The 140,524-nt window shown below is 46.7% G+C and overlaps 4 protein-coding genes and 2 long non-coding RNA genes across 30 annotated transcripts in view; 4 read left to right on the top strand and 2 right to left on the bottom strand.

Annotated features, from left to right (window-relative positions):
- SLC16A1 (solute carrier family 16 member 1) overlaps positions 1-3,728 on the bottom strand; it is a 15,534-nt gene extending 11,806 nt beyond the window's left edge. For 2 of the 13 annotated variants that reach the window (XM_086862087.1, XM_086862089.1), the window contains exon 1: positions 3,578-3,639. The gene's annotated coding sequence lies outside the window, so the exon portion shown is untranslated. Of the gene's footprint in view, positions 1-2,725; positions 2,941-2,971 lie in introns of all 13 variants that reach the window. The other 11 variants (XM_086862088.1, XM_086862086.1, XM_086862084.1 and 8 more) reach the window with 11 other exon arrangements.
- A 12,820-nt stretch (positions 3,729-16,548) lies between these two features.
- On the bottom strand, positions 16,549-23,634 carry LOC111922255 (uncharacterized). Its single transcript, XR_002860452.2, has 2 exons — positions 23,405-23,634; positions 16,549-17,391 (listed from the first exon to the last, which is right to left on the bottom strand). It is a non-coding gene; the product is annotated as an uncharacterized LOC111922255 (long non-coding RNA).
- A 103-nt stretch (positions 23,635-23,737) lies between these two features.
- Positions 23,738-48,656, top strand: LRIG2 (leucine rich repeats and immunoglobulin like domains 2). 10 transcript variants are annotated; one of them, XM_086862077.1, is made up of 20 exons: positions 26,750-26,982; positions 28,154-28,231; positions 28,326-28,518; positions 29,354-29,425; positions 29,915-29,989; positions 30,485-30,619; positions 31,138-31,281; positions 31,412-31,555; positions 32,319-32,462; positions 32,696-32,839; positions 35,459-35,539; positions 36,386-36,457; positions 36,594-36,662; positions 38,134-38,297; positions 39,549-39,869; positions 40,929-41,210; positions 42,456-42,905; positions 43,378-43,527; positions 44,410-44,691; positions 45,626-48,656. In XM_086862077.1, exons 3-20 carry the CDS (start codon positions 28,508-28,510, stop codon positions 45,850-45,852), a joined length of 2,967 nt encoding a protein of 988 aa, XP_086718203.1. In that variant the 5' UTR covers positions 26,750-26,982; positions 28,154-28,231; positions 28,326-28,507; the 3' UTR covers positions 45,853-48,656. The 10 variants fall into 10 exon arrangements, with proteins under 10 accessions (XP_086718199.1, XP_086718200.1, XP_086718206.1 ...); XM_086862075.1 differs by lacking the exon at positions 26,750-26,982 and adding an exon at positions 41,594-41,731 and having other exon boundaries at positions 28,081-28,231; XM_086862073.1 differs by lacking the exons at positions 26,750-26,982; positions 28,154-28,231; positions 28,326-28,518 and adding exons at positions 23,738-24,001; positions 41,594-41,731.
- A 13,952-nt stretch (positions 48,657-62,608) lies between these two features.
- On the top strand, positions 62,609-67,305 carry LOC147649399 (uncharacterized). Its single transcript, XR_015279025.1, has 2 exons — positions 62,609-62,831; positions 64,055-67,305. It is a non-coding gene; the product is annotated as an uncharacterized LOC147649399 (long non-coding RNA).
- A 5,513-nt stretch (positions 67,306-72,818) lies between these two features.
- Positions 72,819-128,898, top strand: MAGI3 (membrane associated guanylate kinase, WW and PDZ domain containing 3). Its single transcript, XM_086861612.1, is given in 23 exon segments — positions 72,819-76,169; positions 99,425-99,541; positions 100,979-101,098; positions 102,598-102,776; positions 102,778-102,808; positions 104,063-104,237; positions 105,033-105,112; positions 106,527-106,584; positions 107,644-107,738; positions 108,346-108,534; positions 109,902-110,501; positions 111,515-111,546; positions 113,358-113,511; positions 114,019-114,110; positions 115,797-115,989; positions 116,691-116,876; positions 118,612-118,797; positions 122,245-122,338; positions 122,428-122,548; positions 123,074-123,217; positions 124,023-124,161; positions 125,400-125,489; positions 125,904-128,898. Coding segments are annotated over 22 exon segments (3,357 nt in total). The 5' UTR covers positions 72,819-75,847; the 3' UTR covers positions 125,450-125,489; positions 125,904-128,898.
- Positions 128,899-130,362: 1,464 nt separating this feature from the next.
- On the top strand, positions 130,363-138,176 carry LOC147649398 (uncharacterized). 4 transcript variants are annotated; one of them, XM_086861616.1, is made up of 18 exons: positions 130,442-131,051; positions 131,349-131,433; positions 132,179-132,209; positions 133,242-133,303; positions 133,383-133,426; positions 133,521-133,586; positions 133,771-133,850; positions 133,923-134,078; positions 134,956-135,019; positions 135,099-135,142; positions 135,237-135,302; positions 135,487-135,566; positions 135,639-135,794; positions 136,679-136,740; positions 136,819-136,862; positions 136,952-136,996; positions 137,866-137,909; positions 138,078-138,176. In XM_086861616.1, exons 1-4 carry the CDS (start codon positions 130,523-130,525, stop codon positions 133,254-133,256), a joined length of 660 nt encoding a protein of 219 aa, XP_086717742.1. In that variant the 5' UTR covers positions 130,442-130,522; the 3' UTR covers positions 133,257-133,303; positions 133,383-133,426; positions 133,521-133,586; positions 133,771-133,850; positions 133,923-134,078; positions 134,956-135,019; positions 135,099-135,142; positions 135,237-135,302; positions 135,487-135,566; positions 135,639-135,794; positions 136,679-136,740; positions 136,819-136,862; positions 136,952-136,996; positions 137,866-137,909; positions 138,078-138,176. The 4 variants fall into 4 exon arrangements, with proteins under 4 accessions (XP_086717743.1, XP_086717742.1, XP_086717739.1 ...); XM_086861617.1 differs by lacking the exons at positions 136,679-136,740; positions 136,819-136,862; positions 136,952-136,996; positions 137,866-137,909; positions 138,078-138,176 and having other exon boundaries at positions 130,363-130,824; positions 132,179-132,370; positions 133,923-135,019; positions 135,639-136,500; XM_086861613.1 differs by lacking the exons at positions 136,679-136,740; positions 136,819-136,862; positions 136,952-136,996; positions 137,866-137,909; positions 138,078-138,176 and having other exon boundaries at positions 130,446-131,051; positions 132,179-133,303; positions 133,923-135,019; positions 135,639-136,500.
- Positions 138,177-140,524: the final 2,348 nt, after the last annotated feature.

Here is a 140,524-nt window from a genome sequence, read left to right as displayed (position 1 = left end):
TTGTCCTGGACACTCCCAATTGGTCTCTCTGGTGGACACAGCCCCTCAGCCTCCAAAACACTCCCAGCATGGCACAGGGCATGAAAGGCTGCAAGCTGCCCTGCAAAATGAAATGTTGGGATAGTTGTTGGCAGCTTTGGAGGAAGCAAACCAACCAGAGAGATAAGCAGCTATTTGTGACCACCAGAGAAGCTCCCATCTGGGCCTGCTGTGCCTGGCTGTTAGTATCAACAATGCTCAGTAACGACCAAGCATCTTACTGGTGTGAGAAAGCATGAAATCAGGTTTAAGCAAGCTACCAACAGGCCCAAGGGAGAAAGCCTGGCTTATTTCTACACCAGAGCCTGGCTGTGGTCACGGCTCTTCTAGAGCCCTCAAGCCCAAAACCCTGCAGCCAGAGGGGTCTGCAGATCAGTTACAAGAATATTACGTGAAGCAAGCAGTTCTTGCATGTAGTCTGGGCTCACATCAGCTTTAGCCTGCAGCACAGCACACCTAGAGTCCCCTCTTTAACTGCACCCCCATCCCTAGGGAAAGGGATTCTCATAGCACCAGCTGCCAGCCAAACCCATGTCTCAGGAGGGGACAGGGGATGCTCAAGCCCCTGTACAGGGTTCCCCAGTCACACCCTGAGCACGAGTCATGCTCTGCCAGGACACAGAGTTGATCCTCCCTGCACCAGCAGTGCTCAGGAACACTCCCAGGACACCCTGTGCCTGCCCGGAAATCCTCAGAATGAGAAAAATGTAGTATGGAATAGCATTGGCATTCTTTCATTACAGACCCACAATGCCAGCCAGAGACAGCTCCGCAAAGCAGGGGGCTGCAAAAATCACAAAAAGTCACAGCAGCCACCATCAAACAGAACTGGCTGTCCCTTCCCTAAGTGCAGGAGTCTGAATTTTGATCCCAGCCGCTGCCACATTATTGCTAGCTTCGAGCACTCAAACCACAGATGAGTAAGCACCAGGATGGAGGTGGGACATGCACACCAAGGACCCAAAAGCACAAGGGTGGAGGTGGGAGAGGAGGTCACACCAAGGACCCAGGAGTACATGGATAGAAGTGGGACACTCACACCAAGGACCCAGCCCTCAAACCAGGACCAAGGCAGCACTGGGATGGAGGCAGGAAAGGAGGTCACACCAAGGGCCCAGTAACACTCTGGTGATAGCGGTTTCAGTAATTAACTACAGACACACGTGGATTTTCCTTGGCTACAGAACTACACTGCAGCGGCTCTAAGGACACAGTGAGTCATATCAATACCACTGGTTAGAGGCTCCCACTTTCTTAAGAGTCTGTTATAGGCTGATTCCAGAGGAGGAAATGGGAAAAGCCATAAAAGTGCAACAGTAGATTTGACCTACAGAGCTTAATGAGATGCGCCTCCCAAGCCTATGTGCAGCTTTTCAACTGCTCATAAAAGAGATATAAAATGACAGCATGAAAGTCACTGGGTATTTTCCACCTTAGCTGCCAGACTAATCAGTCCAACTGTGCCAAATAGAAGCCAAGAAAAAGTACATGCGACCATTCACACCTTTTCCAGGTAACACCTCCTGGAAGGGAACAATGTTTCACACCTTCCCAAGGGACTAGGACAGCCACAGGCACCCCCACGACTTTGGCGCAGGGTGATCTGCCATACTCTAACAGAACTTTTTGTAGTTAGGAGGTCCATCACCCCAGCGGTTCATCTAAGACCAAGAAAGTTCCTTCCCAACAAAGGCACCATCAGGAGCTTGGGGAGTTTCTTTACACCCAGCACACCCCAGCTGTTCCCTGCCCCGGCCCATTTCTCAGCATTGTTCCTTTCCTTCCAGACACAGCCAAGGAAACCTCAGTGCAAAGACACCCAGGGAGAATCAAACAGCACTAAATTACCTAACTTAGCATGAAAATGGGATGCCTGTGCACCACAAAAAGACTTAAGGCTCACAGAAAGGCACAAAACCCTTATTATACCTGTTTCCTTGTGATGCAACTAAGAAAACCCACCTTTTTCCTCATAAGAGGCTTAAAGCTGGAGAGCATGAATAACCATTGTGCAAAAGGTCCACCCTTAAAGGGCAGGGTTCGAGCACTCAGGGCATTTACTGTTTCAGGACAAGAATCCCACCTCACTTGCCGCAGGTACAATTCACAATTCCCCTCTGATCTGCCTGTTCACACTCAAGCCCTCCAGCGTTGCTCACTTTCATGATGCATTAGTCCACCTTTTAGCTGCAGGACTTCTACCCGACCTGCAACACCCAACCCAATGTGGTGAAGCATTCCAGCAGCACACCTGGATCTCAGTCCCGCTGAGGTTCCCGAACATCTCACCCTGGGGCCAGCAAACACCTGCCACAGGCCACCAGGCTTCAACCAGAGCAGACCCCAGGACCAGAGCTGGTAGGTGCTGGCTCTAGGAGCGTTCTGACAGCCCCTTGCTGCCCAGCGAATGTAAGCTACCACCAGCCACCAGTGAACTCCAGCAGCCTCAGCTTTTTCCTGCTGATCACGGAAACGCCTTGCTAGCTGAGTGATTCACATACCTGAGAGTGGACGCACGCCCCAAACCCGTACGGGGCCATCAAGACCTTACTACCACCTCCTCCCTGAGCAAGGCAGAAACAAGGGCTAAAGGCACCTCTCCTGGAGCCGGAGCACGGTTCCGCAGTCCATCCTGCACAGCCAGCAGGGGATTAACGGTGCAGAAGGACTTGGGTGACTCACCCACCTGAGCAGCCTCGAATGCCCGAGGTCCAGCTCTGAGCACATGCCAGGAGTAATCACCTGAAGGCCGGTGCGAACGGCATCCCCATGTAGTGCTCACCCAGGTGCTGAAGGCCGCAGGAGTGCTCTCCATGGGGACGGGGGTTATCCCCGTGCACCCCAATACCGCAGACCCACTGCCACGACACGGTTCCCACGCTGCTTCCAGGCCCTCCCTGCCTTTATCAAGAGCCAAACATAACGTAATTACCTCTTCCCTGCGCCCCAGCGCTTATCAAGCGCCCTCAAATGGTGCAGAGATTCCCCCGCGCGGCCCCACAAATACGCCGGGGCAGCGGCCTGAGGGGCCGGGCAGGAGCTCCCCGGGACAGGGCACCCACACCTCGAGGCAACTGGGCTACCCGGGCCCCCCCAGGCCACCGCCATGCATCCGCACCGTTCGCCGGGAGAAGGAAGCCGGGGAAACCCTGACCCGGCTACTGCCGGTGAGAGGGACGAGGGCGCTCAGGGCAGGGTACTGAGGAATCCTCACCACGCGGCCATACCGGAGCGGGAACAAAACATGGCTCCCCCCACAGTTCGGGGGCGGGGGAGACCGAAGCGGCGGTTCCAACACAGCCAGAAACGCCGGTGTGGAACCGACCGGCCGCGCGACCGGCTGCGGGGGCGGCCCCCCGCTCCAGGAACGGCCCAGGACCATCACCGGCTCCAGGACTTCTAAGCCGGGCCGGCAGCAGAGGCTCCGGGTAGCGCGGGGCCACCAGAGTTCGTGCGGCTCCCAGAGCCGGGGGCCTGACCCCGAGGCGCCCCCTCCCCGCTCCCTCGGCCGCCCGCCACGCGGCCGCCCGCGCCCTACCTGCGGGTGCCGCCGCTGCCGCCAAGTGCGGCCGCCCCCGCCCCCGCCGCTATAAGGGCGGAGGGGCGCGGGGGGCGGGAGCGGGGCGTGCGCGGCCGAGCACCGCCCAGCACCGCCCCCCTCGCGCCACGTGCGCTTTGCCGGGCCCCCCCCGACCCCAGGAGCGCGGCGGGGCCGGGCTGGGCCGTGCGCCACGGCACGTACCGCCCCGGCCCCTACGGGCCCCCGCTGGCGGCGGGACGGGGTTTGGGGCCGCGTGTGCCAGGAGGCCGGGCGGGATGGCACTGCCCGGCGCAGCGGCAGCGCGGGACTTCCCTGAACTTGTCCCACGGAGTGACTGCTCAGGAATTCCACTCGCTGGGCAGGAGCAAGGGGTCCCCTTGCCCCTTACTGCCAGGCCCTCATTCCTCCCGGGAGTCCTGGACACGCTCCCGAGAGTCCTGACCCCACTCGTGGGGTTCCTGCTCCTGCTCTTGGGGATCCTGGCCCTGCTCCCGGGAGGCCCTGACCCCACTCCCGGGAGTCCTGGCTCCGTTCTTGGCATACCTGGCCCTGCCCCTGGTGGTCATGGACCCCTTCAGGTGCAGATTGCTGAACACTGTCTGTATTAAAACCCATCAGCACTTAAAATTCCATTGAAATTAAAATCCATTGCCTGACGATTGTGCTTTTGTGTTCATCACATTTCTTAGCGTTGCCAGCCCACTCTGGCAGCTGTGCTCACATGAGGGTAAGGACACAGTGCCAGGGGGGACATTTGTGGTGGGCCTTTGTGCCAGGGATGTAAAGGATCTGGATGCCCTCACCATTTCACTCACGGTTTGGTTCTGCAGGATAAAACAGTCCTGGGCTTTGTGTGCCAAACACTTTGGTGTGTGAGAGAGGCCCTTGCTGGTAGCATGTTCCCATCCCAAGCAGAGTTCCTCATCTCTGCCTGCGGCAGCCGTGCATCCCATGTTCTTCACTCCTCATATGTCCCAAGTCCTGCGCAAAAGCACTGTTACCTGGGAATGTTTTTCTCTGGCTGTCATCTCCCAAAGCCTAATGATGCTACTTGACTTCTGGGTTGCATGTCTAATGCTCTAATTTGTTTTACAGCCAAAAGAAGAGTGGTGTAGTTCAACTGTGACTCAAGGGAAAAAAGGGATTAAACAGTGACACTCCACAGATGGTGTCGGAGCAGCTGTGGGGAGGTGCTAGCACTTCCATATCAAAAGAACCACCGCTCCTCCATCACAGCAAGCATGGTCACGGGTTTACTCTGAGCATGTTGAGGCACTGAATGGACCAGGTGCACTCAGTAAAAGGCCAGGGACTACAACCAACTCTTTCACCCACTTCTGAGGTGAGACACCATACCCCAAAGAGTGAGTGGGTGGGAGGATCTCTTGATCCGTCTGTTCCTGTGTGGCTGAGCAGGGAGAGGCCAGCACTCTGTTTTGCTTAGACAAGATAAATAACAATTCAAAGGGGCAATTTTGGATCAAACTCAAAGTGCCACTTGGCTCTGCTGTTAAGATCCTACCTAGGCTCAAGCATTCTGCTCTGCTGGAGATGAGCAGTGGGAAGTGCTGTGGTGGATCCCAGGTGAGACATGGTCTTCCAGTTTCCTTTGAGAAGACCCAGTGCTGCTGGGATGAATGAAGCCAGAGTATGTCATTTGTCTGGCACTGATGTGCAATGCCCCAGTGTGTGGGTTTTAGAGTAAAGTGCAAAACAAGAGGCTGGGGATGGTGGAGCTCAAGTGAGCAGGGAGCTGCCGGAGCATTGATGGGCTGGAAGGGCAGGTGAGAAGCTGCAGCACATCTCTGCTGTTCCTGTTCCTGCTGCTTCTGCTGCTTCTCCATCTTACTGAAAATAGGAAGGTGTCCTTCCTGCTCTGTGCTGCTGCATTTTTGTCTCCTTTAAAAGACGGATTTAATATTAATCCTATTAGGAATTTTTTTCTTGTGAGGAAAACAGGATATGGTTTCAGGATATTGGGCAACAAAGCTGTCCTTGAAAAGCAACACTAAGCAGCCTTGCAGTCCTGCTTCTGACTGCATTTGTGGCGGACACTAATCAAGTTCAACATCCGGGACAGCCAAACCATTTCATTTCCAGAATGAGAGAAAGGCCTCAGCAGAGCAGTACAAATTCAGGTTTTCTGTGTTCCACTGTAAACACTAAGGACCTCTAGTAATCTCAAAACATAATCTGATTTCTAATTTCTCTTGGAATTAATGTCTCTAGCAGATGTAGAAGTCTAGTCCTCATCTGTCATGAATACGCATGTCCTGCTTGATAAGAGAAGCAACAACATGATTCCAAATCCAGGAATTATTGGAAATCTCTTGGGAAAGTCTGTTCTATTGTGATATCCATCCTGGTTTCCTGACTAGGCTTTGGAAAATAGTTTTCTGAACTTTTGGATTGACATTTCACTTCAGCTAAGCTTCCAGGCTCTAAGTTTACCCCGTGACAATAGAAGCAGAAGAGAAAGCATCAGATCACTGTCCTCACAGAATGTGCAAGTTCTCCTCCATGATGATATAGGTACAACACCGTTCTGGGCTGTATTGGTGTAATGGCCTCTGTCATTGTTTAAAAAATAATCTGCCACAGAAAGGGCCTGCTAAGATGTTCAAAATGGCTACTGACACCATGGAAGATCTCTGTGGTTGTGTTCATTTTTATGCTCATTTAGGCCAACACTTTTTAACTGTCTGGCTCCCATTGTTGCTCTGTTGCTGCCTGTGTCAGGCTCACACACACATCCCCCAGCGATGCAGACCAGCATTCAACAAGGTTGTGTGTCCCCAAAGATCCCCCTGGATCCTGACGCTTGTGGCCATGTCAGAGATTCCTGCATTTGCCAGTATGAAGAGCCCAATACTTGTTTCCTAGTGGCAATGGAGATAATTCCTTACCAAAATCAGTTGTTGGGGCACTGTGTGACCAGTGAGTGGTGAGACAGACAGTGATTTGGGTCATGAGATGATGTGAGGCCAGTAGAAAGAGGATAATCTCCTGTAGTCTTTCTCAAGAGCCCTGACCAAAACAGACTGCCACCTCCCTGTGAGCTCCAGGGGAAAGGGAGTGAGGAGGATGGTGTGGGGTAGTGGCAGTCAGAAGCAAGTAGCAGCAAGTCAGCTGGTCCTGCTGTTCCAGATGGGAAGAGGGTAACTGTGCCCTGTAGAGAGCTTTGCCTGCTGCATTTGCCTTGACCTGTTTTTGCTGCTTCCTGGTTAAGAAAGAGAAGTCTGTGCTGGCTCCAGCTGCATCCTGGAAGCTGCCACTCCTGCTCTTTGCTTCTAGGAGAAACATCCTCTCCTTGGAGAGCTTGTCTAGGAATAAGGGATCCTTGACCACATGGAGACCACATGACAATAGTTGAGATGTCCCCATTGCTGTAGTCTTCCCTTACCCCTTGCACTGTGCCTCTTCCTCACGCTCTTGGGTAAGAGCTCCCTGGTTCGGTTCAATGGGCCCCTCATGATGCAGCCTATTCAAGCACATCACCTTTTTCCAAGGAACTTATCTGGCACAAGAAGTAGTATCTCTGTTCCTCCTGCCCTTCTGTTCCTGGACCAGAGGAAGGTGAGGCTGTTCAATGTCCTTTTTCCAGTACTAATTCAATGCTCTGTGAAGACTCACTCTCTGCTCTGTCTTCAAGGAGTGTGTGGGCTGCTGTCCTTCCCTGATTGCTGCCCCATATGTCCCCAGTGCAGTGACTTGTCCTTTCCACATTCTCCTTCCTTGTTTCCCAAGTGCTGGCTGCCTGACAAACATGTCTTGGCAGCACCAGTCCTCACTCAAGCAGGTAACTCATCCTTTAGGGTCTATAGCTGGTGCTGCCAGTGCCTCCATGCAGACAGAGGAGGGGTCTGGTGTTTCCTCTGGGACGAGGGGCTTGATGGGTGAATATGACCCCAAGGAGTGACAGCCCACTGGAATGGAGTATCACCACAGAGGAGACATGGAGGTGATGCCGCTAGATGAACACACAACTGCATCCCAGCAACACTTGCTGTCTTCAATCTGGGGTCACCCAAACCAGTCTGACCAGCACAAGATCCTGTTCTGCTACATACACCAGACACTGGGATCATCTTTATCCAACAGCTTTCTGGCAGACCTGGGGACCCCTGAGGCAAGAGGGAAGGGTACTGGGACAGGCCACGGTGGTGGGTGTACTTCTTTCCATTTCCAGCTCTCCCATGGGATCTCCACTGTCCCAGAACATGATGTTTTAATTACTCTATTCCTGTTCTTGGGGTGGGGAGGAAAAGGTGGGGGCTTGGCAAATAATTTAACTATGTCCTGCACCAAATAATATGTCAATAACACTAGTTCACCTGCATTTCATTCTCCATTGTATCTCTGCCCAGAGAGGCTGTTTCCTCCTGGTTTCAGCCTGCCTTGTCTGCCTGCCTGGCTGTCAAAAGGTTGGTGGCATTCCTAGCTATGTCTGTTGGTCTCCAAACAGGCTTCAGCACTTCTCCCTCTCCACACAATGTATTTTCAGGATCAGTTTACACTGCTGGTGGGTTTGTTGACTGGGCTGCTTCTGGAAGTATGCTGCCTTCAGTGAGCTCAGGGTAGTATCACCATGGGGATGAGCTGGAGCTCCAGGTGGTGCTCCAGTTCTGTTTCTCCTTTGTAGCTTCTATAGCAGCTATTTTCTTGGGATATTACACAAAGCCAGGCTTTTCTCTGTAGTACTTGACATTTTTGGTCCTGCATCATCTCAGGGGAGCTTGGGGCACTCTCGTAGGTCTGAAGAGGAAGGGGAAGGACTGTAGGCAGCCTGACAGCCAAGACGTTTGACCAGCTGACCCTGGCATCTGTGAAGATGTCTCTCAGTCCCTGGCCCTGCTGGTCCCACCACCCAGTCACACAGGCTTGCCCACAGCACTGGAGCATCTATTCCTGCTTCTTCCGGTGACTGCCAGTCTCAGCGCTCCCAGCTTGGGGATAATCACTGGAGAGGCCCACTTGGTGCTTTGGGACATGAATGAGTGGAATCCAGAGATGCACAGAACAGAATGACACTGGTTGTGGAGAAGGAGGAGGCTGAAACAGAGGGTGAGCACTGGCCAGGGCAAGTGCCACAGGCCTGGGCATGAAACACCTGACTCCCACACATGCTATGGCCACAGTTGCTCTCGGACCACCCCTGCTTCTAAACAGGGCTGTGCACTCCTGCCCCACAGCACAACATGCTGTGGTTGTCTGGCCTGACACTCCCCTCCCAGGCCACAACACAGCTGGGATGGCCATTGGGACATCCGGACCTCACAAGTCCCTGGGGAGGCAGTGAGTGCTGCGACAAGTGCGTGCTGAGAACAGACAAAACCACAAGCCCCAGTATTTGTCCAGAAATCTGCTCAGAATTGCTTTGGCCTTGATGAGCCTAGAGGATTATTTTCCATAGGCATTTTTAAACTGGAGCCTGTCAAGTACCAGATGACAGGGATTTCCTAGCTTGAGCACCCAAGCTGATGGACAGCACGGAGCCTGCTTCTGCCACTCTCCCTGGGAGCCCTGACTGTCAGTGCATCTGCACTGGGATGGCCAGGGTGACAAGCACTTAGGAAGGAAGACATTTGTGGAGTGGGCCATGAGGGTCACCCCTGGGCCCTGTGTACTGCTTCTTGGGGCTGAGCACCTCTCCATCCTTGGAGAAGACACTGAGCCCTCTCCCTCTGCCAAGCCAGCACCGTTGCAGATCCCCATGCTGCAGAGTCTGGGCTGCTCTGTATCTAGAAGGCCGTCAGGGAATAAAGGCAGAAGCTGCAGTGAGGAAGGCAGGGACATGCTCCCATTCTCCTGCACCGGTAAGGGGAATGCAGGGTCCTCAGGTGAGCTCCTGATGTTTCAGATTGGGTTTCTGAGGAGGACCACCTCTGGAGTCACATTTGTGCCTGTGCAGTGAACATGACCTCATTTGTGGGGCCAAGGGGAGTCAGAGAGGGAACAATAGTCTGTCTGTCCCCTGGCATCCCTAGCCAGGTGCCCCAAACTCTTTCCCCCATGGATGACAGCAGCATGAGACCATTTAGCCCCATCCTCCATCTCTGGGCTGGATCAATACCTGAACATTCCCCCAAATCATCCCCCCAAAGGCCATCAGTAATGAAAAGAGAGAGAAAGGTGGTACCTGCAGCACACTGCCAGCAATGCCTCAGCTGGTACAGCTGCCTGTCTCTTCAAATGCCCAGCCCCAGCCCATCAGGCTGCATGGAGGCAAGCAGGGGAGACAGGAGAGCCAACACAGGCAGTTTCTTTGTGGCTGAGTGTGTCACTGTTTCCATCTTCCCCTTGCTGTCAGGGTCCAGTGGCAGGACTGCCATGGTGTGCGCCCATCCCACATTCTGAGCACACAACCTATTGTGTGCATGTGTAAATACATATTTGTGCAGCTTGTTCCAAAACCCCTCTTGTTCTGTTCCTAAAGAGCCTGGACTGACAATGTCAGGAAAGCTTCTGTCGCCCTGTCTTTGTTTGACCGTGCTTGTTTGGAGGACAGATCCCCGGAGAGGAGCTCACTGCTGCTGCATGCCCTGACACAGGCTTGCTGCTGACATGGAGCAGGCCCCAGTTCTGAGCACAGAGGACACCCTGCAGGTTCTGCTCCCCCTCCCAGGGCCCAACCCACCATCATTTCTGACCCTGGGCAAATGGGAGCAAGGAGCAGTGCCCGTGGCTGGCTCGCTTGGAGATGGCTCTTTCTGAAGTGGGTCAGGTGCTCTCCCTGCAGAAACACAGGCCTAAGTCCAGCACCACCAAGGTACGCTGACAATTGGAGGTGGCCCTTGCCCCAGAACAGGTTTTGGGAACTTTGCCTTTTGCTACTGCAGAGATGGGATTTCATGCCCTGCCAGCAGTGAAGCTTGGGTCAGGATGCAGGTGGCTTATCCCTGGGAAGCTGCTGCTTCACTGCCACATCCGCCACTTGTCAGCACCCTCCTCCCACCTCATCCCACTAGGATGATCTCCCTACTCTGCCCGTCCACCCTACTTGCTTTGCCCACTTTGCAGGTCGTCACAGAATCATAAAATCATGAAAACATTCAGGTTGGAAAGGACCTTACAGATCATTTCATTCCACATCCCCACAACAGGCAGAGATGCCACACACTAGATCAGGTCTCACTTTTCTCTCTCTGAAATAGTGTTGTCCATAGTGGTGAGAAGAAAGAAGGTTGTTCTGGAGAAGAAAATATACTTACAGAGCCCAAGTCCTGCCTTCCAAGTCAACGTTTCTGGAGATAAGGTTTGGACTTTGTGAAGTGTCCATCAAAACTAGCTCTCACTGGCAAATTCAGTCCTGCCTTCTCCACAGGCTGTTTTGTGTTGGTGACTGAGCTCTACAGGCAGGAGGAATTACATAAAGCAATTTAATGAGTCTTTTGTGCCAGAACTTCTTCTTCAACAGGTGCCCCATGAACAGACTTTTGACTCATCATGGCAGTACAACCACCAATGGGTCAACAGCTACATAGGCACAGGGTGGGTGCACCATGCTGGCTCCAAAAACCCTCAGCAGAAAATAGTTGCAATGACTCCGGTTACAAATCCCTGATCCTCCATAATCAGAGAATAGGGTTAAATGTGCCTAATAAGCTCATTCTAAATTGCTATTGCCGCTCTAATAATATCTGATAAGCCAGTCTTTTGTGGGACAACAAACATTTCTGTTATTCCTCAAGCCCAGCTTGGGGATAAATAAAGCCAGCTCTTGTTTTAAAGCAGGAGGTCATGCTTCATCTTAGGATAAAGGCACTGCTCCCCTTTCTCTGGTTTACAGGCTTAAAGGAACAAAATTGAGTGATACAAAATGTCAAAGAAAATTAGAAGTTTAGAGCAGCAGCAGCTAAAGACAAGTCAGACAAACTGGCGCTGAGCTCTCTCCACATGTGTGTTTAGCAGATAATTTGTTATCATCCCAGTTCAAAGTTAACCTGCTGGAAAGCTGCGGTGGGAGAGTTGGCTGATCTGCAGTGTTTCAGATTTCCATGTTTCAGTTGGGTGCAAACAAAAAAAAAAAACTCAAAAAGCTTGTTTTTGATTAAGCCTGTTGCTGCTGGGTACAAATACTTACCTTCTGGGTGGAAGTTCATTAGGGCACAAGCACCAAACATAATTAATCACACAGTGCCCAGTGCTATGGCTTGGGTGGTGGCAGCTCTTGGTGCTGCCCTGTGATTTTCACTTCCCTGTCCTGAACTGGGGGGAGAGGGAGGAGGAGGAGGAGGATGGCAGTTTCCTCACACCCTCTGTTTTTGGGGATTCAGGCAGCAGCCTGGGTGGGCAAAGGTCTCAGACCCCTGCACCAGCTGCCCTCCTCTCTGAGCAGCACCGTGAGTCCCCCTGACTCCCCATTTGGCTCCAAATGCAGAGACCCAGGGACTCCTTCAGCTCCATCTTGTTGGGCCTGTGGCAGGAAGCTGTGGTCAAAGCTGTTTGCCTGCCACGGCTCATCTGCTATTCTTACACACCTCGCGGGGGTGAGCTGTGTTTTCACTGTCTCAGAGATGGGATTTGCCTCTGTTATGCTTTGGAAAAGCAGACAACTGTGGTGCAGGGAGTGGGAGGGGAGGCACATGGTCTGTGCTTGCAGCAGATATTTGTTGTAGGGCTAGCAGCAGCTGCAGACCCCGCTTCCAGGTCTCCTGCAACATCCCAGCCCCCTTTGCCTTGTGCCCTGACCATGCCCCCCGCCTAGGATGCCCAGGGCTCAGGTCTCCAAGGATGGAGAATCTCCCTCTAAGTGTCTGAACTCTGTCAGAACCAACCCAGCACCTATGCTGCATTCCAAGCTGCGTGGCTGCCTCTTGCCTCTGCCCCAGGTGCCCATAATGGGGGCAAGAACCTCAGCCCCAGTACCACCAGAGCAGGAACGGTCACACTACTGCCTGTCAGTGTTCCTCCTGCACCTGGGGGCTCAGCTCTCTGCCACAAAGCCATGGCACCCTGTCCCAGCCTCTTGTGTGTCTTGGAAAATCCCAGGTCCTAACTGTCACCAGCCACCCTTGATTAAATGACTCCTCCTCTGCTGTCTGGTCTCAGATCAAGCCTCAGCAAAAGATATATCCCAGGCAGGTCCTCATTTGTCACCAGCCTTGGGCCCAATAGGGCTGCACCTGCATGTGGCTGTGTAATGCCATAATGAGATTACACTGTGACATGATGGTTGTGAAATAATCCACAGTATCATTCAGTAAATCCCAGGATCAAATTACCTTTCCACATGACACCCCTTCCTGGGCATGGGGAGGCCAAGAGGCTGCAGCCCAGTGCCATGCCCTTCCAACAGCCTCTTGCTCTGCTCCTCCACATCCCTGCACCTCTCTGCCTCCTTGTCATTTAAGATTATCAAAGTTTGTGTTTCTCTGCAGGAGCCCCTACCCTCTGCCAGGCTCTGCTGTGTTTTCACAGCTGCCTGTTCACTCCCCTGCACTGCACTGACCCCCCTGCCCAGCCAGTCCCGGCTCCCTCACCACCCCAGCAGCACCCGTCCTGGCTGAGCTGCTGCTTAGGTGGCTCAGGCAGTGATGCCAGCCTGCCTAGGGTGGGGTGAAGGGCCAGTCTAGCTGGCTGTGGGGCCACAGTATGTGGGAGTGCTGAGCACACTGCGGTGTGGAACCCGGAGAGCTCTGGTGTGCACCCTGCCTCCCACAGCAGCAGTGTTGTTTGCAAACGTTTTTTTCCTTGTCCTGCCAGAGCTGCCCCTGGGAGCCAGAAGATCCCTTTCTGTGAAAATAAAGCCCGGGGCACAGGTACAGCCACACTTGGCAGCCCGGCAGTGGTGCCAGGGCACGCACAATGCCCCACGGCCGGCTCAGCGCGCTCCGCTGCGGGCGCCACAGTCGCTCCTGGCCCTGGCAGGTGTTCAGACACCAGCTCTGTTGCCAAGTCAGGCAGGGAGTGTGGCCAGCTGCAAATTTCGGCTTCGTTTTTGGAGCCTTTGAATCACTGGCCAGCCGCCAGGGTTGTTATTTGTTAGTCTGAGTATTTTTTTCCCAAGTGAATTTCAAGCTGGCAAGAGGAGCCAGGCAGGAGAACTTGGCAGAGGGGCCTTCGGTATCCTCAGTGCGGGGGGAGTGGGAGTGAGGGCAGGATACTGTGGAGTGGTCTGCCCTGCCCAAGAGACCCCAGGCAGCAGGACAGTGGGTTGCATCAGTGCTGGCAGAACCTTCACACCAGGAAATCTTTAGTTTCACTTCCCTCGTGGGGGAATTCAGACAAAGCTCCCACTTACAGGGCGGAATCCATGGACCAGCTGTTTGGAGCAGAGTCTGCGCCTCTGTACATCCCTAGTGCTGCACAGGTCTTGGTGAGGTTTCAGAAGCTGTGACCCCAGGCATGGATCCCTGGGGTGAGCAGGGAATTAATATCACCCATTTCTGTCTAAAGAACACCAGAATCCCACCTGAGCCAGAACTTGAGGCCATGCTGAGGCCAGGGCTGTGTCCCATTTGGATACCAGCGCGCAGGAGCCCTCTCTGGCCCTGCTCTCTACTCTCTGCTCTCTACTGCTACACTGTCGGCCCACCCTCTAGCGTGGGCGGCTGCACTAAGCTGAAGCTTTGTGTTTGGTCAACTTGCACTTGCTGAGTCCAGGGTGTAGTCAGCTCCCTGAGAAAGGCACCTGGCTCCCACACCCATTCATGAGAAGGACTGGGCAGAGCTCACAGGCAGCTCATACTTCCTGGGGTGGCCCTGGATTCCAGAAAGAGACAGGACAGTACCTGTGGGCTGCCCCAGTGGCAGCAGCCCCAGCTTCCAAGGCTGTGTGAGAGCAGTCAGGAAACAAAACAAAACATGGGCAATTTACAAGGGAAGAAACTGCTTTTCTACCTTGGAAACCTGAGCCTCAGATCCACTGGCAACCAGGGATGAGAAACAAAGACTTTGGGAGGGAAGAGCTGGCAGGTCCTTGGGAGAGCAGAGAGACATGGGGCAGGGACCCGTGAGAGAGCTGTGGGGTAGGGAGACATGGGGCCAGGGATCAGACTGTGGCCCAAGGGAAGTGCCAGCAGCAGACAGCCTGCCTGGATCTGGCAGGGGCGGCACACAGGCAATTGGAGCGTGTCCAATCATTCCCCCCACACTTCCCATCTCCCCATCACCTTTCCAGCCGTTGTTCAGCAGTCTCAGGGTGGAGGCACAGCATGGAGACAGGCTGTCTTTTCTCCCTTCCTGCTCCTCCACCTCTGCTCCTACCCCATCACCTTGCAGGTGATGTGTGAGCCCTACCACCAGGCCACATGCCACCAGCTCCTCAGGAATGTGGGTCTGGGGCACCCTGTGCTCTTGCCTGCCCCAGCACCCCACCACTGTGGCAGCTGGCTTATCCCAGGACCGTGTGGCAGCAACCAGCACCTCCCCAGGAGCCAGTCCATGGCCAGGAACAAGGCCATGATCCAGCTCCACACAGCCAGAGACAGCCACAGCAGTTAGAGGGACTCTGTGGGCCTCTCTGTTTAGATGGATAAATCTTTCATGATCCCATCTCCAGGCAAAGCCATTTCTGTCATGTTGCCTCATTCTCCTGACATTACCGTGGTGGATTTTGTAAGGGACCTTTCTGCTGAATTGTCTGAATGTCTGTTCTGTGGCTCAGCAGTGGCCACTCGCTGGCCACCGCAGCCACATCAACCTGTCTCTCCCAAAGGCAATCCCAGCCCACCTAACGGCAGATTGAAAGGCTGTTCCTGCCAATAGAGTGAGAAAAATATCAGTGCCCATCCAGTACATGGCACAGTGGCCTGCAGCTCTGTGCTGGGGGTACACTCCAGACCCCTGGAGATCCCTCCGTGTGCAGGCACCCCACTGACATTTCCCAGCACAGAGCTGACAGCCCATGGAGCCTCACACGCAGCACAGGGGGCATGTAGGAGCCCGAAGTGCCACAGCTGCAAGTCCCACACGAGCCTGAAAGATTAAAGACCTTTTTCCAGTGTTTGCTTCAGGCAGATGCTCAGGCTCCAGGGCTTTGCTCAAATAACAGTCTGGTATGAGAATAAGCTCCCCTGGTGAGGTGCAATTTGGAGAACTTGAATGGGGGCTACAAAACTAGTTGCAAATAAAGAGATTAAGATCAGTATTTGTCCTTTTCTTTTCCTTTTTCCTTCCTAGTGGAGCAAAAATATTCCTATTTATTGCTATAAACCCTTGGGGGCTGTGTGGTAAACTCCCAGTGGGAATTACTGTCTCAAGAGATCAGAGATCCCGAGAACATCCCCTTGCCAAATTTACAGTTATCGTTAGTCCTAATTAGCCTTGTTTATCTCTCCCTGCAGTGGTATTTGAGGAACTAGCTCAGGTCAAACACAGGGCAGTTCCCTTATTGTTACCAGATATCCAAAATCTCCCTTCAGGCCACACCAAATTGTCACAGTGTGAGCACCATCCTCAGGCCTCTCCTGAATCCCAAGCTCTGGGCTCCTGCATGTTTGCGAGGAGGAGTAAATGGCTGCTGGGAAAAGCCAGGAGAGGAGGAGATCCTGTTATCCCACCCCCAGCATAGCTCCTGTAGCCCCCAGCCACCCCAGCCACTCAGCTGCAATGGCTGTGCACTCACACCCACCCTGTTCTATATTCTTCCTAAGAAAATAAAGCATCACTGTCCTATTAATTATGTGAGTTCTGGAGCAATATTTTTCCCAGAGTCACCTACTGGTTCACATATTCGTTTTCCAGGCAGCTTAGCCAGTAGCCTGGCAACATGGTGACCTTATGCACTGCTCAGCTTTGAGCATTTTATTAGCCACACTGGACTCTCTCCACTGCTCCATATTGCTGAACCCCTCATTAGTACAATTAATAAGCCGCTTCTGTCAATTCAATCAGATGCCAGGCTCGACAGCAGGAGAAAGCTTTGGCAGATCAAGTAGGGGAGATTCTGGGTAGCACTGGGAAATTGTAGGAAACCTTTCATCTCCCCCAAGGAGCCGAACAAGAATGGAATTGTGGGACTGGGATTCTCTCAGGTCATGTTTATTTATCACTGGCTCGTTAGTATAATAAATCAGGTCTCCTGTCACTTTGAATAAAGTCATAGGTTTGCTGGAAGGAACTTGGCAGAACACCTTGATATTATTAGTGATGGTGTGGACAAAGCCCCCTGAAAGGAAATGCCTTGGCTGGGGCGTGCAGGCACCCCACACGCACCCACCCAGCCCCACACCCCACCAGGGAATGGCGCAGTCATGCCAGGGGACTGGGATTGTCTTGGGACACACCACACAGCATGTCCCAGGTACTCAATAGCCACAGGATGGATGATTCTCCCTGCTCCTGTTCTTGCTTCAGGAGATGTGCATGGTGGGAGACATCCCCATCTTAGCCTCATGTGTGTTGCCAGTGCAAAGCACCAGGCACACAAGTGTGGGTGACATCCTGCACTGGCAGTCACGGGGATGAGGCACATGTGACAGCACTTCGCCTTTCACACCTCTCCATGTCCTGCTAGACTTTGTCCTGGCTCTGACGTTGGTGTGCTCTTTGGATCTCATACTGGTTCCAGGAGCTCCTGCCACAGCAGTGCTGGGAGGTGCTGCAGCTGCAGGGCAGATAGGTGGCAGGCGAAGGTCTTGTGCTTACACTGGTGCTCATTTGCTGCATGTCTGTTGCTCCTGAGCCTGATCCATGTGTCCTCTGAGTGGGACCTACCAGCAGCAAGGGTCCAGGAGTTGGCTTTCACATTTCACCTGCCCCTGAACTGAGCACACCCAGTGGTCTACCAGAGACGCTGGAGAGATCACTGTCTCCTTGCCTCAATCCGGCACTTTTCCACACCAGAGAACAGATGTGTAGGTTGGTTCCTGCATTGGAAATAATGCTTAATGACAAGAAGGAAGAGTTGTGATTGGTGCCATAGTCCGAGTGCCCCAATAGAGCAGCATCAACATCCCAAAAACCCTTCCTCAAATAAGTTCCCCAGGAAATCTTTTGATCTGGTCTGATGGTGAGAACATAAATTTGAAAATAGCTTAAAGGTTACAAAATAACAATTCTGTTTTACCATTTAATATAACACTGTGTTTAGTCTCCCTGATGTGATAAATATTAAACTGTTCCTAATTTTCTTTTTGTAGACCTTCTCTATGAAGACCTTCACCTTTCGCTTTCACTGCAAGTCAATTCCATCATCTTTGAACTGAACCTGTACCACCCTTGAAATGCAGGGATTCCCAAATCAGCTGTGTGATGTTGGAGCATTCCCCATGTCCATCCCACCATGCCCCTAGTCCACAAGAGCCTGGGAAGTTCCTGGGGCCATGCTCCTGCTCATTAGTTCTCTTGACTCCAGCTGACCTATAAATGTTGAAGGAAACAAAACAAACTGCTGGGAGAGAGAGGAAGGGCTGTAGGTGTTGGCCACATGTCAGTGGAACCAAGCCAAGCTCCAACTGAAGATGCTATTGTGTTGCAGTGATTTCCCTGGAAAAATCGGCCTGGAGATCTCCTTACCATTCCTGGGACACACTTGATGACCAGGAGGGTGTGGATTCGGGGCACCCAGAAGGCTGTGGGAGTGTTGGGGACTTTGGACAATGTTGTGAATGTGACCCTGAGCAGACACGACTATAAACCTGCAGGACTGGACAAGGCACCAGTGCCCGGCTCCAGCACACATGGCTGGATGTGCCAAGGCTTGGCTCTGGTTCCCACACAGTGGGTGTCTGCAAAGATGCACAGGTTCTGTACTTGGAGAGGTCCAGGACACAGGCACAGCAGCTCCTTGGCTGCTGCTAATCAGCATCTGCAGAGTGGTGGTCCATTGGCCACCAAACCCATGAACTGGGAGCCAGGAAGGAGGTTGTGGCAGTGGGGGTGTCTCCTGTGTGTGCTCCAAGCAAGACCTGTGGCAGTTGGGGTGTCTCCTGTGTGTGCTCCAAGCAAGCCTTGGTCAGGGCCATGGCTGCTGCTCTTTGGGCTTTGTCACCCCTTTCAAGGGCAAAGTTAAAAGTTCAGTCCTGGTTTGTTGGCAGAGTGGATTTGGGAAGGTTAGTGTCCTGCTCCTGGAGCAGGTGCACAGCAGACTGCTGCATCCCGAGAGTGTCTGGGGGAGGCAGCAGGGCCACCTGTCCCCTGGCACTCATCCCTTCCTCCCAGGAAGTGCAGTGGACTGAATACTGAGGCCATGGGCAGACACAGCTGGGATTGCCCATTTGCATCCCACCCCTCAGGGCTCTGGGATGCTGCAGACACCCTGGGAATGGACTGGAGGAACATTCCAAGAACCTCAGCCAGAGTGCAGCTGTCTCTGTGCCATGGGGAGGATCTGTGGGTGAGGAAGTCCTCCCCACTGTCAGTGGCTGGGTCAGAGCGGGACTCTGACCTTGGCTGAACAGTATCTGCCAGCCCTCTCCAAAGCTTCATGGGCAAATCACTTCCAGCTTTTTAAATGTCTGGCTTAAACCACCACCTGAGCATCCCATGCATCTCCAGTCACTGCCCACAATCAGCATGCTACATGGAAAGCAGTCTGGGGACACAATGCTGTCCCTCTCCTGCACCACAGGGGAACCTCCTGCATCCGCCACCCCTGGACAGTCCGTAAATGCCCCTTCCCTCCTTATCTTTCCCTGAGCAGCAGGGGTCTTGGCATCTCCTTAGCCCCTGTTTCCTTTTCCAGTTCCTGTTGACACAGTGGCCATGGGAGAACAGTGGGGCCAAGGGCAGCAGAGAGACAACCTCTCTGTTCCTCTGGTTGTCTGCTCACTTTCCCAGGCACAGCTGGGCCACAGGGACCTTTAGCACAGCTGATGAGGTGGCAGCACCAGGGAGAGGCTAGGGCAGGGTGACCCCACAGGGGAGCCACAGCCTGAGCAGTCTGCCTCTGCCCCATCCCAGCACCGCAGCACTGGGCATCCCGCAGCATTAGGCCACCCTGCACCGCCTGGATGCTGGTAAAGATGTCCTAGTGAAGAAAGGGATGCAGAGGTACCTCTGTGCTGATGAGAACAGGGCTGAGAGGCCAACAGAGGCATATAGAAAAGTGGCTGGTCAGGGATTTGGGGGAGAGAAGAGTTTTTATTGTGAGTTATTGGCCATGCTGACACTCCCTGCCCTCCAGCAGTGTCATTGGCACAAAAAACTATATTAAATAAAGACCTCGTTTCAGCCCGTGCTGGTCAAGGCCAGCAGGTCTTGAATTAACCTCCCTGAATTTCCAGCCTGCGAGGAGCAGGGAGGTAAGCTCACCCTTATCTGGAGGGAGTGCTGGTCAGGAAGAAAATTGCGTGTTCCTGAGGAGCGGCTGGACGCCCAGCGGGAGGTGCGGCTGATACTGTTCAGCCAAGGTCAGAGTCCCGCTCCGACCCAGCCACCGACAGTCCCGAGGGCGGCGTGGAGCGAGCAGAGCTGAGGGGCTGGGAGCCCGGCACCTGCCAGCACATCCTGGCACTCCCCCTCCCCTCTCAGCATCCTCCGGCACCCCCAGCCCGCAGCCGCCAGCGGTTTGCTCAGCACCCCAAGGCCACCCAGGCTCCTCTGCTGGGGCTCGTGTGCCATCCAGTGGCGAAGACTCAGCTCCAGCACAGTCTGAGCCTTCCCACGCTGCCGCTCAGCGCCGGGAAGGAGGCAACCATGCTGGGCTGGAGCCTGGAAAGCATCTCGCCGTGGAGGACCCACTGTGGAAGCTGCAGACAGCAATGGGATGCGCTGTCTCCATTGCCAGACAGCCGGGGAGGCATGCCCGGGCCAACGATGCTTCTGGCAGGGGCGGCGGGCCTCCTGCTGCTGTAGCAGGATCCCAAGCTTCCCCTCGGAATGCTCAGGGAGGCAGTCCAGGTGCTGGAAGAGGAGAGGGGCCCGAGGTGGATGAGCAGGGCTGGGCTGCAGCAAAGCCTCCTGCAACTACCCTAGGCATCCAGGATTGACCTTTGCTGGGGAGCGGGCAGATTCCTCATCTCAGAGAGATGTACAAGTTGTTCCATGGCAAGTACCTGACCACTGCATCTGTCTTGTCCCAGCCAGGGACAGGAAAGGGATCGAGTGCCTCCTCCATTTTAAACCACACTGACACTGATGGCTAGGCTGGAATTACCTCCAGCAGGGTCATTTCAGCTGTACCCCCAGGCGTGCTGCTGCTACCTGCTCTGCAATGGCTTGTGCCCATTTTAGCACAGTCAGCCAGATAGGGCTTTGAAACACCTGCGGGCAATCCTGAGCATACAGGAGGTGTTCTGTGTATAGCACTAGTCCTCCATGGTCAGATGGATTCCAAAGGCATCATCCCAGAGGACCCTCATAGGGACGTCACTTCTAAATGGATGCTGTGGGCAGCTGCACAGATCTTGGAGCTGTGCTGGACTGGGCTTGGCAGAGGGAGCAGGAGAGAAAGTTTTAAGGAAATTGGCTGAGAAGGCAGGTGCCCCAGCAGTGGCAGTTGTAGCTTGGTGAATCACAGCAGGCTCCTTTCTGCTTCAAGACATTAGGAGCAGTTCAGCAATTAAGACTGGCTTCTATTAATATGCAAATTTCTGCTGCCATGGCAATAATCTTATAAATGCAGATTGCACTGGGAACTATTGTTAGAGAGACCTGTGCTCGGCCCTGTACTTTGTCTGAGCAGATTCTTCTAACTGAGCTCCCCTGAGCCTGTGGCCTGGACAGCTGGGGGCAGCACTGCCAGTGGCTACCCTGATGCAGGCAGCAGACTCCCACCCATCATCTTCCCTATCCTTGCTTGGTCCTTTTTGCACAGATCATAAAGAATATCCTGAGTTGGAAGGGACTCACCAGGATCATCGAGTCAAGCTCCTGGCCCTGCACAGGACACCCCAAGCCCTCTGCCTGAGAGCATTGTCCAAACACTCCTTGAGCTCTGGCAGCCTTGGTGCTATAACCGTTCCCTGGAGAGCCTGACCACCCTCTGGAAGAACCTTTTCCTAGTATGCATTCTAACTGTCCCCTGACAAAGCTCCAGACATTCCCTTGGGTCCTGCCACTGGTCACAGAGAGAAGAGATTGGAGCTGCACCTCTGCTGGCCTCAGGAGGAAGCTGCAGCAGATGCTGATGAGGCCTGACCTCAGGCTCTTCTTCTCTGGGCTGAACAAACCAAGTGATCTCAGCCATTCTTCATGGCCCCTCCAGACCTTGCACCATCTTCATAGCCCTCCTCTGGACACTCTCTAACAGCTTTATATCCTTGCCTATGTGCCAGCAGCAACAGGCAGGCCAGTTCAGCCTCACTGCTCTGTGGGAATCTCCTCCCACCTGCCACCAGCATCCAATTCCAGTTTTTGCGGCCATCAGAAGCTGTGCCCTGAGCCACCCTGAGAAGCAGGGATGTGTGCATCCCCACACAGCCAGACCCACCTGCAGGAGAACCTGGCTGCTGTCCAGCCGTGCTGTAGCCACCCAGGAGGCTGAAGCTGGCCCAGGACCACGGGTACTGCAAGCTCCAGCACCAGCTTCCCCTGCTCTGGGGCAGCACTGAGCTGCAGATCCTGACTCGAGGGCAGAGGGGATGTTTTCTCCTGTGCCTGCTCTGGATGGAGGCTTCAGAAGCCTCACACTGACGGGGTGGACTTGGTCTGCCACAGGCTGTAGGGCTGTGTTGTGGGAAACCATGCCTGTGCCCATGCCTGTTCCTGGTCCACCCCAGGCCAGCTGTGGGGGACAGCTATGCCCTGGGAGACCTAAGCACATGTCTGTTCTCAGATGGGGCCAGGACCATGAGGTGTCAATGACTGAACAGCATGAACAATGCCCTGGGTTCCTACCACCCCAGGCACTGAGACCTGTCAGACCCCTCAAGACCTCCTGCGAGCTGCCACCATATCCTGGGTGCACTTGCTGGGTTCCTATGGTCCTACTCCCCAGAGATCTGGGTCCAGAGAAGGGCAGTGAAGCTGCTGAAGGGACTGGAGCAAATGTCCAATGAGGAGCAGCTGTGGAAGTTGGGGTTGTTTAGCCTAGAGAAAAGGATACTCAACGAGGACCCTCTCACTCTGTATAACTCCCTAAGAGGAGGGTGTAGCCAAAGGTGAGGCTCTGTTTCCAGGGAACAAATGACAGGACAAGAGGAAATGGCCTCAAGCTGTGCCAGGGGAGGTTTAGATGGGACATTAGGAAGAATTTCTTCACAGAAAAGATGATTAGACATTGAAACAGGCTGCTCAGGAAGTCACCATCCATGGAGGTGTTTAAGGAACAACTGGACGTGTCACTTAGTGCCATGGTCTAGTTGATAAGGTGGTATTCAGCCATAAATTGGACTCAGTGATCTTGGAGGTCTTTTCCAGCCTAAATGATTCTGTGACCTTGCCCGATCTGGAGGCCATGGCCATGGCACTGGGGTATGGAAGCAGCCCAAGACCTCACAGAGGACATGTATGGAGGGGCTGCAGAGGGCACACAGTGCTGGGTACACAGACAGTGGTTTGCTCTGTGCCCAGGTGTTGGTAGCCAGGCTAGGTGCTGGTGTGCTGCCCAGGTGTGATCCAGGTGAAGCCCTGCAGGTCTGTTTGCCCTCATGCTGGCTGTGGGAGCACAGACACAGGCCATGGTGCCAGTGGAGCCGCACAGCACTGGGGACACCTGTGAGATGTCTGTGAGGGGGCACCTCAGCACAGGGGCACTGCACCCACAGCCAAGGACAGGGTGGCACCTTGGCGCCAGCACCCGCTTCATGGGGACACAGAATGGGTCAGCTTGAAAGTGACAACAGTGGGTCATCTGACCAGTCCCTGCAGACACTGACATCTACTGACATAAAAAACTGACGTTACAAACAGATGAAGCTCCTGAATACACCCACCCACCCTCACCGCCTCCAAGCTGAGTTTGCTATTGGGACTGGGTGGGACTTGTGCTCGCCTCACCATCTCTTGGCTCCGCCCCTTACACCTTCAAACCAGAGTTGTGGCTGGGGAGGGGCTTGTGCTGGCATCGCCCACTCTCGCTGCCTGCAGGCCGCTGGTACGGCCCGGGGCGGCGGCGGTGTCTCCGTCGCGGCTTGCCCTGGCCTCGGGAGGGCCCCGCGCTGCGGCTGCCGTCGGTGGTGGGCGGGGCTGCAGGTCTCGCTCTCCTGGCCCCGCCCTCCGCTGCCTCCGGCCGATTTACCGACCCGGGCTAGGCGGAGCCACCGCGAGCCCCGCCCCCTCTGGCCCCGCCTGCGGTCGGCGTGGCTCCGCCCCTTTCCTGCGCGCTGCTGTGGCTCCGGGCGGGGCGGCGCGGCCGGGCCGGGGGATGCGGGGAGCGGGGCCGGCCGTGCGGGCCGCCCGTGGGGCGCTACCGCGGGGCCGGCCGCTGGTGTTGCTGCTAGCGGCGGCAGCGCTGTATGCGCCGGCGGCCGCCGCCGAGCCCTGCGCCGCGCCCTGCTCGTGCCGCCGCGGCCTGCTGGACTGCAGCCGGCAGCGCCTGTCCAGCGGGCTGGGCCCGCGCAGGATTCCGCCGCTGCCCGCCGGCACTACGGGGCTGTAAGTGAGCGCGGCGGGGCTGCGGGGCCGGACAGGCGGCGGGCTGTGCGCAGGCCTTGGCCTGGCTGGGGGCGGGGGGTGCAGGCCTGGGGGCGGTGCGAGGCCCGGCGGACAGGGCTCGGGTCTCGGTGTCCTTATCTCTCTCTGTAACTCCCTTACAGGAGGGTGCACCTGGGTGGCGGTCGGGCTCTGTTCCCGGGTAACAAGCGATAAGACAAGAGGACATAGTCTTAAGCTGGGCCAGGGGAGGTTCAGGTTCGACATCTAGAGGAATGTCTTCACAGAAGGGTTGATTAGACATTGGAAGGGCCTACCTAGGGAGGTGGTGTAGTCCCAATCTCTGGAGGTGTTCAAGGAACGACTGGACGTGGCACTTAGTGCCGTGGTGTGATTGACAAGGTGGTGTTTGGTCATAGGTTGGGCTCAGCGATCTTGGCGGTCGTTTCCAACCTAACGGATTCAGTGATTTTGTCTGCGGGATATTCGCACGGAGCCCGGAGCGTTGCGGGCAGAGCGACCCCGGCAGTGGTACCTGGTTCACCCTGGCCGCGGTCGAGGCGAAGAGGAGAGAATGAGGGCCCGGCTCCGAAGGCTCCGTGTGCCGGGGTCCCAGGGCGTATTTTCACGCTTGTCTTGCCCTGCTCTGTGATGGTAACAAGTGAGAGGACGGTGGAGCACGGGCAGGTTATAGTTAGTAAGTCACTTATTAAGGCTAGTCAGTCCAGGATTTAAAGTTGTTTCAAGTTAGGCTTTAGGACATTGTCTTTTACGATTGTGCTTGGAAGCGTTCCTTCAAGCACCAGCCTCAGCTGTGTTGTGGTACTTCCTGTTGCTTCTTGTTCCCTCTGCATCCCACTACTGCTGTGCAACTCAGCAAAGCTCAGCCTCCCCTGCTGCTCATGCTGGGGGATCAGCCCACAGCTCAAGGGGGGATGTTCTGGGCTGTAGATGCACGTTTCTGTTGAGCTTCTCATCCACCAGCATCCCCAAGTCCTTCCCAGAGCTGCCCTCAATCCATTCTGTGTCTGTCCTCTGTTGTGGCTTTCAGGATTTTGGCACATGAAGCATGTGTGATGTTTTTTCTTTGCTAGGACTACTTTAGCAGTTCTGAATCTAAATGAGCTATAATGTATACCAGCTGTTTAAAATTAATCAAAGCCTAATTTTTCTCACATGATCAGTCCCTGATGAACTTTTCTCCATCTCTTTTTCTGTGATACCATTTCAACTTGCAGTGAGGACTAAATATTCTTTTCCATGACTCTCAAAATACTTGCAGGTGGTGCTTCCAGTGTGAGTATGTAGGTTGGCTGTATTTTCACTTTTTGTTTTTAATAAAGCCAGGAGAGCAGGACTTGGTTTTCATGATGGAAGTACTTGGGCAACTAACTTCATTTTTCCTCTGAAGTTATATATGTTTTGTGGCTGACCTGTTGGGTGATGAAAACCGTTGTGAAGTTAGGGAGTTAGGAAATATTGTTTTATATGTCTGCCTCTTAACATTAATTTCTTTAGAGCAAGGAATGCCAGCCCTGTGTATAGGGGCAGAGTGGAGCACAATGCTGGTGGTCTCTGCCTCCAGTCCCATAGTAGTAAGTGTGTTTACATATCCTGGTAACCAGAGAGACAGTGAATAAAAGTAGTTCAGGTATCAGTTAATTAGTTCAGCAAGTTCTGTTCACAGTAGATTTTTTGGGGTGAGCTCAACTGGCTGCCTGCATTCTGCATCAACACGCCTATAGTGCCACAGTATGCTCAGCTTGGCCAAATTACGATCGTTCTTCATCATCCATAATCAATTTGGCATGTGTGTTCTGTTTTATTTACTTAAGAGATGAGTACCACTTAAGCTCAAAATGAATATTGAGATGGTATTATATACAATATAATACCAGATGAATCTCTGAAGTACAAATTTTGCATGTTTGCTCTTTATTCTGCACAGCTTGGGCCTCCCGGTTACAATGCAAAGGCTGCCTAAAGGATGGGTTCTTTGGTTTTGGCTTTTCCAGACCAAGGGAATTGCATCTGGTTCTCCAGGACAGCAGGAATCTTAGCTGTGTAATTGAATGATCTCTAAACAGGGAAAATCAGCTAATGTATTTCATTCTGTATTTTGTGATTCATTGGTCTGTTTGAAAAAGAAAAGCATCAGTAACAGAATGTAGATATAAATGTTAGAACCACTATAAATATCAACTGTATCCAACTCCTTGAAATGAAAACTTCGTTGTAGTCCAGATCTGAGTAATAATAGAAAAATACTTTACTGTGCTTTCTGAATTAAAATCTTAATTTCTAACTCAGTAATTAGACAGTAGGGTTCTGGAGGGGATAGCTGGATGTTAGCACGTCCTTGTGACCCAGGCCCATGTCTGTCAGTGTTTAAGAGGAATTTGGACAGTGTCCTGAATAATTTTAACTTTTGGTCAGTCCTGATGTGGTCAGGCAGGTGGACTAGAAGGCTATTGTAGGTTCCCTACCTAGCTAAAGTATTTTATTGTATTATTCCTGAAAGCCTTAGAAAAGCCGAGTTTCGGCTTTCTTTGCGTATTTATCTTGTGTCCAAGATCTATGTCAGTGTCTGCTAGCAGTGCCTGACACACAGGTTGATCTGGATCAGAACCCAAGGCCTGGTTTTGCTCATCAGTGGAGTATCTGCACACCTTGAGGGTGCATTGTTACCTTCCACATCCATTGTCTCCTTCCTCCATCTGTTGCCCACCAGTTCCTTGGAAACAGCATGGCATAGTACTTCCCGCTCTGGTTAAACGCACTGCTCCAAGATCAGACTGCTTAGCACTGCCTGAGTGCCTGCATGTTTGAAAAATCCAGGAAAAGTCTACTGCTGGGATTTGGGATCGTATCTCCCTCCACCTGTCTATGCCAGGCCCCTGTGGATGCCCAGAGGCTGAGGCTGAGCTGGGTTCAGGGGAATCTGGGCAGCTGGAGAGAGTGTCTGGAGCATTCCGCCCTCTGAGGTGGGAAGCCTGCTGAAGAGCAGCTGATACTTGGTTGGTTTTGTGTTTTTCCTAGTGTTTGGGGCTGGCTTAATTACCACATGTACTGAGGAAGCAGAGCTGCAGAAGAGTTCTGCAACTGGCTGCAGTTGTTCTCTTCTCCAGGTTCTCTTGATTCTTTTTTTTTTTTTTTTTAATTGTTTCCAAACCCACACTGCTCTATCTGTATAATTTGCATCTTGGTGTAATTAAAAGAATACATTAACAACTGCCTGACTTGCCAGGACACCCAGGATTTTAATAATTCATTGCTAGAACAGAATCTTTACACTGAACATGAGTGAAAGTTAACTATAACTATACTGTAGTCTGTCAATTGTCAGTCCATGTTGTCTCTTAGTAGGTTTTGTGCTTACAGATCAAAAATAGTCTGCCAGAGCTCAAGGAGTGTTTGGACAACGCTCTCAGGCACCTGGTAGAATTTTGGGGTTGATCTGTTCTGGACCAGGAGTTGGACTTAATGATTTTTGTAGGATCAAGCTTGGCCCTCTTTGTGTTTGGAGTCAAGCACAGGCCCAAAGCTATTGCAGGAACAGAGGTCTAGGTGCTGTGGCTTGTCCAAATCTAGTTGTCAATGGGAATATTTTGAACTATACTCATTTACATTATAATATTAATTTTAATAGATAAATGTACTTTTGGTTGCAAAGTGTGGTTTTGTCTCCTGCGTCAGCATAGCTGCTGCCTGCGTGATAATCTTAAAACTAACTATAATAAATACGTACAATGTTACTGCAACAATGATGAAAGAATCAGTGATACAGGACCATACCAGCGGAGTTCATAGGGAGGGGAACAGCTTTGCTGAAACTAGCTTGTTGTAGCTCTCTCCTTGACATCAGAATTGGAAATGGGGAGGGAAGCATGGTGCCTTGCTGCCAGACTAGAACAACTAGCTAGCATTGAATATCTTGAGCTAGAAGAGACTCACAAGAATCATTGAGTCCAACTCCTGGCCCTGCATAGGACACCCCAAGAACATTGTCCAAATGCTCCTTGAGCTCTGGCAGCCTTGGTGCCTTGACTGCTCCCCTGGGGAGCCTGTTCAGTGTCTGACCAGTCACTTTCCAGTCACCAACCAGTCACTGACCAGTCTTTTCCTGATATCCGACCCAATCCTCCTCTGACACAGCTCCAGCTGTTCCCTTGGGTCACTGCTCAGAGAGAGCAGAGATCAGAGCTGCCACTTGCGAGGAAGCTGCAGACCCTGGTGAGTCCTGACCTCTTCATATCCATGCTAAACAAGCTGCATGACCTCAGCTACTCCTTGTATGGCCCCTTTTGACCCTTCACCATCTTCATAGCTCAGAGGCATCAGCTGTGGCCAGTTATTCCTGCACTCACCTATGGATTTCTGACTGTGGTGAGGGCACCAGTCTTATTCTGCAAGCATAGTGGCAGTGTCAGGTCTGTTCAGACACAACAACTCAGGCTTTTGGCATGAGCTTTGGGAGATTCACCTCTGTGCTGGACTTGTGCCAGCAAAATGTCACACAGGTGAGTTGGTTTCATCTTTTGGACTGGCATCTGCCTATCTGGTGTGGCTGGGACCATGTTTCTATATACACAAATGTGATTTTTTTGGTCCTTCTTTGACTCATGTCATGACTAGAGGCAGCCTGTGCTCAGAAATGGACCCATATGTTGCATTTATGCACCAAGTCTAAGGCAAAAGTGAAATAACTTTGTGAAGTTATAGCAATGGGAATAGCACCAACACCCAGTGTGAGCATTAAAGCTGGATTTAATGACTCTTGCCCATTGAAAGAGTCCAATTCCTGCATTTGATTCCTATAAGTAAAACCAACTGGTGCTAAAACATCTGCCTGTAAGATTCCCAGCCTCAGCATTCTCTCCACTCCATCTTGTTTGGGAATTTTGTGTATGTTGTTCCTTTAAAATAAACCCGCCTTGGCTGGTCAGCATCTTTGGAAAGCTGAGAAAATGGTGGATCATGCTACACGAAGCAGTTCAATAACGGGTGTTTCGTAAGAAATTACTCTCATGTCCCTGCAAAGTTTTTTCTTCTTGCGGTGAACAAGTGTTGTTAATAAAGCTCTGGGTTAAAGCAAAAATTCTCTGGTCAGGTACAATCTTCCTATCAAGTAGCTTTAGCAGAAGTTTTTTGATTCAAGCAGAGAAGTAGAACTGTTTAGACTTTTAATTGTGAGTGACCACTAGAACAAGCTCTTTAGTGAAGGAGCAGTTGTATAAAATACATAAATACAGTTTCAAACTTGAGATTGCATCATGCATACATGTTTTGGGTTTGTTGAGATTTTTTTTATTGTTCTTCCAGGAGCTAAATAACTTTTTTCCCCCTGTTCTCTAGGGATTTAAGTCATAATCATTTATTATCATCCAACTGGAGCATTGATTTGTCTGTCCATACTCTCCAAGAAGTGTAAGTTGTTTTTTATGAGGATAAAGTCTCAAGATATCCTACCTAATTCTAATTAGAATGTTTTATTGCATGTCAAGATACCTGCAGAAATAGTCAGTGCAAGTTAATTAAATTAATTTAATTAAAAGTGGATACTCCATGTTGACAGCATATTTCATGTATGAAACTGTTGTGTTGTGAGCAGAAATCTTTCCTGTGAAAGTCAGAAGACCAATATTTTTAAAGAGGATTGAGGTTATTGGTTATAGCTGCTTTTAATGAAAGAGAAGTAATAATATCCATGAAAATGAGAAAAGCTAGCATGTTTCGCTGTTCAAATTGTTCAAATTATTAGTATTTAAGCTCTTGGGGAATCTTTTTTGTCAACTACTAAGTATTATTAATACAGTAAAATTGTTAAATGCATTGAGATTAATTATTTGTACTGTGTACAGAAGGATTTTTCTCCCCTTTGAAGTGTAAATAATTTTTTTTTGCCCTCTATTTAAGGAAAATGAATTACAATGAGCTAAGTGAAATTCCGTATTTTGGAGAAACAACTTCCAATATAACTCTTCTCTCATTGTAAGTAATAGCTCATCTGCCTTCTTCTTGTTTAACAAATTGAAGAACCATGTTAGAGTTCTGCTATCACATTGTAAGAAAGTATCTTTTTTCTTGAAATATTGCTCAAGTAAAGAGCATCAGGGGATATGTAAGCACTCTTTAAAGAAGTACAAATCAGTTAGACAATCAAGTCACCCTAAATTAGCAGTAAAATGCAGTCAACCAAGGCAGGCAGCTTTGAGGGGGTGGGATTCAGTCCAGGTATGATACTTCCCACAAGGACCAGCTCAGCTATAGGCTTCAGAATTTGAATCTGTTTATATGTCACGGTGGCAAATAGCTCTTGGATTTGCAGTATTGCTTTAGGAATTAACACTTTTGAAAGCATGTGGTGCATGCCCCATTCATGAAGCTCACTAGCACTGTTGATATACAGAATCCTTTTACTGTTGCAGCTGTGCAACTGGAAGGATGAGATGTTGTAGTAATCATATTTATTGCTGATTTTTTCAGGGTGCACAATACCATTCCAGAAATAAATGCTGAGCAACTCCAGGTCTACCTTTCATTGGAAAATTTAGATCTTAGTTCTAATCTTATCTCAGAAATTAAAGCCTCTTCCTTTCCACGAATGCAACTGAAGTACCTGTAAGTATGAGTGATATACTGTCTCTGGGATTCCTGGCTCTACAATGATAATGTTGGAGACCTCATGTACTCTTAAATTAGTGTTTTAAAGTTGGCATCCTTACACAACTTTGAACTGGTAGCTGTGCTTAATGGAGCTACAGATATCCTGAAATAAAATAGTTTTCATACCATTCTGTGTTGTATTTTCCCAAATAACATGCTGTTGTCAGAATGCAGGTACCTAAGCCATCAGGGACAGGGAATAATAATTTCCGCCCTGTTTGCGTAGATCACTGTGGACACTGTGTTAACCACTTTACATGGACTTATCTGAAACATGGATGTGCAGTAAAAATTCTCACACTGATACCTTTGGGGAAAAGGATTTAGCTTGGTATCCCAGAATTCAGATTTCTCATGGGACTTCACAGGGGTCTGGGGTTCTGTTAATCAGTGGTTGCTCTGAGGTGCTTGTGCCATTGTGTTCATCAAATTCTCTATGTTCTAAAAGGCCTCTTTCCTTTTTCCTTCCTTAGGAATCTGAGTAACAACAGAATAACTACTCTAGAAGCAGGTTGCCTTGATAACTTATCTAGCTCACTAATGGTGATAAAACTGAACAGAAATAGGATTAGTACGATTCCACCAAAGATCTTCAGATTGCCTCATGTGCAGTTTCTGTAAGTAACAGCCTTGAAAACATCAAAACAGCATTTACAGCTGAGCTGCTAATCTCAGCATGTTCTTGACTTTCACACAGTGGTGCTTGTTGCAAGATGTCTTAATATTTGAATGTCATCTTTATGGAAGGGAACTGAAAAGGAACCGGATTAAAATAGTGGAAAGTCTTACATTCCAAGGATTGGAATCCTTAAAATCCTTGAAGATGCAGCGCAATGGGATAAGCAGACTAATGGATGGAGCATTCTTTGGCCTGGGTAATATCGAGGAATTGTGAGTATACCTGGTTGTGGAATTTTTTTAGCAAAAAGGAAATGGCCCTGGAGAGTTGTGTCCTGTATGGTTTCTCTTACATCATAGCTGTGCTGAGGTATTGATGAAATCATAGGAAAAGAGTATTTTCCCGTTATTTTTATGTCATGTCGGGTTACTTCAGAAGTGGAAAGATACACTTCGCCATTCCTAGAAGCGTTCAAGGCCAGGTAGAATAGGGCTGAATAGAGCAACGTGGTCTAGCGGAAGGTGTCCCTGCCCATGACAGGGAATTGGATGATTTTTGAGGTCCTTTCCAACACAAACCAGTCTTGTGATTCCATTATATTGGTCCTCTTTCCAGCTTCTTCCCACATAGTGATCAGGAATGTTTGCCTCTGTAGCTGCTTTTTGCTGGTTTTCATTTGCAGTCCCCATAACATGGGGTTGTTCTTTCCTCTGTGACTTTGACAGTGTGAACACAAGGATGTATAATGCAATGTTAGCAAAATACTTATTTTTTAAAAGTTATTTTTGAGAATAGAGATTATAATTTTGTTTCCGCCACTGGATCCCTGAAACTGGTGTTGAGTTACTCAGTTCTTCATATACTTTAGTTCATTTTTTTTTTTTTTATTTCAATGGGATTGAAAGAATCATGCATTTTGTGTTGTTTATGGCTGAAAGTTAGTAAATCATTCTGAGATGCACAAGGTGAAATTTTGTAAGTAGATGTTTCATTGATTATCTATTTGGCAAATGTGTTTTCCTTCTAATTCATTAGAGAACTGGAACATAATAACTTAACAGAAGTAAACAAGGGCTGGCTGTATGGGCTACGGACGTTGCAACAACTCTATGTTAGCCAGAATGCCATCACCAGGATCAGCCCAGATGCATGGGAATTCTGCCAAAGACTTGCTGAGCTGTAAGTCCTGGGCTGCTATTCATTGGGAATTTTTGGAATGTTGCAAATATTGATTGACAAGAATGAGGACTTCCTTTGGTAATTCAATTTTCTTGCTAGGCCTATGGTAATGATGTATTTTAATTACAAGTATTCTGTCAGAGAAATTAGAACACAATAGTTAATCAAGTCAGATAGTGTCTTAATAATTAATCCCCCTGCTTGCCTTTAAAATGTGTGTTGAATGTTTCCAGAGACTTGTCATACAATCAGCTCACTCGCCTCAAGGAATCTGCCTTTGTGGGACTTGGCTTTTTGGAGAAGCTAAACCTGGGGGACAATCACATTAATCACATTGCTGATGGTGTTTTTAGAGGTCTGACAAATCTTCAAACCTTGTAAGTACAGAAAACTTCAAACAGAAATCTCAGTTTAAAGCAATATTAATTTAAGTGGAGTTTTTGGAAGTAGAGGCAATGGATACTGCACTATGGAAGCCTGAGATCATTGTTAGTGCTGTCCTGCCTGCGGGTGTGGTAGGTCTGATAATCTCCTGGTTTACCAAGAAGACAGAATTCCAGCCCAGCTAAAACAAACCAACCACTCAATATTAGAGGTGGTAAGAAACAGTGACTTGGTGATGTTGAGTGCTCAGATGTGTGTCCTGCCAGTTCTGAGAGGTGTGGGTACCTTGTGTATCCTATTGTGGAGCAAATAGCCTGGAGCTCTCTATTCTTAGAGGTTTTCCTTAGGTTTGGAACCTCAGAAACCAAGGACTGAACCCTTTTGTGTTGTAGAAGGCATGGTTTAGCCCATCATGCTCATGTGCTGACCTCACATAACATAACAGTGGGTGTAGAGTTGCTTCTTGCTGTTGAAGGCGCAGCTTTGCACTTGCCAGCACCTTTTGTGGCAGATCTTGGATATTTCTGAAAAGGCCCAGTCCTGTCCCAGGTAGATCTGAACAGTTGTAATTATCGTAAACAACAGTACTTGAAAAAGGAGTCAAAATTTCTAACTCCTCTGTCACTTCATTAAATAAATGCTTAAATAAGCAAATTCACCAGAGAGATTTATGCAAGCAGTCATATTCTGTTAACCTTAATGCAACCTTTTAATGGAATAATGAAACATAATTTCTTAGATTTAGAGTAGCATGAAAAAGAACAAGAGCAGATTAATTAGTAGGTTTTTCTGGGCTCTCAGGGGTGTCAACAGTGAGGGCCTGGCCCTTTGCTTTGGGACTGGAATGTGCAGGATGGAGAGCAGTGGTGATTAACAAGCCTCCAAGCATTAGTGCCCAGCCACGCATGAGGAGCCAACTCCTCTCTCACACAATGAGGGGCTTTTCTTTTGGGCTGCTCACTTGTTTTGCTGAGTGGTCTGAGTAGTGGAGTGTAAAAATACTTCAAAAAACAAGAGATACTGTGTTTTAGTTCCATTGTTGGTTGTGTGCTGGTTGTTTGGTGCTACAGCTGGTGTACATATTTCTGTACGTTCAGCTCCTGCCACTCTGCAGTGTAGGAGAATAAAGTGTAAAACTGTACATTAACTGCAAGTTATGATTGCAGATGTATCTAAGAACAGCACTGAAATTTTGAAGATTTATGTATTATCACATTATTTACTTCATAATACCGTGAGCAGTTTGGCATTTGTATTCTCCAGCATTTACAGTCTAACATTCTGAAGTAGACCTTGAGATAATTCAAGAAACGTGTTTTAAATCACAAGAATTAGCAAATTGAAAATCAACTTGGCATAATATTCATATAGTCATTATTAGCTCAGCTCCATGTTGGGTACCTTAGGTTGAATAATTTTCAAAGAGGTAAATATTTAATGTGAGCAAGTTTCAAGGCCATATTTGTTCAGACCTTGTGATGCATGAAATACTGAATTCTTTTCTTTTTGTCCTAAACTTGGAAGTGTATAAATACAAATTGTGGAAGTGACTTCTGTGTGTGGTTTTATCAAGACTTCTATATTTCAAAGTAAGAAAAACAAGAAAATTGTGTGTTACCACTGATGGTATCCTGGAGGTTGGTCCTAGTCTCTTTCATGATGGTGTTCTACACAGTTTACAGTCTCACCTAATGGGAAAGTAGACTTCATTTTTCCCTCATTAGCACAGGGAAAGAGGTGTTTCTATGAGTGATATATACAGTTGCCTGTATATGCAGCTAGTTTTCTGTCGGTTGACTCATTTGGAAGCGTCATCTAGCTGTTACATAGACTATCTGGTAAAACACAGGGCAGACTATTTTTTATTAGCATAATTTCCTTTAAATACACTCCTCTCTGTGCATGGTGGTATCAAAGCAGATGTTCTGGGCTCAGTCCATGCCATTCAGGATAACAATGCAACTGAATTTATTTCATCTTATCTCTGAGGACTATTTAATCCTCTCCGAACTGTATTGTTCTATTGATTTTGCTGTTTAGACCTCTCTTCTCCATGAAGGCCTGAAGTGTTGCGCTGAGGTCAGTCAGAAATCCCATTAGCTGATAACGAGATTTGTGAGCAGAATATCAACTTAATTTTGAAAATCCACCACAGTGTGCCTGGCGGGCCTATGCTGTAACCTGGATGTAATCCCTTAATATGCTAATGCTGGTATAAGCCTGCTACTCGTGAAGATTAATGCTGCTTGTGCATTGGTTATTCTCTTTCATGAACCAACTTGCTTCAGGAGCCTCTCCCAGCTCCTGGCAAATAGTCCATCACATGAAAAGTGCTGGTCAGACCGGGGTTTTCCTTAAATGCCACATCAAGAAGTTGTGCTGCAGAATTTGTTTCTGGTGCTGACTGCAACACTTACCATGAGCAGTTTTCCCTTTTTCCCCTCTGAACTGAGAAATTCATCTCCTGACAAGCTTAGTTTTGTAAAAGATTTAAGACCTTCAAGGTAATGGTGTGCCAGAGCTCCGTATCTGGCTGTCTTCCCCAGCTCACCATTAGCCCTGGTCATGATGATGCTCCAAGGCTTCTTTCTAAGAAATGTCTTCTCCTGCAGGGACTTGCGGAACAATGAGATCTCCTGGGCCATAGAAGATGCAAATGAAGCTTTTATGGGACTCAGCAGGCTGAATAAATTGTATGTATTATAAATTAAGGGAACAATAGCACTTCCCAGGCATGCAGAGAGGGAGAGTGCAAAATTATAAGTAATTGTAAATTAATGACACAAGGCAGAAATCCTTTCTCACAGTGTTTCCACTTATGTGCCACAAGCTCGTGATGTAGTCCTGGGTTCCTTGTTCAGGTGCATTGGATCCATGTAGCACTGCATTTCCTTACAGCACCAATTTGATTGGGATTGAAGGATTAAGCATAAGTATTTGACTTCATTTATTATTGAGTACCTCACTGACCTCTCTGTGATGACTGTCACTTTTTGTACTTCTTTGGTTTGGGTAAAAGTTACTACTTATCAAAAAACAGCCCCAAAATGCAAAGTATTTTTGTGCAAATTCAAAACACTATTGCATTAACAAGCGTCTTGGTACTTAGACTGTGCACTTTTCATCCAGTGCTACCTGCTTTGTAGGAAGCTCCATCCTGTGTAGTTACAAATGTTGCTTATAACAAATAGCCTGGTGTGAGGGCACAGTCCAGGAAGTTGTGTGGTGCTGTCAGGTTGGTATTAGAAAGTTACTACTTCACTCCCAAGTCCTACTTATTGCTGTTTCATCCTCCTAACTTAAATTATCTTCTGACACAGTTCTAGCCCAGATCTCTTAAGCTGAAGGTAGAAATGGAGCCCTGTTCTTGGGAAAATTAGTTGAGCCTTTAATCTAAAAAAAATAGTATTTAGTCCTTTATCTCAGCTAGAATTAGAAAAAAAAAAAAAAAGTAGTTAAACATCATAGGGAGCTTATTTTGGGTCTTATTTGTGGACTCATATTGACATTCAGACTGGTTTCTGGACCTTTATTTTCAGAATCTTGCAAGGAAACCAAATTAAGACAATTACCAAAAAAGCATTCTCTGGTCTTGAAGGACTTGAATATCTGTAAGTATTTGAATTTGTAGAACTCATTATTTGTCATTTTCAGTCTTGTGTTCTCTGTGTGATTTTCAAGAATTTGACTGAAGGCAGCATATGAAATCATGCTGACTCATTATTGTGCACTTTCCTTAACTTACAGAGATTTAAGCAACAATGCAATCATGTCCATCCAAGAAAATGCCTTTGCCCAGGCTCAGCTGAAGGAGCTGTAAGTTCAATTATTTAGAGATTCTTTACAAGCCCTACCTTGGAAAGAATTCTTCAGCTATCGTAGGGTTGTTTGAAGTTGTCTGAAGTGTGTCTGCTTTCATTGTGAAATATTTGCAGCAATGACGGTAAATTACAGACTCAAAGATGGTAGCAGAATATTTAGATTTAAGGTTTGATAAAATCTTCACCTGCATTTCCTTAGTTGCAGTTAGTAGGAATTAACTTTTTCCTGCTGTACTGAACCACTAAGCTTTTCCTATCCTATGATTTTGCAGCAAGCTCCGCACTGGATATAGACAGTGAACAAAACAATTCATTAGGAATCTCTCAGGGGGATTAGCAAACCCTGTGTTTTTTCTTCCTATTTTGGGGGGCTAGGGAAAGGCTTTAAAATTCACAGCTAGACAAGATTTTGTATGTGCTCAGAAGATGTTTAAGCTGGTAGGGTATCTTGTGGTCTTCAGACATCTGAAGTAATATAATGTGAAGTGACCTTCACACCCAAGACTAATTCTACTGTAATGCAGTCCTTTCTGTGAGATAAAGTCTCTGACTGTTGTAATCTGGTCTAAAACTGTTACTCCATTAGTTAACTTTGGCCAGATGAACTTAGTCTGCAAGATCTGCCACTGTGAGGAGACAATTTCAGGTGTTAAAGACTTTTGTTGTCTTCTCTGATGTATTTTAAAGGTGATGAGTCATTGATATGTGCAGGCAAAGAGCAGGATGGAATCCTGGCTTATTTGGTGCCTCTTTTCTCCCATGACTGGCTTCAACTTAGGGCAGATCACTTCTTGTTAAATGCTGGACTGTCTCAAGTCAGTCATACTCATACTTGGAGTACTTGGAGCCCTCCAGTGTCTTGAAGTCAGTTCAGAAGTGGCATCTGACACTCTAGGGAATGAGTAGTAATACCTAAGAAACTTTAAAAGCAGGCAGTAGGAAAGAAGAGACACATCATTTTTTCCTGTTGATAGGTTTTCTGTGGAGCAGAGAAAACAAGCTGCACTTGATACCTATATGAAACAAATCACTTTTGGCCTTAAATATTTATCAACTGGCATTAAGAATTGAAGCTTCAGCTCATTTCATAATGGCAGTTGTGTTCAGTTTGAAACATGGAGCTGCTCTGCAATGTTATGTTCCTTTTAATTGCTTTAAAGAGGGATAATTGTGAAGATAATTGTGAAGACAAGGTTAGTGGTTTTGGGATTTTTTTTTAGGAGCTGAAACTTTGAGTTTATATTCTCCAGGGTTAAAATGAAATGCAAGGTTTTAATGCTGACATATAGGGACTGATTCTAGCATAAGTAAGTAAGATTTTATAATAAATACCCATATGTATAAAATAATAGTGTAAATATGGTGTTTTGCTATGTGTATGCTTTAAGTTGCTTTGTTGCATGAAATCACATGTATGCGTGTGAAATAAACTTCACTCACCCTTTTGTTTTGCCCTGTTTCTGCAGAGTGTTGAACACAAGCAGTTTGCTTTGTGACTGCCAGTTGAAATGGCTGCCCCAGTGGCTCAGTGAGAGCCATTTGCTGCAGGCTGTCAGTGTCAGCTGCGCTCACCCTGAGTGGTTGGCAGGACAAAGCCTTCTCAGTGTGGACCCTGATGACTTTGTTTGTGGTTGGTATTTTTAGTGACTTTTGATGCAAAAGCACAAGTCTTGTAGCTGAAATCAAGCTGTAGTGCTGGGGAGGTACTTGGTCCTGGCCATGGTGCTCATGTGGGCCCATGTACATCACTGGATCTGCTGTAAGTTTGGGGCTTAATTCTGCATCTCATCATTCTGTTTTGTGGTGTTTGAGCACTGAAATTAACCCAGGGTGTAGTGGGCATGTTTTTTTATTTAGCTTACTAGTAAAAATGGATTCTGCTTCCATTCTCCCTGCTTTTGACTACCTTTGGCTTTGTAAGGTCTGTTTGACACTTTCTTCCTGGTTCTTGCCCATACTAGCAGAATATCATAGAATCAAAATAATTTGGGTTAGAAGGGACCTTAAAGGTCATCCAGTTCCACCCACTGCCATAGACAGGGACACCTTCCACGAGAACAGGTTGCTCCAAGCTCTGGCCAACCTGGCCATGAGCTCTTCCAGGAATGGGGCGGCCACAGCTTCTCTGGGCAAAAATTGGAGTAGTTCAGGCTCTGGCACATTTTCTGGTGCTCCATATCTGTGATGTTTATGGTGTTCTCAAACTCTGCCCAGAGTCTGGGTGAAGTCTGTGGCAGGCCTGGAATTAGTCTGATGTTTCTTTTTCCTGGTGAGCAGTCTTATAACAGTTATTTGAGTATATGCAATTCTTTCATTGCTTTGGTGGCAAAGACTAAAATAATAATCATGTAGGTGCACATACCCATTTCTCCACTCCAGCACCACCACAGTGGCATCTGACAGAGCTCTGCATGTGACTATGAGAGTTGTCTTTGCTGAAATAATGGATATGGAAATCAGTTTCATTGAGTGGGATGAGATAGTGAACTGCCAGCTTGTTATGCTTTGTGCTTGTAGAACTTCAAGGCTCTTCAGGATATTTAAACTATCTGAAAGTCTCAGTCCTTCATAAAATGGCCTGGCTCTTCAGCTAAGCAGGGTTTTCAATTGTGATCTTAACATAGGAATGAATTATCAGATAGTGGGACAAAAGGCAGGGCTGCTCAGCACTACACTTCCACACTGACTGTTTTCAGTGCTGATTCTTCTGCCTCCTTCACAGTTTGATTTCCAGCTCAAAACAGCTGAATCTGTGCTCCTCAATCAGGACATCTGTTCTCAAAGTTTCAGTTTTGCTTACGTTGCCTTTTGAGTGACTTTTCTTGCAATATTAATTCAAGTTTAAGAGGAAAGTAGCTAATCTTGGTGCTTTACTTTTCAGATAATTTCCCTAAACCGCAGATCAGAGTCCACCCAGAGACCACAGTGGCCCTGCGAGGCACAAATGTCAGCCTGATGTGCGCTGCTGTGAGCAGTAGTGATTCACCCATGGCCACGGCCTGGCGCAAAGACAGCGAGGTCCTCTATGATGCAGAGGTGGAGAATTTTGCCAGGTACCAGCAGCAAAGTGGGGAGGTGCTGGAATACACCACTGTCCTGCACCTCTTCAATGTGAATTTCACTGATGAAGGGAAGTACCAGTGCATTGTCACCAATCACTTTGGCTCCAATTATTCCAATAAAGCCAAGCTGACTGTTAATGGTAAGTGATAATGGTAAAAAAGGAGAAACACTCTGAACCTAAAATTTCATTTAAGTAGCTACAAATCTATATTTCACTAAAGCTGTGGTCCAAAATAGTCTTGCAAATATCAGTGGGATTTAGAAGTATCACACATCATTTTATGAAGCTGGAAAGAAGAGATTTTTTTTTGTGGTTGAAAAGCTTCTGTTCACTTTTTGAAAGTGGCAGTTATCTCCCGTGCTTTATTAGAACACAATTAGTTGTTCATCTAGTTAATTTGAGATAGAATTCTTTCAGCTAATAGTTCCCTCTACTGTCTCATCAGAACTGAGCACCTTTCCCACATGTTTGTAAAACTGGGGAAGGCTCATCTGAAAATAAGTGGCAGAAACTCTGAAAAGTCAAAATAGAAGTATTTTTTTTATTTTTAGCCATCATGAGTCTGTTTATTTTGAGGGAAGGGGAGGTAAGAAGACAATGTTCACATCAGTCAGTAGACCACTGATCCCCACAGCACCTCAGAGCAGAGGTGAGGAGATGGAAGATTACCTTCCATGTTAGCAGGGAAGAAAAATGTGCCAAAGACTTTTCCCTGGATTCTTCCCATGAGAAATCATCTTCACATCATCTTAGAGGAACTTAAAGGCTTTAAACTGAAATAGAGTAGGTTTGCATGAAGAATTTTCTCCCAGTGAGGGTGGCAAAGCCATGGCACAAATTGCCCAGAGAAGCTGTGGCTGCTTCATCTGTGTAAGCATTCCAAGGCCAGGCTGGACAGTGCTTGGAGCAACCTGGGAGAGTGGGAGGTGTCCTTGCCCTTGGGCATGTATTGTCTTAAGGGTCCCTTCCAACCGGAAGCATTCTGTGATTCTATGAACACTGTTGATACTGTATTTACATTTTGGGAGAAAGGCTCTTAGAAATAACCACTGGAAATCCGTGCAGTTCTTCAGAAGAATCTGTTCCTCTCTGTTACAGAGTGTTTCAGATATGTTTTCAAATTTCTCTCTGCTGTGGAGCTTTTGCTACATTTTACCTGACAGTGAAAATGCTGATTCGATGTCCCCTTTGATCCAGAGCTCCCTTCTTTCCTGAAAACTCCCATGGATCTCACTATCCGCACTGGGGCAATGGCCCGTCTGGAGTGTGCTGCCGAGGGCCACCCCCCGCCACAGATCTCCTGGCAGAAAGATGGTGGGACAGACTTCCCTGCTGCAAGAGAGAGGAGGATGCACGTCATGCCAGAGGACGATGTGTTCTTCATTGCAAACGTGAAGATGGAAGACATGGGGATCTACAGCTGCATGGCCCAGAACATCGCAGGGGGACTTTCAGCCAATGCTACCCTGACTGTGCTGGGTAAGTGTGACTGGCCTGTGCTGGCAGATGGATCGCTGCACATCTGCAGTGGAAGTGTAGCTTAGCTGTAAGTAACAAGTTGAAATGGTGGAGAATGAAGTTAAAATATGAAGAGCAGCACTTGGTGTGATGTTTACACAATGAAGCTTTAGAAGCTGAGTTGCAGAGCCACCCGGTGGAATTGGAGTTAGTGTGATCTTTGCAGGGAGCTGAGGGGTATATCTTAGTCCAGCAGTGTAGATTAGGCAAGTAATTTGTGTTGCCTTAGAGCAAATTTTGTCACAGGTAACAAACTTGCCACAAAGAAGACCAGTGGGATCTTGGGATGCATGAGAAAGAGCGTTGCCAGCAGGTCAGGAAGGTGATCCTGCCCCTCTGCTCAGCCCTAGTGAGGCACATCTGGAGTGCTGTGTCCAGTTCTGGGCTCCTCAGGACAAGGGGGATGCAGAGTTCCTGGAGCAAGTCCAGCAGAAGCTACAGAGATGATGAAGTGACTGGAGCATCATTCTTACAAGGAAATGGTGAATCTTAGAGGCCTTTTCCAACCTAAATGATTTCATGATTCTGTGAAAAGCTGAGAGAACTGGGCTTGTTCAACCTTGAGAAAGAACAGCTGGGAGGGGCCCTCATCAATGTGTGTCCATGTCTGCAGGGAGGGGTCAGAGGATGCACCTGGCTGTGCTTGGTGGTGCTCAGCAATGGGACAAGAGGCCATGGGCAGAAACGGATGCACAGCAAGTTCTGCACGAATATGAGGAAGAACTTCTTTACTGTGTGGGAACAGGCTGTCCAGAGAGGACGGTGTGGAGTCTCCCTCACTGGAGATGTTCCAGAGCCATTGGAATGCAATCCTGTCCCATATACTCAGGGATGACCCTGCTTGAGCAGGAGGGTAGGACCAGATGATCCACTATGGTCCCTTCCAAGCTGACCCATCCTGTGAACTATGCTGAGTAATAATGGAAGGTCAGTTCCTTCCAGAGTGCAGCATTTTTTGGAGACACTGACTTTTAACGTTATGGCAAAATTTAGAATCGGACTGGCACAGGTTTTCAAAAGCAACTGCAGCTGCCCCATCCCTGGAAGTGCTTGAGGCACTTGGATGGGGCTTGGAGCAACTTGGTCTAGTGGAGGGTCCATGGCAAGGGACGGGACAGGATGGTCTTTAAGGTCCCTTCCAACCCAAACCATTATAGGATTCCATGATTCTCTAAAGTTATCTTACAATTTCACTTCTTGTCCCAGAAACTCCTTCCTTCATGAGACCCCTGGAAGACAGGACAGTGACCCGAGGTGAAACTGCTGTCTTGCAGTGCATAGCTGGTGGCAGTCCTGCCCCTCGCCTCAACTGGACCAAGGACGATGGTCCCTTGACAGTCACCGAGCGGCATTTCTTCGCTGCAGCAAATCAGCTCCTCATCATAGTGGATGCAGGACTGGAGGATGCTGGGAAGTACACGTGCATCATGTCCAACACACTGGGCACTGAGCGTGGCCATATTTATCTAAATGTCCTGGCTTCCCCCAACTGTGATTCTTCTCAGAGTGCGATTGTCAATGAGGAGGACGGCTGGACAACAGTCGGGATCGTGATTATCGTTGTCGTGTGTTGTGTGGTGGGAACGTCCTTGGTGTGGGTTATCGTCATCTACCACATGAGGAGGAAGAACGAAGATTACAGCATCACTAACACAGGTTAAGTATAAAATCAACAGTCTCTGGTCCTGTTGTTAATCCAAAACACCTGAAATTTCTGGATTCATTACAAATGGATAAGATTAATGAACTGAAGATTTCCTTCTAAAATCCCTTCAGGGATTTGTTCAAATTCCTCCATTTCAGAGGTTCTTTTAAATACCAGAAGTGTGCTAATTCTATTCCTTATACACTAGTTTGCCCTACATTGAGGGAAAACAGTAAAGTTTGGAAAGTAAATATTAGAATAAACTTAGAATGTTTTCAGGGCCTGGAATAATAGGTGTAAATTTTCTTTCTGGCCATGTCAGCTTTGAACTGGACATCTGGATTTGTGATTACTGAGGCAGAAAAAAGATACCTACATGCGAGTTGAAATTCTGGATATTCATGTTAATGTGGGGAATAGTGCTGGTAATACTTTGAAATCTTCACACTGTTTACTGTTGCCAATGTTAATTTTGCCTTGCAGAGGAGATGAACCTACCTGCTGACATTCCCAGCTACCTCTCCTCCCAAGGGACACTGTCTGAGCCTCAGGAAGGCTACAGTAACTTGGAGACAGGGAGCCATCAGCAGCTGATGCCTCCAGCTGGCAGCTACATGCACAAAGGCACAGATGGTAAGCAAAGTCCTCAGGTATGTTGCCAGTGCTTCGGCAGGATGCCAGTGCACAGTCTCATCCTCACAGCTTAAGTGTCAAGGTAGATCTTTATCCTGTTTCTTTCCTTTGGCATCTCAAGAGCCCAGGCAGAAGAGGTGGAAATAGATTTTTTTGGAAGATGACTAGCTTTGCCTCTTATCATTGGTATAAAATTCCTGTCTGTGCCAGACATCTTGTTGGCTTGTTACAGTCATAATAACTAAGGGGTTTACACTATTTCCCCACCTTTTTTGGACAATTTTCTGGATGTTTGTGTCATTGAGCTTACAGAGATGCTTTCTTTGCCATCAAAATGCCGAGGACTCATCACTGGTTATATAGGCTGGCTTGAAAATTAATCCTCAGTGTAAGTTTCTCACACTTGTCCATGATCTCTCCAGCCCAGTCCCACTGCACTAGAGTCTGTATCAGGATGGAGATGAGAAGCAGCTCCTCTAAGTGACCAGATCATCAGCTCTGATGTGTGTGGGCATGCAGGGGCGAGTCAGGTCTGAGATGGATATGGGCAGGTATCCTGGTTTAATCTCAAGGCTGTTTCACCCTGGTGCCCAAGCTGGCTGAACCTGCATGGAACTTTTTTGCCCATGAAATAGGGGAACATGTCTATGGTTCCCCATGTCAGCTTCAGAAGGGTACTGCTGTGGTGAATTTGGATGGGAGGAATCTGGGGGGTTTCTCATGTTACCTCTCAAGCCAAGTACTCTGTTACTCCCTTAACTGTAAAAAGTCCTTTCAATTTGTGTTGCTGTAATAAATGATCATACCAGGACATAAAGCCTGTGGAAATCTGGCATCCTCATTCTTTTTGAGAGCATTTTATTTTTCCATTGTGTTCATCAGGTGGTACAGCACCGTTAGTGATCTGCTCAGATTGTTATGACAATGCTAACATCTACTCCCGGACCCGAGAGTACTGTCCCTATGCCTTCATCACCGAGGAGGACCCCCTAGATCAAGCACTCCCAAATCTCATGGTGCAGATGCCCAAGGAAACATACACAGTGTGCACCCAGAATGAAACCAGTGCTCTGGGTAGTCTCTTAGCAGACAGAGATGTGCCTGTCTTCTGTACCAACCGTGACAAAAAATGTGATAAGAAAATATATTCACAGCAGATTATTGGTGAGTGTCCACTTTTGTTTTTGTTGCTTTGTATTCCCTGATAACTTTGGCTTTTGTTATGCTGCCCTTCACTGTTGACATACAGCTAATCAATCCTTCAAGTGCCAGTAGTTTGTGGAACAACTCACATTTATTAACCACTTGTTCTCCAAATGTCCATGTTGCATCAGCAAACAACAGCTTGCATCCAGTTGCTTGCATCCAATCTCATTACCTGAGATTGAAGAGGGTGATGTTAAAAAGATGGAATTTCTTAATTTGCAGGTTTAAGTTTGTGGAAAGTGAGCCTTTGCTTATACTTCAAGGATGTTTATTAAGAAAAAGTTGGAACTTCACATAAGAAATTCAAATAGCCTTTCTGTTTAAGCTGGTGTGAAGTTCAAAGAACTCCCTAAACTGGTTGTTTTTCTGTTGACTTTCTTCCAGATCACCTTTTTAAAAATTCACACTGAAGCTCTGTGTGTTCCTGGTTACTGTAAGAGATTGCTGGAAATGGAGAGCATCTAGTAAAATATACTCTCAAAACCAGAGAAAATCAACTCAGAACTACTGTAATTGCTGAGTCACAGAGCTCAAATGTATTTACAATCTGAGTGTGATTGATCTCTGCTCTTTGTGAGCCATGACAGCACCTGAGGGAACAGCTGGAGCTGTGTCAGGGATGGTTGGGATTTGGTATCATGAAAAGATTCTTCCTCCAGTGCGTGGTCAAACACTGAACAGGCTCCCCAGGGAATGGTCATGACCTTAAGGCTGCCAGAGGTCAAAGGGTTTTTAGACAGTGCTCTCAGACACAGGGTGGAATTTGTTGGAGTGTCTGTGCAGCACCAGGAGGTGGACTCGATGATCGTTGAGGGTAGGGTCCCTTCCAACTTAGGATATTCCTTGATTCTATGAACTTGCTCCTGTTTATCTTCTAATTTTTCTCCCTCAGAGCCCTTCCAGGTTCCTCTGTGGGGAGGCAGCAAAGACCTGGCTTGCTCTCACCCGCAATTCCTGCACCACCCATTGGCCCACGAGCCCCCACAGCCACTCCGGAGCGACGGTATCGCCAACAGTGACCAGGACCAGGCATCACCCAGACCCTGCCACAAGCTACGGGAGGAGAATTTTGATTTTAGCAGGACACAGAACATTCATGACCACAGTGAAACCACATAAAATGCTCACAAAGCCTTGTAAGCAAATCCAGATTGACTGACTATTTACTACCTCAGGACTAGCCCCAAAGCCAAAGATGCTCATGTATGTGTCTGCAACAGTCAGAAGACTCTCTTGGAGGAGGTGGCACATGCCCTTTTTTCTGCAATTTCTCCATTGGAAAATGGGAATGTGCACCAGAGAACATGTGGATAATTAGTGCCATCTACAAAAATAGCATTAAAACACAGATTGTGTGGTGCTGGAAGCAGCCTTTGTGGTATGCATGCTTTGGAAAGCTCTCAAGAACATGTGTAGCTATTTCACAGTGCTTCGTCTGCTTGGAAACAAACCATCAGGGCCTCCTCATGGAATTCCCACGGAACTGTAAGCATAAAACTCTTGGCCAGCTTTTCCTTCCTTAGACTGTCGGCAGGTCTCTGTGGCCAGTCTAAATTTAGGGCTTGTTTTCTTCTATGAATAATAGGCTCTAGTTGTAAATAAATTCATGTTTATAAATATTTTGTATACATTAAGCATATAAATGTGTTGGCTGTAATGTAAATTATTTTTTATTATGCCAAAGTATGTATCATACTGTTAGTCTTGACAGCCGCATATCAAGCCATATGGGGGGCCTGGGGGGACCAGAAGCTTGTTTGTGAGGGACTAGATCTGTCTTCATTTGAAAAGAAGTGCATTTACTTATAGATATGTGGTAGAATTTTGTGATATTGATGAATTTCATTGTTACCTACAACTGTGTACCTGGCTGACCTGGCTGCAAGCTGATCCATTTCATGATATTAGCAGAATTTCAAGGTTTATCTAAGCTTTTATCTATAAAAAACCCCTTTGTATTGTGTCTGTTGAGAGGGTCTCCATATGTTTCCTAGCTGACAGTTAAGTGAACTTTTAAAAAGAATGTGGTGATGAAAAGCGTGAGGTAAAATGAGAGAGCACTTGATAAATACTTCTTCTGCATAGCCAAAGGCATATGGAGTTTAAAACACTGGTCCTTTTCTGTTGTAAAATACCAGGCTTAAATTGTTGAACTAATAGTTCCTTTAAACCTTAATGTGGTCAAAATGTTTAAATATTTGACAGGTGAGAAATGATACAATGCAGGGAACCCCTCGCTATGGAAAAATCTTGCTGAGACAGAGGAAGCTCAGACTTGATAGTTCCAGTGAGATGTGCTTGACAAAATGAGGAAGAACAATGACATATAAAGACTTCCTGAAAAGTTCCTCTTTTGGAAAATGCTCTTTTTTGTAGAAGGTGTTAAAAGACTCTTCCGGAATGGGTTTTCAGCAGGTACATTGTGCTCTATGGTCATGCCTTTAGTGTGACCCTCCTGGTCACTGCTGCCTGCTCTGGAGCTGTAGAATTTGTACCAAAATAAAACCATCTGTGTGATATTTTTAGAAAGACAGAAAACATTTTGGCCCAGCTCAGTTCTAGGTATGTGAGAATTCCCATTAATCAATTCCTGGACTGAAGGGTTTGTGACTTAATTGTCAGGTCTGGTCGTGAATCACAGCTGAACTTAGACACTGTGGTGAAGGATTCTGAGTAAATGAGTGGGGAAACCCTGGAATAATGATGTTTTTCCCGTGGCTCTTTGGACAGGAATAATAGTCAAATTTTTGCAAATGAGTAAATATTTTCAAGGGCTCTTCCCATGCTCTCAAAGCCAGCGTGGCTGCTTTGGTAGACAACAGCTTAGTGGGAAGGAGATCAAATTGTCCTTGGCCTTTGGGTAAAATAGAGAGAAACATAGGTGTGTAAATTTTTGCATTCTGACAGGTGAAATGTTTAAAAAAAAAAGAGAGAATCTTAAGTTCATTTTTTTCTGTTTTTATTTCCTCCAGACTTTTCCTTCCCATACAGCATTTAAGGCACAGTGCTTATTCTGAATCCAAAGTGATCCCTGCTGCAGGGACCCAGCACTGACAATTTAAATCCAGATGAAAAAGGTCATGCCGTGAAACTACTGCATCAGCAGCAAAGCCTTATCCTTTTGGGCTGCTCTCTCAGCCAGTCACTCAAGCTACTGGGACAGGTCTCTGCTGGCATGTGTGATTCCCAGGAGTGGGAAAACAGCATCCCTGCTGCTGCTGCTCTCTCATCACCATTTGGCAAATTCTGGTTCCTATATCTTTCATTCCTCTCTCTCTCTCTGTAGGAGCTAAACTTACACAGATCTGTCATGGTGCAGCTGGCATTGTTGAGATGCTGGGAGTACTTGGGGTGCAACTCCCTGGAGCAAGGGAATTCCCTTTAGGTAGATGAGAGCTGCTTGGCCCAGACCAGAGCTTTGAAATCACTGCTGTCTGCACCAGGACTGTGCTGGCTGTCAGAGAGTGCAGCTAAAGCTTTATTTCTGTGAGAGAGTAGCCTATAAAAGCTGAATCCTGAATTAAGACATTTACATCCTTCCATGAGCATTTAAACTCCATAAGCTGGTTGTAAATAGCGGATGCTTGTAAGAAGGTGCCACTTTACTGCACTGTGGAAAAACTTACTTGGTAGACTTGGAGGAGAAAATCATGTGCATCTTCTTTCTCCTTTGCAGAGGGGATAGAGTGGCCTTTCTTTTTTCAGTAAAAACAAGCAATTGCCCCAGTCAGTGCCAAAGCACTACCAGTACAGGAACTGAGGGGTCAGAAGCAGCGAGAGCAAAGCTGCTTCTATTCCCTCTTGCTATTTCTATTGTCTATTTATATTTTTTTCACATCAGAATGTATATTTTGTATAGCATATGTAATATATGTTTGTCCATTGTAATATATGTCCAAACAATAAAATGCTGTATACATTGAGCATTCAGTGTAACTCTGTTAGTTTGCAAATCAAATAATTATATTTTGTCCTATGGTATTTAATTTTCATAGGGAAAAAATAAATTTTGCCAACTGGACATGGTCCTGGGACTCTGCGATTTTGACAAGGTGACCTCCAGCAGGTGTTTCCATCTCAGCCATTCTCTGATTCTGTGATTCTCATTTCAGTTTTCCTGCAGGAGGAAGTACCTGTACCCTTTTTAGAAAATAGGAGAGGGGTGGTTCTCCCATGGTAGTGTTGACTCTGGGCCAGGAGCCTTGCAGATTACTGTGCTCCCCGCACTTTTCTCTTGCTTTTTCAGTGCTGCCCTTCTGCAATTTGGTTCCCCTGAAAAGGAGATTTTCTTTCCAGCAATGAAGTGTCAGTACAAGTCGGTGGGAGCATCTCCCAGGTGCCAGCTGCAGGAGGTGCTGCGAGCCCAATCCCTCTTGAAAACCAGCATGAACTTTTTATTCCTTTGAATAACTCCCTCTTTCTCACTGCATTCTTCTGCTGATTCATGTTCTGATAATTCATTACCTTTATTCTCCTGTGTGCTGTCCTGTGTTCTTCACTCTTGTACCTGTTCCCAGATCTCAGCACCATCTAGCTTTTCCCAGGTTAACTTGAGCTCCTGCAGGTGCTTCATCCCCTCATCTTTATTTACACCTAGGAAAAGGGCTGCCAAGAGCTGCAGGTGCCTTTTTCCCCACCCTAGACACCCAGACTTCCATGTTTATTCTGGAGAGGGACTTGCCATAAGGGCATGTAATGACAGGACAAGGGGGAAAGGCCTTAAACTGATGAGGGAAGGCTTACATTAGATATTAGGAGGAAATTCTTCCCTGTAAGGCTGCTGAGGCCTTGGCTTTCCAGACTTTCCAGAGCAGCCATGGCTGCCCCATCCCTCGAAGTGTCCAAGGCCAGGTTGGGCAGGGCTTAGAGCAACCTGGTCTACTGGAAAGGTGTCCCTGCTCATGGGCAGGGGCTGGAATGAGATGAGCTTTTACGTCCCTTCCAACATAAAACATTCCATGGTTCTGTCATTTATGAACCCACATTCCTGATAACCAGGGATTCTTCCACCCTCTACCTGGACTAGGGTACTACCTGGCTGGACAGGGGACAGCAGAGTCACCTGCCACCTCAGGAGGACCACTTTAAATTTATAAACCATGTTGGGTTTTTCCATGGAGCTGAAGCATTCAGAGTGTCAAGAGCATTCCCCAAATCCCAGCTTTTTGTGTCCCTTAAGTATTTTCAAGCCACCTCAAGTTCAGGAGAATGGCCTCAATGATCCTAACCTGCCCCACAATCCTTGATTTATCCAGGAGTTTTGTGGAACCCCACCCCTGTGATCATTTCAACAAGACACTCAGGAAAAACCAGCTACTGGTTTCCCTGGCAAGTTCAGCTCTCCCTAGCACAGTGTGAGAGCCAACAGCTATTGCAGATAAGATAATGAATAGTTAATGTTCTCAGTTACCCAAGCATATTTAAAAATTAACACAAGTCTGGTGCTGATGAGAGTAAAAAACTGGGTCATCAAAGACAAGGAAAAAACAGAAAGCAATTGCATTTACCCTTGGGCTTCACTAATGACTGGGTTTTTGTGGAGAATCCTAGTCCTTCCTCTCTTTAATCCCTCAGTGGTTTAATACTGGATGCTTCATTAAAGCACCTTCCCCCTTGCTTGCCAGGTTCTCCTCCTCTCCTTCCCTCCAGCAGGAGTTTGTGGCCCCTTTGGATGTGTCTCCAGACTCAGGTGTGATGGTTGCAGTGCCCAGGCTCATGCTCATGGCACCAGAGTGAAGGAGCTGATGAGCACAGCAGGGTGGGCAGGGGTGTGTGACATGGGAGGTGAGCGGGGGCAGGGTGCTGGGTGAATCCCCCCACTGGGAGCATCCCCATATGTCCCTGGGGCATCTGCAGGCTCCCACTTGGAAAAGGTATCCCCTCATTTGTGGGTTCACCTTCTGCTAAATTGAGGCCCAAGTCCCTCAGGTCTGGGTTTAGCAAGGGAATAAGCAAATAGCTGAGTTGGAAGGAGAAGACAGCTTTGGGGGCTTTGCACTCCAATCCCAAGGCAGCCATGGCTGTCAGCTGCATTGGGAACCCCCTGAACTCCAGATTGCTGTTCCCTACATGTCAGAAGCTGGAAGATACACAGGGTCCTTTTTCAGAATGAACCTGCGTATTCATAGGTAGACAGGAGTACAGCGAACAAATAAACTCCAAATCCTAAAAAAAAAACCATTTATGGTTTTGGCCCTGAAGTGGCTCACTGAGAACAACACTTAAGAGTGGGGATCACCAACCCAGAGAGCATCAGCTGCCTCCAGCCAGACACTGGCGGCATTGGAGCACCAAGACCCAGCAACACAGAGCAGATGATTGCAGAGATCACACAGGGGTGTCTGCTGTTGCAGGTGGTGATGGGCACATGAACATGTCGTGAATGCTCACCTGGGCTTCCCCAGGTGAGAAAAGGGGTGGTTAGCTCCCATTTTGCATTGGAGATGAGATTTCCAGCACCCTTTAGGAGGATAGGTGAGCTTGTGCCCTCCAGGTTATGGACACTGAGGGAGGAAGTGAACGGCCTTCCAGAGACCTGGCACACAGCAAGCCCTGGGCATCCACCCAGTGCTTCTTTCTGTGTCTGACTCAGCTGGTTCTGGCTCTGCTCTGACCTGACCTGGATGGAAATGGGCTGAAACACAGCACAGCAGAGAAGGAACAACCTCAGAGCATGTCCTTGAATCCAAGGACCTTTTCCTATTGTGCCCAGAGGCAACCCTGGCTGGAGCTGCTATTTGGAGGTCAACATAGTGCTATTAAGGCCACTGTTTATCTCATTTCTCCCAATGAGTTCCCATTTATCTGCACTGTGAGGCACTCATTGAGTAGTTACTGACAGGCACAGCCACAGGGTCACTCCTGCTCTGCCCTCTCCATCTCCTGGTGATGTTTCAGGATTGACATCAGGATTGATGTCAGGATTTCTCTCACATGAGGCAGAGCTGGGCTGAGGGAAGAGTTAAAGCTTCATGCTAGGAGCTCCGACCAGAGATCAGAGCATCCTCTCTCTTGGATCAGGGCTCTCATTCCAGCTCATCTCTCTTGGCAAAGGCAGATCTTCTCTGAACGAGATTCTCTTGCACATAACTTGCACATAACACAGGATAACTGCTCTGTTCATCACTTGGAAGGTTTGTTTTCACATTAGGTTTAATATATCTTCTGAAGACTTATCCATGTAATTCACCCCAGCAGTTGGAAACATCTCTGCTGTCCTTGCACAGACTTATCACTGATACCATTTTCCTGATGCTGGATGCTGCAGGAGCATCTATTGAGCAGAGTTCTGTGATTTGCCAAAGGGGATTTTGAGATGCAGAAATAAATGAGCCCTGCTCCATTAATAGCTAACAGCCTGCTGAAAGTATCCCTGGCAGCATGTGTGGCTTGGGAAGGGTCTGGCTGAACTCAGTGAGCAACTGTTCTGTAGAACAGGACTGATACTGTCCTGAAAAATTTTAATTAAAATAAATGCCTGGGAAAGGACCAACCATTTGTGCTGTTGCTTCCTGAGCCTCATCCCTGCTACTGAAGCAGTGTGTTAGTGCAAGTGACCTACCACTAATGCAGCACCAAATTTGCATTTAAATTAAAAATCATATTTTTAAAATAAAGGTTTAATTAAGTCTGTCTGTCCAGGCATACACATTTTCAAACGCTTCACTGGTTTTTATTGACTGGCGGCAGCTCTAGGAGCCTGCATAATGCAGGATGTGTCCTCTCTCCCTCAGATGCTCCAGCATGGCCAGATCCAGAAAAGTTTTGCTGAGCCTCTGCTTCCAGAGCTGTGGTGTCTGTGTCCAGGCTGTAAAACCTCGGGACACTGCTTCCAACAGTGAGTGGCTCTTGGTGTCCTTCCAAGTGGGGTGTCACTCTTGTATCTGGTATTTTTCCTCCCTGTGTTGGCACTGCCCACAGCTGCAGAGGTCTGCAGCATCTTGGTGGTACTGGGGCCATGCCAGTGACTTTCTGGAGAGGTTTTCCCTCTGCTACTTCCCAATGCAGCAGCCGCTTGGGCCAGTCAGGCTGCCTGAAGCAGCCTCAATATTCATGAGCGGGTTGTATAATGGGTGTCATAACCCCAGTGACTTACCCTAAACCAAGTGCCTGGAAGAAGCGGGAGCATCCAGCCCGAGTGAAATGAGTGTCAGGCTCTGCAGGGGCCTGGCTCCAGACGGGACAGGGGCTTGCACAGTTGTTGGCTCCATGTGGAGGGGAGAACCTCAGAGAGGATGTGTTGTTCCTGTGTGGCTTCATGATGGGGATTACAGGCTTCATGCAGGGTTCCTCCAGTTCCTCACACGAAGCGTCTGCCTGCAGCACCCATTGTGCTGTCAGTCAGACCCTCATTCCAACACTGGGGGATCCCGAAGGTCCTTAGTGAGAGTCAGGGATACCCTCTCTGGAGGAGAAGGTCTGTGTGAGGGGATAGGATGGAAGCATTTCTGGTTAGTGGGAATCCCTCACTTGGCAGAGCCCAATAGCCCATTGGAGCACTCCGGCAGCACTGCCTATCTCCCAGGCAAGTCCTCTCAACCACACTGAAGAGTTGTGGTTCTGGTTCTTGTATTCATGCATTCATGTATTCATGTGGTTCATCACACACAGCCCATATTCAAAAATGGATCAGATCCTCATTCACTGGGAGCTCTCTTTTACACCCCCCATTTTTTTAATGTTAAGTATTGAGCCATAACAGACTCTTGATGAGACCCTGTCTGGGCCCTGCCATGCTCTGTGTGCTTGACACCAGCATTCCCATGGACTGGAGAGGCGCTGCTTGGCTCCTCTCTGGGGAGGACCTGGGAGCTTTGGCTGTGTTGGGCAGGTTTTTCCATGGCAGCTCCATTGATGGGATTCAAACTTTTTATGACTTACTAAGCAGGGGCTCAAATTACAGGTGGAGGTCACATAAACACCCATAAATGCTGTGCCTTTGTTAAGGGAAGATCAGGCCAGCCTCATCCAGACAGGTCTCTCAGCAGCTTGAGCCCTGCTGTACTGCAGTATCAGCAGTGACATGTCTCCCTGCTCCTGGATTTGCGGCGAAAGGTGGCTCTGGAGACTGCCTACCAGCCCCAGTTGCTGCACCCTGCTTGGCTCTCATGACTGTGCTGAGGTCCAAGGGCATTGGACCAGCACTGCCAGGTAAAACATGTTCCCTCTTCCCCCAGTGTCACCAGAGCTGTCCCATGGGAATGGTAGTACCCTCTTGGCAGCAGGTACCTGAATCCTTGCTGTGAGCTCTGGGCTGCAGACCCCTGGTTGTTGAGCTGGCACAACTTCATGGAGCCCAGCTCCTCTGGAAACCTTTCATCTCTCTAATGCCATCAGAGACATCTTCTGGCTTTTTTTCATAGAGATGGAAACAGCAGCATCTTGCCTGGCTCCATCCCCGTCTGCAGCCAGCCTGGAGCAGCCACACCACATGCGACCGTGGTGCCTGGCTCCCCGTGTGCCCTGTGTCTGCTGTGGGCTGATGGCACCAGGTTCTGCCCCGGTGGATGTGGAATGTTACTTGCATCATGCACGGTGGTACCTTTTCCTCCCCTGGGTTCTGTGGCCATGGAGCTGGCAAGTTGCTGAGCTGGCTGAGATGACACCAAGGTCCTCTTGTCCTCCCTGTGTCCACATCCTGAAGCTGAGATCCTACCAGGATGCCAGGGCAGTGGTACCTGGCTCCTTGCTGCACTCCTGCCCTCCCTTTCAGCCTCTGCTTGGGTCTGACTGCTCTGATTTCTTGCTCCTGGTTAAGGAACATGAGGTTTTTGACAGATGCCTTTGTCATTATTCTTCCGTTAATGCTGTTGTTGTTTTGTGTTACTGTCAAATTGCATCTTTCTAAAGTCTTTCCCATCCTGTCAGCTGCAGATGAAGCACACAAAGTAATCTCCTGGCTCTGTCTGGGGAAATTGCCTTTTATTATTGATAAGGCACTGCTGCCTTTGGAGGACACAAGTCCGCTGTGAGCTGGAGCAGGAGCTGAGGAGCAACACTCAGCCCTGTCAGTGCCTGTAGGTGATCCCAGGGAGGTAAACCTGTCCCTGGCCTGAGCAGGTGGGAAAAAGAACCAAGCAATGCTGCAGCAAGGTGGGTCTGAGGCTGGGAAACTCTTGTTGGGCACCTCTCCTGGAGGAGAAGCCTGATGCAGGAAAGGGGATGATCCTGCATGCAGCATCCCAGCTTCTCCTGCGCCTCACAGGGAGCAGGGTATCCACCTTCCCTCTTTGTGTTTGTCCCCATTACAAGTGAGTCGTGTGGTACCTGGAAACATGTGTCCACCTTGGCTCAAAGAAAACCCTGTGAGGATGGGACAGTGGGCAAGGAAAATGTGCCATCCTGGATGATTTGGGCTGGGGGCTGCTGTGGACAGAGGTGTGCTGTGCATGCCCACCTCTGAGCTCCCATTTCATTCAGTCCTCTTGGGACCTGGTGCAGCATCAGGGGGAAAGAAATCTGGGTCGTGGCAAAACCTCTCTTTCTGAATAATAAATACTTATGTGTGTTTACAGCGTGTTCCTGCTCCTGGCTGCACAGGAGGGGCTGCAGTACTCGGAGCAGTGAGTGTCCACACACATGTTGTGGAGTGAAAGCATAGGTGTGCCAAGGTAGCTATGGGCCCTTCAGCCATGGTTGACTGATCTGGGGTGACTGCCCTAAACCAGGACAGTGACCCAGACATGACTGGCCCTGGCCCTGGCTCTAGTTCTTGTGCCCATGGCTCTGCTGCTGCTCTCAGAGGGTCTTGGTTTGCTCCCAGCCAAGGTTGGCACTGGCTAATGGCCCAGTGGCATACCTGGTCCCAGGAGCTGGAGAAAAAGTGTAAAGGGTGCTGGCTGGGAAGGCAGCACACAGGGAAAGGACACTGCTCCTCTGTGCACTAGTATCCCCTTTCCAGGGTGGATCTTGAGCTACTGAGGAGCTCCAGTTACACTTCACTTCATGATCAATCCCAGCTTTGCAAAGTGACTGACACTTCCAATCGTGCACTAAGAAGTCCTTGGCACCAGAACAGTTCCTGCAGCATGATTCAGCTGGTGTGAGCTGTTCCTACCCCCAAAGCTCTGTACAACAGACCACTGCTGGACCACTGCAGGAGGAGCAGGGCAGACCCCATTCCCAGGTGTCAAAAGTGGCAGCTTGGAGATCCATGAGGCACAGGGCAGGTGGTGCATTCCGCAACGCAACTTTACAGGAACTGCCTGGATCTTCCCATAGATATTTTTACCCTCCCTTGCCACGTAGCAGTGTGGCCAATGCTCAGCTGTTCCTTTAGCCTTTCTCCCAGGGATCTGTCAACAGTGGGCACAGGGATGGCACCCCTGGTGCTGGTGTTGCATCCCAGGACCATCCACGAGGACCTGCTGCCACCACCGGTACATGTCACAAAACTGTGTTAACTCTGCTTTGTGGGTGCTGTGGAGCAGGACAGACCGATTGTCTCTTGAACACAGCATACAGCTGCCCAAACAAGATCTGGTTGTAGATCCAGGCTTTTTGCAGCACTGAGTTCATTGTGCTTCCATAAAAGTCATTCCTTTGGTGTGGGCCTCCTCCTGCTTGGCTTGGCAGTGGAAGGCCAAAGTCCAAGGTGGTCCATATCCCAGTGGTGCTGTGACCGGAGCCCCCAGGCTGGGAAGGGGCTGAGGGCTCTCTGTTAGCGCCCTTTGGTGATGAAATGGGCAGAAAATTGCAGAGTCAACAAAAGCCCAGCAAAACACTCTTGTTGGAAGCCACCATAGCAAGCGCTACTATTTCGCTGATAAATCTGATTTTCAAATGAGCTGCATGTCAGGCTGGTAAATAATGCATCTTGTAAATGAAGAGAGCTGGAACCAGGCTGGAACGAGCAGCTGGTGCTGCAGGTACAGCAAGTCCTGCACATCAGGGAGAGCAGTGGCAGCAGTTCTTGGGAGCACATTCCCTGCACTGCTTCTCAAATTGCTTTTTAAAGTCATCAGTTCCCACAACACATTCCATGAGCTTTTCCCATAAGCATAAATCCAGGAGTAGCATTGATGAGAACAAAAAGGTTTTATATATATGAACTTCAGAGACCAACAGGGAAAGCAGGAGGCTCTTGAGGCAACAGCCTTTGGGAGAGATGGATCTTTCTCATTTCAGGAGCATTTGCAGCCATATCAGAGCCATTCTGGTGGCCTTCTTGCTCCAGATCCTTGCATACAGCTTTTCCTAGCCTCTTACCACCAAGACTTGAGTAGAACAGATTGTTAATTACTATTAAAAGTCCCAGGAGCTGCACAATACTGTGTGCTTCCTACCTGCTGGGAACAGATAGAGCAGAAACTTGAGGTCTCAGATACATGTGGCTTTGTGCCGGATAAGATTCCGTTACCTCCAGCTTTTTATGGGCAAGCCCAGTCCTGAGTGGACTGTGTTGGGGGGTGGTCTGTCTGGGGGTCTGCTCCGGGTGCAGCCCTGAGCTCAGTGGTTTGATCTGAAGGGTGAGAACTTCAACTCACCATAGCTGATCAGTCTTTAAAATCACTTGTGCTGAGGGCTGTCACTGGCTGCTCGTGGCACATCCCTGTGCACGTGCTAGCCATACAGAGCCCCAAAGTTGCCCTGTTTTGGTTCTAGCTCCTACACAGTTGTTTCAGGTTTCTTTGGATACAGCAGTCAGAGAAGAGACCTGTGCAAGGGAAGGATTTGGAGTCAGAAAACACTTGGACTGCATAGCAGCTGGAGCGCATCCCAACGAACAGGTTTCCTCAGGGCTGCCAGGGAGTAAGCCTGGGGCAGATCCCAGTTAATTTTGTAAGTCCTGTCACCATCACATCTGGTGGGGACCTGAGACCTTCTGCCAAGTAAGAGTACTGGAACAGAGCAGCACCATTGCAAACACACCAGGGGTGGGCCTGGAGCTTGGTTTAATGGCAAAGCTCCAGGAACTATGACTTCCCAGGAGGGCTGCTGCCCATCTCTGGAACAGGCAGTGGCACAGCCTGCTCAAAGAAGCTGTGGCTGCCGCATCCCTGGAAGTGCTCAAGGTCAAGTTGGACACAGCTTGGAGCAGCCTGGTCTACCTGAAGGTGTCCCTTCTCATGGCAGGGGGTGGAATGGGATGAGCTTGAAGGTGCTTCAAACACAAATCATCCTGTGACTCTAAGATCTTTGAGCAGGCTGCAAGGAGCAGAGTTGGTCGGTGATGAATTATGTCCTATTGGAAGCAATTACTGATCAGCGAAGTGCCTTGAGGCAGCCTGAGAGCCTGTAACCAACACAAGGGGCTCCTTGAACACTGCTGAATGTGTAGGGAAGAGTCAATGGCTAATCAAAACTCTAGGTGATTTCCAGGAGCAAACAAAAGGCGATAGTCAAGGTGCTTGTGAACTGGTGTTAAAAGACAAATTCTTCATTGTCAATCCAGCTACCATCCTTGTTCAGTTAAACTCTGCAACAGATCTCCCACAAAGGTAATTTTCTGCTTCTCTGGCTTAATTCTATTCATCTTTTAGAGAGTAATTAGCACCACTTGGTGTTCTTTTAAGCCCAACTAATTGCACCTTGTTTTAGGAGAGAAAGTTAATGCCTCTCCATGTAGGTTAGTGCAGCAATTTATGATGAGAGCTGGGACCAGGCAGAGGTGTGGACCAGGGGCACCATTGCTGCTGCTGCTGCCGCCACCAGAAGCCTGGTGCTTGCTCCATTGCAAAGGTTTCCCAGTTTTAATTTGAGCTGTTTTCTGGATGCTGTGGCTAGCAGCAGCGAGCCCACATTGCCAGTGGCTGCCTCTGCTACTCAGCAATGGTCAGAGGGGTGCAGGACAGACTTGATTGCGCCTGGAAGTGTGTGGCAGCAGAAGGATGCCAACGGCACACCATGGTCACATGGTTATAGAGTCATAGGGGATGGTGACAGGGCCACCACCTGCCACACAGTCAGAGGGGCGCAGCCAGGACCAGCTCTAGTGCCACCAGGGAGGCAGAAGGGGCTGGATGTGGCTGTGAGGCAGTGGTGTGACCCTTACAGGGAAGTCCTCCTCTGGGATAGTCACTTTGTAGTGATATCTGTAGGTCAAGACTCCTGCTACAGTAGCATTTACCAAATTGTTCTTTGCTCAGTTGTGTCCTGCTGTTGCTGCTTCTGAAGGATCATGGAATCACAGAATGGTTTGAGTTGGAAGTGACTTTAAAGCTCATCTCATTCCACCCTTGCCATGAGCAGGGACACCTTCACTAAACCAGGTTGCTTCGCCCTGGCCTTGAACACTTCCAGGGATGGAGCACTTCCACGATGGCTGTTTGACTTCCTTTGCAATGGCAAATGCCTTTGCTGGGGTTCCTCTGCTGAAATCACACCCTGACCAAATGCAACACCAACAAAAATCTGGACTTGTGCCAGACTGCCATCATCAGAGCTCAGCCAGCAAACAGTGCTCAGCAAAAGGCAACTAGACATTGTGTTTGGAGGCCTCATTTGTGGAGCTGCTGATGAGGCATCAGTGACTTTGATGTCAGTGTCAAGGACTAGAAAGCAAATGCTTCCACGATAAATCTTGTCTACTTTAAAAGTAGGTTATACTTTGAAAGCGCTTTAGTTCTTAGGAATTTAATATTTCTATGTCAATTGTAAGACAAGTAATTGGATGGGGAGAAGGTTGTTACCGGAACCTGAGATCAAAGGCAGGATTTGAAATGATGTGCAGGTGGGTGTCTTTGTTCACTGCAAATGTGACTCTGGAGGTTTTGCAGGCACCACCTGTGTTTGAAATCATGGAAGCACAGAATATTCTGAGCTGGAAGGGATCTGCATGGATCAACTCCTGGCCCTGCACAGAACACCAAAATCCACCCTGTGCCTGAGAGCGTTGTCCAGATGCTTCTTGAGCTCTAGCAGCCTTGGGGCCATGACCATTCCCTGGGGACCCTGTTCAAGTGCCCAACCACCTGCTGTGGGAATACCCTTTACCTAATATCCAGGCTAAACCTCTCTGCACGAATGGCAGAGAAGACCACTGTCCCAGCACCTGCCATGCCCAGGGTACTCATCCACAGACTGGTGTGTCCATGGAGGGAGGGGCTCCAGACCTGGGCTTAATCCTCCCTGGGAGGATTGTTTTCCCTTCCATGAGAGTGGGTTGTTTTAATCGCACTAAGCAGTTTATATTGAGGTTATCGAAAACTCTTTCTGCCCATGCTGGGAGATACTTGGGTTGTTTCTAGAAAAAACTCTGCCTCCTCCTGCCCTCGCTCACCCCTTCCTCTCTAGGGAAGGAGTTTCCCACATCCCATATGCAACATTTCCCTGATCTGTCCCTTTCCAAATTGCAAGCTGCACAACTGTGAGCTGGCATCAAGACTCTGAGGTAAGCACAAACTGCCTGAATCCGAGCCCTCCCTGTGGGGCCGCAACCCCAGAGCCCCCGGACATGGAGCATAGCTGCAACACCATGGCCGTGGATTTCCCTGAAAGGATGAAGCAGCACGGTGGAAGTCCCGGGGCACTGTCTGAGGAATTGCCCTCCCTGTGCTGTGCTCTCACCTGGGGAGAGCAAGAATTGTACAGCCCTGTCCCAGAGCTCTATGCCCAGCCTGCCTGAGCAGTGAGCAAAATGGGATCAGTTTAATTATAATTTGATATTCCAGCCTTAAACTTTCTGTAAACCAGTGGCTGCTGGACAGGTGAGCTGGACTCCTGTGCCTAATGTAGATTGATAGCAGATCAGCTTTTCTGTCTCAATTTGCTTATGACCTAGAGAATTAGCAGAGAGGATCTGTTATCCTGCCAGTGCACTAATGGCTTTGGCAAGAGAAGAGCTCCCGAGGGAAGCAGTGGTATTTGCTAACCTTTCCGCAATTTGCTTGACATAATAACACACTCCTCCAAATGTCCTCAGCGTGACTGGCCATTCCCCTTCGCCTGCACATGCCTTGATATTTCACTTTTTAAATTTCACAACTAGTGCACAGTAAGAAAAGGTGCTGAATGCCTCATGTCATTCATCTTCCCTCTCCCTTCAGAGGCTATTCTTAGCCATGCCATCGGTTTAGCAATTCAGAGGGAAGTACTTTTCCTTTTCAAGGTCTCTAAAGATTTCCTATTTCTATATGTCCAGCTAGAAAAGAAAAACAATCTGAATCTGCCTGCCAATCTGCCCTTCAGCTCACAGGTTTTCTCCAAAATGTGTTGCAAGGCTGGGAGCATAGCAGAAACCTTCTCTGGGGGCACTTCTAAAGGCAGTAGGACAACTGAGCACACAGTGTGCTGAGGATCAGGCAGGACACTCCAATGACACACCATCCTAATGAGCGTCTGAAAATTAGTTTTTCAGGCACAGGCAATGGGAGTGGAAGCAGGAGCCCAAAAGGGAGAATGTAATTGCTAGTGGTGAACCAGAGAAAATGCAAGTTAATTCTCCTTCCCCACATACCATTGTGGAGTGGGAATTGCAGCCTGTCTACTGAGAAGCAGAGATCAGCACCTCTCCTTTGCTTGGAAATGGCTTTGCCTAATATCCCAGTGCCCACGGACTGAGCTCAGTGCCCTGTGAGGAGGCACATGCTGCAGGAGGTAGCTGCTTGGACCCTGTGGCTGTGGGATCTTCTGCCCCAAGCACTGTCAGACTCATTAGTGGAAGGGGCACAGCCGATAGGCCTTTCTCAGAGCTGGTCCATGGCAAACATTTCTCCAGGGATGCAGCAGTCACAGCTGTGCCTCACCCAGGTAGGACAAAACAATGGAAAACTGATCAACTAACTAAATTAATTAACTAATTAAAATTAATTAACTGAGTACACATGCACCAGCCCAGTCTCCTTCTCTTCCCACTCGCAAGCAACTCTCCCCCACCTGCAGTACCCAGGGGTGGGAGCTATACAACTGGGGATGATAAATGGAGTTAGTCCAAGCTGCCACCATCACTTCATGTGACAGGTATGTTCAGACACTGTTCTCAGCCCTACAGTCTCCCTGCACACCCACCACCCACCATGCCCTCCCCAGGAATCACATAATTTCTCACCCTGACAGCCCAGTCCAAGTGCCAGCAGCTGCAGCTATTGTTGTTACATGCTGCCATTTATGAGTGTTTTTATTTCAGATTATTACGATTTTTTATTTTATTTTGTTTAGATTATTTTATTCAGATTATTATATTAATTATTCAGATTATTATTATTATTCAGATTCTTGACGTTAAAAGCCCATAATTAAGATAATTAGAACAAAGACATTTGCCTTGTAATCAGCATATATTTCAATAAGATGTTTTAATTTACAGGTGAAACTTCTGAGCTTATTATTTAAATAATGTTATCTATATTGACAACATGCTATATAGATCTGATTGTTTAGGATGTTTATGATCCTCCTTTATTTTTAAATCCTTTTTCAATTTGATGAACACACATCAAACCTCCAGGACATGAGAGAGAGTAGCTCCTCAGGGAAGCCAGGCAGACCTGTGTTAGTGGTTGCTGGGATTGCCATGGGGAGGCACTATACAGAGCCACAGCTTGGTCGAGGCACTGCAGTGATCCTGGAATCATGCAGTACAGAACTGGAAGGTATCCACAAGAATCACTGAGTTCAACTCCTGGCCCTGCACAGGACAATTCCCAAAATCCCACCATCTGCTTGAGAGCATTTTCCAAATGCTTCTTTGACTTCGGCTCGGCTCGGCTCGGGTCGCCTCGGGTAGAGTCGGGTAGGGTCGGCTCGGGTAGACTCGAGTAGACCGGCTCGGTTAGACACGAGTAGACCCGGCTCGGTTAGACACGAGTAGACACGGCTCGGGTAGAGACACGAGTAGACCCGGCTCGGGTAGACACGAGTAGACACGGCTCGGGTAGAGTCGGGTCGGCTCGGGTCGGGTCTGCTCGGCCCCGCCCGGACCCGCCCGGCCCCGAACGGTACAGCCCATCACGGCACGGCTCCGCACGGCCCCGCGTTCCCGCTCTGCCCCCGGTACAGTCCCGCACGGCTCGGTACAGCCCATCACGGCTCGGTACAGCCCATCACGGCACGGTACAGCCCATCACAGTACGGCCCCGCTCGGGGCGGTGCCCGGAGCCGCGCGGCGGGGCCGGGACGGAGCTGGAGAAGGGAGCGGGACCGGGCAGAGGCCGAGAGAGGTGCGGGGTCCGGGGGAGCCGAGCGGAGCGGGGACAGCCGGGGACGGGGGGATACTGGTGGGGAGGGGGGCCCGAGCTGGGATCTGGGGGAACTGAGGTCTGGGTTACTGGTTGTGGTGGGGTCTAAGTTACTGGTGGAGTCCGGAGAAACAGGGCTTCGTGGTTACTGCTGGGGCTTGGGGGAACTGGGGTCAGGGTTTCCTTGTCGGGTTTGGAGGGACTGAGATCTGCGTTCCTAATGGGGTGTGGGGTTACTGCCTCTGGTCAGGTATGGGCTCAAAGGTGGGGTTACTGGGGTGTGGGGTCAGTGCAAGGGTGGGGGAATGGGGCATAGGGTGGGTGGCCCAGCCGGGCTGCTGGGTGGGGTGCAGTGCGACAGGGTGGGGTGGACGTGCCTGGGGTGGGGGTCCCTGGGTGTGGTGAGGGTGGGTCAGCTGCACTTTTGTTGATGCGGGTTGTCATCCCTTGACGGTGGCCTTGGGCTGTGGGTCCCAAGTTGCCTGGTCTCCCAGGCAGTGTCTGACCTGGGATGGGAGCCTGGGGGCTGCTGCCCCATCCCACATCCGTCCCCACAGTCCCCGCTCCAGCAGTGTCCCCATGGACAGCCTTGCTTATGGAGTGGCCGCTCTGTGTTTTCTTCAGAAAAAGGAAGAAAAGTTCCCTTTCTTTACTGCTGAGCTCATTCTTAAACATTTATATTAGGGGGGTTTGTGGGGAGGGGAAATAATTGTGTAATGTCTTAGGAGCAGGGGAGCATTCCAAAAGCATGACTGCGGGGCCTTTTCCAGCACTAGCACTCTGGCAGCCAAGTCTCTCAGTGGCCGCCAACCTCCCTAAACCCAGCCCCAGCCTTCCCACCCCTCCGGGAGAACGGGACTGTGATCCCTGGCTTGCATCTGCGTGGAGTGGGCTGGGAGCAGGGGCTTGGCTGAGCCCCCTCAAGCTAATATCCCTGGGAAAGTGTTCCAGTCGGGAAACTGGACAGTAGAGGCAGTGGTTTGGCTGGCTGCGTATCAGGGGGACCAGTTGCATTTTGTTTCTATTTTTGCCAAGTGCTTTTGGTGTCCAAACAGTTTCAGTTTATGTGCAGCTCCTCCTCCTCAGCTCAGGTAGACACTGCATGAGATTTTATGGACTTCTGCTTGCATCCAGGTTCCTGACAGCTACAGCTTCTCCAGGGAAATATGTAAGTGAAAATAAGCCAAGTCACTATCTTCCTACAGGTTATCAGGAACGTTTAACCAGGCTCACCTCCCGACTTGCTGTTCGCACTGGAGAGGCGCAGTCAGACGTGCCTGCAGCCAGACTTCTGCCAAGGAGAGGGATGGGGAGGGTGGTGTCACCGATGTCCCTGTGCTGGCTGCTGGGTAACAAGTATCTGCTCTGTTCACCTGACAGTGCTCCAGAATACAATGCACCTTCCCTCAGCTGCAGCTGGCAGCCCTTCATTTCTCAGGCTTAAAAATAGTCACAGGCATTATAAACAGCCCTGCATGGAACACAACAGAAAACTTGTTTTTCATCCTCTCCATGTTCCTTGTGGGAACAAATGCTCTTATCTCCCTTCTGTGCTTGGTTGACTTCTCTGTGCAGGACAGAGACGTGGAATATACAGCACATCCAGCACCATGCCTTGTATAGAGGAAATTATCTGTTTGTTTATTTCTGCTTCTATGATGTTCCAAGTTCTTCAGCGGAACCAGGATGAAGTAGCAGCCACTGGAGAATCATTTGGAGACTGGTGCCCACCAGCCTCTGAGCTTTCAAAAAAAATCTGCTCACAGAGGACAGACTTTGGCTCTTTCTCAAGAGCGCCTTCCAAATCCAAGGGCTGTCTGGCATACTCACATTAATGAACACTTGCACGTTAACAGTTATGAAGTTCTTACCTTCTGCTAAAAAGGTATGAATTATGCATCAGGGAAATACATGAGTTAGCGGTGTGTAAAGAGCTTGGAGCGGCCCACGGATCCAGTGTGCGGAGGCGCCACAAGCCCTGGGGTTTTCCTATCTCTGCCAGCCCCATTCTGGCTGTCGGCAAGTCAGTGCACGGGCTCCCGTCCCAGTTTGGTGCATGCCCAAAGGCTGGCCTGGGAAGTCTGTGAGCATGTCTGGCTCTGCTCTCCCTGGGAAAGACACAGCTGCTGCTGCTGGCCCTGCCCTTGATACGCCACCAGCTTCACCACATTGGACTTTCCCCACAGAGTGAAAATAATGAAAACCAGAGCCATGTCATTTTGTGGTAATAAGGCATTTTCTGCAATCCTTCACAGCCTGCCCTTCACTGCCACAGGGACTAGCTCTCGGTGGTGCCTTTAAGCCTGGCAGTAGGTTTGGTTTTTGGGAACCGCCACGTATGTTTGCTTCCCGGGGTGGGGAGGGCCCATTGGAGGTTTTCTCCCAAATTTACCCTAAACCATGACAGGGGACCTGACTACATGGGGCTGGGTGTTCATCCCACTCGTGTGCTGCAGCTATGGCAACATTGCCTTCCCAACCTCGTTCCCTAAATTAGCTGCTATTTAGGCTTTGTTTATAGCTCTGCTTAACAAACGGAGTGTTGCATGTAAAGGTTCTTATTTATTATTTGGCAGATGGGGATCTGTTAAATTCCAGTTGGAAATGAGTTGTGGGAAGATCAGGCTCTTTGCAGAAACTTCCTTCTAAAACAATGGAACAGGACCAGGGACATGGAACTCACGCACCTATGGCACTGCCCTGGGAATGAAGGACAGCAAATAACAAAATTAACTTCATAGAATCATAAAATGGTTTGGATTGGAAGGGCCCTTAAAGCTCATTATCTCAGCCCTGCCATGGGCAGGGACTCCTTTCCCAGGCCAAGTTGCTCAGCACCATACAGGATTCTGTGCCACAGCTCCCAGGTCCTGTTGTGCCACTCATGCCCATGATGGTCTCCTGCTTTATGTATGCAGCAAATCTTGTAAGATTTCCTGTCTTTTTTCTCTTCCTTCTCTCTATGCACAGTCCATGAACAGCCGCCTCTCTGCCTGCTGCTCCGTATGGAATTTTTACAGGTGCAATGTACATTTTGACAAGGATTGTGAAGGCCCGAGGGCAACAGAGATATTAATTGCACACTGAATATTCCACTCATTACAAGGACAAAGCTTCCCATTAAATAATTCACAAGTGGAAGACATGCTGAGGAAACTACCTCTCCAGAATAGTGTCCAGGCTCCCATGAGCTGAAGGAGAGTTGCAAACAAGCAACAGGCAAACGGTTTGACAGAGTTTTATTTTCTCCCAGTACCACTATGATCTATAAGCCATAACAGGCAGATCTTTCCAAAGAAGCTGTAAGAACTCGTTAATATTCATGCTTTTAAATAACGAGGCAGCAACGGCTCAGCAGCGATTATACCCAGTAAGTTTTGATGCACTCAGCTCACATCCCTAGAGGCTCCAGCTCTATCAGCTGGGCTGCTAGGTGAAGGACAGGATGCTCTGCTCCTCTTGTCTTGCTCTGGCTTGTCTCCCACCAATCCAGCCGCTGCTGTTTTCCATCAGTCTGCATCTCTCAGCTAGTGGCTGTGCTCTAGGTAAAACCCCACTGCTGTGTTTACCCATGCAAGCCAATCCTCGAAATCTGGCACCAGGCAGCATTCAGCATGAACCTGCAGTTAATTACACCTTCTTGCTAAAATAATTGAGTAGCCTACATTCTGATTGCAGTAATTGCATCCTAATGAACTTATGTGTCAGCTTGTTGCACACAACTTTGGTGTTCCATAATATATATAAATATATAAAAATATATATAAATACCAAGTTAAGTTCATAGTTCAATCTCGAGGCACCTGAGGCACAAGGAGTCCAGAACCAACCTCTTGAATGGAGAAGGCTGGATTTGATGTTCTTGGAGGTCTTTTCCAAATTTAATGATTCTATGATTCTATTCTATAGTCACTCCAGGAGCTCAGCTGGGGGACGGCTCTGTTCCAGACCTTGTCAGGAACAGAGTTGGGCTTCGCTGGACAAACAGTGGGATGTGGCTCCAGTGCTAGACCAGTGCTGGGCACCTCCTGCTCTCAGCCCCAGCTGCTGGAAAACACTGCTGATGTTCTGCCAGTCCATGCTTCCATGGACTTTCATGGGTTCCTGAAGAGTCAGAGAAGAAACTAATAAAAAAGGTTAAATTAACGTTGCTAACAGAAAAGTGTAATCCTATTGACTTCAGTGAGACTTAAAAGCAAACAGTTATGTTAACTATTAATTGTTATAATTAAGAAGATCAGATCAGAAGCCCAACCTGTGCTTTATGAAGAAAATTAAAGCTTCTACAAAAGTTACTAAAATGATGACATGCTCCCATTATGGCTCTTTACAGATCATTACTTATTGTCAATGTTGTTCATGTTTGCTACCAAAATACAAATGATAGCTTTCTACAAAACTGTGCATGTTAGTTAACCTCATTAAATCCTAAAGGATTAGTCAGCTGTTCCTCAAAGTTATGTGGCTTGGAAAGTGATTTTCTAATATGCAAACTTCAAAGGAATTTTGAAATCCTGCAGCGTAAGCGAGACAGACAAATGTTAATCCACTGGAGTGCTGCTTAATGGCCTGTTTAATTTTTGTATTGCTTGGTCTTTGTAAGCAGCTGGACATGAAGGCTGCTTGCAATTCAGCTTCCTCTTGAACCACCCCACTCATGGAACATGGATTCCTCTTCCACATGGATGACAGTGCTTGCAGGTATGGCCATGTTCCCGTGTCCTTTCCCCAACCTACAGCTATGCACGGACACAAACCCACCTGGGGAGGGACTCCACAAGCTCACTGGTGGGTGATCACAGACTCCACAAATGGTTTGGAAGGGACCTAAAAACTCATCTCATTCCAAACCCCCTGCCACGGGCAGGAACCTCTTACCACTATCCCAGGTTCAACCACGGGATTATCCACGTACAACCTGGACTTGGACACTTCCAGAGATGGGGCAGCCACAGCTTCTCTGGGCTGCCTGTGCCAGGGCCTCAGCACCCTCACAGGGAAGAACTACTTCCTAATACCTAACCTAATTGTTTCCTGTTTTAGTTAGTGTTAGGGAGTGCAGGGAGTTTGTGCCTGCCCAGTGTATCATGCAGAATTGGGAACCCACTATCACACAGGCTTGGTGGGGACTACTCTGACTCAAATAAATAATGCTATTAACTGTGAAGTAGTGAAGGAATAAAACACACTGCATTTTGAGAGCACAAAGAACTGAAACCCACAAATTAATTAAGGTTCACAGCCCTCCTGTACAATACAGAGATGATTGCTCAGTTCACAGTTCATGTGGGATAAGAGGGAAAGGGATGTGGCACAGTGATAGCAGCTCTGTAATATAATAGAAGAAGCACAAGTGTCACTTCAGCCCCAAGAAGCTTCTCCTGCTTCCCCTGCATCTCCTGGGGCTCACAGGGGACTGGAGGAGCTGGGCTTGTGCACTCCAGTGCTGAGTAGAGTCTGGACAGAGATCCCTGGCTCTAGTCCCATCCCATTGCCTCTCCCCATTAAGCCCTGCAGTATCAGCCACGTTCTGCCAGGACACTCAGATGAAGCTTGGGATCCTCACCCGTAAGTGTTGGAAGATGTTGCTGTAATGGAGACTGCCAGCAGTCAAGTCAGCAATCCAGGCTGAAAAATGTACTCATTGCTGTGTTATCAGCTGGGAAACCTGTTAGTAGTAAAAATACATGAGAAGAAGAAAGGGCACATGAATGTTTAAAGGGACGAAAGCTTTCTCAAGGATGACACTTAGGCAGGCCCAGCATGAGTCTGTGTGTCAGACGTATCAAAAGGCTGCTGTATGGAAGTATTTTGGTATGTCTGATATGCAGGGAGCACAGCTTTGCCTCAGGGATCTTATTTCATTCACCTGAAAATGAAAAGCATCACACCATACCCTGGAGACCAGTGAAAGATCCTGACATTGGACTCAAGGATCTCAAAAGTCTTTTCTAACCTAAATGATTCTCTCTTCTACCAAGTAAAGCAGCAGGATGAGAGGAAATGGCCTCAAGTTGCACCAGGGGAGGTTTACATGAGATACTAGGGAAAATTTCTCCACCAAAAGGGCTGTCCATCATTGGAACAGGCTGCCCAGGGCACTGGTGGAGTAACCATCCTTGGAGGGATTGAAAAAATGGGTGGATGTGGCACTCAAGGACAAGGATTAGTGGTGGCCTTGGCAATCCTGGGTTAATGGTTGGACTTGATGGTCATAAAGGTTTTTTCTGACCTAAAAGATGTCATGATTTTGTTTCCTGACTTTTATGTCAATAACAGATAGTGTCCAAACCCACAGGAGCCATCTAGAAACAGGATATGTGCTTTTTTCCTTCTTTTGTGAAACCGGTTTTGAGGGCTGACAGTGAAAGATGAAGCACTGTGTACTCCCTCCCGTCATCCTTCAGTGAGGTTGAGCCCAGCAGTGGGACTTGAGAAGTGATATCTGTAAAACAGATGCATCAGCAAAGAAAGAAAAGTCCCTGCTTTGTGAGAGGGAAATTAACTCTGATGTCTTAATTATAAGTCAGAGGAAAGGCTGGTGCTGGGATGGTGAGCTTTGAAGATTATCATATTGTCATTATTCATTAATGATTACAAAAGAAGCTACCCCTAAATGATCATGGTGGAGTATAATAGTAAACCTATGAAGCCTCTAGTAGATACCATTTACTCCCAAACTGTCCCTTACTAATAACTTATTAACAAAACCCAGCAGTATTAATCAGGTTTTGGCTACAGTGACATGTGTTGCCGTATAAAAACTGCCAGGAGAAAAAAGAATCTAAAAAAACTCTTCCCTTGTGTTTAGAGCAATACTTTAATAACTGAATTATAACAGGACAAGAGTTCCAGAATTGTGAATGTCATAACGTAGTGGGAGGATTTTTATCTGGCTGTTACGGGAGGGAAAAAATAACAAAATAATAACGTAGAGAAAGGTGTCTCACCAGGGTTCTCAGAGGAGAAGCGACATTGGTACATAAGATCTGGTTCTCAGACTGCCTCTGCAATGTGCTGAAAACCATGGTGAAAGGGGGGAACCCAATCCAGAGCTGGGCACAGTGCAGTAGGAAGACCACAACTTATTTCTCAGTGAACACTCAGCTGTGGCACCTCTCGGCAGGAGTGTCGCGGAAGGCACAGAAAATAAGGAGACTTTTGCGCCTCAAGAGTGGGCAGCTCTGGGTGAGTTGCCAGGTACAGCCCGAACCCAAGGTAACTCAGAACCACAGGCATGTACTTTTCCCAAAGATCTGCCTCTATTGTAGCCACATCTGGGTGACCTCAGCCTTGAGGTAAACTGTTTTTCTGTCAGAGTGTGTTATTCTACTTCTTGAACTAAAATGTAAATTAACTTAAAGCCTTTGTAAGCAGCTTATTCAATATGAGCTGCAATTACAGCTGGGACTGTAAAAAATGGCTCTCTGTAAAACTTTTATCAAAGTTATTTTTCATTATTTTTGCTATCTGTGATGCGTCTGGATTTTCCAAACAGCAAATAATTCTGCACTTATCTCGGTTCCTTTGGTAATATTTTTATGACACATCTACTGAGACTTTAGCTACATTATTAATATTCAAAAAGAAGAATGGGGACAGTCTTTTCTAAATAAGTCTGTGTAAACCCTCGCATGCTGCTGCTTAAATACTAATCATGGAAAGACAAGGAATGTATTAATCATATAGATTTTTGCAAGTAATGTAACCAGATCTGCATGAGCTGTTGCTCAGAATAATGAAGGCAGTAGTCCTCCAGCTGTGCAAGGCTGATCTACTCAAATGAGGCTTTCTGGAAGGTTTGAGTAGTTGGAAGACTGACGAAGTGACAAAGTCAGTGACGTCAATAGCAGTGAAAGAAAGGTTGTCTTTCTCAATCTAAAATCACACCTGGAACACCAGGGAGAAATCCCAGACGGCTGATGCACACACAGGTAACCCTAGCGCTCCCTCCATTTGTAGCAGGGTGGAAGGAGACTTGGTTTCACTTCCTAACACTCCACTGCTCCCCCTTGATCCTCTTTTCTAGAAATCCAGAGAACTGTTAGTGTGTTATTGCAGCTCTGACCCCCTCTCCTCTGTCTGTAGGCCTGGTGGAACTGAAGAGGGCAGGACAATGCCTCAGTCCACTGTCACTGGTTCCAGTTCACTCAGATATTTCAAGGTATCTATGAAAGACAAGCTCAGACCTCATGTGCAGGACTCAGGCTGGGAGGCGATGACTGACAGGAGTGGGCATCAACTCTCAAGAAATTAGATTTTCCTTTTGCATTCTCCAGAAAAGTTTGTGCACAGACACAGAGGACTGCAAGTGTTGCTCTATGAGCTTTGACTGGTCCTCCTTGTTTCCCCAGCTGCTCAAGCAGCTGATACTCAGTGAACAGAGAGAAAGTGACTGGTGAAAAGGAGCAGGAATCAGAGAGGAGCTGGGGATTACTTTTAAGAGACAGAGACTGGAACAGGATTTTGGACCATGCCAGCTATCCCAAATCCCTGTGAACAGGGTTATAAAACTTGACAAGGCTGCTACAGATATTTCAGGTCCTATTAAAGATGTAAAACCACTGACAGAGATGAACCGCTTACAGATGCTAACTCACTGCTGGTGAAGGAGGCTGACAGCAAGGGGAAGGTCAAGCAAAGGATTTTAGTGGGCGATGATCAGAAACATGCCCAAGTGGGGAGAAATGGCTGAACAGATGGTAAAAATGGTAAAACATCACCAAACCAACAGCTTCTGCCACTCCTAACAAATGGATGAATAGCATACTTTTCCAGTCAGTCCCACATGCAGAGGAGAGTTGGCCTGTGGCACCCATTAGCCAGGGTTTTATCCCAGTACATACCCTTCTCAGTCATTAAATTTAGAGCTACAAAGTTGATCAAGAGACTGGAGTGTCTCTCTTATGAGGAAAGGTTGAGGGATCTGGGCCTCTTCCTCCTCAAGAAGGGGTAACAAAGAGAGGACCTCATCCATGTCTGTAAGTGTTTAAAGAAGGGCTGCCAAGAAAATGGACCAGGCTCTGCTTGGTGGTGCCCAAAAACAGGACAAGAGGCAATGGTCAGAAAACCGATGCACAGGAAGTTCCACCTGAATATGAAGAACTTCTTAATATGTGTGTGATGCAGCACCGGAACAGACTGCCCAGAGAGGGTGTGGAGTCTCTCTCACTGGAGGCGATGAATGGTCTGTACACAATCCTGTGCCATGTGACCCTGATGAAGCAGAGAGGTAGGACCATATGACCCACTGTGGTCCCTTCCATTCCATTCCAATCTAACCCATTCTGTGATCTGTGATTCTGTAATTCAGTAGCAGTGGCCCTCACCTCTCTGTCAACGGTCCCCTGGTCCTGTCACACTGGGTCCTTGCCTCCCAGATACCTCAGTCCTGCTTGCCTTTCTTAGCCATGCATTTTACAGCTTTTCTCCAACCTTGTTTATTCTTCAAAGCATTAAGCTATAGATCTAGACTTAAACACTCCATTACTACATTTAGACTCTAAAGCCAATATGTAGATTTCAAACCCATGCTGAAGTGCTGTAAAACCTCGTGACTCTCCACTCAGTGTTTGAGTGGGCCTTTATCCCCTCTTTGCATTCATTGGCGTCGGCGGTGCTTGATCACATCATCTGCATCCCAGAGAGAGTAGCAGAGGGGTATTTGCATAGGCTGCTTCTTTATTCACATTGACAAGTCTTCTTAGTTCTTCTCATTAAATCTACCTCACCATCCAACCGTACTTGGAGCAGGCACATGTGGAGCAATCTCTGTAGTTACTTTTTAAAATTTATTCTGGAAGGTTTGACTCCTGTGGGTGAGGCACAGAGAAAACAGCAAAGAAGATGAAAAGTGCTTGAGAGTGTATTACTGAATGTCCTGCACATCCCTGCATGACACCTGCTCTCGGAAATTATTCTCCCTGTTTCAGAAGTGCCTTGTTTGTTGTTCTCTTCCCCCTCTTTTTTTTTCTTCTTTTTTTCTTTTTTGGCCAGCTTGAGGATAACTGAACACTGCTGTCATTGTACAAAGCAGTACAATACAGGTCAGGAGCAGACTCATCCCTTGCCCAAGCTTTTAACCTGTTGGCAGTTGTTTGTGTCAAGCAAACAAACAAACCATTTTGTGTCAGTTTTTTCCCATATTGTCTGTTGCAGGGTTACAGAGTTTCCTTCAGTTGAGGTGTCTTTTATTTCACGAGTGTTAGTTTAAAAGGATTTGTGATGTTTCAGGTGCAAAATGGTGTTGAATATGAAGCTGGAAAATTGAAGCATACGGAGTATCTGTATTTACTGTCTAATTTACTGTAAAATCTTAGTTGAAACATCTAAAATTCCCAGCGTAACACTCTTGCTCTTCACAGCATTTTGAGGAGACGTTCAGCACTGATCTCTGCTCTCTGATGACCAGTGATAGTACTGAAGGAACAACATGGAGCTCTGTCAGAGGAGGTTTAACCTGAATACTGGGAAATGGTTCTTTTCCCCAGGGGGTGGTTGGGCACTGAAAAGGCTTCCCAGGGCAGGACAGTTGTCATGGCCCCAAGGCTGCCAGAGCTCAAGGAGTAAACATTTGGACAGCACTCTCAGGCACATGGTAGGATTTTGGGATTGTCCTGTGCAAGGCCAGGAGTTGTACTTGATGATCATATTCTATGATTCTCTGATTCTATCGTATGCAATGATCAGTAGTTCTGCATGGCTCAAGAATGGTAATTTATTTGTGAAAGAGGAGCAAAGAAGGACATACCACAATGTGGATGCTATTCCTACTGGTACTGCCTCTCATCTGCTTGCTGTGCTGATGAGTTAATGAAATACAGGCAGATTTATGGTGCAGCTTTGCATTGGTGAAGCATGCATTGATCCCCATCTACAGCCTGCTGTATTGATACATTCTCCATTCCCAAGTGAGGAGCACAGACACTAGGGATTAGTCAGCCCAGGGTGACAAAGACTTCTCTTGAGGCTTTACAAAATTCCCTAGTGAGGTCTGGCTCCATGGCAGCTTCTGCTCCTGTACAAGTTAAATTATGACATGTTCAAAAGTTTGCCTTCATATAAATGTATCTTAGAGTCACACAATTTTCAAACAGACAGTCCTGTCTGTCTGTCGACAGAACAGCAAGTGCCTGGCTTTGAACCACTCTTATTGAACTGTGATTTGTTTGTGTTTCCTCAGAGGCATGGAGCTTCCTGAATAATTTGTTACCCTATGTTTGAGATGAGGGCTTTGTTAGGGAAGAACACTATGCCCACTGCTGCTTCCTGGCAACTGTTTTTGTTTTCAGTTAATGCAGTGGAGTTAACCATCACTTGTCGGTTCTCCCAAAAGCTGTAACAACATTGTGGTCAGGTAGCGGTGTTGTGAGACACTCAGAGCTCCTGTGTGCCCAGTCACTAGGAAAATAGGAAACAGCACCCTTCTGCATAAACAAATGCCTATTCAGTACCAGTGCAACTGGCTTTCATGACATCCTTGCTGAGGATGAATATGTTCTTATCTTGTTTTTGTGCATGTTGTGTAAGTATTTTGCCTCTGTGGGGAGTGTCTTCCCTGTAAGCGCCGGACTGCTGACTTATACATCCCACCAAGACTTGCATGGCAAGCATGGGCACGAGGAAAAGGACTTCAGAGGAGTCCAAACACAACACCACAATTCCTTTTCTAACCACTCTGAGAAAGTGTGTCTTCATGCTCTAATTAAACAGAAGTTTGACATGTTTTTGCTGTTTTGATTGCCTTTGAACTTTGACAATGTGATAAGCAAACTTTGCTTCCTTGCCTACCAAAAACTGTGCTGCCTTGAAGCACTTTATGTCTGTCATTCTGATGTGGTAGAGCTTAGCACCCTTTTCTTGTGGCATTCTACGTGTGCTGATGCCAACAGGACAGTGGAATGCCAGCTGCCACAGTGTGACGGATGATGAACCAGGGATGCTGGAGCTCTGCTGTTTCTTTGATGGCCCCTTTTAGCTCACTGAGAGTGCCAAACATTAATGATTCCTCAGCCCTTGCCAGGTCAGGACTGGTGGGGGTGCAGGGCATGTCCCCTTCTGATCGTATCCAAGGCTGTGCAGGCGCTTCATGTGTCTGGGATCTGTGATGAGTAATCTGGAACAAAGAATGAGAGCAGGACAAATGGACTGAAACTGTCAGCCAAGTCCCAAGCAGCCTGTACACTCATGGAGAACAGTAGAACAGGTCCCATGGGGTGAGATGTGCTGTGTGAGGTGAGCTATCCCAAAACCACCCTGTTACCTAGGGGGGCTGCCCCAACCTCCAGCAGTGGTGACTCTCCAGCCCAGCAGAGGTGACAGTGGGGATGAGCCCCACAGGCTGTTGTCACTTTCTGAGAGCAGCGCCACTCATCTGGATTAGTCTGTGTGCCAGAGCATCCACACACCACGTGCTGAAGAGGAGATGGGGATCGGCAAGTGATGCAGAGAAAATACATTCGGTAACCCTCTTTTCCCTCTCAGAGTACAATGAAACTGGCACGTAGACCTGCAGCTCCAGAAGAGGATTATGGTTCATGTGATGTAAAACGAACCTGCCCAGCTTACTGGCCTCATGAAATTTGCAAGGATTAGGCGGCGTGTTTTGGCTTTTAAGTTGATGTAGAAACATACTGTTAAAGAAAACAGCACTTTCTTTGCAGAATAGCAGTTTCGTGACTTGTTTTTTGTTTTTTTTTTACCAAGCCCCCCGCAGGCCCCAGATGGGGCCGGCCCGGCCCAGCAGCCGCGCTGCCCGTGACCGGCAGCTCCGCACCAGGGGCGTGTCCAGGACGCGGCGGGGGCGTGGCAGGACAGGAGGGGCGTAGCCAGCGAGGCAGGCAGGGCGCGGCGGAGACGGGAAAGGCGGGGCCTGGAGGGGTGGGGCCGGCGAGGCGGGGCTGGGGCGGCGCGGCGGGGCGGCAGTCGGGCGGCAGCCGGGGCGGGAGCAGCGGCAGCGCTGGCAGCGCGGGGTGGGTAGCGGCGCCCCGTGTTGCGGCATGTCCAAGACGCTGCGGAAGAAGCGGCACTGGCTGAGCAAGGTGCAGGAGTGCGTGGTGTCCTGGGGTGGCCCAGCGGGCCCCGACCCCGATCTGCTGCGCGGCGGCGCCGAGCGCGGCGAGTTCCCGTACCTGGCGGGCCGCCTGCCCGCGGGCGGCGAGGGCGCGCCGGGCCCCGCGCTGCTCTCGGGCAAGGCGCCGGCGCCGGGGGACGTGCTGCTGGAGGTGAACGGTACCCCGGTGAGCGGCCTCACCCACCGCGACACGCTAGCTGTGGTGCGACACTTCAGGGAGCCCGTGCGCCTCAAGACCGTGCGCCCAGGTGAGCGCCCTCCGCCGCCGAGCTGGACGGAGGCCCTCCCGCCGCCGCCGCCCAGCCGGCCGCGCGTAGGCCCGGCCGCGCCGGCGCCCTGCGGGGCGGCGGGAGGGCCGCGGCGGGAAGCGGCGCCCGGAGGGAACCCGGGACGTGGGTGCTGCTCTGGTAAAGTTTCCGCGGGTTCGGGGAGGTGTCAGTGCCAGGGGGGTGGTGCAGGGGTAGGGAGGTAGTCCCGCAGTCCCGGGGCGGCCCCGGGACGGTGCTCGCTCCCCTGGCCTGTCCCGATGTCTTCTCCCGAGGGTCTTATCCCCGCCCGGAATGCTCGGCTTCGCGCCGCTGCGATGCTGTATTTGTGCGGGTGTGATCCTCGCGGGGCTCCGGGTGACTCGGTGGCCCCCGGAGGGTCCGATGCCCGCGTCTTCCTCTCAGAGGTGCAGGAGGTATTTTCCGTGGTGTTTATATAATCCGCTGCTTGCAGAGGTCGAGGGCGGGTGGGGAATGGCCGGGATAAAGCACCGGAGTGCCCTCGCTCCATCCTGTTGGTTTCCCATTTGGCGAAGACAAAAGCCCCGAGGACAGGCTCCGGCTGTTCTTTTTTTCCACGGATTTGGAAGATAGAGTACACTTCAATTAATTAATGCTTGTGGTAAAATCATATTTATCAACGTGCCTGTTAAATGTCAAATTAATGCTGAATTGTGGCATTTGCAGCCGCATGAGTTAATTCATGAGCTCCAGGGGTACCTAACTGCTTTCTTGGTCAGGCAACCCAGATATGGGCATGCTGCCTTATAAGAAGGTGTCTTGGGAAAAAACATTTTTTCCTCAGAATCTGAATGGATATCAGTATTTCTATGACTAGGATCTATAACGTTTCTCATAGCGTTTCTTTGCTCAACACTTGTCTCGTTCTTCTTTTGTAACTGCTGGGTGCTATTTGACTTCATGTAATACATATTTTAAGTCAGGTTTTCCTTGTTTGACCACTCATGGAACGTCATCTTCCATATGGAGACTGTGATGTTGGTCCTGATTCATATAAGTTGTTAAATTAAAACAACAATAAAAAAAATGAAACAAACACACATCTTAAAAGCACCTACAGATGCCTGGTAGGTTTTGAAAAAGATCTTGATTTACAGAATTGGAAGTCCTTTCTGAAGGGAGTAAATAGAAAAGAATAAACAGCTGCAAGTTAGATGTGAACTAAGAGGATTTTAAAAAGAGGAACAAATTGTTTAAGATAAAAAATAATCTCTTTTTAAAAGAGTAAGCTTGTGGAAGATGAAACTATAGTTCAAAGGGATTTCTTGTGTTTACTATGGAGGGAAATAGGGATATTCTTGTGCTGGGAATTTCTATAACAGAGATGTCAAAACTGGCGGAAACGATTTAGAATAAATTGCTGCAATTAACGGTAGAAAATGGTAAGAGCCGATGATGTTCATGAGGACTTCCAGGTATCAGGTATTAACAGTAGTGTGCTACCTGTTCCTTAAGTTCTGGGTGGTGTGGAAGGGATAGGAGCATAGAGTACTGATGAGAAAAGGGTCCAGAAGATCAACAAAGGCTGGCTGGGGATTCCAGCAAGTTGATTAAAACTTGAGTTAAGAAGAAGAATGTTGGGCATGTGAACCAATACCACTTAATGAGGAGAGTGGACTGCTTTCACTGGCTGGCTTAATCAAATCCAAGTATTTTGGTGAGGTGGATTTCAGGCTTTCAGTGAGGTATCCCTGACTTGGATGATGCTCTTGCTGAGTGAGCATGGTGTTGCAGTGTAGCTGCCAAAATAAAAGAGCAGAATTTTCCTGTGGCTTAGTAACTGGTTAAAACAGAGGAATGTTTTTTTCAACAGAAGAAAACTGCTGCAGAGTCTTGTAAGGACCTGTGCTGCTTAGCATAGTCATCCAGAGATTATAGACCCAATGCTGGTGAGTTGTACAAAGAGAAGTAGCATTTTTGTGCTGATTCTATATAACTTTTGGAACAGATTGAACTGAATTTTCAGATCCAGCAATTTTTCCCATATTGGAACATATATATCACATCAGATGATTTTTGTAGTAATTTTCTCTGTTGGATTTAGTGTCCGTAAATACAGTATTTTAAAACATACTGGTTTTTGGTTGTTTCCTTGCAAGGCTGCCACAGCTGCTCAGTGGCAGTTTTCCAGTCAGGTTATATGTTAGGATTTAGGAATTAGTAATTTAGGAAATAGTAATTAGGAAAGCTGTTGACAAGGCAGTCTCTGTGAAGACTTATGACTTTGAATTTGGCTTCCCTTTTGATCCAGACCCTTCCAAACCTGCCAGGTTTTGGAAGGCATCTGGGAAGATGCATGGGACTGTGTGGGTGGTTGAGATGAAAGGAGTGAGAGCCCAGAGCTGGTGGTCCCTGCTAGGTTCATAATACATCTGAATTCTCAAAGACATGTAATTGTGTTACGGCATTTCAAGGTCCCATGTTTCATGATTTTCCCCAGTCAAAACTCAAACTATCGTTTGAAAGGCATGGAGTGCTCTGCCAGCAAACCTTTGTGTGCCCTGTGGTTCTTCAGGCTTGGGTGCTGCTGGGACAGAAATCTGAGGGGATCCAGTGTCAGGTGCTGACACTGGAGTGAGGTGGAGTGAGGAATTTGTCTCCTTGAATCTGAATTGTAGAGTGTTTGTAAGGTTTTGATGCTCACCATCTGGCTCTGCATTTTGGAAGGGTGCATTTGGTGCTCCATCTTCCGGGTGGAGTCTGTGCAGGTGACCCAGTGGCCTTGAGCAGCAGGATCTGGACTGTTTTAGTTCAAGTCATAATACAGTCAGTCCCTCATTAAAGGCAGTAACAGCTTTAGTTGACAGCAGTAATATCTGCCTGTGATACTTCTTGCAAGCTCATAGAAAATTTAAATGGAAATTTCAAGATGCTGTTTAGGCTTGTTTGATAAGACACTTGAAGGATATGAATGTTAATTTGAACACCATCTGTTAACTGCATATCACAAATGATGGATCATTTTGTTGATGAAGAAATTTGTCCTTTCCATTCTCATTCTGTCTTTGTTACAGAATTACAAAACCAACTAGGTTGGAAAAGACCTTTGAGATCAAGTCCAACCTGTGACCTAACACCATCTTGTCAAATGATGCCATGGCATCACCCACTAAGTGCCCACATCCAGTCTTTCTTAAACACCTCCAGGGACGGTGACTCCACCACCTCCTTAGGCAGCCCATTCCAATGCCCAGTCACCTGTTCTGTGAAGAACTTCCTTGTATTGTCCAACCTGCTTAGCTGAGGAGGGAGAACAAGACCAGTGTGCCAGGGCTGAGTATTGTGTCCCAGGTGAGGATGGTCTCAGGTGTGTGCAGACTAGTCAGAAAATCCACGGGTCCAGTATCAATAGGAATTGACTCAGCATAGTCTGTGGAAGGCTGGTGTTGAGTACTCTGCCAGTGACACTTGGGACTGATGCTGAGATCTAAGCTGACTAAATAAAACTTAGATTCTAGATGAACTTTGAGATGATAGCCACACCTCTGTTTGTATATAGTTCATCATCATCTTGATTAGATGACCAAAGCAGCTGTACAGAGAGCTAGGGCAGGTTGTGCAGTGGGATATCTGTATGGATGTGCACACAAGCTGCCAGGGGGCCAGCTCATCCTGATGAGTCCATTTGTATTTTAGCCATGCTTGGGAAGTGCTGCTTTTCAGCTAATTGCCTGTTTACATGCATTCAAACAACGGCTGGTGTGTGCTCAAGGACCTTCCGTGCATGGTGTTACTTGGATTAGGGCATTAGCCGTGTAACTAGCCGGTGCTGCTGCAGGGTCTTCTATTTCCATTAGTGAGATAGGATGTTCTAGTCATATCCATGGTGTTTGAGTGCTAAGTTCATCCTCTATAGGTACATAATTTCCTTCTAGTACCTGAAAGGAACCTACAAGAAAGATGGATATTTTTGGAAGCACAAGTAGTGATAGGACAAAAGGGAATGGACTCAAACTGGAAGAGAGTAGGTTTAGATTAGATACAAGGAAAAACTCTTTACTGTGAGGCTGGTGAGGCACTGAAACAAGTTGTGCAGAGAAGATGTGTCCCATCCCTGGAAGTGTTCAAGGCCAGGCTGGACAGAGCTTGGAGAAATGTGGTTTAGGCATAGGACTCTGATGGTCTTTAAGGTTCCTTCCAACCCAAACCAGTTTGTGATTGCGTAAAGTCTATGATTGCATGCATATTCAAGGGCCCTGAGCAACCTGATCTAGGGATGGCAGTGCCACCTGTGGTGGGGGGATTGAAACTGGATGGTCTTTAAGGTCCTTTCTGACACAAACCATTTAGGATGGTGATTCTGTGATTCAGAATTAGGCAGAAAGATGTTTGTGTGTGCAAATGAGATTGCTAAAATACTCATCAGCACAACCACGCAGACTTAAAGTAAGAAAAACTGCTGATACCTACAAGTTCCTCTTTCTGCAGGCTGAGTTGCCAGATACAATGTAGGAAGGAATGCCTTCTCCTTCCAGACTATGGAGCTTTGATAAATACAGCTACTCTGTGACAATTATTATCATCATTGCATGGCCACTGTGAAGAGGATGTGGGAGGAAATGGGCAGAGTCTTACAGCGCTTCCACTTGAGAAACGTTTCCAGAGCATATCCCTTGGTTTTGGAGCAAATGCACATTGACTCCTCTGTGTCAAAACTGATCTTTAATCAAAGGATGCAGCAAGATGTAAAAGGATGAAAAGTCTTCTTCAGACAAACTTCCTTTTTTTTCCAGTGGTCCTAGAGCTATTAAACCTTGACTTCCTATAGTTCTTTTTTAGCGTCAACGTTCACTCCTGGCTGGAGCTCTTCCTCTGGCTGGGGCATTTATTCTGTGTCTCCAGTCAGGATTGCCTGGCCTCTGGTGAGTGTCAGTTTGTGTTTTGATATTTTTTTTTTTTCCAGTGGAGCATGTGGAGGACATCCTAGCTTATACTGACAGAACCGATGTGATATTTTTCCAGTCCTTCGTGCAGTTTCCAATAGGTTCAGTGCACCCCGGTCCAAAGCTGATGTGTGTTGCCGCTCTGTGCGCACTCAACCATTGTCTGCAGTTTTGTGACACAACACCTGTAACTGCCTCAGATCTATTGCTTTATTTGAATTACCAAATATTAGTGCAGAGGATGAGAGGATTGGCAGGGGGATGTACTCATACCAAACTGATTTTTTGTGAGTTTGTGGCCTTAACATTCCCAAGGAGCTTTCCTGATCAAAATCTAGTACAAGCTTAGAAGAAGACAACTTATTGTTGGATCTATTTTAGATCTATTTTATCATATGACTATAATGAGTTCCTAAAGCCTCTGTTACCAGCAGGAGTTAATGGGAATGTTATGACTCCATTTATGCATGATGGGGGGGGGGGGGGGTGGGCCTGTCCCTTCTCTAAAGCAGAATGAATGAAAATGGTGACAAATCCAGTGACCCAGAGCAGGATTCAGCACTTGATACGCAATGTTCAAAGCCAAGTGTCTGAGGTTCATTTACATTTCCTCTTGTGCTTGAAGTAGGCACAAAGCTTCCATGTGGGGGAAAACATTTGCATGTTTAGCAATTAAGGTAGAGAGGAGGGCAAACTGCACTCCCTGGTGGTTTTTACAAAATTGGATGAATTCTAAAGGTGCCATTTTAAAACAGAGATCATAGTTCATACACTTAGGATAATTTGGCTTCTCAGAGGAAAGGCATTACCCTAATTCTGTGTTTCTGTGGAAGCTGGCACTAGTCACAAGCTCCACAATGGAAGAGAGGAATGTGTTACTCAGGAAGCCTGAGGAGCTGCTCATCCAGCTCAGGTCCCACAGCCCTTGGTGGGTGTTGGGTAGAGGCTACTGAGTGTCGCTGTGGAAAATTGACCTTGCTGCTTGAGAGTTAATGGGAAACTGACCAGTTCTGGACTGCAGAGGAAAGGTTGAGTCATTTGACCACACTACGAAAAGCCCAGAGCATACAGGTCTACTGTAACGACTGGAGGTATCCCAGTTTCATCAAATGATGCTGTCTTGCAAAAGAAAACTGAAGGGGAAATGCTTTCTGCTGGAGTCTGTTGTCTCTCTAAAACTGTCCCGTATCAGTTTGAGCACTGCCTTGTACAAAAAACTTGCATATTAAATGTATGGATGCAGAGGACTATTAAGCACTGATACCACTGGGTATTAGGACACTCATGTAATTTATAATCTTGCTTCTAATATTTCTCTTTATATAAATATATTCTTGACATAGACCTTATTGCCCTTCCCTTTCACATACTTCCTTGTTTAAATTCTATTGTGATGAGTGCTGTGGTAATGATCGCACCAGAAATGCCCTCTAATGATTCTACTCTTTCTTGGTGTTGTCATTTCAGATGATAAGGAAGCCTCATGTGGCTTTTGCAACTAATTTGTACTTTTTTGTTCCCATTTTCTTCCATGTTTCGATCCTGGATGTCTCTCTTCCAGGAGATACCCTGTAGGATAGTGCATTTATCTGGAACTGGTGGCAGGGCAAGCAGTGCTGTCTGTGTTCTCCAAACCCACCTCTTCGGTTCCCCAGTTTTAGGGGAATCAGATTTTCACTGGGGCTGTACAGTCAAGCACTCGTATTCCAGAATTCCTGGAAAGAATTTTCCTCGTGCAGGTACACAGTTTTGATTTAAATTCTTCCATGTATGTTTGTGTTGGGTTTTTACTAAGCCCACACCAGCCTTAGGTGTCCATGCCAGCAGAGCTCTTGCTTAAAATCCCTGAAGAGTAATTTTGCTGCTACTCTGCAATGGCATTTTATCCGTGAATGAAGCCAAGAATGAAATAAAGATGAACCTTTATTAGAAGTCATGGTTTCAACAGCAGATTTCATCTCAATTTTTGTCTAGGTATGACTCTTCAGTTCTTGGCTGGCTTTAATGAAATGCTGCTCAGTTGTAGAAAATGGCCCTGTTTTATCTCAGAAGATACAATATACTTAATTTTTTAAAGGAAGTTTCATTCTGCTGTGATAAAACAAAGTAACTTTGAACCTAAACTGTCCTTTTGGAAACTTCCTGAAGTCAACAAGTGATGCTCATATAACAAAATATGCACTGTGCTCCTTGATTATTGAAGCATCTGCTTCAATGTATTTTTCAGCCTCAAAACTTAAAAAAAAATTATTAAAAAAAAAAAAATATGTATAAATAAATCTTAAAATGTGACAAAGATTGTTCCAGAGCATATCCCTAGTTTAGTAACCTCTTTTAAAGTATGGTGTCTCTTCAATAGTTGCTGTAGTTTTGTCAAACTTTAGGAAAAAGCATGCATGATGCTTTGTGTGTGCACTGTGGATTCTGGACACACAGTGTGTAGCAGAGGAGGGATGTTCAGCATGAAACTTAGCGCATCTGAGCACCAAAATCACTCTTAAAAACTAACTGAAACACAAAGCAGAAGTGCCTGTTTTCATATAGGATTTCCTTTTCCCTGCTGGAGTTTTTGAAAGATCACAGCGAAAGTGTAACTGAAGCAGAAGTGAGGGCCATGTGCTGTGTCTGGCACGTTTTTGGTGTTAGTGCAGCTGGTTTTGCCTACCAGCTTTGTCCCACAACTGAGTATAGAGGTGCATGTATGTAACTTCTTCTTTTGCTGACATTATTAAAAAACAAAGCATAAACCCATTGATAAATAATTTGAACTTGGTGTAAGTTGATATGCTGTTTAAGTACTTTCCTCCTGTATTGATTTCTATGAAAAACCTATGAAATTTTTCTATGGATTTAAAAATTATTTTGACACTTTTTTTTTCCCAGAATAGACAACAATAACACCCAAACCACTTAAGCCATCCCCCTCTTTGATGTTTCATTGCCTGGAAATGAAACTTTGCTTTGGTTATACACCAGGTTTGCCATGACCTTGTTGCAGCAAAAAGCTGCAGAGTGTGCTGGTACTATTCATTAAATGCAAGAGGATTAACATACAGTTTATTTCCTCTAAAACCACAGAACTCTCAGGAAATAACTAAGCCCTAAAGTTTTAGGTTCGTAGAAATTATTTCCTCCTAATGCATATAGTTGGGGGGAGTGGGGTGGGGGGGGGCAGTGGAGGAATTTCAGAATCCTGTTATGTAAAAGAGAGGCAGAGCCCTGTATTAATCCCAGGGAATTATGTTTAATGGCTTGTTTCATCCTTTATTGGTCTAAAGAATTCCTCAAAAATCAGCTGACCAAAAGTGCCAGGGAAGTATTTTTACCTCTTTTGCTGCAACTGTTATCTCTCTGTAATTTCACTAATCTTCTTTGCAGTGAGATTAGATTGGAAATGGTTTGGTGCAGAGAGAACTTGTTTGTGAAAACTGCTTGGTACTGTGGGTGCTGTCGAGGGGAAGTACCAGTAAGTAATCAAATGTGGTGTTGCAGTGCTAAGGAATGTAATGAGAGATATGTTGCCTTGCCTTTCTTTCCAGTTGACAGTGCTTCCTTGGAAGGTGATGTTTGGAACGTGAACTTCAATGAGTTGTGTTTGGCATATAAAAAAAAATGCAGCATGAGTTTGACAACAAAATTGCTGTGAGTGTTGGACCCTGTTAAAAAAAAAAAAAAGGTTTTTTTAAAATAAAAATTCTTCTAACCCAGACTATTCTGTGATGGTTCTGTGACTTAAGATCTGACATATTCAGATGCCACTTATGCATGTATGCACACATTATACTTTTTGTTTTACATGGCAATAATATGCCACATATACAACTAAAATATTTTTAAAATGTATTCCCTGCTAGATAAGGTATGAACTGTGGATGGGTGTGTGCAGCTCTGGGTTAAGCCATGCAGAACAGCTGAGCTAATAGCTTGTGCTGTGTCCTCTTACCCATTTTGAAGAAGGCAAATAGTTATGTCCTTGACAGACCTAGGTACTATTATTAAACGCTATTTAGTGGTCTATTTACAGGCAGCAGGAAAACAGTTTTACTCAATCCAGGGTCTGAAGTATTGGTCATGTTGTGGAATTACGGACTACACAACTTGACTCTAAATTGCAAGCTTTCCTCTCTGCCCTACTTATGCAGTCTAAAAAAACCTAATCCTGTGGATTTTATTTCCCTCTCTGTAGGACAGCAGTGAGTAATTACTTTTCTGTGGTGAAGGTAGAGATGCTGGAAAAGTTTAATTAATGCTCATTAGGAGAAGCTGCTGGTACCTAAAGGAATTCATTAGGATGGGACTTGTAATGTTCATCATAATAGCAAATTAATGCAGTGTAGTGAATGTTATTTACGCTGTGTTGTGTGTTGTATTTTCCTGTTCTGTGAAATGTTTCAGAATACGTGGGTCCTCTACAGCCAAGAATGCCTTTTAACCCCTTTAAAGTGTCCAAATTCAAAATGAAGTTTGAGTTTATAGCATATATCTCTAAATCTCGCATCACTTTGTTGATACGGAATTGAGGAACCTAGGAGTTACATATGTTTGCTCAGCCATAATGTAGCACCCTGGGAGCGCTTCACTGTCACTTCCTTTGGGTGGCTGAATGGCCATATTCATTTGACCATTTCATGTTAATCTTTCTACCATAGTAAATATCTCACATAAGGTGTTGAGAGCATGGTGACAGCTTGTTTTGTGCTCCAAGGCCCCTTTGTAGTGCTAACAGGAGTGCAGAAATAACATCACCTATAAGCTGGGGTGTCTTGAGTTGGAAATAACCTTGAAGTTCCCTCCCAGGGCAGCCCAGAGAGCATGTGAGATGCCCTGTGGCCACAGTTCAGGCTGGCATTTGCTGTCTCCCCATTGGTGGATGTTGGTGAGATCTGGTGGTTCAGGGTCTGCCCTGGATTTATTTAAAATTAAGTTGTGTCTTGAACCTGAAGCTACGACTATTTGTAAACCAGAGGTATTTTTATTGTTGAAACAATGTTCTTAGCACATTTTTTAAAACTTATTTGGACAGCTCTTCATTTCCAGCTGTGAGCTGTCTGACATTGGAGCTGGCAGTTGCCACCTAAAGAAGCATTGGAAGCATTCGTGTTGCTCCAGCAATTCCTTATTGGAAATGCTGAGAATTGTAACACTGCAGATACTGGAAAACTCTGTTACCGTGCTGTGATTTGCATAGTTTTAATAGATTTTGCAACAGTCAGATTTTAGCACAAATTCTATAACAAAATACAGCTGAGACTGGTGTGTCTGGCAGGAAGCAGGAGGTTATTTACTTTCTCTGCCCTTTGCAGAGGGAGGGAACCTGGAATGAGCATGAAAACTCTTGTGTAGATGAGCTACTATTTAAACTGTGATGTTGGACACTGTTAAAATCAGACACTGGCAGCCATTCAGGTGCAGTGGAGGATGGGATCTTTGGGGTCTTCATTAACCTTTTCATCAGTCTGTATTTGTACACAAGTGTGGGTAGTGGGAAGTTCCAAAGTATTCAGAGCTACCAGTTGTTCTCTCAGTGAAAAGTCTAAAAAAAAATAAATTGTTAAAAATAGGATAGTCTTCCATTCAGACATCAAAACCCAATCTGTAATGTGAAGTGTCATGCTGTAGGAATGGTAGAAAAGCTTTTACATGAGGAAGTTCTTTCTGTGAGCTGTTTCTTACAGTGGGTGAAATGCAGCGAAAAGAAAAAGGACTTGAATCACTTTCTGCTTTATTGAATTACCTTTGAGTGGCATAAAATTTGTTCTGAAATCTTTATTTATTGCCTTTTGGCGAAAACATACGATTTTTTTCTATTTGAACTATATTCTTAAGAGGTCTGGTGCTCTTCCTGGTGCGAGGCTGCAGAGATGTTGGATATTAAGGAAATGGCAAAGAGAAAAACAGTGTTTTCAAAAAAACACCCAGTTCTTTGACAGAACTTTCTGTGTTATCTAAAGAATTTGAAATTGGGACAGGAAAACTGAGTGCTCACTTCAGACTGCAGTGATCTGAAAAGATTCAGCATTCATTGTTATCTGGCAGTCTAAGTTTTAAATGCAGAATGCAAAGCTTTTCTCAAATTCCAAATGCAAAGTGCAAGGCTTTCCTTATTTAATGAATAAGTGGAGATAAAAATAAAATCTTTAAGTAACAATATGCATCTGGTTCAAACACAGGAAATTTGAGCAGTGCCTTGAAACTTAGCTGGACCTCAGTGCTGCAGCAAATTACATTGAAAAGCAAAGGATATTTGCAGTTTTGCTCTGCAAAGACTACCGTTAACCTGCATGCTGGACTTGCACTGGTATTTTTTAGAGTAACAGATGATGCAGCTGTCCCTCTCCAGTCAGACCCTCCTGGCAGCATAAACCTTCTGGGTGCCCACTGTGCTAGGTGGGTGAGGTATGCACAGCACAGCCTTGGATTCACCTGATTGCTTTGACAGTGCCTCTGGGAAATCCCCATTAGTCTCTTAATAAGAATTTAAATTCACAGGTAAAGACAAGCTAATCTCTGTTTCAACCCATGATTTATTTGAACAGCAAGATATCTGGTTCCTTTTCTTTGCTATTGCCGTAGAGCTGCCAGTGGGAACTGAACAATTAATTTGGGAATTTAAATGGATTTAGGTAGTAACTATCAAGTGCTTGCTATGTAATGCTGCCTGATTCTGACTCAATATGAAGAGTAAAATTGGGACAGATTTTGACTACATTCCAATCACAGTTTTGTGATATGATGAACATGGTTAGGGCAGGTGCCTACTGTCGTATTTGCCCGATGTAATTCTTATGCTCGTAGCAGGGCGCAAGGTGGGATTTCATCACCTAGCTGAATGTCTTACTATATTGGTCAATTGATATATATCATATACTGCTATTCAGACAAAAATGTAACTGTTTAAAACTCTTACCTTCAGGTTCATATACGTCCTGGAAGTGAGGAGAAAAGGGAGTGTTTTAATAAGAACCATCTACTGTGGGTAACAAACTGTGCTCTAGAGATAGTAGAACATTTCAGAGAGATAACTGCAGAACCTATGCAGTCAGACAAGGATGATAGAAAAGGAATGATGCAATAAATACAGGAACAAACTCTGTGCTGTTAGTTTGGGTGTTCCTCTTGGTGTGTGCAGCCATAGATACCTTCTGGTTGATTGCGAATTGTGAACAGAAATTGGATTTGGCAAAGCTATCTCTTTATTTGAAGTGCTTTCTTACAAAGATTCCATTCTGTGTCAGTCTTGAATTTAGTGAGCTCTTCAAGCAAATAAAAGTGACTCCAGCCTTTGGAGACAGCTCCATACAGACTCTGGCTGGTGAGTTTCTCGAGTGGAACGCACTGCAGTCTGAGCGCCCTGAATGCATTGAAATGTCCATTATTTTAACTGCGGACTCTTTCTGTCTCGTGACCTGGGCAACGTTATTATTTTGCTTACAACATTCACCTTGTGCCAGACTTGGTTGGGCAAACATTAAGTTCCAGAACCACAGAATTCTTTGGGTTGGAAAAGACCTTTAAGGTCACCAGGTCCAGCCATCAAGCAGCACCGTGAAACCATGTCCTCAAGTGCTAAGTCATCATGTTTTTTAAACACCTCAAGGGATGGTGACTAGCATTTCCCTGGGCAGTCTTAACTGAAACTGAAAGCAACTGGTGGAAGTTAATCACTGAATTTAATGGCTTATCAGCCAGACAGTTGTCACAGACATCTGCTGGGGAGCAGTTGTTTGCTGCCCTGTCCTCTAGACTTTGATTCTTGTTCACTGCTGAAATGTTTATTTTGTCATTTATTGTACTTAGAGAAGGGCTAGTAGGTATCTTTGAAGCTGGTCATGAGTGATTGTGGCATTTGTACCCTGACTACAGCCACGGCTGTGCAGGGTTTTCTAAAATCAGATGGTTTAGGTTTTTGAAGTCTGTTTGTACATGGCTGATGCTGGAAATCACAGAGTGAAAATGAAGTTACCGTGAACTTGTTTCCCGTGTTCTTTTTTCTGCTTCAACTAGTTCTAGTTTATCATATAGAATAGTGGAAGAAGTTAGCTCTGAAGTTAAAAATAATTGGAAATATAGCTGTGGTGTTCCCCATGTGGAGCAACCTCTCCATAGGTAAAGAAATACTAATACATGCCAACTAGAACTGAATCTGCTATGCAATTGACCACAGAAAAAGCAAGTTTGTTTTTAATGTTCAGTAGATTTTGATTATGAAAATCAGATTTTTGCCGGTCTCTTGAATGCAGGTGTTCTGAACGCTTTATTGCAGAAGTATTTCTTGAAAGAAGATCATCATATTGTTGTTATATTGGGGTGGTTGGCCTCGTGCATGGCCAGGAGTTGTACTTCATGATGTTTGTTGCTTCCTTCCAGCTAACGGTATTCTATGATTCTGTGAGTCGGTTATTAACCTGAAGGTTTATGTTTTAATAGCTGTTGGTTACCAGCTTCTTTTTCCACATACTGATGTCCTCTGTTGAGACACTTATTTTACTAACTACAATAGATAAGAAAAAGAAGAAATGCTGAGAAACAGATGTTGCAAGACCAAGTACCCAGCTGTGTGCTAACAAAATGGATCTCATGGTGATTAGTTAACAATTCCTTGGCAGGCAGAGGCATAAATAAAAAAGCAAACACAGGATGGGGAAATAATAATATTAATTTAGGAAAAAAAAAAAAAAAAAAAAGAAAATTTTGAACATTAAACATTGGCAGCATCAGTTCAACCACCTGTGTTCCTGAAGAGCTGACTGTATTGTGGCAAGTCACACCACGGTCAGTCAAGCTAATTTTAGAGCTAGTTTTAGACATGTTTTCCTGGAAACTGATGATGGGGAAGTACATGGATTTTCAACTTAAATGCTGTAATGTAATGAGGAGGAGTCTGTCAGCATTCAGCTGGCTGTGTTTGTTAGAAATTCCCATCACTGTGCAACGGTGAGCACCTCTGGCAGCTCTTTGAATGAGCTGTGGCTGTCAGTGAGATCCTTCACCGCTCCCAGACACGCTTTGGAGCTCTTCAGTCAACACCTCTGTTGCATTTGTGCCATGTTGGCTGCTGTGACCTGGGTTCCTGCAGGGAAGGGTTGTGAAGGGATGCGGCAGCACTGCCTGGGCAAGTCCAGTATGCTTGTACTTCACTAGAAAGCAGCTGGATCTCAGAGGCTGAGCAGTTCCTCTCTGCTGGCATCCAGCTCCTCAGACATGCAGTCCTTGGAGAAAGCACTCTTTCATAGTTAATGGAAAATTCTATGTTCCTTAACTAAAACTAAATCTTACTAAATGAATAGTGATGAAATAATAGGATATCATGTGCAAGCTGAAAGAGAAATTCCTTTAATTTTTAATTTTATGTGATGATTAACTGAACATGTAGGGAAATGGTCCTCTCTTACTTGATTACTTCAACAACAGCCTGTGATAGATTGTAAACAGAAGCTTCCCTGCAAAATTGAGTTATAATAGAATTGGAGTTCATTCAGTGACACCAGAGGGATTCATGGGTGTGACAGATCAACGTGGATCCACATCTCTGCTCTTTCTGGGATGCTGTGCTGCACACTTGTATGCCCCCAGTCCTTGGGTGTTGCAGCAGATTGAGTAAAGCATCTGTCGGTGTAGAATTGCAGTGTGAACTGTGTGAGTCAGGCACTGACATTAGTCATGGCTGGTGCACATCTGGACTTCAGTAGTTTCACTGACTGCCCATGTTGTGCAGTGAGCACTGTGGAGGGGTTGTTTTTTAATTAAACTGAGATGTCTCTAATCAGTACCACAGTGACACAGCACTTCTATGGATTTGATCAGAGGAATTCTGACCTGGCACATAGATCTTGGTGATTCCAGGTTCCTGGGAATCCTTTAGAGTGTGGTGAGTCACAGCAGTGCAATCTGGAGCCTGAAGCATCAGACATCCCTCGGTAACGAAAACCCTGCAGCAGCCCTGGGTTTTCCCAGGCTCCTTGAAAAGCCGGTTTCAGGAAGTTCTGATTCCTTCATGTAATATATGTTGGTATAATTCGCGTTTTATTGTACACATATAAAATCGAGTATAAAAACATGTTTTATGTAAAAAACACAAGTAATTTAAGATTGCAAAAGCAGCTGCTGGAAAACCAGGAATTTGCAAGAGAACAACCCAACAATTAAGATAACACAGAGAAGAGGTGGGTCCACCCAAGGGAATGCAAGATAAGCGCTCTAACAAGCCAGTGATTAATGCCTGGTACCGACCTGATCTGATTCTCCAGGACCATGCATCTCAGTGTCAGTTTCCCCGAAATTGAAAATTACACAGACTGAAAAAAAAACTTACCACGATTCTACATCTCAAAGCCTGCTTCGTGAAAAACCTCAAACTTCATCTCCTTCTCAGAAAACACATCAGCAATCCAGCAGCAGAAATATGAATGTGTAACAACACAAGAAAAAGAAAGAAACTGAAACTGCATAGCCTCAAGCTGAAAAAGCTGTATAAAACACCACTCTCCAAAAGACAAGTTGTGAACCTGGGGGAAATCAGTGCGACAGAGGCTGATTCAGAGCTCACCCAGCGCCGATCGCGGGGTCGACGCTGCAGTTCTTTCCATAATTTGATTTTACAGATTTTTCAGTAAAATTGTTATTGATAAATTTGGCTGAATTTAATTTATAACACTTCATAAAAGTTGCATAATGACTTACGTTTGTCGGAGAAGGAATTGCTCCATTGCCCTTGTGCTGGGAGGGGGGTCTCTGGGTTGGTGGGACCTTGTGGGGGGTCTCATGGGAAAGTGGCGTTGAGGAGCCACTAAAAAGCCTTTGGGTGGCATTTCTTTATGGGAGCGATCTGTTACAAGAGGTGTTATACTTGTAGGCAGGGCAAAGCAGGGATGTTCAGGATGGGGCTGGTATTTAAAAGCCCAATTTGCTGTTGCGTATATTAGTTTATAGGTCCGTCTGCAATGGTGCGCGCGCTGTTACTCACTGACACAGCTAGAGGACACCTCTGCTGGGAACATGTTCTGTTTTCCATGGTGGATGGTCACCCCAGAAGTTTGTCTTCTCCAGGAGAACAGGCATGCAGCATCTTTGTTGATAGAGTATCTTCGTCAGATTCCTGCCATGCCAAACTCCCGACTGAAATAGGTTAGTGGGCCTAGAAATTATGCAGAGTGTAATTGCATATCTTGCTGCCTATGGAAAGCAGGCTAAAAATAAACCTGTCTGTGATTCGCATAAATTCTTTTCTGATCTGAACGCTCCAAAAAAAAATGGTCTTGGCATGTGAACGTGTACCCTTCTGTTGGGAAAGCAGTGCCAAGTCTCAAGTAGATTAAATTGCTTGTGTAACAGTGAGCAGCTGCAAGAACATTTTTCTTTGGGGATGTGATTGAAATGTGTCATTCTGCACGCTGCTTAAGCAATGAGATACGGTATGTTAGACATACGTCACATCTGAAGCATAATGCACTCTCTGGACAAGCAGAAGGATTGGCAGCTTCTGCCCAACACTATGACAGGTTGGCTGGCACAGGTACCCTGTGTGCAGTCCCTTGTTGCAGTGTGACATGGAATAATATTAAATGGCAATAAGTTTGAATTTGCACATAAGCTGTAGATTTCCAAAGGGAAGAATTAATACTAGAACACTCTGGGGACTCAAGTAACATTTTGTTCCGTTGAATATGTTAATTGTGCTTTCTAGACCAAATGTGTTTGTTTGCTGTCTCAGTAAAGCATTTTCTCTAGTGTGAATAAATTAAAACCTCACGTTGTAAATATAAGGGAATGAACGGAAGATTATTTATAAATTGTGAAAAACAAACCCTAGTTAGCCCTAGGAAAATCATCTCCATTGTTCAGGTTACTTGTCTTTGTTTTGGTGCTCCACTTTTCAATTAAGAGCAGACTAAATGATTTATGTATTATTGTAACCTGTGACGGCTACAGCGCTTTCTTATTTCATGGCTGTAAGCATCTGTATTTGACTTCAGGGTACAAGTGTTGCAGCGACAGATACTAGTTACCTAGAATAGCCTCTGTAGTGTATTGAGCTGCAGTGATTAAAACTCAGCAAGGCCTTGAGTGCATAATTCAGAAGTTTTAATGAAGTCCTATTATGAAAACAATTTTTTGTTTTAATTTGTTTTAATGTGTTTGTGTATTACAAGTTCTGATTGTTGTTTTGACCCTTTAGAATTGTAGCATCCTTTTAACATGTTTGAGCCCATTGGTGTGTTGTCCAGTCAGCTCCATCCCTTGCCTGGTGGTTTGAGTAGATCATGATCAGGAAATGGCCTCAAGTTACACTGGGGGTGGGGTTTAGATTAGGCGTTGGGACTTTCTGTTTCATGGGAAGGGTTGTAAAGCTTTGGAACAGGTTGCCCAGGGAAGTGGTGGAGTCACTATCCGTGGAAGCATTCTAAGGAAACGTGGATGTGGCATTTGAGGTCATGGTTTAGTGGTGAACTTGGTGTGTGCTGCTTGATGGTTGGACTTGATGACCTTAGAGTTCCTTTCCAACCTTAACAATTCCGTATTCCGTTCTGGTCGGTGTATTTGATTAATCTGTTGTTGTGGTGTTAAAAGCCTGTTTCCTCTTGTGCTTTAAATCCCTTTCTCACTTTGAGACTCATAATTAGATCTTGCAAATCACATTTGTTTTTTGTGAGGTCTTTCAAGCTCCCAGGCTGGGCTCAGTCATTTTTCCAGGCATCCCTGTAAATCCTTTTCTCTGTCTCAAACCTGACAGTGGCAGAGGCTCACAGGGTACAGTTTATCTGGATTCTTGTTCTTTACCATCACTGTCAACACATCTGACTTGAAATAGAAATCATGGGCCAGTTTACCCCATTTGTGAAAATACAGCAAATCTTTATAAATAGGCAAAATCTGTCCGTATTTTCTGCTACTCTGTCGGTGTTCTTATTATCTAGTCTCTTTTCTATATTAATTGCCGTCATTTGAACCTCCCACCTTCTCCTTGTGCTGGGAGCATAGGTGTCAGCCTGTGACAGCCAGGTCACAGTGAAGTACTTGCAGGTGAAGAACAGCAGATACAGACTGCTGCATCACCACTGGGCTTTTCCAGCCTCTCCACATTTCCTGAATACAGTGATTGTCTTTGGAAGTCATTCATTGTGCTCAGTGAAAGCTCGTGTTTAGATCTGGAACTTGTGTGAAATCATCATATGTTAATAGTTGCTGGGGAATATAATAATGTGTTACACACTAATTCTGACTTGGGTTTCCTAACACTGCATCCCTGATTTGTGGAGATGAACGTTTCTTTAAACAGCTTTTGCTTAGTCACGTCAAAAATCAGTTCATCTCAGTGGGTGTATTGACAGCCCAGTTTAATTAAACAGTAACTGTTTTTCCACTTGATGAGCCCTGAGAATTCCTATTTTAGTTAGACTGTGAGCCAAGCCGTGGAGCTCATTTATAGCTCTTAATGTGTGTTTCACTGGAATTTTCATAGTCGGTGGCCTTTTGCAATCCCAGTTTATGTAACATCATACAGCTGAGCAGAGCCATTGGACACTCTGGGATTCTGTTCACATGTGTCGAATTTGGAATGTACATGATGATACTCTGATTACATTTCTCCTCTGCTTTGTTCTGCGTGAGAAAACAAAAATGCATGGCGGTATGTCATATCTGTAATTTTCACCCTGTGGTCTTCCAACTCCCCTGGGGAGGGGAGTGAGGAGACTTGGGGGCAGAATTAAGGGGATCGACAGGAAGGAGCCAGAAGGTGGCAGCAGATCACTGCATGCTGTGCCAGGAGAGCTCCTCCTTGCCCAGTCCTAGGACTGTGGGGGCTGTTGGTGGATAAGAGGCTGGACGTGCCCTGGCTACGTGCACTGGGACCCAGAGACCATCCCTGCCCCCAACCCCCTTCCTCCCCACCCCCAGCCCCCCGAATCCTTAGCTGATTCCACAGTGTGGGCAGCAGGGAAGTGGGCATCTGCAGGGCTTCCTCCAGCTCTGGGGACTAACATCAGGAGGAAGTGGAGGTGCTGGAGCAAGTCCAGAAGATTCCAAGGAGATGCTTCAAGGGCTGTAGCCCCTCAGCTCTGGATCCAGGCTGGGAGAGCTGAGGCTGTTCAGCCTGCAGAGAAAAAGGGTTCTTAGGGGTATTTTAGAGACCCTTCCAGCACCTCAAGGGGCTCCAGGAGAGCTGGAGGGAGGGACTTTGGGGAAGGAGTGGCAGGACAATGGGGAGTGGCTTCCCACTGCCAGAGGGCAGGGTTATATGGGATGTTGGGAAGGAATTCTTGGCTGTGAGGGTGCTGAGGCCCTGGTACAGGTTGGCCCAGAGCAGCCGTGGCTGACCCATCCCTGGAACTGTCCAAGGCCAGATTTGATTGGGCCTGGAGCAACCTGGTCTAGTGGAAGGTCCTTGCCCATGGCAGGGGAATGGGACTGGATGAGCTTGAAGGTCCCCTCCAGCCCGTTATTCCGTTATAGAATTCTATGATTTTACCCTTCTGTTCACCAGTAGAGCACATCTGGACTTCAGCTGTTTTTAGGAAAAATTGCCTCCAAAAACAAGGGAGTATGATTCCATTTTCTCATCTGTTCACTTGAAATACATTTTTGTGCAAAAGGCTGTAATGCAGGTGTAAGCCCTATTAATGAATTACATTGTTTAATAGGAAAGCGGCTTTCTTTTAATAAATTGCTAATTTGAAAAATTGCTTTTATAGTGAACAGTAAAGGTTTATTTAAATGCTTTGAAAGAAAATCATCCTCTGCTTATTGAGTCACCTATCAGCACTGCAGCTCCTTGGTAGCCTGTAGCTGCCACTGTCTTCAGAAGATGTTGGCATGGAAACTTAAGGCAGAGAATGCCATATCTCTGGAAAGTTGTCGCCTGTGTCTGTTTAAAATGTTCACTAAAACAAAACTGAAAGTTTCCATGTGGTCTTCAGAGTCATTTGATGGGGATGTTGCCAATACTCTCTGTATGCCAGCAGCATTAGCCAGATGTATTTGGGACATTATTACCAGACAGCAACATAAAAACTGCACAGACTGGATTCTTAGAATTTATTTGTGTCTTTCAGTGTTCAACTTTGCTGTTTTACCAACACTGCTGATCTAGAAATTCTGTGTCAAGTCTAATTCTGTGTCTAATTCTGTGTCAAGTTCTAGGGGCACCATGGCAGTGCTCCTCTTATTTATAACTGCAACGTGTATTCTTGAGCATTTCCATGACAGGTTGGCTATAGAAGTAGCTGGTTTTTGTCCTGCTTATGTACAGCAGCAGAGGCAGCTTCACCAGTGCATATTGTAAGAGCCACTACCCCGATTTTCATGATACCCATCACTTCTATTTGCCTCCATAATTCATGTAAAAATGCTGTGTTTAACTGCAGTGGCACTTGAGCATTTTTTTTTCTGCAGTCACCTAATTCTCCTTCCCCAGCTCCAGTGTGCATATCCTCATCTAAAAATCCTAAATTCTTTTTGGTGAATTTAAATTACAGCTGGAAACAAGAGGCTTGTGGCTATTCACCTAGCAGAATCTGTGTGGTATAAAGTATACTATTCCTCTTGACTGGTCCTTGTGTTGCCTGTGTCGTCCTTTAGAGGCACCTCAGAAGCACAGCAGACACCAACCCAACATTTGGCAGGTCATTTTGGAGAGGCTGATACATGAGGTTTTCCTAAAATCCTGTGTGAAACAATGTAAAAGAAGCATGTTCAGCTCCTGGAGGGAAAATAATCCAGTTTTTGCCAGAGGTTGCCTAAAGCATCCTTACTATTACTTTATTTTTCTGCTTCCTAATGCACACAATTCTCTGTGTGAATTTCTGAATTTTTTCCCTGCCCACTGTTTTGTTTGACTTTCCTCTGTTTTCCCCAGGCAGTCCTGTCAATCTTCAGTTCAGTCATCTTGGTCTCAGAGTATAGTCCAGTCTCTAAGCTTTTAATATTAAGATTAACCCCTCAATATTGGCATATTATCCTTAGTAGCAGCCTTGCCTTTATTTTGTCTTTAAACGGAGTTGATATTTATTGAACAGGGTTTATAAGCTTTTAAAATTTTAAACATGAAGAGGGAAAGATCAGTGAGTAAATAAAGTCTGTAATTCTGCATCCAGAACAGATTTTCACGTATCGCCTGGTTTTTCCAACGTGCAGTGCTCTGAAAGTAGCTGATGAACAGATTCATCTGCCTGTGTGAAGTACGAGTGTGTTGATCCACCTAAGCGAAATATGCTGGGATAGCTAAGGTGCAGTTCTGCCTTTGACAAGGAGATGGATGGACCATTTTAGCAGCAAAACATTTTTTTAATGTTGAGAAACTGTCTTGTCTACAAAGAATAAAGCAATTTGTCGAAACAAATGGAAAATGTTTTTCATGCTGGAGATTACCCCATTTGTTTCCATTTTCCATGACACATTTTGCTCATTATGCTTCAGGAAGCAAATCCAAAGTTTTATAAGGAACAGTTCATGCTGGTAAAATAGAGGTGGGGGCTGTAGAGTTGCTGTGCATTCCTGGGAAGGGATTGGGTGGAGAACTGCATTAGTGGGAATTGCTATTGCTCATGTAACTGCTTGACAGCCACGAGGACAGTGCTGAGGTGTTGTCCCAACATTACAAAATGCATTTTGTGTGTTTGGAAGTAACTTCTAAATAAATGACAATGTTAAAGCAGGTGAAAATTTGACTTCATTTGGAGCTTAGGGCTTGTGTTCAGCACAGGATGGGCTGCCTGTTCAGAGGTTGTGCTGGGCTTCTTCTGTTCTTGTTTGAGGGTTTAAGGTGGTTTTGTGTGTGTTTTGGTTAATCTGTGGACATCACTGACCTCTCTGAAGGGCCAGTAGGTAATTGTGGTTCCACTTTGAAATACCCATTGTGTCTTGGTTTTATTTGGAGGGAAGAGAGCGCAGATTAAAACTCTTTTTGCTCTTGGTGAATGGTGATTGCTGAGGTCATGTTTGAGGGTCAAGAACAATGTGTGAAATGCACTCTCCTTGGCTAAAAGGGAAAGGAAAGTATAAAGTTGCCACAACCAAAACAGGCAGCCAGCTTTGCGTAAGTGACACATGGTTGGGAAAACTTGCTTAGTTGTGGGAGGGCTTCGATGGGATTTTTTCCAAATTTGACATATATGTAAGTATGGTAATTGGTTCAAGATGTAGGTGAGTGGGCCTCCTATGAGGACTGCCGTGGGGTCTGTGACCTGTTTGAGGTGGTCTCCTCAGCAGCTTTGAATTCACAGGCTTCAAAGGCTCCTGTCAGAAACTCTTCTGGGCATGTTTATGCATTTCATAACCTGCTGCTGATGTAATTTAACAGGAGCAGTTGTCTGTTCCAGCCTTTTTCCCTGCTGTTGTGTTACAGCAGCATCCATCTGCTGCTGCCCAGCACCTGCTCTAGGTTTGAAGACAAAGGTTGAGCTTTTTCCCTAAAGCTGTGAGTGTTCTGCTGTGGTACATAAGTTAAATTTACCAAGGACGCTATTTAATGTGCTTTCTGGGAGGCAGACGGGGTACAAAAGATTGGTTTGTACCCTCCTGTCTGAAGGATGAGGCAGTAATACAAGAGCTCAGTTATTTGTGTGCTGAGGGGGCTGTGGTTCTCCAGTGACGTGACAGATTCACTAATGATACCTGACAGAAGTATTGCAAAGGAGTAATTGTGAAAAAACCCAGCTTCTTTCTGTTATGCAATGTTTTTAAGAAGGAAATATTTTCTTTTTGTAATTTGAAGAATGCAAGTTCCCATTTGACAAAATATTGAACTCAGGTGACTCGTGAGTAGGTGTAAATTGAATGGAAACTACTTCAAAATACAATTAAATAGTTTCTTGTCTGTAGAGACCTTGAATTTTGGTAATAGGTTTTGAATTTTAATGCTTTGTATTGATTTTCAAAGAATTCCAAAATATTGTCACTGTCTTGTTCAGGAGATGAGGGGGGAAGGTTGTTAGTCAGCTCTGCTTGAAATCACTGCGCCAGAAGAAATTCTTCCCTGTGAGGTTGGTGAGGCGTGGGCACAGGGTGCCCAGGGGACCTGTGGCTCCCCTATCTCTGGCAGCATTCAAGGCCAGGTTGGATGGGGCTTGGAGCAACCTGGGATAGTGGAAGGTGTCCCTACCCGTGGCGGGGGGTGAAACAAGATGAGCTGTAAGTTTCCTTTCTGACACAAACCATTCTGGGGTTCTCTGATTTGATAGTACGAAATGGTATTTTCCATCAAGGTGGTTGTATTTAAAACAACCCAACTTTTCCCACTGCTTGGTTTTTCTGAAACTTCTGCAGCAGTGAAACACTATTCCTGTTGTGAGATCCTGCTTTACAGATTATTTTAATTTATTCTTTTTTCTTTTTAAGGAAAAGTCATCAACAAGGACTTGCGCCACTACCTGAGTCTTCAGTTCCAGAAGGGCTCAATAGATCACAAACTCCAGCAAGTGATCAGAGACAATCTCTATTTGAGAACCATCCCTTGTAAGTATGTAAAGATCAGCCTCATTTGATCTGTTCCTGCTAACTCCCACATCATTTGTGAGCTTGAAATGCCTTCTCAATCCTATTTAGAGTTTTACCTTGCAGCAGAGACTTCTGGCTTTGCTACGGTAGTGTCACATCTGAAGTTGCCATGAATGAGACTGGACAGCCAGTATGGACTGAAAACCACCAAAAACTTGAGAATTCAGAGATCAGATTGTTTCAGTAATATCTGCGCATTGCTCTTCACAAGTTCGCCAGTAGTTGCTGTTAGAATGACTGCAGCCACCACAAGAAGTAAATCTTTCTCAGCATGATCAAGCAGTGCAAAGATGTCCTGATTTTTGTTCATGTGTTGGGGTTCTTTTGTTCACAAAGAGCAAGCTGAGACCTTGAGTGTCAAGTGCATAAGGCAGAGCAGGGCAGCTGGAAGGAGGGGAGGGTGGAAGGAGGAGTTGGGTGCAGGAGTGGCAGTGGCAGAATGAACAGGCAAACGGCTTGCTCATCGCTGAGAAGACTGATTTAAAAGGCTCATCGTTGACTGTTTAAGTATTCATTGCACTAAGAACTTACTTTGTCAAATAACATTTTTGTATCTACAGGAATTCTACTCTCTTCTCTCTGAGCACACCCGAGAGTTTGTGGCTTTCTTAAACCTCATTTCACTATTGCTAGGTTTTATTCGGTAGCTCTTGTTAATGCTACTGCCTGAAAAAAATTATATATGCTTTTAAAATGCTATTAGCTTGTAGGCAGTAATGAATAGTAATGAATCATTGCTGTCCTTTCAGGAGAGCTTTAATTAAGCTGTTGTAACTATGGGGGGCCTGTTTTCATAGACAAAACACTTCAAAAACATCTGCATTAACACAGCAATTTACTGATAAAATTTACCTACAGCCAAGGGTTGGAATGTGGCTAAATTGCACTCTGAATTGTAGGTTAAAAAATAAATGTTATGCCTAGTTATGGATTTGGTGGCCCAAAAATCAAATGTGCTTGGTCATGATGACTTCATTGCAAATTAGAGAGTTGGTGCTGGTGGAAATAGGAAAGGATGCAGCACCCTTAAACTGGGTTAAAATAAAATATCGCAGCTGTTCCCAGAATCCCAGACTGGGATTGCCTGGTCCAGGTGTCATCAGCTGCCACAAAAGTTGTTTTTGGTTCACTGACCATAAGAAAGAATTCTCTCTTAATTACCACCCCACCCAGCTTATTCTCTCCTTCTCCCCCAATACCAGAACTGTTTTTCTTAGGTAATTTACTGGCTCAGTTTTTATACATTATCGTTCACTTGCTCACCGGTTGTTGTAACTCATACTGGAGTGACATCATCTTTGTATAACGATTCGACAATGCATTGTTTTTACTGAACTGTACAGCAGGCAGCCTTTGGTAGCAGGGTATCTTACAGAAGTGTTTTGTCCTTTGCAGGCACTACAAGGGCTCCCAGAGATGGAGAGGTCCCTGGGGTAGACTATAATTTCATTCCTGTTGAGCAGTTTAAAGCGCTGGAAGAAAGTGGAGCCTTACTAGAAAGTGGAACATATGATGGTATGTCGGTGATGTTTAATGGAATGGGAATAAGGACCCAGTACTTGTGACCAGGATCTTAGTCCAAATGTAGCTTCTTGTGGTACCGGTTTTCCTGCTCACTTGACAGTCATGACAGTAGCAGAGAGACAATAGTTAGTTTATTTCTGGATTACTGTGAAGAGGAGGAACAATCTTGTTTTAAAGCTTTCTGATAAACTGCAAATTGTCCTTTCAACCCCTCTTAATCCTACCAGATTATTTTCATTGTTGCATTTTGGGGAAGCATTCTGAAAAGGTTTGTCTGTGCCTGGTACAAATTTAAGAGAATGTAGTCAGTTTTGTGTAAACCTCAGAGAACAGAGCCATGTTCTCCTCTCAGGTGTGCAGCAGAAGGACAGATGGCAAGAGAAGTTCTGACCCATCAGGGAAACAAAAGCATTTTTCAATGAAAAGTTGAATAGCACTAGACCAGATTGTCCAGATCTGTAGGAAAGTTGGGTTTGTTAAATGTGGTGAGGAAAAACCTTGTAATGAAGTTGATGAAAAAAGAAAATACGTCAAAAGTAGACAATCCTGCGAAAGGCTCTGTGCCTCTTGTTTTCTGTATCCCACATTATCTGTTAATATTAGGAAATCTCCTACGCAAATTTAGGCTAAACTAGTACTTTTTTTCTATTTCTGAACTGAACTTTTATCTGGCTGTCCCCTCTCTGAGCCTTGCCCTTGCTTGATATTTGCAGAAGGGTTTTCTTTCTTACTTTATTTACATGGTCAAAACCATATCCAGGCGCCAAAAGTCACCCCAGCAGGAATTCTGGGAAGCTTCCTCGCTCTGTGCCCAATTCCCTCATAAAAATCATATGAGCAGTCAGGAGAGAGATCAGTTGCTGAAATTATTTTCCAGAAAATAGCAGATAATTCCTTTGTGCTTTAGATTAAAATATTGAAGGAAAAATCTGTTCCTTTTTCCGAAGTAAAAGTAATTTTTAGATGAAGCCGTATCAATATTGTTTTCTAAGTATATTGTCAGTAGAAAATTGCAAGTGTTAAAAATCAATTGCTACCTGTATTCATGGAAATAAATACTTTGTCACAAAATGAATTTTCTTTTTGACTTTGGTATTTTTGTTGCACTGTTAATTAGTATGTAGAGTAAGAGTAATTGATTTTCACTGTTTTGTTCCTCTAAGGTTGCTCCCTAAGTCTCTTTATGGAGTGAATTAGTGAATTCCAGGCAAAGTAACAAATCCATCTTTTTCTTTAGAAAACTTACAGCAGGATAACAGTTTTCAGTTAACCTCTTGTTTTCTGACAACTAGTGCTGCACTGGCAAGAAGTCAGTGTATGAGTAAATAGGCTTTGACTGTTGATTGGCGTTTGGTAATACTGATGTCTTCTTTGAGGCTTTAAATTTTCACCAAAATATGTTTGCGTGGGCACTAAACTGATAGCAGCCACTGCCAGTGCCTTCAGCAGTATCAGTGCTTCAGTGATCCTGATTTCTGTCTCATTTTCAGGTAATTTTTATGGTACTCCAAAGCCTCCAGCAGAGCCCAGCCCCTTTCAGCCTGATCCAGTGGATCAAGTTCTTTTTGACAATGATTTTGATACTGAATCGCAGAGGAAAAGAACCACGTCTGTCAGCAAAATGCAAAGGATGGAAAGTTCTCTCCCTGAAGAGGAGGAGGAGGAGGAAAAAGGAAGCAGTTAATGGTAGCGGAGGGATAGGTTAGTTGACAAGGGGAGAAATTCCCTGGAGTACTGTGTGAATGGATAAGAGCTATAAAAATAGCATTCATGCTTCCTTAGTTTTGGTGAAGTATGAAGGCAGTTTCTGTTCAGGCTGGTGCTTCTACTTGATTTTGAGATGACCTTTTAAAAAGCACCAGCTGTTTTCCCAGGCAGATGTGCAATTGCATCATAAAATGTACTGCTTGGTCAAGAACATGTGGTGCTGGATACGGGCCACTTACGTGAGCGGGAAGGAAAAATTTGTCCACTCTTCATACCCTGCAAATGTTACTGTTGAATTTTGAGTTGGTTACTGAGTTTTTACACAGGAGATTTTAAGGAAGTGATTGGTTTAAGGGGGGCAACATTGGCTCATACTGTAAAATTTTCAGATGATTTTGCACAGGGGAACTGTCACACAACCTGAAACCACCTGAGGGGGAGCTTGTGGAGAGGAATAGAGCCAAGTGTGTTGAGGCTGGAGCAGTGTCCAGCAGGACCTTTCTGGGATTGGCAGGATGCCCTTTTCCTTTTGCTGTCATGGTTACTCATCTGGAGGGGGGAGAATTGATGGTGGAGAGGAACTGTCACATTGCATTTGCAACTGATCCTGCGTGTTACTGTTTAGGACAGATTTACACTGACTAGACCTGACCTAATCTTGTCATCTTCAGGTCTGGCAACAGCACAGAGGGGCCAACGGTCAGGCTGGTGGTTGGGTGAAAGTCACGGACATCGTCATGTCACAGAGGGTATCGAGCATAGCCTCGGTTCTGAAGGGTAGAGGCTTCTATTTAAAATTTCCTGCACAAATTTTTGGGATTTTTTTCTAGGCGTGGTTTGTAGGAAGGTGTGGTTTATTTTACTGGCAGTTAGGGTCTCCTCTACATTTCCTTTTGATTCTTTGAGGAATATTAGTAGGATTTTTTGAGTTGTTTTATGGCATTACAAACACTGTTCTCTCTGTAGAAATGGCAACAAAGCATAGTCAACTTGGATTTCTGCCAGTGTTGATTTTTCAGAGTAGGCTCAGACACATAATACAAGGTTACCTCTGTTTGGCAGGGGAAGAGCAGAGTTCAGTGTTTTCATGTCAGCTTTTCAAAGTTTACAGCTGAAAAAAAGAAAGTGAAAAAATGCACATCACATACAGGAACGTGTTTGACATCCACTCATAGCCAGATTAAGAGGGTGGTTCTTTTTGAGAAACAACATAAGCATCTGACAAACACTTTCCCTGAACAACTGCAGAAAACAAAGAAAAGCATTCAGATTCTCCTGACTGGATGAAACCTGTTCCCAGCTACAACCAGACAAGCAGCAACATGGACTTCAGAAATTATTTGTCGAGGGATGAGACTCTGGAACCACTACCCAAGAACTGGGAAATGGCCTACACGGACACTGGCATGATCTACTTCATCGAGTGAGTAACTCGCTCCTTGGAGAAGTGCTGGTGGCTGCAGTCTGGAAAGCTGCTCTTTCACCTCTTTTCTGCTCTTGCTGCTTCTATTTCTTTATCAAGTTTAATATATTCATACTGCTAAATTTTTTACTCGTAGTCCTCAGTGTTGCACGCTTGGTACAATTGCCATTGTGCAGGAAAACCTTATGGTTCCACCTGCAAAGTCTGTTTGTTTTAAGGTTTTGTATCTCACACATACAAAGCTGGCTGGGTATTGTTAAGTGAAGCATAACATGGAACCTTTATGTCAGATTTCTCTGAAATTTGAGGCCTTGTTTATTTTTTCTTCTCGGTTTGTGTTCCTTGGCTGGGAATGGATGTTTCAAAATACAAATAGCCCAGATGAAAGCCCGAGTTAGGGAAGTAGCTCATGTGTGCACATATAAAACTGCCTCATTTATGAGTTCTAAGGCAAGAATGAAACAGAAGCCTTCCTCAGCATTAAGCATATGAGGAAGCTGAAAATATTTTCTTCCTATCAGGTAGAAACAGCTGCTGTTTCCATATGAGCTTTTGGGGGCTGGGGAGGGGATCTGTGCCTCTAACATTGCCCTGTGCACATTGTTGTGCTCTGGAGAGTCTCCACTGTGCTGGTGCCTTTTCTTTTGAGTATTTTACGATGTGACTGAGGCACAAATAAAGGTTCTGTTATCTGTACTCTGCAGTTTCCTACAATAGTAAATAATCGAAGCAAAGTTTCTTCAGTGTGAAGGAGTTCTCTTACTCTTACACACTGGCACGTGTTCTGCTCCACAGTCACAACACCAAGACAACCACATGGCTTGATCCCCGGCTCTGTAAGAAGGCCAAAGCTCCTGAAGATTGTGAAGATGGAGGTGAGATGTTCAGAATGCATTTGTCACCTGTCACCGATAAGTGTATGAGTTTATCCCAGCTAGATACGAGCTGTTACTTCTGTGGTAGAAGCTTCTCCCTGGTAGATGAGACTCTGGAGCTGGCAGTGTAGTGCCGAGCATCCCATTTGGTGGCAACAGGTACTCACGTAAGACTGGGAAAGTCCACGGTGTATTTTTCCCTGGAGTAGTAGAATCTGGCTAAATGGAAGGTTTATCTGCATTCCCGAGCAGAATGTGACCTGTTTTGTTCCAGTAAGTGTCATTTTTAAGGAGAAAGCTTCACATGAGCGATGCTCTCACTGGAAACTCTTGGATAGGTGGAATATGGCAGAAGGAGAAGGTCCATAAGTAACAGAATATAGAAATAATGAAGAAGGTGTGGCAAAATATACATATTGCTAATGCTAACTACTGCATGTGGCATAGTATTTGAATGCAGAGACTAAGGGAGCAATCTGACTGATTTAAATTCCTTCAAGGCTTCCAGGTCAGTAGCCTCCAGGCAATTCCTGCAAACATTTCCTACACAGTTGGGCAATTTAGTCTGCTAGAAAAGAGTATCAGGTAGCTCTGTCTTGAGCAAATGCCTGACATGTTCCAAAAGCTGAAGCAGGCTCAGAATGACCTGTCATCCTCCAAAATTGCCCACCCTAACAGCCATGTATCCCTAATGAAGCCAGATGGAGCAATAGCTGTGTACTTCTGCTTATTGAACATACGTGCAGCTCGCCACAGGATAAAAGGAGCACTTTAAACAGAGATGCCATATATGCAAATGAACAATACTTAAATTAATAGAACCACTGGGTCTTAAGTCAGACCCTGTGGAGCAATGCTTTTATTAGTAACTGGTAACATGCTGTCATATGCTAGGGAAATTCCTGTTATTGTCAAACTTAAGGCAGTCTCAAACAAGATTGCAGGGCAAATTTGCCCATAAAATGTCTGGCTAACTGCCTATATTCATTATTCTAATATTTAAATTTCTATGGTCAAGTTAACTAGAAAATAAACTTGATAAGCTGACCTCTATGGTAACTGCTTGTTACCTTCAGGTAGTCATGAGCTGCTGGCACCCTCTTACCAGATGCTGAGTTTGCCATCAAAAGGAGCCTTCTGCGTGTGATTTTCAGTACAAACAGGTCTTTGAGTTTATTATGTGTTTAACCTGGTGTGATTTCATTGAATACAAGGCTCATCATTTAGTGGAAGAAGGAGTAATAATTACGGGGCTTCACATTCCCTGGAACGGGCTGACACTTTTCATCAGGGAAGAAAATGGGACCTCTATTTTCCTTATATTTTTCATGAGTCTAGATGTTCTTTAATGAAAACTCTGCTATTTGTGGATAGTTTTGCCTTGTAATGGAGAACTTGGTCTTTCTGACTGCAGAACTTCCTTATGGATGGGAGAAAATAGAAGACCCTCAATATGGGACATACTACGTTGAGTAAGTGCTAATTATTGATTTGGCATCCTTAAAAATTGAACATGAAATTCTGAAATGCTTGATACTCAGTAAGTAGAGGTTGTAATGCAGTGAAAGGCCAGGTTGGACAGGACTTGGAGCAACCTGGTCTAGTGGAAGGTATCCATGCTCATTGCAGGGGGTGTAACTGGATGGGCTCCTTCCAGTCCAAACCATTCTGTGGTTCTGTGAAACTGTTAAATATATCCAGGAAAAACAGTTCTGGGGTCATGAAGTCATGGCACAAACTTCTGATAGCACACTGGCATGTGGGAAAATCCACGGTGTGACCTTTAAGACTTAGTGGTTTTCGTTCAAGGAGGGAGGAAATTTACAAATTCAAAAGTAATTTGTAGATGGAAATGAGCTGATGCAGTGTTTCTTAGCTTAACAAAAACAAAGTCACTTGACTTAAGAGCAGCACCCGATAACTTTAAAAGAGCAAAAATAACTTGTAGATCATTGCTGTTTCCAAAGAGCCAAGTCAATAACCACTGAACTGCTGCAAAGCTCTTCTGAGTCTCCTTCAGGCCAGAAGAAATTAAATCTCCCCTTTATCATGGAGAAGAAAATTGGTAGAGTTGAAAATGTAGCTTTGGACAAGAAAACATTTTTCACTTCTCAAAGTCAAGCTGTTTGTTTGAATTATGCTCAAATATGTTGGTTTTTCCCTCCTCTGCTGTACTTCTCTAGCATCTACTAGGAAGAAGGTGATGCCTGAGTTTGTAAACACTGTAGGTAGGCGGATTAAGAGAAAAAGCAGATTTGCTCAGTTCTAAACTATTACAACTCTACCTACTGATTAAAGGGAGTAAAATTTTATTTGCTTCAAAGTAAATTAAAAAAAAAAAAACAACCTGCTGAAAGAAGAAGCATATTTTCAGTATGGGTTATGAGAGTTTTTTGTTCATTTCTCTGGAGCATTCACCTGACATAATAAAAGAGAATGTTTGTAGATGTATTTTTTTGGTGTTGTCTCTTGGGGGAAATAGTCAGAATGTTTTCTGTCAAAGTCCTGACCTACCTTTTGTGTGCCTGCAGTCATATTAACCAGAAAACTCAGTTTGAAAATCCAGTATTGGAAGCCAAAAGGAAAAAACAGCTAGGACAGACTGATGCTGGCCCTTCCAAATCAGGTATCGCTGAATATCGTGTTCTTTGTCACATATATCTTTATCTGCAAGTACGCTTTGTAAAAACCCAGTTCTGGAATTCATCGAGGCATCAGCCTTGTCTTTCTGCTAGCCATTACAGTATTACCCGCCGAGATCTTTCAGCTTTTTTAAGGATTTTTTTTGTGTTAACATTGAACCGAGGCACTAAGACTGCTTTTAAATCGTTTTGGTTGTTCTGAAGCTGGTCATCATAAACAGCTTTGGAATATATGAAGGGTTAGAAGAGCCTTCTGGAAGTGCAGGTAAAACCACACCTGGAGTTTTTATACTTTTGATCTACTTTAAGCTTGGTATTCAAGGATTAAAACTGGGAATTTGAGATGGGAGGTTTACATACAGCTCTGTTGCAATCCGTTAAAAAAAGGCCTCTTTTCCATTCACTGAATTCAGCTGGAAAATGAGTGTAGCACTTTCCTGTCTGTTTGCTTTATTCCTTAAGAGCGCTTCAGAAGCTGACCAACAATAAACAAATCATTAACCTTTGTGACACCTTAAAAATAAACAAAAACCTTGCCCGAACTAACTCTGGTTTCCTGCATTCCCGTCTCTGTATTCCATAATTCCATAGGACCAGGGAGGTCTGTCTTCACTCGAGATCCATCCCAGCTTAATGGAGCACTTATTAGGACATCCCTGAAAAAAAGTACCATGGGATTTGGCTTCACAATCATCGGAGGGGACAGGCCTGACGAGTTTCTCCAGGTGAAGAATGTGTTGAAAGATGGACCCGCTGCGCAAGACGGAAGAATTGCTCCAGGTCAAGCGTTATTTCCGTACAGTTCCATTTCCTGGGGTACTTCGGAGAACACGGCTTGAGGTGCTGGAGGTTGGATGACTCCATCCACATCCTCGCTAAATTAAATATTTTCTGATTTGTGAAAGATCAGTGCAGAGCAGTGGCTGAAACATTCTCGATAAAAATCTACTTTAAGGTCACTTCTGAAGTTTTCAGTACTTCTGCTTTAACAAAGACACTTGTCTTCATGTTTATTCATAGAATGATTTTCCTCTCTGTAAGTAAAGTAAAAATCGTGTGTTTGAATCCTGGTCTGTTTTGCCTTGTTGCTGACCAGAACCATGACTCTCATTATTAAAACTGCAGAAAACCCACAGCAGGAATGAGGAAGCAAAGTTGTGTGAGCTGGACAGGTGAGGAGAGAAGAGGGACGAGGGTTTCTGCAGTCCATGAAGACGTGCACATTTTCTCATGGTTATTATATGTGTAATTAAGTCACCTATAACCTCTGGTTCTAAACCAGGACAGCATATTAGAAAGGGAAAAATGCTTCTTTGTGTATAACATAGACTCTTACTCTTCAAATGAGTGAAAGAACTCATACTTTGAATGATTAATACTATTTACTTACAAAATGAAACAATTTCCTGTTTTGTTGCTGATGTATTGTTTGAACTTGTTTGCATATGGTTCATTTTCCACCTCTGCAAAAATGAAAACACTCCTGCAGAACTGTTGGAATGAAAAGAAGTGCAGCTATTCTGATTGTAGTTCATGGAATAAGAGAGATCCTGTTTTACTGATGCCTGGGCATTAAAGGGATAGGACAGTTTGAAGGGCATATTGTACTGCATGTGCAAAGTTTCACATCAGAGCGATGAAAACATGAAACGGGGTTTTGGGATCCGAAGCGCATGTCACTTCATTTTGAAAATGTATTCTTAGCCACGTCTGGCAGCAGTGTAAGTGTATGGAGCATGTGTGTATGTGTGATCCTAGTTTAAGTTCAGCCAGTCCTAAAATAAACGGAGGGCCAAAAAATCCAATTTATTCTGCATTTGGTCTAGGATGCTGTGCAATATGAATTAAAGCAGAAGACATCTGCTTGCTTTAGTGAGCATGCTCTGTTTCATCTCCCCTGGCTGTAAAGTATCATTTTTTAAATCTGCTGCAGATTAAACTTTATATATTTAGCACACGGTGTCCTGAGATGAAATAGAATAAATGCAAAGAGGAAATTCTTTATGCTTTTTGGCAATATTAGCCATGAGGTAATATCCCAGACCCTAGTTATTAATTTGAAGACAGCACTGTGATTTCCTCAAAGTAGGCTTTTGTTGAAGATTTCACTTCTGCTTTTGACACTCTGGAACTTTCTTTTGTAACAGGTGACGTCATTGTGGACATAAACGGAAGTTGTGTCCTTGGCCATACCCATGCAGATGTTGTCCAGATGTTTCAGCTCATTCCCATCAATCAGTATGTGAACATGACTTTGTGTCGTGGGTACCCTCTTCCTGATGACAACGAAGACCCCGTGGTAGATATCGTGACAGCCACACCCGTCCTTAACAGCCCACTGGTGACCAAGGGAGATGCTTCTGTGTCCAGCCAAGATTTAGTAGCGGGAACAGTCGTGTTGGACCAGAATGGGAAAATATTGGTCAACGATCGCCTGAACGGCCCTTCCGTGGATTCAGCAGAGCAGAGGGTCTCCTTTGCCTCCTCAGGAGGCTCTCAGCCGGAGTTGGTCACCATCCCTCTGGTCAAAGGGCCTAAAGGCTTTGGGTTTGCCATTGCGGACAGTCCCACAGGCCAGAAGGTGAAGATGATTTTGGACAGCCAGTGGTGTCAAGGCCTACAGAAAGGGGATGTCATCAAGGAGATTTGCCATCAGAATGTGCAGAGCTTGACTCACTTGCAGGTGGTGGAGGTGCTCAAGCAGTTTCCAGTAGGAGCAGAGGTGCCCCTGCTTATCTTAAGAGGAGGTACAGACAAAATTGCAGTTGTCATGTTGGTTATAAGCTTTTTAAAATCCTGCTTTAGTGTGATATCTAAATCGTGTCCAGTCTTGACAGCTACACAGCAACTCATTTTATCTCTGAACTATTATGTTCTAAGTTTGATTTATACCCCTGACTATTTAGGCTTAGAGCGTGTTGCTGGGGTTTTGTTTGGGGTTTTAGTTAGGTTTTTCTTTGGGTTTTTTCCCTCAAAAATTATATGGTGATATGTTTATGCACTGTCTCTTCTTCTTCAAGTCTTGTGGAGCGCTGAAGCAAACACATGGTCTCCAGTATAATGCAAAGCATATGATGGACTGAGTTTTGTGAGATTCTCAAAATATATTCCAGTAACTGTCTGTAATGAATAGGGGATTGCAGGAGATGGGAAGAAGCATTAGCAAAGAGGTGGGGCTGATCACTGGGAATAGCAGAAAAAAAAATTCTGATTTTTCCATCGCATATTCATAACTCTTCCTTGATTGTCAGTCATGGACAAGAATGCATTTTGTCCCCAAAAAATAGTATGTGACTTTCAAAGGAAGCTGAATCTGAATGGATTATGAAGCAGCTCTTAGCTGCTCAGTGTCCCTTCAGGCTTTATTGTAACCCTGACTTTAGCCACTGGCATTTGCAAAAATCTCCGGATTTTGTCCCGCATAAATGCTACTATTCCTGTATCAGCTAAGGAAATAATTCCATTTCTTTGTGGCAAGTGAAATTCCTTCAGACAAATTCCTAGGTTTCCTTATCCCATGAGTTGAGGGGTGACTTGGTTGACCAGTTTCTAGCAAGAAGAGAAATAGATATTTTTCACTGCTGTACAGCTTTCAATTCTAATTTGAGACTTCTCCAAAGTGATGGTTTTGGTCTCTTTGCCATTTAAAAGCACAGTGAATCAACCACTATTATTTTCACCCCAGGAGCATCTGATTATATTGCTGTAATGTTGAAACGTTTTGTAACCTGCTATTAAAATTACTTTCTATTTCCTTCAGGTCCACCCTCACCCACTAAAGTTGCCAAAGGAGTGAGTATTGGTGATGTATTTATCTTGGTTTCTGAGCTGCTTTGTAATCTCATTTCCTCTGGATTTTAGTCCTTGTGATAACCTGCCTGCAAGATGGTTTACCAAAACCACATCTGCCTGGTAGGCATAAAGTCTTGGTCTAAGTAGCTGCTGTCCAAGTACCCATTAAAAGGGAAACAAAATACAGTATGTTTTTTTTTCATTGCTAATTATTAAAGTGAACTGGGATTCCTAAAGGAAGTTTATGATCCTTTGATTCTTCTTAATCCTCGCGTTTATGGAGGATTAATTAATGTACTGGTTAGTGCTCCCTTCTGGAAGTGCTTATCTTTGGATCCATATTTTCAGCAAGTCTCTGTGGAGCTGTGCATTCCTAGCTCGATACTCATTGCTCTTGGAAGTTATCTGTCAGAGCATCTTTAATATATATTAGCTCAGTAAAGAATCCTTGGTCTTAATAAAACAACCTCTAATTTAATAATGCTGGTATTAATGCTTATGTTTATTTTGAAGGTTTCTGTTATAAATTAGGCTGGTAGAACACAGATACTTCTTTAAAAATGCTTCTTGTACAAATCAGGACAAATCAGGGTAATTTAGGAAAATCCCATTCCCAGAACGTAGCTGTAACTTCTCTTTCTATCTTTATCCTGCTGTTTGAGTGCAACCGTAGTTCTATCCCAGCAGTGACATGACACAGGAGCACATGTTCAGCATGCTCAAAGACAACTGTACTCAGTAAGGTCTTCAGATTGGGTTCCTCTTCAGATTCAGATCTTCAGATTCAGCATCCAACTGCCCACACTGAACAAATCAGAGCAGAAATCCCCGCAGCTGGGGGGCCCCGTCGGCAATGTGCTAAAAATAGTTTGGACTTGGGGACTGGCATTCTGTACCAGCACACGTACAGGAGCACCAGCCCACAGAGCGCTCGATGCTCAGTGGCATTAAGCAGCGTGGCAAAGTAATTCACTTAAAAAGGGCAAGTTCTTGTGTTTATAAACATACAAGAAGTGTCAGACTACTGCATGGCTCTGGGCAGTTTATTCTGCTCTTGGTGAAAGGGCAGATCTACATCTGTTCTGCCCCTGCTATGGTTCAGCGTGCACTGCCACGTGCCAGTATTCCAGGCTGGGTTTCAGCCCAGGAGAAGTATTTAGAGTTATTTTAGTGCATAATTGACTGGGAGTTTAGATGAGAGACCACAAGGATGTTTGGTGTCCTTGCCTCATGAACAGAAGTGTTGCAGATCATGAAAAGGCACATAGGAAGTGTGTCCTCCTGTTCCGTATATATATTGCTCCAGCAAACAGCTCATGCTGTACTTGTGGGGAGGAGCTTGGCAGAGGACAGGAGTCAGTGCCTGCAGAGTAGCGCGTGCCCACGGTGCTGGATTGCGGTCCAGAGCCTGGCAAGTGTGACAGGCAACCTGTGGCAGGTGCCTGACAAGGATTCGGTGTCTTCTCCAAACGTGATCGGTCCTTTATGCCCTACTTCATGCCTTGTATTGCTAACCACCAGCATCTGCCCAGCTTCACTCCTCTTTGAGCATCAGTCACTTCAAACTCTTACCAAGCCTAGTCTCCAGTAGAAATTCATGTACCAGTGAGGAAGACTTCAGTACTCTGGTCAGACATGTACCAGAAAAAAAGGAAAAGCTGTCATTTTACTGGAAAAGCTGTAATTTTGTTCCTTTCTACTTCCGTTTTTCTTCTGCGTGGCGTTCGTTCATTGTCTTTGCACGACATTTACATGACAAGTGTAGTCATGCCTTTATTTAATATGGATTTTGTGTCCGTGGCCTATTTCAGAAGGGCAAGCAGGACAGTTCAGGGAGTTTGGAAGCTGTCTGCGATACCATTCCGCAGCCAATGCCCTTCCCGCCCTCTGCTGTGCGACCGGGCTCTCCTAAACTGGACCCTTCCGAAGTCTACCTGAAGTCTAAGACAATTTATGAGGACAAACGTAAGTATATCATCTTCAACTTGAAATTGCTCAGTGACGAGAGAATTTTTTCTTTTGTTGTATGTGCAGTAAAACTGCTGAGACTTTGTTGCGAAGTTTGTTAACCTGCTGTGGATAATACATTTCAAGTCATGCATAATTCAAACAGGAATGAGAAAAACAAAAAAGATAAAATACGTTTCAACCGTATTTTCAGTTAAACAGTTAATTGCAGAAATAATCTCAAGGATGGTTCTGAAGTTAGCTGGAGCAGACCTGCTTATAAAAGTAGCGCTGAGTTGTGTCACAGACTGGCTTTTATCCTGGTCTACTGCACAGATGTGGTTGTGATTTCTGCTTAGAATATTAATTATTGAAAATTAATACCTCTTTTGAAAAGAGAATATCACTGTATTTCTGGTTACTGTGTTTTGTCACTAGAAGACTCAGAGTGTATCACCAAAGTATAATCCTTCAATAATCCAAGATAGCTCCTTATATGTTTTGAAATACTGTTTTTTTTCTTAGCTCCAAACACAAGAGATTTAGATGTTTTCCTGAGAAAGCAAGAGTCAGGCTTTGGTTTCCGGGTGCTTGGAGGGGATGGACCGGATCAGCCTGTAAGTGAAACTGCTCACGGTTATCTCGTAGTTTTGCTGTTGGAATGATCCTACTCTGTCATCCTCATTTCCCATCATCCCATCCAGGCAGTTCAGTGATGGCAAAATTGACCAATTTGCTACCTGACTTTCAGAGATCAGGAAGCAGTCCAGATTACCTTTATTTTTCCCCTCTTTGCGGACTCCGGTCTCCGAGGTTCTGCACCCTTCTTAGTACTGAGCCTATCCTTGGCCACAGTCTTTTGTTGGGCTGAGGACACTGGCTGTTGATGTATCTCGGAGCCTTCGGAAGGGCCGTGCAGGTGCCCAGCCTTTGCCCATTGTCACTTGAGCTCAGCGGTGGCCTTGGCACAGGATGTGCCCGGATTCAATGATCGGTGTGCTGTGCACAGCAGTGCACCCGGGGAACCAGCTGAGCAGAAGGAAGCGGTTACTCCTCCTGTCAAAACTTCATTAGGCTGTTCCTTTTCTTGCAGCCCAGTGAAATGAGGTTTGACATGGTGACACACCCCTTTTATTCCCTGCTTCTCCCACTGGATTTTTAAGCATGCATTGCATTGGAGGCAGCTGGGCAAATACCAGCGCAGACACCCCTGGATGGTCCGTTCTCCGAGGGCAGGTTTTAGGAGACTCCTCTCTATTTTCAAACGTGCATAAATTCCTCTCTGGAAGGAAGCACTAAGACTTGTATTATATATTGGGGACCTTTCTTTAAGCTGTTAAGTGGAGAGAAAAAGCTTTTGGAATAGATCTGCAGAGATTATTTCCTGACTACAATGAAGGAATTCAGTTTTTCCATTCCCAGCTGTGATCTAGTGCTAGCCTTTTTTTTTTCGTCTTCCTCCCTCACTAACATGCATTTAAAGTAAGGAGCAAACACAGAGAATGTCACTTCTATTGCACTTTATAGCGTTTGTGGTGTTTGGTTTCCATAACAGCCATAGCTGTTAGGAAGTGTGGACCTGCTGTCTTGAGTGCTGTGTACTGATGAGCTGCCCACTGTTGCTTAACCTCTAGCAGTACTAGCTGTAGTTACCCTTAATCTTCCATTTAATCAGAAAGTGATTGTAACATATGAAATAGAGTGTGGTGCTCTTCTCTGTGTTTTATTTAGTAGCACTTTTTGAGGTGGGGGTAGGCAGAACTGATGATGTTCGAATTCATTATCTAATTACCAAAAGCTGAGAACTGAAGCAACTTGAAGTGTGGAACTGTCTATAAGCAATTATTTTCAGAAATAAACTTGAGTTCATTCAAAAGCTTTTATTTCTTTCCCAATCATTCTGTCTCAGTCTTGGTAAAAAAATAAAGCAGAATGAATGTCAGAGGCTTTTGTGTCATTAGTGTCTAGGAAATCATATGTGTAATAAGTACATGGCATGCGCTCATTTCAAAAGCTGAGCCTTTTAATAAACTGACAAAGAGTTTAATAAACTGCTCAAGAGAGCAGAACTGACAAAAATATGGATTAAAGATTTTTGAAGTATTCAGTGAATGCTTTGAGACCCCAGATTGTTTCAACTAGATCAGCTTGTGCAGAGTGCGCTTTCTGGCTTCATTTCTGCTAGAGCGGGACAGTGAGGTAATCTTGGAAAGAGTCTTCCCAAAAGACCTCGTCTGCACATCAACCACTGTGTGTTCTGATGAATTCACGTTCCCATTCAAACCCCCGGACTCTGCTCACAGATCTATATTGGAGCCATAATCCCATTGGGAGCAGCGGAAAAGGACGGGAGGCTGCGTGCAGCGGACGAGCTGATGTGCATCGATGGAGTCCCTGTGAAAGGGAAGTCACACAAGCAAGTTCTGGATTTAATGACCAGCGCCGCACGGAACGGGCAGGTGCTGCTCACGGTCCGGAGGAAGATTTTCTTCGGTGGTAGGTGTCCGCTCGCCCAGAAGCAGCACTCGTAGGGCTTGTAATTGAATCCACCGAAGCTGCTCTGGAACTTAATTACTGCACTGAGGCTGAGCAGCCTGAGATTAAGGAGGGTCAGCTATAACTCTGAAATGTAGAAAAGCAGAATTTAATAAGCTTGGACCCCGTTGCTCGCTAGCTTGCACTGCTTACACAGATAAGGCTCTGAAAATTATGATGCAGCGGTGATTTCTTTTTTGTAGTGGGTAGTAGTTAAAACAGCCATTAGTGCTGTGGAAATTGTATAATAACGCAGTCTCTTTTCTCAACATCTCAGAACGTTTTGGGTTGAAAGGGACCTTAAAGCTCATTTTGTCCCACATCCTGCCACGGGCAGGAAGGGGCACCTTCCGTATGCTGTATTCTCAAATCTTTCACATCGGTGTGTAGCAAGTTTAACTATTCAAACGAGAGCCATTTCAGGGCAGGATCTTGAGATGCTGCAGTTTTAGATCGGTGTCCAGATCAACAGTTCAGATATTTGTCTGTGACTCCATGAATGACAAAGCTGGGGTAGGATTTACAGCTGACAAAGGGCCCCCTGCTCTGACTGGCAACTGCTGTTGCCACCTCATACTGGCACTGACACTTGAGCTTCATGGTTGTGCTCAAGTCGCTTGGTGCGATTGTTTCTTATTTGTTGTTTGTCCACTCCCTGCAAGGGGAAAAGCAGGCAGAGGAGGAGGAGCCACAGCCTGTCCTGACACAGAACGGCTCTCCCCAGCTGAACCGTGTTGACTTGGCCAACCAGCCGTGCCCGGAGGTCTACGATGTCCGTCTGCAGCGGAAGGAGAACGAAGGATTTGGCTTCGTCATCCTCACCTCCAAGAACAAACCTCCTCCCGGGGGTAAGTGCCATGTCCTGCTGGCTCTGCCCCTGCCTGGCCTCGCTGGGCTTCTCCAGGGATATGGCTTCCTCTGCACTGCTGGTGTTTCCCTCATAGTCAGCTTTCACTTACACTGGCACAGCCCAGCCAGCTAAGTCTCGGTCTGTTTTGCTTCATATTTATGCTCTTGGTCACCCCACTGTGACATAAGTGGGGAACGGGGAATTTATATCCCACACGACCCATACCCAAGAGTGCACTTGTCACGGGGCAGCATTTAGGATGTAGATATTTGTCAGGCAGTGGCGATGATGCATTAATTCATTGGCATTTTAATGGAAGCGTAGTTTCAACCTTGGCTTTGTATTACCTAATCAGGTAAAATTTCTTGTTTTGGGGATCTGAGGAAGTAGAGTCTACAGTATTTGGTGGAAAGCAGTGAGACCATTACCATCACTGAGTGTGTTTGTCTAGGAAGATCATCAAAGTCAAAAAGTGGCCTGGTCTGGTATTGCAGTTGTGAGATATGGACGTGGCTCCGGCATGGTTGTCTCTAGTTCTGCCTTTGCGGTCATCTCTGGGAAAGGAGCTGAAATCAGTCTTTTTTCCTTCTACTTCTCATAACATTTCTTGTTTTCTCCATTCTGTCTGTTCTGGCCCCATAGCCCTTGCTTCCGGAGGAGTCCGTGCAGGGCACGGTATCACTCTGGGGTGAACCAAGCCAGGACAGCTGGAAGAAATTTGAGACAATTATTACAAGTGCACGTTCATCTCAGAGATCAGGAAAAGTGGTCAGGTCTGTGCAGAGCTGATGTAGCATCTTGCTGGCCTTGCGCAGGCTCCCTGCTCAGGTCCTCACCTGACTGAATCAGTCCCAGGCAGGAGAAGTTTGATACATATTTTTAAGTGTGTTTAAGGGTTAATTTTTTTTTTGCAAGTGGGAAGAGTTTGCCCATGCATCTGAATCTCTGCGTTACAGTGGATGGCCATAACTCTCTCTGAGCCCTTACCGTCCGTCAGGGTCGATGCATGAAGTGGAAAACTACATTATATATGGTAAAACCAACTGTTGGTGCACTTCAGGGCCACACGTTCTCACTCATCCCTTTGTGACCCATTTCCTTCCCACGTTTTCCTTCAGGCAAAACACCCTGTATATGACAAGGCCATGCTGTCGGATTGGCCACTCCATTTGCTCACAGTGAGGCATTCCTCATTATTTGCAGGTTTGTCCTGTACAAGCGGTGCCACCCTTTGGAGCAGGAGAGCAGGGACAAACGCTGGTCGCTGCTCTGTAATGACTAGTGACAGGACCAACGGAATGGCTGGAGCTGTGCCAGGGGAGAATTAGGTTGAGTATGAGGAAAAGCTTCTTCCTCCAGAGGGTGGCAGGGCAGTGAACAGGCAGGCTCCTCAGGGAAGTGGTCACAGGCCCAAGGCTGCCAGAGCTCAAGGAGTATTTGGACAATGCTCTTCAGGCACAGGGTGGGATTTGTTTGGATTATGGGACGTCCTCTGCAGTGACAGGAGTTGATCATCCTTGTGGGTCCCTCCAACTCAGCGTATTTTGTGGTTCTGTGACTGATAATTCTGGGTCTATGTGATGCTTATCTGAAGTGCACATGGTAGGATTCTTGAGGTTGCCCGGTGCAGGGCCAGGAGCTATACTTCGATCCTTGTGGATCCCTTCCGACTCAGGATATTCCATAATTCTGTGAATACTTATAGTGTTGCTGTGCCTATTCTTGTTTTCTAGTGATTCCTCACAAGATCGGGCGGGTTATCGAGGGAAGCCCGGCTGACCAGTGTGGGAAGCTGAAGGTGGGCGACAGAATCTCAGCGGTAAACAACCAATCCATCGTGGAGCTCTCCCATGACAACATTGTGCAGCTCATCAAGGATGCAGGCAACGTGGTGACCCTCACGGTGGTGGCTGAGGAAGGTAAGGAAGGTGCCACCACATTATCAGAGCTGGGTATTTCTCACTGCTGAAGTTTACTGGCTTAAATGGAGTATATGAAGGTGTTTGGAAATTTAGGAGATTGAATCTTGGAATATCCTGAGTTGGGTGGGACCAATGGGGATCATCAGCTCCTGGAAGCTGAGCATGTTGGAAGCTCATGTGTTTGCTCTGGAGGAGCTGAAGGCGGGTGGGACAGAGAGAGAGGGGAGCTGCCGCAACAAGGTGATCGTACCCAAAAAGAAGCTAGACCATGCAGTGAAGAGTGAGAGAAATTGTCATGTGTGAGAAGGTGCTGCTGACATAGAAATGTCCCGTCCAGACCTTGTATTTTCCAGCCGTAGAGAAATGACCCCTCCTCAGGGGGCTGCAGCAGCCACAGGATGATGCTTAGTGGGAAAATCTTCTCACCCTGGCTCAGGGCTTGGCTCTTGCTGTTGCAGGTGCTGCCAGAGCTCTGTTCCCAATGAGGCCAGTGCTGCCAGGATGCCGTGTCCCTGCTCTAAGGCCACAGGGACTCCTGTTTTTCAAATCTTCTTTTTAAACCCTGAGTTTTTGCTGTCTCCCATGTTAAAACACACAGATTCCCTAGCGCTGCATCGTTGCAGCAGAAACATGCTGCAGTTCTGTCTGCCAAAGCTCCCCTTTGGAAAAGGGTCACATCCCACCGCATGGGAAAAAGACCTTGACACCTGTTTTTCCTGCCAGTCTATTCCACCTGCAAAACGTGCTGTGTCACCTGCGCAGCAAAATGAGTCCTAAGAACTGCAAAGCCCCATCTTCAGAGACTGTGACTTAATGACAGCTCCCATGTAACACTGCATGCACTGTGGTATTGTTTCTAAACAAAAATGTAAATTTATAAAATCCAGTAACTTGGAGAGAAAAGCTGTTTTCCCACCCTGCATTTTTCTTGAATGCTGCTTATGGGTTTAATTAAACTCTCTATCATTTTGTCATAAAGTTGGCTTTCTTCACCTTTTAAAGAAGAAATACCTAGAACCAGGCTGTGAATAAAGCCAGCAGATGATTCTCTAATTTCACATTCATTGCAAATATTTAGCATGCCATCTCAGCCTGTAACACAGAATTTTAAAGACTTAATGCTCCTTTTTGTTAATGCTTGAAGTAGAGAGACCTCTCTAAGTTACTTTTCTATTAAGATTTTTTATTTTTATCCAATCTATTTCACTTCATTCCAGTTTGAAGGGACACGCTTCAAAGCAGTTGCCATGAGTGATGTGTATAAAGCAACTGAAGTTTGAGTTGATTGAATTAGATCTGTATTCTCTGCAGCTTTTGGTCATCAAATCCAGACTGGTTTTGGTTGGAAGGACCCGAAACCCCATTCATTTCATTCTGCTCCCTGCCATGGATAGGCACACCTTCCACTTGTTTTCAAAATAAGTTTTCTCAATGTCATATTTCTGCCCATTGTTTATGCACGTCCTTACACGGACTCCGTGTAAAAACCTTTCCCACTGCCTCAATTACAGATTTGGAGCCAAAATACAGAGATAAAACCAGAACCTGGGGAGATCCAACAAAGAGAGGAAAGAACCCCTCAGCAGCAGGTGGTGAAACCAGAGTGAAGATCAGTCAGAAAAAATCTGTGCCTCAGAGGAGCTGGAATTGGTGTGTTTCAGATGTAAAGAATTTTGTGACAGTGAAGGAGAAAGAAGCAGAATTCCCATTCCAGTAGAGTGGGAATATACCTCCTCTTTAAAATTCCCCTTGATGTAGCTGAAGAAATAGAGTTTAGCTCACAGTAGAGCCCTCTCTAGTGGAGGAATCGAGCATGGATGTGGGCAAGTCAGGGTTTCAGGCACTCAGGGGAGAGAGCTGAGCCTCACAGGGCTGATTCACACCCAGGAAAATCCAGGATACAGCTGCAAAAACACAAAATGCCTTTCTTGCCGGAAGCTGTCGAGCCTCATAAGGCAGAAACGCTGATAGAGTTTGCTGTTCCCCAGCTTTGTCCTTTGAAAGTGGAAACAAAACCTCTTGCCTCGTCCCCTTCCCTCCCCTCAGGCTTTCATAGACCCGTGATCTTTGCTTTTCACGGGAATAAATTAATTCCCTTCATGCGCCAGAAGAGATTCTTTACCATTTTTCATGAAAGCAAGAGCCTGTCATCTTTTGTCAAGTATTAGCTGGGAACACACGAGAGGAGGCTGCAGAGAGGGATGCGGGATTTGTACAAACAGATGGCGTTTTTCTTGCCTATGCTTCTAAAATAAAAATCTGAGGGTATACCAGGAGTAAAAGTTGACATTTTGTCTCTAGAGAAAAACCTCTTTCTGGCATGTCATGGGAACAGCACCAAGCAGTTCTGTTGAGGGCTCTGGAAGCTGAGAACATTTTTATTACACTGAGAAATTCAGTGTAATATGCTTTAAATTTCCCTTCCCTTAACATTCTCGAGCACTTTTTGCATTTTAATGGAATTGGTATGTTCTTAATTACCACATTTCTTAATGTGCTGCACCTAATGGGGCTCCTTCCAGGGAAAAGGAGTTATTAGTTTATATTTCATCACCGAAGTCCATCTTGGGCCACTGCTTGCCATTCAGGTTCTACCTAAGGGGCAGCTTTTTGTGTAGACGGTGGTTCCTTATTCTTAAGCGAGGGTGTCATTTTTGTGTCCCGAAACATGGGGCTTTTTCCAGAAATGCACCGGATTTATTGTAAAGCGCACACTAACAGTGTTTTCCGCAGAGGGGAAAATAATAGGAGGTTATTTTAAATGGTTTTTTTAAAACATTTTTTTTTTTAACCTAGGGAGAAGGAAAAACACTTTAAAATTCTTCTCGATTGCCTGCCAGTGAACTCCTCCCCACAGTGGGGCTGTGGGACCAGTTCCTCACCTTGTCTGGAGCTGGGAAATGGAAAACCGTGTCGTGCCTTAAATGAGTTGGCGATTTCCCTTTATTTGATGGGACCTTCACTTCCAAATCCCCATTTCTCCTGAAGATCCTCATTCCCTTACCTTTATAGAGGGATATTTTTCAAATAGACACTGTTCTTCATCTCTTAGAAAATTTCATGGTACTAAATATCTGAACCAATTTCCTGGAAAGGATCGGCCCCGATCCCCTCTGGCATCTATCAAGTCGCAAGCAGGCTAAAAACCTTCTGTTCATGTCAGAATCCATACAATCGTGTTGGTATTTCCTGAGGAAAAGCAGAGTAAAAGAATAAAGAATAAAATTCATAGGAATTTATTCCATGGAATAATTAGAGCTGTACTCGTGTTCCTGGCTTGGAAAATCCTCTCTCTCTGTTGTGCCCACATGAGCTCAGCTCGGCCCAGGCCAAGGTGTTGCAGCTGCTTGGTTTCTTGGGAGCGGTAGTCCCAGCACTGGTGGTGACCATTGTCCCGGCTGTGGATTTGTGAAGTTGTGACTATAGATTTTGTTTGCATTTTAGAGCAACGTGGTCCTCCATCAGGAACAAACTCAGCCAGGCAGAGTCCGGCCCCACAGCACCGACCGCTGGGATTAGCACTGATCAACCCAGACAGGTTGGGAAAAGTGGCTGGGAATGGTGGGCAGAGCTTGGCCAGAGGGACGAATGCGAAGGTAACGTCCGCATCCTTTCACCTTTCTGTAGGGGAGCTACAGAAGGGGAAGCTGGAAAAGAAGTTTCTAGTAGCTACCGGCTGTCCTGGCCTGAGCACAAGCACATGGCACAGTTGGATGCTGCTTCAGGTGTTGGCAGCCGTCATTCCCAGGTACAAAAATCCATCCAGAGGGTGGGGAGACACAGGGAATCCTCATCCATCAAGGCACTCCAGCGGTGTTGCCACAGAGTTCTCAAAAGCAGAACATTACAACATTTCCCTGTCAGATATGGGTAGAACAGTTGTGTATAAAAGTGTACCGAAGTGTCTCACGGAATATTTTTGCTCATGTTTTAAACGTGATTGTCTCCTTAGGGTAGTTGAACGCTCATTATTGTTATGAAAGAAACACTAAAGGCTTGTAAGGGAGCGACTACGGACCCTTTGGCCAAATTTCTTCAGGAATTTTGTGCCTGTCTCAGAAGGAAAGATGTTCTGAATGTTTAGACTTAGGTTAAAACCATTACCCTGAGTCACCCCAGAGCTGGGATGAATGCTGTTTAAATGCTCAAAATGCAGAAGTATTGAAATGTTTTTCTAGAAAAACAAAAGGTTAAATCTGCCTACATGTCTTCATCTCTTTATTTTTTTTAATTTATTTTTTTTTTCCATCCCCCTCTCTGACTTCCTGCACAGAATCCCGGCTGTTTCCCAGTGGAGTTGGAAAGGGGCCCTCGAGGGTTTGGATTCAGCCTCCGGGGAGGAAAAGAATACAACATGGGCTTATTCATCCTCCGTCTGGCTGAGGATGGGCCGGCAGTCAAGGATGGAAGAGTCCATGTGAGTTTGGCTACTCTAATCCATTTTTTGATGCGGTCAATATGTTAGTTTATCCAGAGTGGTGACCTCCTTTGACGGAGCGTCTTAAAGAGGCTTCCTGGGTTTTGTTGAAGATGTTAACGTTACACACCAAGTGACATCTATTGGCTGCTGTGTGCGGTGCCAAATAGGCTTCCACTCCCTTTTGGCCCCCATTTCCCTTCCCAGTTTTCCCCAACAGAGAACTCTTTTTGGGGTCTGCTATTCCAGCCCCTTTCCAGCAGCGGGGGAAGTTAGCACGAGCTGAAATTACCTGCCTGGTACCAGTGAGAGTTGTTTATTGGCTCTGAGACCTCACCGCTGATCTCTCCAACCTGAAACAGCAATTCCTGTCCCTATAGCAAACCCGTTTGCACGGTGTTCAGCTCAGCAGTGGGCATAGGGAAGGTGCCGTGTCCTCCCCTGGATAAGGTGACCTCAGACAGGTGCGATGTTGTTGATCCACGTGCTCCCTCCACAATCCGGAATGAAAATACGTTCAAGCACATCCTGTATCTGCCTCATCGCTTGTAAATAAATAGAAGATGTGGTTAAGCTATCTGGAATCTTTCCCTGAACAGACTACCTCTGTGCACCTCTGAACCCCCGGACCCTGGGGTCACATCCTGTTTGTCATCCAGGGAATGATGTCACTAATGCCCACTGGATTTTAGCATGAGAGGGAAAACAGAAGCATTTGCCTCAATTATTTTTCCTTTCTAAATGAAAAGCCAATTCGCAGAGTCAGAGATTCCCAAAGACTAATCTGCTTCGCTTTTTTCCTCAGGTTGGTGACCAAATAGTGGAAATTAATGGAGAACCTACCCAAGGAATCACTCACACACGAGCCATTGAGCTGATTCAGGCTGGAGGAAATAAAGTTTTGCTGCTGCTGAGACCAGGGACTGGATTGATACCAGATCACAGTACGTTGTCCTAAGGGCTGTTTGGTGCTGAGGGGAGTAAAGTGGGATAAGGAGATTCGGCTGCTTGTTCACATTACTACTGCAGTAGTTGGCGGTTGCCTTTGTAACAGCTGTGCATTCATTATTGAATTAAATTAAATATTAAAATGCAAAAATTGAAAATTAAAATACCTGTTTTCAAGCATGAGGAATATTTGGAGTAAAATCAACACGTGACAAGTACACGGGAGTATTGCACAATCTGAAATTATTCCGTATTTCTAATTAGTTGCTCAGTTCTGTCCAAGCTAATCGAGTTTTTCTATAAAAATACGCTGATTAACCCTGATTGCCTTTTAATTTAAATGAAACTTCTCTGTGCTACACTACTGCTAAAATTTTGTTACTGTACATATTTACCTCTGTTTTTAGCTTTCTAAATTATGAAAAACTTTGTTTCTCAAAGCCAAAACTTCAGGAATCAGGAAAGGGACAACTTTATTCTCCAAAGGGATTTAGGGAGATTTCTGCATCTACAAAAGGAAACCACAGTTTTGTAGGCAAAAAAAAAACAAACCAGGAAGTACAGCAGAGCAAATGTTTGCAGGAGCCACAGAGTTCAGAACTGATGACTTTGGGTCTGACTCAGTCCCAAGGCTGCAAATCAGAGGCTTGTGGCAGTGCTGGAATTTTAAAGCAAAGAACATTTCATTTCCTAAATATGCATTTTAGTCTTTTTAACCCCTGATGCTGACAATGAGGTGCTGATGGTTAAACTTCCTAAATTGTAAGGTCGCTTCTTCTGATAAGGAGCTTTTCGGTCACCGTGAGCAACCTCGAGTTTATCTTTTCAAAATCCCGAACACGCACAGCTACCAAATACTTTGCGCGTTGTCGCTAATTGGCATTCACTCAAAGGGTAAAATCTGCTCAGTACTGTCTGAATTTCTTTTCTCCCAAGAGCTAGAAAAGGGTCCTGAGCATCACTCCTGGTCCTGCTGGTCTCAGAAATTCCCTGAACTTGGGGGAGAAACAGACTTGGACAAAAGGGAACCTCTGGAGCTGGACGAACCTCTAGCTCTCTGTCTAGAGAGGGGGCCTGGGATGAGGTGAAGGAGGTGGTGGAGTGGGGGAAGGGTTTATTGTCTCTTGCCTTGCTGTTAATCCCACATTTCTGATTGAAATCTCGCTTGCTGTACTCTGTGGGTTTTGGGGTTTTTTTTGTATGTACTTCTGGGCTTTTTCTCTTCCTCCTTCAGGTTTGGCTCCTTCCAGTCTGTGTCCCTACGTGAAACCTGAGCAACATTAAGGGCTTTCAGTGCTTTTCTTGGTTTTTCCTTAAAGACTTGGTAAATCTGCATGTCTTGTTTCATCTCTTCCTATTTTTGAAGGGCAAAGCTATGAATAACCCAAACTTTTCACTGTTTCAGATTTCTTTAAGCATAACAGTTCTGGTTTGTTTTGTTTTATTAAACAATGTAGGTCAGGGACTTTTTAATTTGAAATTTTGCTGTGTAGGCTCTAAACTTGTCTTGATCCAAGACTCTCTCAGTCCTGCAGGGATCGAGCATTCTGAGCACTAGTTTGTTTCTTTTTTTCAAAATCACATCCTCAGGGTTATTGTAGAACAACACAGTACAGAAATCTGGCAAAGTAAAGCTTTGAAAATATGCCACTCTGTAGTGATTTTTGATTTGAACTCAGTAGTTTGCCGATTTTTGCTTTTTGTGTATTTAATCAAATCTCTCATCATTCGCTTCCAGGTGATTGGGATGGCTGCAACCCTGCTTCATCAAATGTAATATATGAAGAACAGTCACCATTATTATCTTCATCTTCCCATGCTGCTTCCCCATCTGAAGTGTGTTATTTAGCAGTATCAGGAGAAGCTTTAACCAGAGTTCAGCTGTCTGAGAAACTGGAACAAGCAGAGAACACTGTGCCTGACAAGATAAGCACTTTAACTGAAAACCAGTGTGAGAGGAAGCCTCAGTCTTCTCCCCAGAGAACAAAGAGCAGATGGGAATGTCCCTCGAGTCCTGGGTTTGGGATCACTAAAGGTAGTTCAGAAGCAGGGACCAAAAGTGGCAGATCTGCCAGTCCAGCAAAGTCTGGGGCTGCTGAAGGATACTCTCATGTGGGATTCCACAGCCCCAGGAAAGGGGATCCTGAGACAAACAATCTCTCACATATATCTGAAAGTTCCAGGAGTGAGAGTAAAACCGCAGAAATAGGGATGAAGAGCAGTGACAAAAAGGAGTCTTCAGGTGGAAATCAAGAAAGGTCAGCAAGTCCCCAAAGGCATCTCAGCAAGCCAGGAAGCACAGCAATGGTGGGAAGGATCCAGGGTAGAACATCCCGTGGCGAGAAGGCAACTGTTGAGCAGTTGAAAGGTGGGAATGGTAAACCAGAAGTCACCAGGAAAGAGATGAAGCAGAAGACTCCAGGAAAGACAGAAGGGTGTTCTGCAGACCGACCTTACCCAGTGTTTGGTGAACATAACCTTCCCTTCAGGGACTCCAGAAGAAATGCCTCTGAAGATGACTTATTAACCAAGTCCAGCTCTGGAGGCACAGGTTCTAGCAGATTCAAAACCTCCAGCCTTTCCGATATCCCGCTGCTTTCCATGGAGAAACAAAGGAGGGTGGAAACACAGGAAGCTCTTAGGCTGAGCAGGCACCATGGAAAAAGACACGTGGAGCTGCCTGATGAAACCAAAGATGGAACTTCCCAACCTGAGAGGAATTCTCCAGTAAGGAAAACACTGATAACTCCTGGGCCATGGAAGGTCCCCAGTGGCTGTAAGGGCACCCCAGCAGCAGCGGTGCCTGGAAAACAGGTGTGACTGACTGACAGACACTGTGCTTTAGAACGTGTTTTGATCAATTTTCCAGTAAGGGTAATTTAAAGCATCGGTTCATCTCGCACAGTTGTCTTTTTTTTTTTCCCCTCAGAAAATGGTTAGAGGTGGGGAAGGTATTTGATTTGTTCTTAAATTATCTAAGCTCCTTGAAGGACCTTGCAGATTGCCTCAGTGAAACCCTTCTATGAGCTGCTGTCCCCGTGTCCCCTGCAAAGGCAGGCCATGTCTGCCGCTCCCAGTGTTGCACTGCTGCAGCTTCCCCCAAGTATTGTGAACTCTGAACAAAGTTATTTAATGCCTCTGTTGCCAATGTGATCCCGACTCACTTCCTGTTCCCGTGCCATGCTAGCTGCTGTATCCAGTCAATCTAGCCTTTCCTACGGGGATTCCAGTCACAGACAAGGCAGGTTTGGCGTGAAGCGGGTGCTTTCTCTAGAGCAGGTTGCACGTTTACATCAGGAAACCCACAGAACATGGGTGAGTTGGTTTTTGTCAGTTCCAGGGCAGCAAATGAGCTGCTGCTGCTGCTGCGTTCGTACATTTCCTGGAATTTTTATACCTAATACAAAACCCTGTAGCTAAATATGGTATTTTAATTAATTTGTGATTTTGCTTTTTCTGACACAGCAAAATTGCTTTAATTCCTTGAGTTACAGGGATTTGGGTTGCAAACATCTTTGAGAGGGAAGAAAATTCTGGGTTCCGTTAACACAATTCCTTCCGTTTCACTCATGGCACTGCGATGCCCTTGGCCTTGGGATGGAGCTGATGCTGAAAAGTCCCATCTTTAATTATTTCATGCTAGTTAAGAATTTGAGATTTTTCCTTCTGTAGAGGTAAGAGCTGACCTTAGGACAGACTCAGCTGCCAGAGCAGTGGTTTCAGTGATGTTCTTGCCCATGTATTTTAGAACTCTCCCCTGTTTACTATAAATGTGTGATCAAAGAGTGTTGATGACAAACAGGATACAGGAGACACACCATCTACGTTTTGTGCTGCCAGAGATATTTTAAAGAGGGATGTTATGACCAGAACCTATTGACCCATCAGTCCTACAGATGTAAGAACAACAGAAACAGAAGGGGTTTATTTTATTCACAGTTTCAATGACTGCAGAAAAGTGGTAAAAGGAGGCCCTCGGTCTAGTTTGCTGGAGAGAGAAAAGTAGAATGATCGAGCTTTACTTCAAATACAAACATGATTTCCTCTTTCCAAGTGAATATCTTGTTTTGGATTTGAAACACTAAATGCTTTTAAAGGCTGTCAAAGTTCTGAGTGGAATTCTTCACAAGTACAGCTGACTGCTCAAACAACTTTAAAACAAAGATTTTGGGAATTCAAAAGGCTTTAAAGCAGCTCTGAACCACGGTCACCTGCTCGAAACCGGGTGAGACACTGACGCCGGGTTTGCCATGCAGCGCAACACGTACGAATTCTCCTTGAGTGGAATATGACTGTGAACTATTTAATACTCTGAAGTAGCCTGTATAGATATTGCCCCACGTTCTTCCCCAGAGGTTGGTTTACGTTGAGCTGTGTGCACTCGGCCTGACCACTGAGTACAGTGACAAATCCAGTCCTTTAATTCCAGATGAATTAGCCCCACTGAAATTATTTCCTTGCCTTCAACTCCTCTCTATTTTTCTATATGTTCATGTGACCTGATAATGTCTTACCCGTATGTGATTTCTCCTTCCGTAGACCTTGTATCCGTACTTCCCGTATCAGACTTAGCCACGTGGCCTCGGAATGCTACGTAACGGATGGATGTACCGGGTGTAAATGTTTATATATTGTACAGCACCTTTATACAGACTTCTGAGGTTCTGACTAGAGAGAGACATGTAAATTGCTCATTATTTTTTATATAGATATTAAAAACAAATTGCAGTTCATGGCCTGTTGGTTCTGCACTATCTAAACCACATTCTTGGTTGGCTTCCAGGGGTACAATCCACATTTTTACTCACAAACATGCCGCTCCTCTGGAAATTAAATGCAATTTATTATTGGAAGTCTTCGATCCCCCGTTCAAAAAACAAATGTTCAGCAAAAATGGTATAAAAATCATTAAGTCCTGTCAGTGGTAACAACTTTTTATTTGTATAGAAAATAGCTGTAAACAATTTAGTACCAGCTGTAGCTCTTGTATGGCTTTAGCGTCTGATGTCCCACACCAGTTCCTACCGGTTTCAGTGCTAGCCGCCAGGATTCGGTCCCATTAATCCAGTTTTTCTGGGCATGCCATAGGATGACATCTCTGATGAGGCCAGTGCATTCTGGGTTTTGTAGAATTCTACAAGAAGGAAAACTTCTGATACATACACTGAGAATATATTTTAAAATTTTAATGATTTTCTTTCTACCCACGTTGGTTTAAGGTTAAGGTTAGAGTTAGGGTTAAGATTAGGGTTCAGGGTTAAGGTTAGAGGGTTAGGAAAATTACGAATGGAGCAGGATTCCTCCCAGACCCAAGCCACCCCCAGCTACAACTCAGGCTGCCCTTGGAGTGCCAAACGTCTCTGACAAACTGACATCAGGAACCTGCAGAGGTGAGTTTTCTTTCCCACGGAAAAGGGGTGCCATTCACGTCCAGCGGCCGGGCGGCCGCGAGCGGGTTTCTGCGTCCCAAAATTACAAACGGAGCAGGATTCCTCCCGGACCCGAGCTGCCTCCATCCAGAACTCAGGCTGCCCTTGGACTGCCAAACGCCTCTGACAAACTGACAGTCGGGGAGGGAGGGCGAGAGGAGGGTTTTTTTACATTTTAAAAGGGCTGCCATTTGAGGCCAGGGGCCCAGTGGCTGGGAGCGGGCTTCTGCCTCCTAGAATTATGAACGGCGCAGGGTTCCTTCTGGACTCTAGCCCTCCCCACCTCGAACTCGGGCTGCCCTCGATGTTATAAACACTTCTGACAAATCAACATCACCAAAATTGTGTCGTGAGTTTTCTAGTGCAGGATTTTCCTCAGACCAAACCTCCAGCGTCTATTCATGAGTCTAACCTCAGCAACTTCACCGGACCTGGAAAATCACCTTTGGATCAGCAGCATGGGACCCAACCCACGGCACCACAACCGGCCCCTTACCAAAGCCTACCTCTGCAGTCCTAAAACTCTACATTTTCACAGGGCGTCCCCTCTGACTGACCTTAAAATATGCTGAAGTATCCTAAAATAGCTCTGAAATAGCTAAAGAATTAGCTATTCTTAAAGAATAGCCTAAAGAACTATTAAAGTTAAACCCGCGGTCCCCCCTTCCCCCGCCGACACCGTGGTTCCCGGCTCCGCCACCCCGCCCGCCCTCGGCATCGCGGTTCCCGCAGCTCAGCTCCCCTACACCCCCTCCGCGCCGTCCGCGCCGCCTTGGTGCCCCGCGGGCTCCGCTTTCCCGGCGCCCGTGGGGCCGCCGGCCCCGCCGCCGCCCACCGACACTATTCTGTGCGGTGCGGGCCGACCCGAAATTCGCGCTGCCGTCCACCACTCCCCCATGCTGCCCTACGGCGCTGACGTCATCCACGCATGCGCAGTCACCGCTTCTATCGCCGATGCTCCTGCCGCTACCCACGGCCGCCCCGTGCCCGCCCGCAGCTTTTCTACCGCCCTTCGTACCGGCCTCTCAAGCCGCGGAGGGGGAGAAAAGGGGCCGGGACACCGGCTCTACAACTGCTGACACCCGCGTCGCCTCTGCCACCGCCCAGCCCAGCCACCGTCCAGTCCCCGCCATGCGTCTTCACGTCCCCGCGTGCACCACCGAAGCCACCCAACGCCGGCACACGGCCCCCGCCTGTCTCCGCCCCGCTGCTAACACCGGCACAGATCTCGTCAGTATCCGCTACGCCAACAACTCTCCCCGACAACGCGAAACAGCGACAGTTTTCAACTTTCCTCTTCTACCTCACCACTTCCTCTTCAGAGCCCCAAAAAAGGGATGGGTTATCAGGAAAAAAGGGGTTTAAGCTGAGGGAAAAAGCTTCCTTTTCCACAATTGCCTGTGTTCAAATTGAAGAGGAATCCACTTCCCCTGCAATTTTAATAGTCTCAATTGGAGGTAAACTGTGCTTTTTCTGTGCTGTTAGAGGTATCAACTGACAGAGACTGCCCATTTTCTATTTTTTCCCACTTTAAGTGGAACGGGAAAGCATGGATGATGCTTCCTTATGGATCTGAATTAAGGGTAAAATGCCCCCTTTTCCATCACCAGAGAGATTTAAAGTGAGGAAAACCACTCTTTTCCCCAATACCTGAGGGGTTTAAATTAAAGGGGAGAAGCCATTTATTTACCACTGTATTTGTTTAAATGGAGTTAGCTGTCCCGTTTGCTCATTTTAAGCGTTGCCTTTTCCAGCATTTCAAGGGTTTAAAGCTGCATTTCAGGGCACTTCTACCCACACCCCGGCACCAAATATCTGCGACGGGAGCGAGGCCAGCAGGTATGTAATGGTAATGCCACCTGGGAGTCCATTCTTTTTCTTATTTTCATTTAGAATGTAGACAGCCCTGATTAAAGGTCCCTATGAGACACCATTCAAATCAATACTATTCTTCTCCACCCTAATTAATCACGGGTGGAGTGCTACTTAGTAATCACTGAAAAATAATTATGGAAGTCCATAAATTATCCAACTTTGCTGGCAACACTGCTGAAACACAAAGTTTTTCTTCTTACCTTTTTTTTGTTCCTTTGCTCCATTGTCCTGAGTAATTGTAGCAGAAAAGAAAACATTGTTTTTTCGCAAAGAGTTTTCTTCTACGCAGAGCTCCTTACCTCAAATTTAACTCAGAGGAGCCAAACAGCTACGGTCCCTCTGAGGGCCTTTATACCCGCTGGGATTTGCCGCCTCCCCTTTCCCAGGCATCGTGGGAAAAAGAGGCGGGCCCAATTAGGGGTATATTAACCCCAGGCTGTGCTAAGGGGCATTATTCCTTCCAGGGGAATCAGCGGGGGTAAAGAGCTCCTCTCTCATTTCAGTGAAGAGGCTCTTTCAATTTGCTTCAGCCTACTAAGAGCAGGCATCTTTTTGGGCATTTGAAGCAGCAGAAGTTTTGAAAACACCTCGAAGAAAACAATATTGAATACAGGGAGTATTTAAGTTCATGGTTTTGTGTTGGGGGTTCAGGGGCAATAAGATGCTTTTATAATGACTCTTCTTCTTGGTTTTTTTTTTTTTTTTTTAGGAGAATTTCCAGAAGTTCTAGGTCACATCAAGTGCGATACTTCAGATTCTCTCAGCAGATTCATCGTAACACAAAGGGGAACCGCCCCCGCAGCAGCTTTCCTTAGCAACGGATCGTCCCCTCGCACAGATTCACTTCAGAGAGATAAGACGAGGGCTGTGGTCACAGAGGGGATAAAAACAGGGCGGTGGGGTAGGATTCACACCGGTTAGGGGTTTTGAGTCAGCTATGCGGGGGGGAAGGTTTGAGAAATGGCCTCTGGGGCCACAGTGTGGGAAAGGCTCACTTTAGCGAACAATGCTGAGGCGGGCAGGGCAGAGCAGTCCCAGGGTGTGTTGTCACTTGTCTCTTGTGCTTTCTGTATCTTCTGTACATCTCGTGTAACATATCTCTTGTCTTAGCCCTCCCAGGAGCTTATGAGAAACCCCGGGGTCCTTCCGTTCATCTCCCATCTTTGCGTTCCTCAGCCCGACTCCGGCAAAGCTTCTATGCGGGAGTTCAGACAGGCGTCAGAATCGCATCTGTCTTTAGAAGGATGCGATCGGATGTTTTCTTAGGTCTCGTTCTCAGCTGTGTCAACAGCTATATGCAGCAGTGTTTCTTTACAGCGGATAAGGACTTGTGCCGATTCAAAGGCAGGCAGAGGCTTCCAGCCACAGGATTCTCGGGCATCCGTCTCTGCGGTTCTTGGAAAATAGTTGTTCCCTTAGCATCTTTTTCCGCCAGGGCCATCCGAGCCCGGCAGGCTCGCCTCGGGTCCCTCCTCGGTCATCTCGTTCAGCGTTCTCTCGGTCCTCGTGAGGACTTTCTTGTCTCAGAGTTTTCTCTCCCTGTCACGTCCCCTCGTCTCACGGGTGTCTGGGGGTATTTGGTCCGGAGCTGCTCTGCCCTGGCGCCCAGCCTGGTTGTAGGTGTTTAAGGACAAGTCCCGGGCACTTGTAATTGGAGATTTGTAATATGGGCTGTAGTTGGAGTCTAGGTGGTATTCTTATGTTGGCAGCAGGTGTCTGGAGCTGTGAAGTTACCCTGCAGCACTTTGACTTTTTTCCTAACTTTCTTTCAGATGCAGATGGATTGACCTCCTGGCAGAACACCTGTCCTAGATGAGGGGGTCCCCCTGAGAAGGTCGGTCACGGTTTTACTTTTGCAGCGGGGCTGGAACCGGTCACTGTGTTACAGCTCTTCTCTTTGTATTTATTTCTAGGAAGTAAAGCTGGAAAGCAGCGGGGAAGGCGAAGCAGGTGGAAGGTGAGCCTCGGTTGGTGGAGAGAAGCAGTTGTTCTTGCTGGGGTCTCAGTTTCTGGTGCAACTCCAAGCATCCCTGCTTGTTGGTGTGTTTTAGGCTGCCTCCTGATGCTGTGCTGAGGCCCCCTCACTGACCTGCCAAGAGACCCGGTTTGCTTCTCTGGTGAGCCCCAGCAAATATTACCGGAGTCCGTGACGAAGCCTCGACCTCGTCCACGTGTCGGTGCGGTCCTGGTACCCTTTAGGCGTGGCCGAGGAGTCACGGCGAGTCGGGGGCGTTGGAAGGAGCGGCGAGGGCGCGCTCAAATTTCAGTGACGCTACGTCGCCTCCTCTCCGTTTATCCTAGGCGTACCCTGCGACGACGGCATCCGCCTCGGAGCGTGGCCGAAGCGTGTGGCCGGAGGACCCGGGAGTTCCTAAGAGACGGTGAGTAGGAGTCGGGTTTTGGTGAATATGCCACTAAGATTGTGCACTTATATTTGGTTTTCTTTATCATAGGTGATGATACTTGTCTGAGACAACAGCCTGGTGAGAGAAGAACTTCCCAGACAGCGAGGTGGCTTTGTTTGGCTCCCGACCGGCCTCTCGCTGTGACTCACATCTTCAGCCCTCTGAGAGATAAGTGGAGCCCGCAGAGGGGATCAAAGCAGGGCGGTGGGTCGGGACTCGGATCGGTTTGGGTTTTTGAGTGAGCTTTGGGGATGGGGAGGTTCTGGAAATGACCCCATAGGCCCCAGTGAGGGAAAGCCTCACTTTGGTTCGCAATGCTGAGGCGAACAGGGCAGAGCAGTCCCAGGGTGTGTTGTCACTTGTCTCTCATGCCTTCTGTGTCTTATGTGCATCTTGTGTAACGTGTCTCTTGCTTTAGCCCTCCCAGGGGCTTATGAGATACCCCAGGTCCTTGCGTTCATCTCCCATCTTTGCGTTCCTCGGCCCGGCGCCGGCGAAGCTTCGATTCGGGAGCTCGGACAGGCGTCAGAATCGCATCTGTCTTTAGAAGGATGCGATCGGATGTTTTCTTAGGTCTCGTTCTCAGCTGTGTCAACAGCTATATGCAGCAGTGTTTCTTTACAGCGGATAAGGACTTGTGCCGATTCAAAGGCAGGCAGAGGCTTCCAGCCACAGGATTCTCGGGCATCCGTCTCTGCGGTTCTTGGAAAATAGTTGTTCCCTTAGCATCTTTTTCCTCCAGGGCCATCGGAGCCCGGCAGGCTCGCCTGGGGTCCCTCCTCGGTCATCTCGTTCAGCATTCTCTCGGTCCTCGTGAGGACTTTCTTGTCTCAGAGAGTTTTCTCTCCCTGTCACGTCCCCACGTGTCACGGGTGTCTGGGGGTATTTGGTCCGGAGCTGCTCTGCCCTGGCGCCCAGCCTGGTTGTGGGTGTTTAAGGACAAGTCCCGGGCACTTGTAATTGGAGATTTGTAATGCGGGCTGTAGTTGGAGTCTAGGTAGTATTCTTACGTTGGCAGCAGGTGTCTGGAGCTGTGAAGTTACCCTGCAGCACTTTGACTTTTTTCCTAACTTTCTTTCAGATGCAGACGGATTGACCTCATGGCAGAGCGCTGCATCCCAGATGATGGGGGTCCCCCTGAGAAGGTTGGTCACGGTTTTACTTTTGCAGCGGGGCTGGAACCGGTCACTGTGTTACAGCTCTTCTCTTTCTATTAATTTCTAGGAAGTAAAGCTGGAAAGCAGCGGGGAAGGCGAAGCAGGTGGAAGGTGAGCCTCGGTTGGTGGAGAGAAGCAGTTGTTCTTGCTGGGGTCTCAGTTTCTGGTGCAACTCCAAGCATCCCTGCTTGTTGGTGTGTTTTAGGCTGCCTCCTGATGCTGTGCTGAGGCCCCCTCACTGACCTGCCAAGAGACCCGGTTTGCTTCTCTGGTGAGCCCCAGCAAATATTACCGGAGTCCGTGACGAAGCCTCGACCTCGTCCACGTGTCGGTGCGGTCCTGGTACCCTTTAAGCGTGGCCGAGGAGTCACGGCGAGTCGGGGGCGTTGGAAGGAGCGGCGAGGGCGCGCTCAACTTTCAGTGACGCTACGTCGCCTCCTCTCCGTTTATCCTAGGCGTACCCTGCGACGACGGCATCCGCCTCGGAGCGTGGCCGAAGCGTGTGGCCGGAGGACCCGGGAGTTCCTAAGAGACGGTGAGTAGGAGTCGGGTTTTGGTGAATATGCCACTAAGATTGTGCACTTATATTTGGTTTTCTTTATCATAGGTGATGATACTTGTCTGAGACAACAGCCTGGTGAGAGAAGAACTTCCCAGACAGCGAGGTGGCTTTGTTTGGCTCCCGACCGGCCTCTCGCTGTGACTCACATCTTCAGCCCTCTGAGAGATAAGTGGAGCCCGCAGAGGGGATCAAAGCAGGGCGGTGGGTCGGGACTCGGATCGGTTTGGGTTTTTGAGTGAGCTTTGGGGATGGGGAGGTTCTGGAAATGACCCCATAGGCCCCAGTGAGGGAAAGCCTCACTTTGGTTCGCAATGCTGAGGCGAACAGGGCAGAGCAGTCCCAGGGTGTGTTGTCACTTGTCTCTCATGCCTTCTGTGTCTTATGTGCATCTCGTGTAACGTGTCTCTTGCTTTAGCCCTCCCAGGGGCTTATGAGATACCCCAGGTCCTTGCGTTCATCTCCCATCTTTGCGTTCCTCGGCCCGGCGCCGGCGAAGCTTCGATTCGGGAGCTCGGACAGGCGTCAGAATCGCATCTGTCTTTAGAAGGATGCGATCGGATGTTTTCTTAGGTCTCGTTCTCAGCTGTGTCAACAGCTATATGCAGCAGTGTTTCTTTACAGCGGATAAGGACTTGTGCCGATTCAAAGGCAGGCAGAGGCTTCCAGCCACAGGATTCTCGGGCATCCGTCTCTGCGGTTCTTGGAAAATAGTTGTTCCCTTAGCATCTTTTTCCTCCAGGGCCATCGGAGCCCGGCAGGCTCGCCTGGGGTCCCTCCTCGGTCATCTCGTTCAGCATTCTCTCGGTCCTCGTGAGGACTTTCTTGTCTCAGAGAGTTTTCTCTCCCTGTCACGTCCCCTCGTCTCACGTGTCACGGGTGTCTGGGGGTATTTGGTCCGGAGCTGCTCTGCCCTGGCGCCCAGCCTGGTTGTAGGTGTTTAAGGACAAGTCCCGGGCACTTGTAATTGGAGATCTGTAATGCGGGCTGTAGTTGGAGTCTAGGTAGTATTCTTACGTTGGCAGCAGGTGTCTGGAGCTGTGAAGTTACCCTGCAGCACTTTGACTTTTTTCCTAACTTTCTTTCAGATGCAGACGGATTGACCTCCTGGCAGAACACCTGTCCTAGATGAGGGGGTCCCCCTGAGAAGGTCGGTCACGGTTTTACTTTGCAGCGGGGCTGGAACCGGTCACTGTGTTACAGCTCTTCTCTTTGTATTTATTTCTAGGAAGTAAAGCTGGAAAGCAGCGGGGAAGGCGAAGCAGGTGGAAGGTGAGCCTTGGTTGGTGGAGAGAAGCAGCTGTTCTTGCTGGGGTCGCAGTTTCTGCTATAACTGTAATCCCTTTTTTTTTTTATTTTAGGTGGTCTACTTGCAAGATATCCCAGCCCAGGTTGCTGGAGGACAGGTGGGTGCAAGCTCTGTGTGTTTTGGTGTTTAAGTCCCTGGTTTGCTGCTAATCTTTAGTTCTCTAAGATAGAAGGAAAGAACCACATCACAAATCCCACCTTGTGGATCCTGACACGAATCGGTGTCACGGACAGGATTCTGAGAGACAGAAGGGGTTGCAGGTTTATCGTGCAGTCATTATCAGGGGAAAGACGTTTCGCCTCAGCCGCCCCTAGCCTGCCACGCTGGTGAGCAGTGTCTAGAAAGCAAGGGAGGTGACTCGAATTTCTTAAAAACAGCACATGCCTCAGGGCAAAGCACCCCACACTCGTTTGAGGGCTCTGTCTTCAGAACTTTACAGGGGATCTTTGAGTATGAGAAGTGGGACTGAGAGGTTTTTCTGTTTAAAGTCCCTGGTTTGCTGCTAATCTTTAGTTCTCTAAGATAGAAGGAAAGAACCACATCACAAATCCCACCTTGTGGATCCTGACACGAATCGGTGTCACGGACAGGATTCTGAGAGACAGAAGGGGTTGCAGGTTTATCGTGCAGTCATTATCAGGGGAAAGACGTTTCGCCTCAGCCGCCCCTAGCCTGCCACGCTGGTGAGCAGTGTCTAGAAAGCAAGGGAGGTGACTCGAATTTCTTAAAAACAGCACATGCCTCAGGGCAAAGCACCCCACACTCGTTTGAGGGCTCTGTCTTCAGAACTTTACAGGGGATCTTTGGGTACGAGAGGTGGGACTGAGTGGTTTTTCTTCTGTTTCAGTCCCTGGTTGGCTGACAAGCTTTTGTAGTCCCAGATGGAATAAAGGAACCACATCAGGAATTCCACCTTGTGCATTGTGACAGTAACTCAGAGTGCTTTTTTCTTTTCTGTCTTTGCAGGATTCGGCGTTGCCCCGAGCACGGCAAGGAGCAGAGATGAGCAGGTGAGTTGGCATTTTGAAGTTAAGTTAGAGGACAGGGCTGTAGTGGGATGGGCCCCTCTGAAGCCAAGGGAGAGGGTTTCTTTGCAAGCTCCCCAGAGCTTTTGCCGGGCAGGGCAGTTCCAATCCATCTTCTCGTTCTCTCGTGTTTCACGTCATCGGCCATCTCAGCCTCTCGACGTCGTCGTGGATTTTTTTGTCCGAGGAACCGGCCTTCGCATCCGCAGCTATCGCCACGTTCACCCGGCAGACATCGCCTGCGACTGCCTTGTACCGTGCCTGCGTCTGTAAAACTAACTGCATTGTGCCTGCGTCTGTAACTTAGCTTAACTGCATTGTGCCTGCCTCTGTAACTTAGCTTAACTGCATTGTGCCTGCCTCTGTAACTTAGCTTAACTGCATTGTGCCTGCCTCTGTAACTTAGCTTAACTGCATTGTGCCTGCCTCTGTGACTTAGCTTAACTGCATTGTGCCTGCCTCTGTGACTTAGCTTAACTGCATTGTGCCTGCCTCTGTAACTTAGCTTAACTGCATTGTGCCTGCCTCTGTAACTTAGCTTAACTGCATTGTGCCTGCCTCTGTAACTTAGCTTAACTGCATTGTGCCTGCCTCTGTAACTTAGCTTAACTGCATTGTGCCTGCCTCTGTAACTTATCTGCATTGTGCCTGCCTCTGTAACTTATCTGCATTGTGCCTGCCTCTGTAGCTTAACTGCACTGTGCCTGCCTCTGTAACTCAGCTTAACTGCACTGTGCCTGCCTCTGTAACTCAGCTTAACTGCACTGTGCCTGCCTCTGTAACTCAGCTTAACTGCACTGTGCCTGCCTCTGTAACTCAGCTTAACTGCACTGTGCCTGCCTCTGTAACTCAGCTTAACTGCACTGTGCCTGCCTCTGTAACTCAGCTTAACTGCACTGTGCCTGCCTCTGTAACTCAGCTTAACTGCACTGTGCCTGCCTCTGTAACTCAGCTTAACTGCACTGTGCCTGCCTCTGTAACTCAGCTTAACTGCACTGTGCCTGCCTCTGTAACTCAGCTTAACTGCATTGGTTTGGAGCTGCCCTGCCCTGGCACATAGTTAGAGTTAGGTGGAACAATTATAAAAGGTTACAGTTCCTGTTTTCTATGATGCTTTTGTGTAGAAAATGTGTGGGCCTAGAGGGTGGCTGAGTCATAGCTACCATAGAATCCCTCACTGACCACCTTGTGTTGTTTTGCAGGTCTCTGGTGCCTATTTTCTGAGGATCTACCATTTGATGTTGAGAAGCAGCAGTGAGAAGATATCTCAGGGCATTTTGTTCAGCAGAGTGTTTCAAATAAGGGTTGCGGTCACTGTGCGAGTTAGTCTGCTGCTGCATGTCAGAGTGTGTCTGTCTGTGAGAGTCGGTGGGTCTGGGTCTGCTTGTGTGCATGTGTGTCGAGTGGTTTTAACCTTGTCTGTATGGCTGTTGCTTTTCAGGACTTGCAATTCACTTTTAAATTTAGAATAAAAAATCCCCAGCTGGGGGGTTTTTTTTTTTTTCCCTCCCAGCTGGGGTTTTTTTTCCTCGGTCCCGGCCGGTCTGCGAGGCGACAGTCATCGCCAAAGTTTGGGCACGGACCGGCCCCGGACCGAGGTTTTCGTCAGGCAGGCTGCTTTTCAGGCCCCCCCGGGAACCGAGTTCCCGTGGGGTAGGAGGGGGTTGTGTGTTTGTGTCGAGTGGTTCTAACCTTGTCTGTATGGCTTTTGCTTTTCAGGACTTGCAATTCACTTTTAAATTTAGAATAAAAAATCCCCAGCTGGGGGGGTTTTTTTTTTTTCCCTCCCAGCTGGGGTTTTTTTTCCTCGGTCCCGGCCGGTCTGCGAGGCGACAGTCATCGCCAAAGTTTGGGCACGGACCGGCCCCGGACCGAGGTTTTCGTCAGGCAGGCTGCTTTTCAGGCCCCCCCGGGAACCGAGTTCCCGTGGGGTAGGAGGGGGTTGTGTGTTTGTGTCGAGTGGTTCTAACCTTGTCTGTATGGCTTTTGCTTTTCAGGACTTGCAATTCACTTTTAAATTTAGAATAAAAAATCCCCAGCTGGGGGGGTTTTTTTTTTTTTCCTCCCAGCTGGGGTTTTTTTTCCTCGGTCCCGGCCGGTCTGCGAGGCGACAGTCATCGCCAAAGTTTGGGCACGGACCGGCCCCGGACCGAGGTTTTCGTCAGGCAGGCTGCTTTTCAGGCCCCCCCGGGAACCGAGTTCCCGTGGGGTAGGAGGGGGTTGTGTGTTTGTGTCGAGTGGTTCTAACCTTGTCTGTATGGCTTTTGCTTTTCAGGACTTGCAATTCACTTTTAAATTTAGAATAAAAAATCCCCAGCTGGGGGGGTTTTTTTTTTTTCCCTCCCAGCTGGGGTTTTTTTTCCTCGGTCCCGGCCGGTCTGCGAGGCGACAGTCATCGCCAAAGTTTGGGCACGGACCGGCCCCGGACCGAGGTTTTCGTCAGGCAGGCTGCTTTTCAGGCTCCCGGGAGCCACGTTCCCGAGGACCACTGACAGCAGGCTTACAACGGGGCGGTGGAGAGGAGAGTGACGGTGAGTATGTGTGCGAGCTGAAGCCGGCTTCTGTGGTGAATGAGTACTGTGCGTTCTGTGTGCTCCTTG

Source organism: Cyanistes caeruleus, chromosome 24, assembly GCF_971803275.1.
Source record: "Cyanistes caeruleus chromosome 24, bCyaCae1.hap1.1, whole genome shotgun sequence".
In the NCBI taxonomy this organism is placed as follows: Eukaryota; Metazoa; Chordata; class Aves; order Passeriformes; family Paridae; genus Cyanistes; species Cyanistes caeruleus.
Note: the sequence above shows the minus strand (reverse complement) of the source record. Positions and strands in the feature narration are given on the sequence as shown.

Bases quoted from the DNA above. Each gene is read 5' to 3' on its own strand.
- LOC147649398 (XM_086861613.1), top strand. From the start codon at position 130,523: ATGCGCAGTCACCGCTTCTATCGCCGATGCTCCTGCCGCTACCCACGG. The intron at 131,052-131,348 runs GTAAACTGTGCT...TGCCTTTTCCAG, and splicing joins TTTAATAGTCTCAATTGGAG to CATTTCAAGGGTTTAAAGCT. The intron at 131,434-132,178 runs GTATGTAATGGT...TTTTTTTTTTAG, and splicing joins GACGGGAGCGAGGCCAGCAG to GAGAATTTCCAGAAGTTCTA.
- LRIG2 (XM_086862073.1), top strand. From the start codon at position 23,772: ATGCGGGGAGCGGGGCCGGCCGTGCGGGCCGCCCGTGGGGCGCTACCG. The intron at 24,002-29,353 runs GTAAGTGAGCGC...CCTGTTCTCTAG, and splicing joins CCCGCCGGCACTACGGGGCT to GGATTTAAGTCATAATCATT. The intron at 36,458-36,593 runs GTAAGTATTTGA...CTTAACTTACAG, and splicing joins CTTGAAGGACTTGAATATCT to AGATTTAAGCAACAATGCAA.